The sequence below is a fragment of the Ambystoma mexicanum genome, chromosome 9 (genome assembly GCF_040938575.1).
Source record: "Ambystoma mexicanum isolate Mex_15411 chromosome 9, UKY_AmexF1_1, whole genome shotgun sequence".
Lineage (NCBI taxonomy): Eukaryota > Metazoa > Chordata > Amphibia > Caudata > Ambystomatidae > Ambystoma > Ambystoma mexicanum.
In genome coordinates, this window is record NC_090931.1 from 953,130,366 (window position 1) to 953,274,544 (window position 144,179).

Below are 144,179 nucleotides of genomic sequence, written 5' to 3' on the forward strand. Positions count from 1 at the left end.
GAAGCATTTCCTGGGTAGTGTGCTTTTGCAATATAGGAGAAGTAGCATAGTGAGAAATTGACAAGGGACAGTGAATAGGGAAAAACATAAATAAGATATATATATTGGGCGTAGTGCCAGAATCTACATCATAACCCGTTTATACATTTCATTCATGTGTGACATTATCAGGAGAGGTAGGGTGAGGGTTAGCAAGGGTATAGGAGATGCCCCATTCACTGGCCAGTAAGTGGAGCTTGAGCCAGGTCCTGAAAGATTCCTTTGAAGCAGAGGGGAATAGCATGACGGTGGAGGACAGTAGGAGTAGAAACAGGATGAGGCCCAGGGTGGCAGGCAACAGAAAGGTTGCGGAGATGGGAGGAATGCAGAGTTTGAGAGGGAGAGTAATGAGAGACTGCAAGGTAATATGGTCCAAGACAATAAATAGTTTTGATGGCAAGAAGTAGGTGCTTAAAGAGTTCCATTCTGCATGGAGAGCCATTGAGGAATGAAGAATGATGTTGTCATGACTTTGGAGGAGTAGGGGAAGGAGGAGGAGGTCTGGATGTGCACCCCCTGGTAGAATACACTCTTCCTCAAAAGATACTACAAAGCAGAGGTCTTCAAACTGTGGGGCGCGCCCCCCAGGGGGGCGCGGCCGCATCCCAGGGGGGGCGCCAGAGCCCAGCATGAAATGTGTAAAAAAATAAATAAATAAATAAATAATAATAAAAAAATATATATTTTTTTTTTATTTTTATTTTTGGGAGGAAATGGGAAGGGGCAGCTCACTTGGTCAGACTGGACCATAAAACGGTCTTAGGCACCAATGAAAAAATGGCCAGCAGTTGCAAATGGATATTCAGTCCTTTAGTCACAGACTGTTTGAATAGTACCCAAGGGGTTTTTTGTTCAAATGTAAACAAATTGTGATCTTTAAAGAATATTTATTCAGCAACAATGGTCAAAACTACTAGCTGCATAGTGAAGTAACTCCTCAAACTGGCCCACATTGGCCAAAAAAGTGGCCCATTTTGACTGGCCTACACTAGCATTTTGCATTTTTGGTACGGTCATCGCCCTATTGCCCTATAGGCCAGTCCAAGCCTGCCGGCTCATCCATAATGGGTGAGGGGGCGTCCACCCACTGGCCACCTCACCCATTATGGAGGAGCTGAGGAGCCAGCCCAGTGAAACGCTGAGCACTCCCTCAGCTGCTTTTTCTAGCCGAGGGAGTGTTCCTGGGCTGGCTGAACTGTCAAAGGGAAACACTCCCCAGCCGCACATGATCACTGAGCCATGCAACGCTGGGGGTGTTTTGCTTCGCCAGCCTTGCATAGCTCATTGGAAATGCTGCCTGGGGCACTGCATGTATGTATGTATGTATGTACGGGGGGGTTCTCCTGCGCCTCCTCGCACATACAGGCAGAGCAACCTGGAGCGGGGCATTTTAGCAACCACGCGCAGGCCCCTTCAGAAGGTACGTTTATGGCGATTTATTTTTTATTTAATTGTGTATGGATGTGTATATGCTTGTGTTATGGGATTGTGGTGGGACCAGGATGGGCGGCAGCACTGGGATACTGGTGGGAGTAGGGTGGGGAGAGCCCAGGGTCTGTACTGGGAGTAGGGTGCCGTGCAAAAGTTCATGGCGATTTCTACATACTGCCCATCTGGCACTTTTGGGGGGGCCCGGCCTGCCCAAACATTGCTCAGGGGGGGCCCAGGCCAAAAAAGTTTGAAGACCAATGCTATAAAGAATGGTAAAGGTGCCAGCAACAATGAACATTATACTGTAGGTTAAGGATCTCCCCTCATAGACGGGGCAAGATTTCTATCATTGAAGCATTGCTCAAGAAATGAATCCAGATGGAGTTCAAAGAGGTTAGATCCCAGGAATGGGATTTTGGTAAGAACCATTTTACAAAAAGGTCACCACTCTCCAGATCCTCAACCATAGATTTCACAGTGAAGCCACTGTGAGGGGTCAGAAATGTGAGGTGCACAACTTTGTAAAGGGTTTTCAACTTTAGCCATTTTATTAAATAAAAAGGTTGGATAAACGCCTCACTATGCGTAGCGTGACACGGATTTCCCTGCCTAAAATAAACTAAAGGAAACACTCAAACAAAAGGATATCTGACCCTCACACTTGTACATCAAATAAAGCAATAAAGGAAATATCCCGCAATTCAATTCAACAACATTATACCACATATGATCTGCTTCACAATATAGTACATTTCTCTTCTCATAATCTGGGTGATTTTCCCTTCCCCAGATCTGAACAAGGGCTTTCTCAACAGTCCAAAGAAAAACAAGGAAATCAGTTTTAACACAAAGTTTCAATATAGTTTAGATGTTTTGTATAAAGTTTCACTACTTCAACAAAGTATCTCCAGAAATTATAAGTTCCTACTCCTACTGGAATAAGAACTGTCTCACATTGGTTTTCTTCTCAAAAGCAACAACAAATATCTTTGTCAGGACGGTTTACTTCAAACTTGACTTCAGGAAGAATTAGAACATTTCTTCAACAAGTTTTCACAAGTTTTCTTTAAGCGGCACAAATCAATAGAGAACCACAGCTCAGCACTTGCATCAACTACTACCTGGCTTATGCCTCTGCCATGCTCTTCTGGGCAATGCCTCTTGCCCTACAGGTTTACTCGTCTGCCCGTCTACTTCTTCAACAATAAGAACAGAAAAGTGCTTCAGTTGTAACTTCCAACTTAGTGTAACAACAACTTCATTAAACTTCTTCAGCATCAAACTTACAACATATTGTGGGGGAAACAAGAAACCCCATTAATGCTCTTCAAGACTTCTGGGCAACTATGCTCCTCTCCCTCTGGACAATCTATTTCAGAGGGGCAGCCTGTTTACCACCTTTCTTTCCCCTTTTCAGCAACAACCAAAGAATGATTAAAAGACTCGTTTTGCATCTGTCTTGGCTTTGGCAATGTATGTTTGTATCAACTACAGGTATTGGTCTTCCGGAATCTGGGCAGTTGCCTTTACAACCCTATGGCTTTCCAAAATCCCCCTATGGTCTTTGACAATGTTTGATGGAGTTACTTTGCCTGATTTGTAACCCCTTTTGGCTTGTGTATTGGTGTCACACCTGGGATTTTAATAAGGCTTCCCCACTGGGTGGTAGGAGTTTCTTGCAACTAGTGTACTCAGTTTTAGAGTCTTTTGAATTCATGAGTCAAACTGTCAGGGCAACACAAGGGGCCAGCATCAGAGCGCCTTGGACTCATTCATACACTGCAGACTCACCAGATAAGTCGCTCTCTTGTGTCCCGTCCAGTGTTCGCATGACCGTTGTAGCTGTGGCTTCTCCCGGTCAGGCAAACTGTTTCCTCTGAATTGCCTTTGCGTCTGCCACGTTGAATTGGAGCCGCCTTGGCTACCGAGAGTCCTCAGTGCAACCCTGCAACCTGGAACCTCTCGGCTGCTTCCACTACTTCTGCTTCCCACTGCACAATCTCTGCACACCATGATTTGAATGCGTAAGCGTTTCCCTTCTACACTTCCCGCTCCGCGGCCTCTGCAGGTTGCCATGTTAGAGGTACAGACCCTCTCAGGACCCACACTGGTCCCGGCGTCTTCCGACTCATCTAATCTTGCTTCCCACAGCATGCACGGCCCATACTGCTTTCTCCAGTTCTGCTTCTCTCTCCTCCTACTGGTCCTTCTTTCTCCTCTGGTGAACTGCACCTGAGGGGCCTTTTAAGTCTCCCAGTCCCGTTCAGGTGTAGGTCATAAACACCAATTAAGAGATCACTCCCATTGAAGTATTCCTTTGTATCTCGCTTCCTCATCCCAGTGCTAAAGGAATTATGGGACTTGAAGTCCCTGGCAACAAAGTTCGTTTTTCTAACTTTTTTTATTTTACTGTTTGGCTTCCCATTTTCTGGTCATGAAGTCAGGGGCACAGGCATGCAGGGGTCGCATGTACAGGAGACCTGTGTGGACACTGTCCTGGAGCCTTTGGCACCAGGCTCATGAACAAAAGTAAACAAGAACATCCATTTAACACCAAAAAGCTTTTATTATGGACATAGCACTTCAGATGCATTAACCTTGAACATTCCATCCATTAAGCAGGATGCATTAACCTTGAACATTCCATCCACTAAGCAGCCCCAAGTGTATTCTTTGGTGTGGCTGCTAATGGATTGCCTTTGCACATGCTCACTCTATAGGAGTGGCAGGGTGTGGCTGCTGAGCCGGCCCTAATGGACGTGCCCACGATCTCAGCTATATAAACTACCCCGATCCTCAAGACAGACGATTCGCGTTATTCTGCACTTGCAAGCATCGTAACGCTCACCGTCGCCTGAGGTCAGGCTTACCTTTCAAAATCCTGCTTCCTGGACATCCTGCTTCCTGCCAGCATACTTACCAACTGGGGAAGCTGTTCTTACCTGTACATCTCTTCGGCGAACCAAGTATTAATCTTTACACTTTCCGGAACGCCGAAATCTTCAGCTTGGCACCGCAGCACGACACGCTCCTTCGTTGACATCAGCGCCTGCAAGGAAAAACAGAAGACAAGGTTAGACATCGAAAAAACTCAGTTTAAGGTACACACTTTTCCTTAAATCATCACTTACCTGCTGTCGAACATTGCGGTAGCATCCATCTTCCATCCGGCCGTGTCTCGCATCTCACAACTGCATTGAGGCCCCATTTCCATCTAAGGGAAGAAAACAGAAGAGAGACATTATTGCGGGCATGAATAGGAGCAACATATAAAGACATTAAACAGAACAAACAGCATCACAAGAATTCAAGAAAGACTTACCAATCATAAGGAGAAGCATAGTCGCAGCTGGACTGGACTAATCCTTACCAGGGATCAGTGAAGGAACTAAATCCCATTCGACGCGCCCCTGCCAGAAATAGCAGGACGGAGAGCTTATCTTCCATAATTCACAGGAGCAGTATCACCACGTACCACCGCTCACAGCTTTTCTACTGAGGGAGAGGCCTGAAGGGGGTGATTCAATTTCAGGGAGGGCTGCAACCGTGCCCCAACGACTTCACAAAGACCAGGTGAGGGTAACACATTATTTAATGGAACATTATATAATTCCGTTACCAGTTTAGTTTGAAAAGAGGAATAAGGTGTTCTAAAATTTTCGAGATTATTATTTACAGATTTATGTCCATTACCTTCTTTTGAGTTAGGGAATTACGTAGCTTTATGGATTTGAGATTGTGTGTTACTGACCTTTATACGACAGGAGCTTTGGCTGATTTTATCTACATTTAAGTGTTCAACCAGCAGAACGGTTAGATTATTGTGGCAACAAGCGATTAGGTATTCTGGCATTGGTAATATTTCTTCCATCGGGGAAGAGGAATCCCATGTCTCACCCCATGGCTTCCTCTGACCTCCCTGAGCCTTTTCTCCTCCCAGGTGATCCTCCCACCGAGCCCCACCCCCAAGGTCGGGATCAGGAAGTGTCTGTCTTTCCCTGGCCACCAGGGAGGAGACTTTAGGCAGGGATTTGGGGAAGGATCCATAGGATTCATCACACTACTGACTACCTACCTCAGGATGCTGCTACTCGTATAAATCATAGGCCCCTGCCTTTCGGAGAAATCTGAAAACAGTACTTTTCAGCTAACACTCCACACTCATATCACCACACCTACATCATACCCTCCACCCTCACCTTTCCTTAATTCTTGTACATTATCAAAAAATGGTTGTCAAAATTTATATATGCCGCTACTGTAGCTAAGCTTTGCTCACCTTTTGTAACAAGCGCAACAATGCCTAAGGGCTGATGTGTGCTCTATAAATGTGAATAAATAAATAAATAATAATAAAACAGAAGGGTAATGGACTTGTTTCTCCTTTATCTTCTGCAGTGGTGCAATATCTGCTGCCTCTTGGTATGTTGTGTTAACTAAAGTGCTTGGAAGTCCAATAAGAGTGACTATGTGATAGAACCTGAACATGTCCACTGCTCAAACAATCATATTTATGGCTGAGTAGGTCCACCATATGGCATTGTCAATCGTTTTATCCTCCTCGGGTGGCTTCATCTGGGGTGAAGTTATCACCCAGCTCATCATCCAATTTATCATTATCAGAATATTTTACTTTGAAATCCGCTGATGGATACAGTTTGACCAAGAATCTAGGGAATTAAGGTTTTATATTTCTCTGTGTCCTTCCATTTTTCTCATACAATGGCAAAACGCTCAAGGAGGAACATCTTTGCACTGCCGAATGATTTTGTTCTCTGGCATAGGAGGAGCAGCTGGAAATCCTAGATTAAAATATGTACGTTCGAGAACCACCTTCAAATCTTCTGGCTGGATCTATTTCCCAGCAAACACTATCCATTCCTGAGGGAGGAACTTTTCTTCTAAGGGGACCAACAGCCTTATGTTATGTTATTGGGCATTTGTACAGTGCCTTTTTTTTACCATTTGTATAATCTCAAAGCTCCGTGGAATGAACGCACTCAGGGACCGCAGTCCAGGTCAGTGAAGAGAGTAGGGTAGTAAATAGTGCTTGGGTGCACTCAGTATGTATGCAGCGAGGGTGCTTTATGTGGTGGGTAGATGCATTGTAATGCTAAGCGTGGTACAGTGGTTGTGTGAGATCAGTAGAATGTGTGCAGCAAGGCCGCTTTGACTTGGGAGGCAGAATTCGGGCGGTGCTGCAGCTTGTGTATAAGATTATGGGCCCGATTCATAGAATTTGTTTTCCACTGTTCAAAGTGACTTTGCACTGCCGACACAGACCCTGATTCATAGAACTGTGCTATGTGTATTTTAGCAGTGCACAAAAATGAATATGCACTGACTTTGCACTGCAGAAATACACATCGCACAGTTCCATGAATCAGGGTTTGTGTCGGCAGTGCAAAGTCACTTTTTAGCAGTGCAAAGTCACTTTGAACTGTGTATAATATTCCACAAATCGAGCCCTATGTGTGGCGCTAGGCCAATTAATCGAGGGGCTTAGCTTCATTCTGTTGCTTGTTGGTGCAGAGGAGGGAATTAGCATATTGGTATGTGTGAGTGTCTGTGTGAATTGGAGGCAGTCCCATGTTCCTGGTAACCTTCCAGTGCCTGCCAAGGTGACCGTATCTCCCAATTTTAGAGGTTCGGAGCGTTAGTTCAAGTGATTGCAGGTCTGTAGTCATCCCTGTGTCTTGTTCAGTCTGCAATTACTTATTGGAAGACACCTTCTCAGTCTGCAGTTACATCCAGTTCTGTTCTATCGGACTTACAAGTACATCCTAGATATGGTGACTGGCACTCAGTGAACCCGAAGGTCCAGCATTAGACCAGGCCGTGCAGTTGGTGCTGTGTCTGACTGACATTATTTATTACATGCAGTAGAGGTTTTTAGCGTTCCTGGTCTGGTGTGAGGTTTTGAGTATTGAAAGCAGGCGACATTGCATCATCAATGTCACTTGCAGGAGCTTGCCTTGACAGATTCCTAGCCTGATTTAAGCGCGTATTCCCTTTAAGGTGTAACAAAATCAGTCCATTTCTAACGCTGGAGCATAAGTGTTAATGGGCCCATTTTTCCAGGTTCCGGGTATTTGTTTACAGTAAGTGGTCGGGTATTCCTGTCCTAGTCTATGGTTTGAAATTGTGAAATTACACTGCATCATTGACCCTTGCGAGAGCTGAGTGTGTTAGAGCGCTCATCTGATAGGAGAAAGAGCATAGTGCATATCAGCAAGAGACAGAGAGCCAGCCCAATCAAAGCTTCAGAACATAGGTGACATTGGGTCCCTGGTAAAAGGAGTTCAGGGCTTTAATACCCAGGCAGATCAGCCTAAACATCACCTGATCAGAGACCATTGCATACCTTATCTTCTTTAGCAGTGTGAGCAGTGAGACCCTCTGTTCCTACAGCGGCTACTGAGCTACTGCGGAAGTGGGGCAGGGATTTTATTTGCTTTTACTGACTGCCACAGACATTTTCAACAGCTGGATAATTTGATCCACTGAAATATGTTGGGGAGGCCTGGCATGTCTCTTATGCTTGAGGGAAAATGTGTAAGCTCTGACTGACCTCGTTGGACAGGGTGCTTTACACTATTCTGCATGAAGGAAAGGGATTTTTCTTAGTTGCATTGCATTGAACGAAACAGAGGATGTTGAATTTCACCGTAGAGAAGTAGCCTGGGCATTTGTTTTGTAAAATCGGCTAACTTCGGTTGAAGAGTGTGGTGCCCCCTGTGTGGTATAACGGTGCCCTACTGGTAACTTGTGCTTCGGGCTCAGTCAGTCACCCACCAGCTGTCGACCGAAGAACAGGTGACGCACAACAATACTCCTGCGCTTTCATCCCGCCCGCTCTGACAGGAAACGGCAGCGCTGCCTTCTCCTCTGACAGGACCTGCGCATTCCGAGACTTCACGCAGAGGCGAGGAGACGCCTCACAGTCGCCACAGCCATGCAGTTACCAGCACTCCTGCCGGCCCTTTTCTTGTCCTGCTCGGGTAAGTAATTACCGCGAGGTCCCAAAACGATACATAACTTGTTGGGTCTACAGCCGTGATGTAGCAAATTGTTTTGGAGAAAAGCCGGGGCCGTTGGATCCTACGTTTTTTTTTCTTCTTTTCCCTCTCCTGGGTTGCTACGTACTGACCTTTACTTTATTGTGGGAGCTGTAGAGCTCAAGTGAAAGCGTACAGTCAAAAACAAGTGGAATGCCTACTGCTGTTAATGATAATTGTAATCCGCATTGTGAAAGTAAGTGCGTGCACCGCATTGAGGAAAAACAGTGGAATGATGGACAGCAACATGTGCCCCGCGTGAATCCGTTATTTATAGTGCGTGCTAAATCTCCACGCGAGAGACTGGAACGTTTTGGCACGGCGAACAACGTTTCACTGAAATATTCCGGAGAAAGCATGTAGGGCTATTCACTTGTGAGATTGTAAAGATGACGCTTGACCCCAAACTATGCACCAGCCCTGTGAAATACAACGTGAATTTAGAAAATAACCAAGGATCACGTCCCAGGGACTGAAACGCTACACCGGATCCCGGGGCACTGCACTTCCGCCGTGTGCAAGTGGCGGATGCTACCACTGTAATAAGAGCCTCCTAATGGCTGAGGCGATTGGATTTTTTTTCAAAGCGAATTATGGAGTGTGGTTCATTTTGTTTTCTTCCCCAAATAAGGTTCTGTGCAGAACCAGGCTTGTTTGCTTTTGAGATGGGCAATAGCAACCCCTGTTAATTATGTAGCTGCGAAGATGTCCGAATGTAGCCTCAGGTGCTTTAAAGCAAATCAAACCTATCAGCGTCATTCGCTTTCAACTGGAGGTCTTGGTGTTTATGCTGGGGGGTCAGTGTGGTATTGCACGATATCAGCGCAGGCTGGGCACTGCGTGTTTCCCTGCATGCTTTGAACATTCCGTGTGACATTTCCGCAGGACTTGCAAGCAGTGGCGTTGCCAGGAATCAAATTTAGGAGGGGCACATAGGGGGTCCAAACACAAAAGCTGAGGGGGCACAGACAAAAGTGGGGGGGCCGCCTATGAAAGGTAATGTGTGACGTTACAGCACTACTGCAGAGAGGCTTTTGGGCACACCAACTACCCACACCCCACTGCACCCCCCCATCAGAATTAGGCACGAAACCATTCAGTGACTAATGGCCCATAATTAGCAGTTTCGTGTGCTACATTCTGATGCGGGGGGAGGGGGGGAGCTGCAAGCTGCTCTGCACACTATGGAGGTCGCTGTGCAGACGCCGGGCAGGAACACCTGAAAAGTGGCTCGTGCTCATGTTCATACTGATGCCACAATGCATACCAAGATCACTGCTAGCTTTGAGACAAAAGGAGAGTATTTGCTGTGTGATGTACAGACATTTGCCTTAGTGAGTGTCGTAAATAACACTGCAGAGAACACGATCACTGCTTGCCTTAGGTGGGGGGCAGAAGGGGGGCCCAGGATTTTAGAGGGGGGCACGCCACCCCCCACACCCCCTTACCGACGCGACTGCCTTCAAGAGATTCCGATTTACAACCCTTAAAACAAATGAAATTGTTGGGGCCCATATTGGGGTACCTAGAACTCTTCATACATGTAGATTCTGTGGCTTATCCAGGGGCGGAGCCAGCCTGAACATTTTAGGACGGCTTGATGAGAGTTTTGAAAGATGGTAGTGAGTAGGGCTAATTAAACAGGTTGCATTATTGGTTCCGATTCCCTCGTACACAGGGATGGCGTCTGGGCCTTTCAACCTTTTCATTTGAAATGGGCCCTCTGAGCAGCTGCCCCATGTTGGCAGTCCTATGACACACACATACTGATAATCTGCAGCTGTTGACCACTCCACTGCATTCTATGACTTCATTATTAATTTAAAAACTACACGGGTGCATCAGCCTGTCTTTTCCAAACTGTAAGGCAAGGAGGACTTCCAAACAAAGAAATGGACCCCCATCAGACCTGATAGATCTTCAGCGGGTCTTGTCCCCTCTACCCGCCCCCACCAACTCCCCTGAGCCCAGGAGGCTGAATAGCTATTTCACCTTCCTTTTGCCCATTAGTTGCCTCTTTCACCCCTTGTCCGGGGCTATTTACTTTCACAAAGCAATGCTAATCATTGGAGGACTGGGCCATAGGGTTTAGCATGTCCCAGCAGTTCGGAATTTGGCTTCATCATAAGTGGCCTGTTGATATTCACAAACAAAGGGGGGGGGGTCCTGGGAGTGTCTCTCAACCGGCCTATATCCCGGGTTAGAGTCTCAACCAGAGTCTTTAGCTCACCATCCTTTCACAGAAGAGAAATGTCCACTACATATCAGTCTTTGTCCTGCCCAAGGGCAGTCCAGCACAGAAATGCAATGCAATTCTCTTCTGAACAAGAGTACCAACAGCAACCCCAGACAAGTGTTTAGGCGTGGTTGGGCCTCGTCAGTGAGGTGGCGCTGTGCCTCTCCAAATGTGAGCAAGGGTCCCACGTCTGGAATACCCTAGTAATTTAGGGTGAAAACCCAAAGCTACTTAATAAGAATAAGCAAGGGGGGTTCTGGAGTTTCTCTCTACCAGCCTATATCCCGGGTTTGAGTCTCAACCAGAAGGGCTAGTCTTGAAGGTCCATTTGTAGTCTCACAGCTCTGTGCATTAAAGTTACCAGCCACTAAAATAAAAACCTCCTCCTAGGCTGAGGAGTAAGTCTCAATGATTTCCTCAAGGATATTCAAAATACTCATCGTCTGTCCACCACCAGGTGGATCATAGATATTAATGATCACCATATGGAGAAAATCAATGAGCCTTACTTCAGCAGCCAGCACATATGGAGGCAATTTAACTGATGTCACGTCACTACACTTAAGGAAGTTCGGAATGCCCATGACCAAGCCCCTCATAGGTCTCCCTTTTAATCCGTTTGTGGCTTTTTGACAAAATATCTTGTACCCATCCAGCAAAAGTTCACTCAGGAGCCAACTTTCTTGCACCAGGGACACATCATCATACAACAATCGCTGATCTCCTTCTCCATTGTGAATCAACCTCCTGTAGCCACGAGTGTTCCTGGAGCAGCTAGTCATATTCTTTGGTGCATTGCTAGGGTATTGCACTATTTTGGGTTGAAGAACCCCCGGTAACCAGTCCAAGTCTCTAGCTGACCCACGAGAAGCTGATTGAGCTGCTATGTACCGCTTATGCTATAACTATTGACCACTCTGATCGACCGTAACCTTTAACTGTTCGCTACCCTTCAATTTATCCATAATGTCCTCGGACTAAGTCAAACCGTAGCCCTTTTTCAAGAAGTCTTCGCAAAGGGCATTAAAAAGTTGCCAATGTGAGGGGACACACAGTGCAAGGCAGACCTTTTGACTGGGCTGTTATCTAGGTATTCAAATCACGCAACATCTGCCAATTCAATCACTCTTAATGATGATATGAACTGTAGCAATGAAAGGGCGTAAGCTCTATTCAAAGTACCTCCATCTTTGGGGTCAAACAATTCTTGTATTAGTATACTATGAGTTTGAGGCCTTGCAGCTACAGTTTGCTGAAAATCATCCTTGATATTAACTGAGTGATCTTGATGAGTGCACCGTGCCAGAGGAGTGGCGACTGGATGTTTAGTTGTTCTCAGTATAGGTAGACAGCCCTCTGTGTCTGGCAGATTTATGCACCTCCCCATTATCTTCAAAAAGTGCCAGGCCTTCATATATGATGGAATCCAGAACATCCTCCTCATCAGGAGATGCTGGGTGTGTAATGTGCTGCTTCACAATCCACTTGTCCAGATTGCCATATTGTTGCTTTGTTGTTTATTCCTCTTTTTCCCTAGCTTCAGCATTTTTTGGCCCCAAGATGGGATCAAGGGCCAGTGTGAAACAGGAGCTTGTTTCCTTTCATTTGAATTTTCAGATCATTATTTCCATGATGTTGTTTTGGTCTCTTACTCCTCTTTGCTTTCCTTTTGCAGCATTTGCTCTTCACTTATTTTCCAGCCAATTAATTGCAACAAGTAGCATTTATGGTATCAACCAAGATGGCAAGAGGGCCGGCCTCTGGCTACTAGTGGATGGGATGGTATGGACATATCCTGCACCACTTGGGGAGCATCTCTCTTACGGGACAATGACATCATAGATCCAAACGTAGCGCCTCTGCTAGATAAGCCCGTGTCAGGGATTGCACTTTCCTTGAGGCGACAGGCCTTAGAATGGAGCAGGAAGGTTCTGATTCAAAATACCAGCACCTCACCGGTTGGTGGCTTCAATGAAGAGACCCACAATATTGTGTAACATAGCATACTGGTCTGTTTGCACCTTGTTGGTGTTTTTGAATAACTTAATTAAACATTTGAGTGCTATTAGAAGTTGGTTAGAGGTTGCATTCCCATCCAGATTCATCAATCCATCGGTAGGCGTCTGCTTCAAATTGCTTACCTCAGATCCCGTGTTAAATAACTTTATCGACAAGCTAATGTTCGAAACATCAAGGTTACCATCACTGGTAACCACATTAGATTGCATCATAGTGGTTTGCTAGCTAGGACACAGGTTAAGGAGGAAATTGTTGTCATTTAATGGCAATAAGAAGGAATTCAAGATGGGATCACCCGTCCCCATCACCGGAGTACACGTGCTTGTGTCAGTCCGTTGTGCAAAGTAGTCAGTCATTTTCTCTTTAGTTTTTGGTCTAGGCACATGGAGCGATGTAGCCAAAGTGTTACATTCAATTACAGCCTCCGCGTTGGTACCCCTATCAGAGAAGCTGTTGGTCTGTAAATTGCACGCCATCTAGTAGGCTTAGGAGAAGCTACAGAAAGTCAAAGAGAAGTGTCATGCACAAATTACAGGCTTACTTTCCAGATCCAGCTATGGCTTCCCGCTTCCCTCTGCCTGTTGACTACCGACTGCAGAACACTTTGCGGAGCACTTTGCGCGCACGCTCCATGCGCGCTCCCAGATAAAATAAGCCAGACTAGCTTCAGCTCATCTGCAGCCCAATCCAAGGGCGAAATGTTGCAAGACGCTACCATGGTCTTGTTAAACACAGAACAAGGAGTGCTGCCGACTGCAGAATAGGTGGAGGAAAATATTCCAACTTACTTCCAAAACTCGACAGATTTACCACTAAAAAACCCTACATAGTCCTAAACACTCAATCAATTGGGATATTTGCGGCCTTACTACGACTTGTGATTCCCTCGTAATGCCACAGCACCAAATTGCGGTAACAGTAAGCGGGTTTGTTGGTGATTCTACAGATATACTGCCAAATCAACGCAAAGAAATATGAGGCCTTTTGTAATGTATTTAAGTATTTGTATTATTTGATTGTCTTCCTTTTAATCTATACTATGTGTTCTTCTGTGATAGAATTGCTTGCAAACGACCATACAGTAATAATACAAATATATAAATATAGAGATGTACCCTGAGGGGCTCATTTTCATAATGGAATGGAATACAATGCATGTGTAAATCTTGGGTGAATGCTGTTTACGGCACGCCATATTTTCATTGATTTTCATGGCATAGAAGAGCCACAAAGCGTAATTACTGCTTCCGCGCCCTCATTCCCTATGCCGTACACATTGCCATGCATTATCGCCAGCAGTACATTCAATTCCTATGCATGCCACCTGCTTTTTCCCCCTGCTAAAAGCAGGCAGATTCCATAGGATTGCATTGTAAACGCTGCCTGCCATGCGTAAATTGAATTGCATTTTCTTTATTGTTTTGACATTATCTGCATTGTCTTTTAGATTCCATAATATCCCATCTAGAGTTTCCAGCATATTAAGACGAAATTTGAAAAAAGATGTGTATTTGTTTTTTGTGGGGAAAATTCAGAATGTATTTGTGCGTGCCTTCCAAATGTGGCAGGAAATTGCAATCTTCACATAGAAGAGGATTAGCTGTTACTAGCGTCCAGTTATTACTCCAATCCCATTTGGTAATTTTTTTTTACAAAAGATTTTTAGATTTGCTCCAGGGTGAGCTGGGTATTGTAAATATTTGCGATAGTTTCAAAGAAGGTCTCATTAATTTCCCTAAACCTATCCAATTGTTTGTCTTCTTTTTAAAATGGTTAATTTTAGAAGTCCTCTTTTGAGGTGTGCATTATCTTGATAGAAATAATACTCCTCTGCTAATCTTAAGAGTTGTGATCTATTGGCATCGGTTGCACTAGAGGCTGGCAGGTTGGCAGTACAGACACCTCATCTCACAATTGGAAGAAGGATCCGGGCGCCGAAATGGCACTGCATCTGACGTGGCATCAATTCTTCCACCAGCCCAAATGGGGCAGATATTCTTATCCCTACACCAATGTAGGCGGGGGTCTCAGGGCTTCTTACCTTTCCCAGTGTTGCTGGCAAGATGGCCTAGCCAGTGAAGCGCTCGCCCCAGATGTCACCCTGCAATTCATATGCTTGACTCCCAGCTGGGCTGACTCAGCCCTTTATCCTTCTGAGGTCGAAAAATAGATCATGGGTGATATCACCACCAAAGAATAAAGTGTTCCAAAGCAGAAGCAATTCAGCATGGAGCGTCATAAGAAGAAGTCATATGACTATTTTTGCATTATTAGTGCAGGGTATTTAGGTAGGGGTACGTGATTGAGGAATACAGGACCTACCTCCTCGTGATGATTTGGGTGCATTCAGATCTCTTCTCCTTTTTAAGTGTTGGGGGGCAGGGGATGTGAGACATGCGATGATGATGATGCGTGGCAATGCTGACATATGTGAGAAATGTATGAAACAGCTGATGGCGCTTTTTTGTATTTTGATTTTCCAGTACTGCCTGTATTGTGTTCCAAAGATGAAACTCGCCTGGTGTCGGATCTGTTCGAAAATTACACTAAGGTTGTTCGACCTGTGAAAAATTTCAAAGACCCGGTTGTGGTAACAGTTGGGCTTCAGCTTATTCAACTCATTAATGTGGTATGTGGGTGCACACTTTGGCAGTCTCGCGAGCTCTTCCCTAACCTACTTGCCCTAGTAACTGACCATGATTTCTGTCATTTCTTCTAGGATGAAGTTAACCAGATTGTAACTACCAATGTGCGGCTGAAACAGGTTTGTCATGTGAAAATAGATGTGCCACTAACTCTCCAAGCAGTCACCGTGTCATGTGACTTCATTGATATTGATATTGATATTTTATTTCTATCGCGCTCGTACACAAGTGTTTCAGAGCGCGACAAGGCAAGGGAGGGGAACAGGGGAGAACAAAACAGCAATCTTACTAGGCCCAGTGACATTGAGAACGCGCAAGTGCATGGGAGAGGGGGAGGGGAAAAGTGCATGGAAGGGGGGAGAAGTGGAAAGTGTGAAGCAGAGGAGAAACAGATAAATAACAATAAATAAATAATAAAGGCAACAAACAGTTTTAGTGTAGCCAGAAATTTGCAAGTGCTAGGTTTAAGGCAGCAGACAGGGTAGGTCTGATAAGTGCAGGAAGAAAAAGGGGGTGCTGTATGGGTACAGATACAGACCCCAGTGCAAAGGGTGGCCCGGAGGCAGTGCGGGGGGAGGGTGGCAGGGTGAGCAGGTACCTGGGCCCGGAGGACAGAGGGTGGCCAGGTGCACAGTGCCAAGAGAGAACAGATCAGCAGGGGAGAGGGGGAGCGAAGCCAGAAGAAAAGAGGAAGGTCTTGAGGTGCTTCCGGAACCGGAGATGGTTCGCCTCAAGTTTTAGAGTAGCAGGGAGGCTGTTCCAGAGGTTGCTGTCTCATGATTCTGTGCAGCCAAGTGGAATTTAGAGAAGCAAACTTTGCTAAGAAAAATCTGAACTTGATCTCACGAATTTACTTCTATTCCTCTTTAAACAACTATGAAAGTCTATAGGTTAGGATTCAACACATAAATTATTAGTGCGCATACACTTACTAAATAGTGATACAGAAATATTGCATTTAGTAATGCACGATCGGCAGTGAAGCCAAAACCTTGTCTGAGATTATACCACTTGGAGTGTTGTGGGCTGGACAGCAGAGCGGAAACTTAATGCTGTTTCCATATGTGATTTTAAATGGTGTTGCCTTAGTGGGGCTGTCAATGTTTGTTGCTTTTCTAGAGACACTAGTGAGCCTCATTATAAGTTTTCCGGTATGGAAAAAAAGTGCTGGTAATAACGTCTACTGGCACTTTTCCGGACTGGCAGGGGTTGCATGACTTACCTCCAGCCAAGAAATGGAGGTAACTCAGGCCCCCACTGGCGTTAAACAGCCAATATTTCTGGCCCGGTACTCCTGGTGCCAGAAATACCGGCAAATTTCCCCCATGGAGTCATGTAATAGGGAATTACGAGTATTTCCACCACTTGTGAGGGATATCAGGTGGCGGAAACGGTAATACCATTTGGTGGTATCCCGTCAGAACTACTGGCAGGATACCACCAAACTCGGAATGACCCCCAGTCTATTGATGCTGTCTTTCAGAGTGCTTTTCCTCGGCAGAGCTGCTGGTGAACACAAACTAACAGAGCCAGTGTTTGAGCTGCAGGGATGATTTATGCTCATGACATGAAAGTGACACAGTGGGCCTCATTACAAGGTTGGGAGTCCAGAAACAAATGGTACCGGTATGCTTGCCGGTACCGTTGTTACTGGGCCGCCAAACTCCGAGCTGTGCGCGCGGGTGCCTTCCATACCGCCAGGCCAGCCCTGGTGGTATGGTAGGCACCCGATAGCAGAGCAAGCCTGTAGCACTGGCACGGTAATGAACCGTGCCAGTACTACAGGCATCCCGATTCCCATTGAGCAAGGCTACCTCCAACCTCGTAATGAGTCTCTTTTCATGGTAAGAGGCTGAGTCTGAATACGTGCAGCTTTGGTCCTTCTTAACACCCTTTACCTTAAAGGGGTGTTTCTGCTACCCGGGGCTCTGGGGCTCACCAGTTGGGAATGATAAAGGCACACTGTGACAGGCACATGCCCTTGAGAAGGGCTGCCTCATTATACCACTCTCTGACCAACTTTCCTATGTCATGAATACAAGAGTCAGCAATGATGCTTTTGTGGATTCAGAAATGTATAATAGTGACATGAATTATTACTAAACACTAACCATTTCCACCATCAAAATGATGATGGAAGTTAATAGAACAAAAATCACCAAGGTACATCTTTGCAGTCCCTCTGGTGGTATTCCAGAAATACCAATAGCGCCACCACTGTACAAGAGGTAAAACGGTAATTAAGTGGATGTTTTGGAAGTACCACCAACAGTAATGGTAACTAACAGCATCAGTATTCCAGCACAGAAATCACTCTTAAGACATAATGAGACTCTATATTTTCTTGATCCTACCATGACAACTTCAGAAACATTCAGGTAGTAACTTGATTCAAAGCTTTACAACATTGTGAATTTACAACAATCTAAAAACAGCTCTTTTCAACTAACTTTCTATGGGCCTCATTACACGGTAGGCGGTGAACCATGGCGCAATTAGCGCCATGGTTCATGCCAGTAAAATACCGGCACCGCCTTGGTGGAAAGGGGAATTACCGCCCCATTCCAAGGTTGGAGGGGCGGTAATTCCCCCTTCCACCATTGCCCTTCCCCATTCCCATTTTTGCCCCATAGGGCATAATAGGAATGGGGAAGGCGCTAATTATGGCACCGCAAATTGCGGTACCGTAATTAGCTCCCTGGGTCCCTTTGCGGGTTGGTTTTTAACGCCTGCAAAAAGCAGGCGTTAAATTCCCCAACCCGCAAAGGGACCTCGTAGTAAGGCGGTAAGGATTTACCGGTACCGGTAAAATACCGGTACCGGTAAACCCTTACCGCCTACCGTGTAATGAGGCCCTATGTCTGTACTAAGCCATGTTGATGCACGGTACTAAGCCATGTTGAAGCCATGTTGATGCACTTTATGTAACTAAGCCATTATCACCAGCTGTAACAAGCGCCACGATGCCTTCGGGCTGTTGTGCGCTCAACAAATATGAATAAATAAATAAATAAATTGTGCGAACACTAACAATAATGATTGTTACATAACATGAGAAATGGATTTCAATAACATATTACCTTAGTGTAGCAAGAGCATCTTTGCTCAGCTCCCACAGGCAACCAGAACTGCCAGATAACACCATTTGCAAGTAAAACAAGGCATCCCAAGTGGTGAAGTGGAAGGATTAGAGAGTGAATGCCAGATAAAGGCATCCTGGATGTCTGCTATCTTTATTGGCACATTACCACATGGACTCGTTTGGCATCCAGTACTCTCTGCTCTCTTATCTATCAGTTTTCCACCAAGAATGCTTGTATTAAGGGCAAATTCAGGTGCAAGTTAATGGAGCTTCCCGTATAACAAAGTTATTACTGTACACGTTTGGAGCATCGTTATTTGAGATAAATGCTTAGAGAATTAAACAATTAAACACTTACATGCTAATTAAAATGTATGGTAGTCTATTCTTTTGAAAATATTTAATATTTCATTGTATCTCTCTCACTCAGGGGTGGACTGCACTATTGGGAACTCTGGAGATTTCCCAGTATGCCTCCGCACCCTGGGCTTCTTTTGTGTGGTGACCTATTTTATTTCCACATTTTCAGATAGGAGAAGGTTTGGGCTTGCTGAAAATGTGTAATATGGGGCCACTTTTAACTTTATTTCCAGGGCATCTTTTGGTTGCCAGTTCACCCCTGTTAATTTAAGTGTCTTAAAGAAAGGTATATTAGGACAATTCTGTGATGTCATAGCTTGCCACTCAATAGCTCTGGCGAGGTGCCCGGTGACCAGTGGCAGTCCCTCTCCTTCATTCACACCCACACATGCTCTCTTTAGTTTCAGTTTAGTTTATTGTTTTGCAGATATGATAAGACATATATTCTTGAACAAAACCAAGAAAAACCTTGCATTTCGTATCCCAAAGAATGTTTTGCAAATTGGATTTTTATTGAAGATTAAGCCAGGACCAACAAACCAATGAAAACAAACTTGTCGATCTGACAGTGTCAAGTTGCACATCACTGACCGTCTTAAGCACCAAAGACAATTCAAGTAGCAAAAAACAAATAGACACATGTTTTCAAATAGTGCGGCTACTCTCAGAGCCCTTGCTCATCCCATTGAAAAACCCTGGCACACCCGTCTACCTTTCACCCCCAACGGCGACATCTTTCTCAGTACGTTTTGAATAATGACAGATAATCAGCGACTGCATGGCAACATGCCTACTGTCCACCGCACAGGCTCATCCCCAACATGGCCTGGGACAACTTGCATTTGCCCATCATTCGTGTTTCTTCACCACACCAACCTCTCTCCCACAGTCTTTCAGCCTCTTGGTTTCAGTTTCAGAGTTCTGTAACTTTTCGTGGTTGCTAGTCAACCACGAAAAGTTACAGAACTCTGAAAGCACAGGTCCCAGGGTGCCGCTGCAGCACAGGAGGCAGCCATGGAACAGGAGGCAGCCGTTGAGATTACGTTCTTTTTTTCCCCTTTTCTTTTCCTTTTTTTCTGTTCTGTTTTTTTAATGCATTGCCATGGGGGTCACAGCTGTGACCCCTGGCGACGCCAAATGACACCCATGCTTTGGAGGTCTTCACAAAACAGCAGGATCAAAGGATCAAAGCACCTGTTAGAAAATTCGGCAAATAATAGTACTACAGCTTGTCAGAGTGGCAGAAGTATGCTTACAGGAAAAAATATGTTACAATAAGTAACTAGTGAACTATGTCGGATATGTTGTGAGGCTAGTGATGCTTGGTATTTTGATTTTTCGTCCAATTGGGTAAGGCAGGTCAGGTAACATGACATGGATGTACATGAATATAACAAGGGAACACAGCAACAGGGAGACAAATAGAGAGGGCAGTCCCTTCCCATTGGGACCCCTGCTCCCTCTTTCTTCCCCTCTCTTTGGCCTTCCTCATTGGGCCCTCCCCCTGCTGCTTCAACTGAAGCTAGAAACTTTGGAGTCATCTTCGACTCCCCTCTCTCCTTCCTCCCTGGCACTCAGGACATTCACAAGAAGTCCAATTATCAGCTCTTCCTTCTCAAAGGAATTCTACCTTTTCTCACTTTCCCACAGAGGCTCAATGTGACTCAAGCCCTAGTTCTCTCTAGACTTGGCTACTGTAATAGCCTTCTCCTGAATCATCCTTCTTCCACCCTGTGACCCCTTCAGCTTACCCAGAATAGGGCAGCAAGACTTATCCTTGGCCTTAAGCCCAGGGACCACATCTCTCCAGCACTAAAAAGTCTTCACTGGCTCCCAGTTGCTGCACGGATTCAATTCAAATCCCTCTGTATCATCCAGAAGGCTGTCTGGGCCCGAGGAACACACTATCTTCAACCTTTTTTCACTAAATACTCTCCCACTAGATCACTTCGCTCCTCTGGCACCAACTCTTTGTGTGTAAAGCATTTTGCTAAAAAGAGGGCAGGAGGTCGCTCACTTTCCTCTGCGGGTTGCCTCCTTTGGAATAACTCACCCTCCCTCTGCGCCTTGAGCAGTATCTTCTAAAATTCCGGAAGCTCAAGACTTTCCTTTTTTCCTCCTCCTTCCCTTCTTTTCTCCTCTGCTAGTCCCACAGTTGCTGAATCGGTGTCCTTGGCCTTATGCATCTTCGGGGTCTTGACCTCCCACACCAATTCTTCCCAGCTCCTGTCTATCCATAGCACTTTGCATCCGCACACTCTCCGCTCTGGAGACTCGCACTTACACCTCCCATGGCCCAGTCTGTGTAGCACTCAACATTCCTAGCACTTCGTCCATGGCTCACCCATGAGCTCGGTCTCCCCAGCACTTCCCTCTCTTCCTTCTATCTTTCTGCACTTGCACGTTCTGAACACTCAAAGCATAGTAGGTCTGTCCCTCTTCCTCTTCCCCCTCTGCACTTAATATTGTGTTGTAATGTATTTCCCGCGCTCCCTCACTCCCTCCCTGCCCTGTGGGCGCTTTGAAACAGTATATTCTAATTCTATAAGCGCCTAACAAGCAAATAATAAATACAAATAATAAAAGAGCACACAAAGATGACCCAACAAGAAGGCCATAGGGTCAGATATCACTGATGGCCTATAATCTGGTTGACTAGCCTGATTAGGCAAAAAGATTTCAGAGATGGAAACTTTCATTTTCATTTTATAGATGCATTTAGAATTTCATTATTTCTACTGTTTAAAATGAGAAATTCCATGGCTATTGCATCCCATTACCTTATATATATTGTTACACATACACAGCTCTGACAGAACGCATACCCCTATGCTTAACTATAAATAAGTTGTGATTTGTGTAGAAGTTTGATGTGCATAATTCAATGAAATATATGTTTAAAGCAATTTACTATCAAGAAACTCTTTTGATGTGCATTGTATAGGTTGAATACAAAACACTGTACTGTGGTGTACCAGTAAGAAAAAGGCAACATTAATTTGAACTATAGATATCATTAGCTCAGTTACTTATCTATTGGGAGAGGGGCTAGTGACACCTTTAAACACTAGCCGGAATTTAGCGGCACTCGCCCCCTCATTGATCCTGTTCATGACTAGTCCAGTGTGTAGAAATCTGGTGAAAGCCTCGCATTTAACATTCTGGCATAAAAGACCTGCTTGCAAAGAAAGCAATTCCCTTTGTTCCCAGGCTGTAAAAGGCCGTGAGTCCTCTTTTATTTTGTCCAGAGACCAGAACCCTTCATCCCATATATATTTGTCGACTTTATTCCTGGGGGCTCTTCATAAACTATGTAGATTTGAAGAACACTTACTTTGAGTTCCCTATCTTAGAACACATATTTCTAGGACTTTTAATATGGAATCAACACTAACAATGTTGAGTCCTTCCCCTTGGACTAAAGTGTGCTCTGTGGATTTTCCTCAAACTTCTGAGCGCTCTGGATGATGAATTTCATTCAGAAGGAATTCACAACAATCCGTAGCTGAATGATTGGGCTATTCATGCTTCATCCAACATCTAGTTATGTCCCAATCCCAAAGGCTTCTGCAACTTTTGGACTGTTCAGGCTGGCTAGTGATGTTCCAGAAATCCCATATTCTTCATACTCAGGAATTGGAAACAATAGGTCAAATATTATATATTGTCCACTTCAAGGAGTTCTTTCCTCCATCCTGGGTTGTCCAAAGTTGACTGTGAACTGTTTTATCATTAAAGGCTTTGTTGCTGGGTACAGTAAAAGGGAGGTGGCTGCTTCTGAGTTCTCAGTGCCTTGAGCACATTAACATCGCAAGCCCCCAATGAAATGCGTCAGGAATTCCTGGTCTCCAGAATCTCTTGTTTGCTCCTTGAAGACACTAATGGATGCTTCTCTCCAAATGCCCATGCAGTGGTAACTCAGAATGATGAAGATTCTAAAGGAAATTCATGTAAACCGTTCTTTGGCCCTTGTAACCACAATTTAAGTGAGCAGGATTGGTTGGGGCGCAACCCTAAGAAGAAAAACAGTCCAATGGACGTGGAACCTTACCAGTCGGGAGTAATCCTCTGACTGAATTGAACTTTCAGAAATCGTTTTGCCTCTCCAGGCTTTTGCATCATTAATCTTGAACCGTATTGTCATGTTTGCACCGCCAACCAGGTTGTAAAGGCCTTAGTGATTCAACCGGGGGACACCCAATCCCAAATACTATTGGAGGTGGTTCATCTACAAGATTTATGGGTGGAAGGTTGCCCTGTGTGTCTATCAATGGCTTACATTCCCGGATATCAAAATATCACAGAAGTAACTTGCTATCAACCCTACCCCCCCCCCTCTCTCTCTCTCTCTCTCTCTCTCTCTCTCTCTCTCTCTTTTTCTCCTCTCTTTCTCTCTTTCTCTCTTTCTCTCTCCCAGCTCTAAATATTCCAGCCATTTGGAGCTGAGGCTCAGAATGGTTTGAAACTTTAACACAGAATTCTAGTCACTCCTTTAGATATGAGTGTTTGATGGTTCGTCTCCGCTAAAATACAGCTCTTGGATCATACTGAGTTCTAGGATAGGTGACCACTTTCCTAGGATTAATACAATAGGGACATACAAATAAACACTAATGAAAAAAGCGCAGATGATGCACGTTTTTCATTTGCATTCATTGTAGAAATGCAAAGATCGTCTTAGCCATAAAGGTGACCTGTGAGTGTCAATGGGGCTGAGCGGCAGCACAAATGATGCGCTAGCCAGCCCTCTTGCATACTTTAGTGTCAGGGGTGTACTCTTGACTCTAATATATAACAGGTTCCCAGCAAATATGTAGGTATTGGGAGCATGTTTCACAATGACTATTTGAGGGATAGAAATACAAGTGGGACAGCATTTCACATGCCCTTATTCTTTTTATTTTATTGATAATGTGTGTTGGTTGACAAAACAACCTTTCACATACATACACAATCCAACATAAACATTCAGCATAAAAAAATCACCAATACAATACATAATTATATAAAACACAAATCACTGTCACATATTTACTAATTAATAATTATCAATTTTAGCTTCACTAAGAATTTTAGCCGCTCAATAGTTAGCATCATCTCATGTCCACTAGCTGCTCTTAACCAAAGATATTCTGTGTCGAGCCAGCTTTCCTCATGGACAAAAATCGCTTACACATTGCATGTCTTAATTCATACAATGCAGAACACTTAGTTAGGAGATGTTTTAAGGTTTGAACTTCTTTTTAATTTTTACAAATATTACAATGATCCAATATTTCTCCCTGCTTACTTCGAATAGAATGGATTTGTTGGGTCATAGTAATATTCAATCTGAATCTAAGAAATAGATCCCTCCAATGCCTATTCAGAAATTGACATAAATAACCAGGTAACAAACCGAGAGGTTTATGTAAAATAGGGAAACTTTGATGCAACGTATATGTTCTCATTTTCCCGGTCGTAGATGTCCAATCCTTTCAATTAAAATTCTCTTGCACAATGATGTACCAGTAATAAAATCTTCATTTGTAAATCCAATATTTCCTAAAATCCCTTCAGCATACATTCTAAAATCCATTAAACTAGGGGATTCATTATAGAGTATAATATCATTTAAATCTTCGCAAAAAAGGTCTGAGCAGTAGGCATCAACACTTTATGAAACAACAATAACATTTTCCATTTAAAACACCCATTTAGTGAAGTCAGACCCAGTTCAATCCTAAGGGTCATTATTGGGGGACAATGAGGGAAATTAAGCGCTTATTTCCTCCCTCCAAGTAGTCCGAGTTAAAATCTCTGCACTGATGTTTCACTTCCATGCTATAGAGGAGGGCCAGGACAGTCTTCAGTTTATAAAATTCTATTAGGGGGCAAATTGTGAATCTGCAATATACTTCATACATTTTCCCTATCTAAGAACTAAATTGCTCCATCTTGGCCTTTAATCGGGCTACTATCAACTTTTTGTTCAAATAGGCCCCAAAATAAAAACAAAAGTATTTCACAGTTTTTACAGGTAATCATTTAGAACCATTAATAAACCATCCAAAGTGATATGGAAGATTAATGCTTCTATTAAATCTGATTATTTAGGATTTTTTCACATTAATGGCGAGGGCATTTTTCATCGCTTAATCTACTGTGGTGTTTATCAGTCTCTGCAGGCCCAAAGGCGTTAAATCGGCTAATATTAGGTAATCTGCATACGCCATCCATGTAACCACCAGGTTATGGATTTTTGGTCTTGCCAGAGACATCTCATTTAATGCATCTGATAAATCCGACAGATGAAGACTGAAGAGACAGGGCGCTAGTATACATCGCTGACGCAATTCCTGTGAGGTGGGATTCTCCTCACTGAGTGCGCACTGACTGTTCATTCCAACCTGAAGCATAGTATTATTATGTAAATATCTAATTATTGCCAAAAGAGAAGGTGTAATTCCCAATTTTTGCATTCGGATCAAGCAGTTAACAATATCGAATGCTTGATTCAAATCTATCATGACAATGTAGAGTGCAGGTGCTTTTCTCTGCCACGCATTTTCACGTCGATAATTCAGTAAAAATCTGCAAAGAGCAGTATTCATTCCTTTGCAGAAACCTAATTGTTTTTTCTGAAGGTGTCCTGAACCAAAGGCCCACTTCTCTAATTACTTGAACACCACACTATCACAAATTTACTATCTGCATCAAGAAGAGCGATAGGCCTATAGTTTACTGGATCAGACCTATCATCCTTCTTAAATATTGGGACCACAACATATACATTCCATGAAGGAGGGGTACTCCTGGTTTGCAAAATATTCCTAAACAACATGATCAATACTTTGGCACTTAGATTCACTTCACTTTTCAATGCAGCATTACTAATAACCATTAGGTTCAGGTGCCCTACATGCTGTAGCCTTCATTATACACCGCTCTACATCTATTTAATCAAACGTCAATGTCCATGGAACAATCTGATTTCTCCAGTATAAATCCACCAGTAATAATGGATTATGTCCACTATTTCTTTTGAAAATAACTAACAATGCTAAAATACCAAACATAGCTTTAGATCGTCCACTTTTTACAAAATAATGTTATCTATTGCAACTAAAAGGCCACCATACGGGCAGCCACTGCTCCCTTTTAAAGCCAGTTGTAGGTTAACAGTAAAGCCATCAATATCAATCTGTTCTCTTAACCACACCTCCTGTAAAATTATCATAGAATAATTTGCTAACAAATGTGGTCCCTTGGTACTATTAAAAAATCTATGATATCCTCTAGTGTTCCAGCTCAAAATGTTCTGTTTCTTTGTAACACAACCATCAGCTAAAGCTCTGTTCCTTGGTTTCTCAATTTCTTACAGGTGTTACATTTTTCAGAAGCCAAAGTCAGTCACCATGTGCCTCTGATTTTTTAACATTATTTATGCTTTCCACTGGGACTTTACAATTTCCCTCTGTATTATTAGTGCAAAGGATCTTTAAATGGTCCTTACATTCATTAAATATGGTAGTTCATTCCAAATTAGCATAGCTCTTTTGTGATGTATTTTCTATATTTTGAGGGATAAATATCATAGCCCATTTGGTGTATAGCTTCAGCTTCCTCAAACAACAGACCTGCTATAATTTTGTATCCAATACATAATTCGACAATATCTGTATGATAGTCATTAAAAAATATACTGATGTTATATCTTTTGAAGCCAATAATCGCCAGTTTGGCACTTTGTGGAAAAGGGTCAAAATGTTTTTCTTATTCAAGAGGATCATTGGGTCTGGTTGGCCTGTAATTTCCACAGTTAAATAAGTAGGTATATCCTCGCTGCCCAATGAATTCTTAAGGTTCTTATTCCGAGAAATATTAGGTTTTATCTGGTCTCTTTCTTTAGATGGGCAAGAGGTATCAAAATTCTACAGGCTCTTCCGTGCTTTTTGCGGATTAAAGACAGTCGCAATTTGTAAGTGACCCATAGATAACTGGGAAGAATAGGCATCTCTAGCTGTTATCTCAGCATATGTTGGAAATAATTTGTTGTTTTCCAAAGAGGACATATCACTTTCACTATATGACTAGGAAACTCTTTGCATTCTTTCTATGATGCTACTTCTTAGTACTGGATCTTTTTTAGACAAGCACATATTGCAAATTGAATTTGTATTTTCTGGTTGGGCTTGTTGCGCTAGATCTTGCTATGTCACAGTTTGTTATTCTTCTGTATGGCAAGTTGTAATCTATCAAGCTTAACTAAGTTCTGATCAGTTGTTTGAGTAGATATAGTACATTTTGTTAAGATTATATCTTTTTGCTTTTCTGTAATGGAGATCTTACATCCACTTTTGACATGCAACTGAGTATCAAATGTACTTCCCTCTAACTTCTCCTCTATTCCAAAAGACTTCTTATCCCAATGTGTTTCTGCAACTTCCTCCTCTAGGTACACATTTCTAAGACATTTTCTTGTGTTCCTCTTATTTTTCCGGCCATCCTTTGATTTATTTATTTCCTTTCTTGGTCTGTACAGTGAATTTTCAAAAAGTACAGTTGGTAATCTTTTAGCTTGGACAGTCACTGACGTCTTGTCTCCTACTAGATTCAAGTTCTCACTTGTATTTCGTTGATCATCTCCCTTCTCACCGACAGGCAGTAGACTACCTTCACAATTCGTTGCATATGTACCAGCTCCAAATTCAAGGACTCGCTTACTTAATTTTTACTATTAATTTTAACAAAGTCATTGTGCACAGATATTAATGTGGCATCTAATTTCGGCATCGAAGTGAGGATACAACCAAGATTGTTTTTGGGTTCACTCCTCTGAGATGGATCCTTTCAAAACTTTGTAGATCTCTTTCAGAGCAACATTTACTTCACTAAGTTGTAACGAGTGGTCAGCTAATTCCAGCTTAATATTGTTGTATAAAGTAACAAATGAAGAAAGAACCATGTTCATGGCAGATACGGACGGGGATGGCAATCTAACATTGTCGTCAAGCTCACAAAGAGTATGGTACAAGCCTTGCAGAGAGAAATTATTACTGTCTGGATGGCCTGACAGTAATGCAGATAGATCATTAAGGTCTATCTCACCTTCTTTAGACCCATCACTCTGCTCCATTTGTACCTCTTTATGATTCCATGAATTTACAATGTACGTTACATCACCAAGATCTTAATTCTGCTGCATCATAGACACGTTTAGGGTTATAAGACTTCTGTCCATGATGTAGCACTCCTCTCCCCTTTTTCTCTTTTCCAGTTGGGATTTCTGGTATGGTCGGAGTTCTGTACTTGTACTAACGGTGCAATAAAAGTCATGCATCTTTAATTGTACGGTAGTGTTTTTAATTGTACTAGATTTTTTCATCAATGTAATTTGATTTATATTTTCCTTCTCTTTCTGAGCATCTTTGCAAGTCTCATTTCTATGTCCTGATTTATTTGAGGTTACTCACTCGTTGTGAATAGATTCTTCATACCCTAGGTGAGGTCTTTTTGACCCTGGCACAGAAGAAAAGGTTAGCTGGGTTTCGTATGCCAACTCTGCTGCAACAATTCCACAGCTAGTTGCTTTAGGGCACTCTGCACGAGCTTCTGCTCTAACGCACTCAGTGCCATCAACTTGCTGCTGGTTATTATCACTAATGAAGAGCTTGTCATTACAAAGAAACTTTTTGTTTCTACTTGCATCTGAACAAATCGTAGGCAAGTGCGTTTCAGTATTTTGTAGGTCAGCGACAATACTAACGACGAGTGGTGCTTGCTTATGAAGGCAAGTCCCTTTTTATGCATACTCCAGAATAAAGATAACCCACTAGGGAAATAGGCCAGGAGATAGCATTGCAAGGATAACAAGGTTTATTCACAGAATACAAGTATCAAGAAAGGACTCTTGTTGAGAACGCTCTGTAAAAATCTTCATGAACAACACTTTAAGAAGGTACACAGCGTCATCAGTGACATCATTATATACAGTAGAAACGTGCACGACTGGTTGTTGAGATCATATACATGGGCCTGCTCCATGTATCCATGGGGGATGCCAATCAGTAATTGGCTGGCTCTTCCCCGTCGGTCTGGATCCATGTGGGTACAGCTGGGCTCACCCTCGTGGTGAAGGTCAGGGCACACATAAAATACATTGTTCCTATCTAAACTAAACAAGCTAAGACGGAATATTCACTTATTATGGCAATCACCTGGGCGGCACAGGAAATGATGCCAGGGTGAAGGGAGGATAAAATACAGTCGTGCTGACCCACACATCCAGAATTTCATTGATACTGCAGTTCCCGCACCCAACGTCCCCCCCTTTTGGTTTGATCTCTAATTTATCCCTTCTGGTACCTTGTGTTACAAGAGAAGCGTGTTGTTTATTAAGTAGAAATACAGTTGCATCTGCTTGGATATTTTGGTGGACTCTTTATGGGGGTTAGGACCTGAGGGTCTCTTGCTTATCAAGAATGAAAAGGTGTGGGGGTCGAGCCAGTGGTGTGAGGCGGGCTTCGGCCTTGCTAGGTCAGGGCCAGAGGCCTAATGGCAGTTTAGTGGAGATGAATGGTATTGACACACGCTCTTGCAGGCCGCATTCTTTTAAAAGATACTGAATAATCGCAACACTGGAGGGACGAAGGGAAATGGACTTCCATGAGAACAGGGCTTGTGCAGAGTCAGTGTGTTAGCACAGAATATTGGGCCTTGGGAACGAACACGGGGCCTGTAGTGTTATCCCTTCTGGGCCTAGTACAAAATGGAGTCACTGGCTACGGGTTTTTCTAATGTCAGTCATCTACTTCTAAGCACTGCAGGGCCTCTTCATGTTGCCCAGTGATGCAAATTGCTCCCCCTTGTATATTATATCACATCGTAGGGGGTCCGCCTTACTTGAAAGCTCCTAGGTGGGTGGGATATACTAATTTCCATCCCAACACTTATGAGGAGCAAACGCAGGTAAGAGTTCCTTGTTTCTCAGTGAAGGAGACCCAGTTCGTTCATGTACCAACTGGGTAACCACTTTCTGGGAATCGCTATCTTCCCTAAGGGGATATTTTGGTTGAAACAGAGCTGCAACTAACAATATCAGAGTTATCTGAGGTTCCACAGCAGTTTTACTTCGCAATTTATACATTTTGCCATATATAAAATAAAAGTTTCAGAAGGATTTGGCGGGGTTACTTCTCACTTACAGTTCTATGTCCTGTCTCCTTATGCCAGCCAGCCGAACTGCCAAACTGCTTTTCTCACTTCCACGCTTCGCACGCAAGACACCTTTTCAGGAGACTGTCAGTAGATCTCCAAACTGCTTCCAGGTGGTTTAAAGGCACGGCGCACCAAAGAAATGACTTAGAGAACGTCCACAGCCAAACTGCTTTCCTCACTTTCCACTTTCAAATAGGTGCAGGGAAAAGTGACTGGAGGCCCTGCAAATGGTAATGGTGCACAGTATAAGTCAATTTAACATAACATGACATAACATAACTATTTTCTACATATTGCAAAGAGCATTGCATTTGTGGATGTGGGGAGCATTAGGAAATTCAAAGAAATGTCTCCTTATTTGTGCAAAAGCGCAAAGGGGGTAAAAAAGGGAATCTGAATGTCTTCATCTATGAGGTGCACATTCGGAAACCCTTTGAGAATAGGGCACAAGGATGTTTAGTGCAAGCGAGAAGATGCGCAAGTGCAGCTCATCACTTGCACCAAAAAAGGTTTTGAGAATCTTCCCCATCCTTTCTTAAAATCCATAAGGATTTAAAAAAAATATTTAACCAAATTCAAGCCAAGGAACCCTAATGCTTGAAGTGGGTTGAAGCGATTCGAGCATTTACTGACTCAACCTGATTTGACTGTCTCCATGGAGGATCGAATGGATCTGGCTGATTCAGACCTTTTTTTCAAAGGTTCGAACTAGCATTCGAGTTGAGCATTTTAAGGCTTGCCCATCCCTTCCAGATACCCTGCTTCCCTGAGAGTGTACAGTATTCATTGAGTATTCATTTATGCTTAGTGCCTATCAGAGGGCTGTCTCCCTCAGTCTTCTGAGACCCTAAAAATATTGGATATTATTTTCTGCTGCCTTCCCCCGACTAACTGACTCTGCTCTAAGGTCTCCTACCACCTGACACTACACACATAACCCCCCCCCCCACAGATGGCCCCTCAGGTCTAGCCGTTAGCACATTAACACTGACCGAGCCACAACTAAGCTCTCCTCTTTAGCCCTGTTGCACTCACCGACATCAGTGGCTTATCCAACCCAAAGAGCTGTGGTCTATCAGATCTTTGTCTCATCCCTATGGATAACATACTCCCAAATTTCTGTGCCAAACTGATAGAAAGCAGATTGACACACATCCCCCATGTATACCTTGTTGGGGACAATCCAGGTAGGTGTGAGGGCTACTAGAAGTTTGTGGACTCTCGGAAGGCCCAACACTTTCCCCCAAAAAGGAACTTAGACCCAGCCAGACAGCAAGTTCAAACTGTGGTTTATTACAGCCAAAACCAACAGGAATCAGTACAAGGATAGAAGAAATCCACAGACATCTCAACGTCTTCTGGCTCGCAGGCCAGGTTTGTCATGCTGTGGCATCATAGTTACATCACAACCTGGGCCCCTCTCCAGAAAACCTATTGGCCCACTGGATTGGCCATCAGGAGCCTAATAACATATATAATCCTCTATATGAGTTACTCTACTGGCCCTCGCATGTCAGGTGGCTGACCTGGTCCATCCCGAACAATGTTGCAGTGTGAGGGTCTTACCATTGGTTCTTGCCTGTTGCTACCCACCCCTACGATACTGAACTGTGGTTGGCTAGAGCTGACGTCTCCAGGCCTGGGATCTGCAAAGATTATCAGCTCTCGGTATACCTTCTCAAGGTAATAAGACCAACTATGTGCCTGTATTGTAACTTGTGTGTACCACCATAGACTATAAAAGTGCCTGTTCATCTCGTGCAACACTTGTCTCACAGTGTAACATCTTTGTTGCAAGTTCCTGTCTGCTGCATGAGATCGACTGTCTTTCCCAGGTCTGGTTTCGATTCATCATCTGAGTCAGCCGGGGTCACATGTTCAGAGACCGTGATTTGGAGCTTCTGCAGCTCTGAATTATGAGGAATTATTCGTATTTACTGCAGCTGTTGTTACTGTCGTTCAGGGAATGGAATGTCGTTCGTATCTGGTGGCCTTGGCAGCGGTTCTTGTCTCACACGTTTGCTCTCTGTTCAGTCTGAAATCGGCTCAGCTCATTTCTTGCTGACAGGCTTGTGGCCTGCTGTAATTTTCCTAAACCATTATGCAGTTGCTACAGTGTCCATGCTATTCTATATTCTACATATGTTAGTCACATTTGGCTCTGTCAGGTCCCATACGGGACTCCTGCAGTTTCAAGCCTGGATGGCGGCCAATGGTCTCTGCTTAAATGGGGACAAAACCAAGATCATACTTCTAGGCCCCAAGGAAATACTGCCTAAACTTAACAAAAAATATGACAACTTCACCATCGACAACACCAACATCCCTGTCTCCATGTCCGTAAAGACTCTTGGAGTCTACCTTGACTCGACCCTCTCAATGGCTCGACAAGTCAGTGCCATTGCCCCTGCCCACATCACTAAACATATAAATGTCTTTAAACCTTTCCTAACCCCCCCAAAACTGTCTATCCATCGCCCATGCCACGATAGGAGCTAAATTGGATTACTGCAATGCCCTCCTTGCAGGTTCCTCAGACAAAAATTTCAACAGGCTCCAAATAGTGCAAAACAATGCGCTCCGAGCAGCCCTCAGCATCCCCAAAAGAGTCCACATCACACAGACCAGACGAGCCGCACATTGTTATTACCAGTTAAGGAAAGGATCAATTTCAAGATCCACACCCTCACACACAAATGCATCAGTCTCTCTGCCCCATCCTACTTATCTGAAACCATCACCAGAGACACTTCTACACGCCCCAAAAGAAGTCACCACGCCAACCAACTCTGCATCCCACACATCAAAAGAGAAAACGTCAGAGATATAGGCTTCCCTCGCATAGCTCCCAAACTGTGGCATACATTTCCCAACGCACTTAGAGTTGAACCATCCCTATCCGCCTTCCGCAAAACCCTCAAAACCACTCTGTTCAAATAACTCCATTGCTTACTCAGCACAACTGTTTTCTGCATCCTATGTAACCGCTAAGATTTTTGTATCCTCTCTAACCAGCAAGTTTCTTTGTAACAGCACCACGATGCGTAAGGGCTGCTGTGCGCTTTATAAATGCTAATGAATAAAATAAATAAATAAGGGTAATGGCATATATAAGCATCTGCAAGCTTTGTTCAGGATCTCTTGCTTCTTGCGGTTTCTGTGTTGCTGCATTAAGCTAATGACAAAATAATAAAAGCAATGGCAGTATGTAGATTTATCTGTCCTCTAACTTATAGAACTGTATGGTTTTGTTCTTCTTGTACGCTTCTTCAGTGTGTGTTTGTGTGCCGATGCGTGGATGGCACGTATGCTTCCTGTCTAACGCTGCTATGTCATGGTGTCTCTAACGACATCAGTAATGTGGCTTCTTGCCGCTTTAATCGATAACGTCCACTCTGGGAAACATCTGTAGCGCACCTGGTCTGTAGGGCTGGCTGAGTGGGTACCTCTCCACATATTTATCGATCATTGGAGCACTGGGAATTGGTCCGAAATAGTATGGGCGTTCACAGTGTCTTCTGGCCTTCTTCTGCGTCATGTACTTTATAGGAGGGGGAGGAAGGGGTGAATTTGCCCATCCCTCTTCAACCTGCACCCATCAACACCACAGGTTTCACATCAGCCTTTCCCGTTGTCCAACTAATGAACTGCACCCTCCAATTTGTCTTACAGAGCCAAGTACAGCGAGGCCACCAATAGTAGCAGGCAGGCACTATACAAGATCACCTACATAGCATTACTTAAATGTGTTTAACTGTTCACCAATCTTCTGTATATTATCTCTCCTGCTCTTGAAACTGCTGCTGAGATACTTTTGCATCTCAAGTAAATGACTTTTACAGGAGGGTTTCAGATTGAGTTCGGCTTTGAAGGCCTACCTAGCAGTCATACCAAACTTCTGGGATACTTGGGGCAGAATTATGGAGCACAAACAATGTATTTAAAGATGAAACATGCATATTTGTAGAATTACTGCATGCATAATTTCAAAACATCTGCATGTTTTGTAGCCCATATAGCCCATATCATGCAGAGACACTTGCATTTCCGCATGCAGTGAGTGGCATCCTCTGTGGAAAGAGATCCCTTTGGGTGAAAACCCCAGAAATGTGAACCAGGCCAGACGATCATTTTTACACTAGGGAATCAAGCCAAAGCTAAAACAGTTTGGCCATATTTGAGGAAAACATATGTGCAGCTTCCATTTATGTCAGGCTACAGGCTAGTTTCATAATCTATGTCTGTTAGATACTTTAATTAATTTCCAGCTGCAATTAGTAAACCTTTCATTGATCTGATTGTCTTCTACAGAAATGGAGAGATATTAATCTGATGTGGAATCCAGAGCAGTATGCAGGCATTAAGAAAATACGCATTCCCTCTGGAGATATTTGGCGCCCTGACCTTGTTCTATACAACAAGTAAGACATAGCAAGATAGAACGTATTTATTTTTAAGTTACAAATACATCAATATAATTTACATTTGTTTTTGTAGTAATGGAACTAGAGTCATAAAATACTGATGGTGTCATTTCAGGCTAGGATTTTATTGCAAAACCATAATCACTTACCTAAGACCTCATCATTAACTGGCCTATGGGTTCAGGTTTTGTACAGCATTTTATATCCTCTTATTCTCAGATCTGGTTTCCCCTAATCTTCTGTTCATGACCCCTGGATTCAAATCTGCTTTGATGTTTTGTGTTTTGTTCTGTTCAATTGTCTGCGCCTTTATGCTTTAGGGTCCATAGTGCACATCACAAATAATGTAATTTAATGTCATATTTACGTGTAAACCCACTGACTGAGCAATAATACTGCATTGCGGATTATGCAGATCATTTAGGACATCTGTTGATTCATTGATTTTGAGGGCAAGAGAGGCAGAAAATGATGACTGTGCAATTTCCTTTCTGTGTGCGTATGTATACAGAAGCAACCTGGCAATAAATACATAACCCTGTTCAGCATGTGCATATATGTCCAGTACAGGAAGCTTATTGTGGTATAAATCTGCGTACTGAAATAATGACATAACCTATAGAGAGGACAACCGATTAATCAATGAATACTGGGTAGTAAAGAGTATGGTTTGCTGTGAGAAATATCTTGATAGGTTGGAGTTAAAGGGCAGGATCCTCAGCTACAACAGCTTGCGATGTTAACTCACAGTGGATTCACAGCCAGGTGGGGAAAGAATACACTTGCATATTGTCATTTCTGCCCTGTGCACGAGGAATCGAGTGTTCACTTTCTAATTCTGCGTCCACTATACAAAGCACTAAGGAGTTTTTATTTGTAACCCCTATTTTGTGTAAATGGCACAGGGAATGTTGGAAATGCCCTAAGACTATTCCAGCCTACTGGTGAGTGGGATAGAATGATAAATGTGGCCCAATTTGTATCTAATGCCTGGAATAAAAGGCACCTGGTGGTGTCATCTCAGATTATATAAATAATTGGCAAGGAAGATTATATAGCAACTGTGACTAGCTATAGCCTAAGGCTAAGGAACAGAATAACTAGCGACAGCCTTAACAATGGGCCTAATAAATATCAACATTTGTATTGAAATCTTTATGATACATTATTTTGTAGCGTATAAGCACTTTATTAAGCAGTATTTATCTGCTTTTAAATTGTCATTTATAAAAACGAGGTCAGTATGTTCTAGAGCAAGAGGTTTTTATCTGCTGATGGAAATAATCTTATTTGGTCTCCTGAATGTTGACGAAGACTGTATCTATCCAAAATGGAATGGTATTGGTTCTTCAAATATTTGTACTACTTGAGGACCACAAGAAAATAATGTTATTTGTCCCAAGAGGTTTAACTTCGGAGAGACTGAAGCCCCAGGACATGTTGACCTGCGTATATACAATTTTGATTTATTTTAAGCTTTTAAGGAACATCATTTTTAGGTTTAAGCTTGATGTATTTTAAGCTTTTATGGAACATAATTTTTAGGTTTTAGTGTTCTTGACTGACATTGTTGCACTGTTTGTTTCACTGATTGCTCATGTATTTATTGTTGCCTTGTAATTTATGGCCTAGAGCCGACTAAAGAAGGATTGAAATAATGATATTTTCTTTCATTGCAGTGCTGATGGTGATTTTACCATTATACAGGAAACACGAATACTATTAGACCACACAGGGATGATTACCTGGGCACCGCCGGCCATCTTCAAAAGCTACTGTGAAATTATAGTTACACACTTTCCATTTGACCAGCAGAACTGTAGCATGAAGTTGGGCACTTGGACTTATGATGGCACGTTAGTAATTATCAATCCGGTAAGGAATTTGAGTAATGTAGTTCAATGAAATACCGTTGTTCTGAAGATTGGCTGACCAGGTGGTTTGGTTGTAAGCCATTTTGTAGCTAAAAGCCTGATCCTCTGACAACATTTCTTTCAGTCTTAAATGAATGTGTCATTGGCCAACACTAGAAGTACATTTTGACATAGCCAGCAGCGCTGCATTTGCATAGTTTGTTTTGAAGGTGGGGTAAATTGAGGATGGTGGGGGCATAGAAGCAAGAACAACAGTAGCATGAACACAATGGTTCCGGTTGTGGAACATGCTTGGACAAAAGGAGCCCTAGTGTTAAGCAAGACCAGGACAGAGCACACAAGCAGAATTGAGGAGAGGAAGGACAAAGGATGCAAGGAAAACAGGGGAGCTAAGCAGCTCTTGTGGAACCCAAGGTATGTTCTGGATACTAGAGGCAAGGAGTACTCATGTGATGCTAAAAGGAGCAGAGGTGTGGAATGACAGAATAAGGAGTCCCTGGGGTGCGGCACTCATTAAGTGTGTGATGATGTGGAAAAAAGGGCAGTAATGTATTACAGCCTCTTTTACTGCACTGCCAAATTAAGAGTTTCAGTACTGAAACTCACTAACTAAATTCCTTGTTTTGTGTGGAGGAAATTTCTGTCACACAAAACCATTACCTTATATTCCAAAATATCATTTGTTTGCCTGATAATCCAGAAATAGAAATGATATGCCCAATTGACTGAGGAAGGCATTTATTCCGTTGTGACTGGTGATGAGTTTGTCCACATTAATTTTTGCTTTTTAAAAAAGGAAATACAACTAGAATTTTTAAACATTTATTCACATGAAAAATTGATGTTCTTGGTTGGACGACTGCTCTTTCGCAGCAGATCCCAATTCACTTATGTTTTTTTGAAAATGTGTTATGTGCATTTTGCCTATATTTGCATAATACAGTGTTAATTAGATGTTACATTTGGATCTAAGAAATTTAGCAAAATTACTGAATTGTACAATGAATTGTGAGTAAGATTATTGATCGGTTGGCGGTTGCTTTTCATAGGTTTCAAGAGTGCCACCAGTGTGTTCTCCATCAGGCAAATTAAAGATTTCATTGTAATTCCATTCGCTTAATAACTGAGTTTGTCCTTCTCAGTGAATTTTATCTAAAAGCTACATGGTATTTTTTTCAGGAAAATGATCGCCCTGATTTAAGCAAATTCATGGAGAGCGGCGAGTGGGTTATCAAAGATTACCGAGGTTGGAAACACTGGGTTTATTATACCTGCTGTCCGGATACACCATACTTGGACATTACATATCATTTCCTCATGCAGCGCTTGCCTCTCTACTTCATCGTTAACGTCATCATTCCCTGTCTCCTCTTCTCCTTTTTAACTGGCTTGGTATTTTATCTGCCTACTGACTCCGGTATGTATTGTTTCACATTTCTTTGTCTGTTTTGTTATGGAGCATTTTGAAAGAATTGTTTAGTATCATAATCCCTGGAGAATTGCAGCATGACTAGTTTATTGTTTGTAAGTTAATGTTAACTGGTGGCATTTTGCCAGAATTGGCTTGAATGAATGAAGTCAATGAGTCTGACCTAATGTTTAAATATTGGATAGAAATGGGGTATTTTAAATCACAAACGTATGAAAAAGTGGGCAAAAAGGCCATATTATTTGTATTAATTTCTTTCTACAAGGTCACCAACGGTGCACAGCATCATTTTGAAACACTGTTTCATGATAGCTGTTTCCAAATAAAAACCATATCTCAATGTTATAAGTCAGTATGGCTCTGTACTAAACATTTGAATCCTATCTGTACCCCAATATTTGCCAGTATTACCACTATAAAAACATATATGCAAGCAAGCCACTGTGAAAAAACATGTTCATGCTGGATGTGCCCAGTATATGCCAGCAGACCACTGCAGAATAGGGGTATATGCTGTCTGTGTGCAACATATGCCAGCATACCACTGTAATCTGCCTGTTCATCATGCTATCATGCTGCCTGTCATGCATCACAGGTCATGCTGCCTGTTCCCACTATATGCGAGTATTGCTACTGTAAAGAGACATATTCTTGATTTATGTGCCCCCCAATGTATGGTAGCATTCTCAATTTAATTACATTTTCACGATTCCTGTGCCAACAATATATGACAGCATTGCCACAATTAAACCCTTTCATGATGCATTTCAGGCAGTATCACCACTATAAAGCACCTTCCTCGAGCACTCACATAATGCACAAGTATACAAAAACACACACACTCTAGCAAAAAGTCACTCCCACCAGAGGCGTTGCTAGGGGGGGCCTGAATAAAGTCACTGAGTCTGACCTAGTGTTTAAATATTGGGTTGAAATGGGCATTTTAAATCACAAATGTATTAAAAATTGGGCAAAAAAAGCCATACTATTTGTATTAATTTCTTTCTTCAAGGTCACCAACGGTGCACAATATCATTTTGAAACACTGTTTCATGATAGCTGTTTCCAAATTAAAACCATATCTCAATGTTATAAGTCAGCATGGCTCTGTACTTAACATTTGAATCCTATCTGTACCCCAATATTTGCCAGTATTACCACTATAAAAACATATATGCAAGCAAGCAACTGTGAGAACACATGTTCATGCTGGCTGTGCCCAGTATATGCCAGCAGGCCACTGCAGAACCGGAGTTTATGCTGTCTGTGTGCGAGATATGCCAGCATACCACTGTAAGAGCACATTATCATGCAGCCTGTTCCCACTATATGCAAGTATTGCTACTGTAAAGAGACATGTTCTTGATTTATGTGCCCACCAATGTATGGTAGCATTCCCACTTTAATGACATTTGAATGATTCCTGTGCCAACAATATATGACAGCATTGCCACAGTAAAACCCTTTCATGATGCCTTTCTGGCAGTATTACCACTGTAAAGCACCTTCATGATGCCTGCTTTATGTTCACAATATATGGCATAATTGTAAATGGTTAAAACATTTGTTCCTATGCTTAGTGCTGCTGGATCCTTGATTCCCCTCCCAGCCCCCTCACCACTCACATAATTCACAAGTATGCACAAACACACACACTCTAGCAAAAGGTCACTCCCACCAGAGGCGTTACTAGGGGAAGCCTGAGGGGGCTATAGCCGGGTCTTTTGGTTGTAGCCCGGGATAGAAGCTCAAGGGCGACAACCAAAAGGCTAGCTAGCCCCAAGTCCTGACAGTCCCGAGAGTCCCGACATTAGCATAGCCCCAGATCTTTTCCAAACTTATCAACACCCCTGACTACCACTCTCAAACACTTTCATACACACACCCGCCCTTGACACATGCCCAAACTCCAGAACACACACATGCATATATGTGCTCTACTGGCACACGCACCTGATCTCACACACCTATTCTCTCTCTCTCTCTCTCTCTCTCTCTCTCTCTCTCTCTCTCTCTCTCTCTCTCTCTCTCTCTATCTCTCTTGTTCTATCTCTCTCTCACACTCACACACAAACACATGTATGCACCATTTTAAATCCACTTACTTGCACGCCCCACAGTGGTCTTCATCAGGCTCCAGGTGGACTCTTCCTAAGCATGGTGGGGCTAGAATGTCAGTCATACCTAAAAGGGGAGCAGCCTAGCACAGGGTGCTTCCTTTGACTTCTGCCCTCCCTTTTTCTGAACAGCCTGGTGGTTTGTTTAGCATTCTACCCCAATTCCCAGCCTATGTTAGAGAGAAGGCCAGGGGCGAATCAAGGCAACATTTTACGAATGGGGCAATTTAATTTCAGTACCCTAATTTTAGGGTTCATCCCAGCTAATGCGGCGTGACTCCATAGACCTTGGCAAACCTCTACTAGGCATGTGCACACATCCACAGTACATAGAAATAATGCTCTTGAGTGAGGAAGGCAGCATCATGCCACCTGTCACTCATGGACATTGTGTCTCTCAGTGGAGGCAGAAAGGATGTGGGACACCACCACTCATGTCAATATGGGCCAACTTCCACTTACATTGTTGTTCAAATTGTTTAGCTCATGCCATGAATAATGCTTTACAAAATAAACAAAGCAAATACAGAAAAGATTTACAGTAAAAAACACAAGTATTTAGGGATGCATGATGCATCAGAGGACTCATTTTGACTTGCTGCTGCCACAAGCGTAGGTTAAGAATCCAATACCAACGAGTTTAAGGAAGCGTCCTCCTAGAACTAAATGAATAATTATCCTTGCCACAGGCTCACTACCTGACCTATGGTTTTTGTCACTCTTTGCAATTTCTCTAGAGGTGTCCACATTTCCTGGTTGCAACAACACATTTTGTTTAAATGTGCAAACTTATCTAGAAGGCTTACATTGTACTTGCAAATATGATTCCCAAAGTCCTGGGAAAAGAAACAAATGTAAATACCTGACAAGGTCAACCTCCCATGGACCATACGTACAGAACAGAGGAGCTCCTCCCAGCCTAGCCTTGCCATGCACCTTGGTGACATGAAGGGGAAAGGAAGGTCTAGGTGAGAGAATGCTCTTCCACAACTAGCCCTCACTGGCGGTGCCTCTCCTTATCTGCAATTGTTTGTTTCAGATTTCCAGTGGAGCTTGCACACACGCATACCAGTGCTAGTTTTACAAATACACAAACTCTGCGACAAGCACACCACGTCATAAACACTAACATGGACTCACTCATTTTCTCCAATTTACGCTGAAAGCAAGGAGGATAGCATACATACACACACTCATACAAATATGCTGTATTCTGGAACTTTCATACATTAATGAAATGCATACTTTCAAAGAAGCACAGGAGCCGCAATTAGAGATTGCTGCATTCTTTATTATCCTTATCCGACGGTCCCCTTCCTTTGCTCTGAGTCACTTCCTCCCATTCCCTGCCTTGCTGTCCCTACCATTAGAAAGAGGATGCTACATCACCCTCTTCCTTAAATAACGACATGAGTCCTTAACCGACTTCTTCGATCCATCGCATGAATTTTCTTATCATTTGGGAAAGTTGCCCTATAACCTCAGATGGAAAGAAAGGTACTCCGTCACAACTTTCATCAGTATATATGTCACCATCATCTTCTGAGCTGCTTGAGTTGAAGTCAACCATGCAGGACTCTTCACTTACACTCTCACCCTGAAGAGGAGCTTTATTGAAGAAAGAGGAATTTCACATAATCTTCTGACAGTCTCGCTCAGCAGAGATCATGGATCCTTGAATGTCTGTTATAACTGTAGGCATAGGGGAAAAAGCAGGCATCGCCTTGGGCAATTGAGCTTTTTGCTTCAACACCGAATCACCTTGCCTGAACAAAGATAACCTTGCTCTCCTCTTCATATCGACATAAAGTTTCATTTTGTCTTTGTTATTTTCATCCCTCTCTTGCACATCCTTCAGATGGTTTTTATGCAGACTGGTTCCACCCATGTGTGGTATCCTGGACCGGCCTTCTCTCTTGAACATCAGTTCAGATAGACATCTTCCAGTTGTACAGAGAGGGGTGTTTCTGTAGGCCACGAGTAACTGACATGAATATTGCATAAATGAACCTTTTGTGAGGTGGCAAACCTGTAGGGTTCTCTTTGGCCACAGAGGTGTGATCTTCCTCTGATGAAAACCTAGCAAAATCCTGACCACTGAAGGGGGGCGGGGGAGTGGGTCCATTGTCTGGTTTTACAATTAGACTGCACGCATTTTATCCAACACTGGAATTACTGCACGAGAAGCTGTTGTAGATGTGATTTAAAGGTTCAGATATCTGGCCATTTCGTCTATGCGCACCAACATATACATGCCATTTGGTAAAGGTCAAAATAGATAGACTGCCACTTCGTCCCACACATCACTGGGTAACTTTGTCATTTGTAGTGGTTCTGGAAATTGCTGAGGAGCTTTGCTCTTGCAGATGGAGCAGTTGTTTAGCACCTCCTCCAGCAAAGTTTATGAAACCACAACACCTTTTGTCTTGACAGACATTTGGTAGATACTATGCCCCTATGTCCTTCATGAGCCAGTTGAATTACTTTGTTCTCTAGGGAAGTTGTCATTACAATTCTAGTATGTTTTTAAAAGACACTCTGTTTTGTGACTGAGAGTTCATCTTTGACCTGTGCAAACATCTTGGATGCCAGTATATCAGCTGTTGATAATCGACTCGAAGCATCAGGTGCGTTCTTCCATTGTCCGGAATAAGCACACTCTTTTACAAAGATAAGCAAAGGATCGTTCATTGAACCACTTACAATAACATTTATTGAAAGTACCTGAGGATGTGCTTGATGTATCTGTGATGGACCGAATGATGTCCTCACTCCTTTCCCTGAGCTAGTCTCTCCCTCTGTGGCCAGGGGATGGCAGCCGCTACCTGATGCTGACCCTGGGGGGCGGCTATATAAGAGAGGACCACCTGGAGGGAGGCGACTCTCAGAGATAAGGGACTATGCCATTCGGAACAGTCACATATCCCAATTCCCTTTTGGGGATGTTTTTCCTATTCCTCAGGCTTTAATGGCTTATTGCACCACTCATCCTCATCCATGTACTGAATCCAGTATTAATATTCCCTGACATGGTAACCAGAGCAATACATTAATTACTGAGACGAAGAAGAGGCAGGGAGCAGTAGTACTCCTGAAGGAATCCCATAGTAGCTTCCTCAACAACACTGCAGTCTATTCTTTCATCAGACCGAGAGATTTAAAACCCACACAGCCAACAGCAATGAGGGGGAGCTGCAGACGCTGAGCTGTGTGGTTACATACGCAAGCACCAGCTGCAACGTTGTGGGAGAAGATGCAGTGGGAAACGCTGCCGAAGCTAATCCTCTCAGCAGGAGAAGGAACCAGAGTGCAGAGGACACGCTGTCTGAGATGGAAAGGTGGCAGAAACTAAAGACTGACACCGCAGAGGCGCAGTGGATGATAGGTCACATGCAGAGCCCACAATCCGATGAAAACCGAAGAAGAGAGGCGCGAGAGACACTTGGAGAACCCTGTAAGCCCAGGGATGAGGAGAGGGTTACCTGGTTGCCTGAAAGTGTGCGCTGCTTTGAAATAGCTGTCAGTAAACAAAGTGAAACATGGGAAGAAGCTAATAAATATAAAAGCTATACCATAAGTGAGCGAAGTGAGATATGTGATGAAGCTGAAAGACCCACAAGCTATTCCACGAACGGGCCGTTGAACATGCTTCTTAAAGGGACAGAAAGAGAAAACCGAGTAAATGTGAACAACCTTGAGAGATGGCCAATTATTTATAGCAATGCATGAGAGGCGCATGTCCACCATATCTACTTAGTTGTCAGGGCTTGAAGAGAAGCTGGCCTTATTGAAAACCCCCAGAAATGTTGCTTGGCACAGTCAGCAGTCTAGTATCTTGGGTTTTTTGTAGGTAATGGGTTGGTTCAACCCCAGAGTGAAGGCTGTACAAGAAACCCCAGTGCCGAAGACAAAGAAAGACATGAGAGCATTCATAGGGTTAGCAGGATGCTACAGACACTTTATTCCTAGTTATTACTCTGTTACTGCCTCCCTCACTGATGAACTTAAGAATGCTGAGCCCCAGAAAATAAGGTGGAGTCCCGAAGATCAAACCTGTTTTGACAAACTTAAAGCAATCCTATGCAGTGAACCAGTATTAAAAGTAGAAAACATTAATAAATAATTCATCCTACAGACCGACGTGTCACATGTTGGACATGGGGGCGTTCTTTCCCAAAACCACTATGGCATTTAACATTTGATCCTTTAATTCATTTGGAGTTTGTACCCTAGAGAAAATAACTATGGCACTATTCAGCTTGAGGCCCTAGCTATCAAGTGGGCAATGTGATATTTAAAATACTATGTCACTGGTAGGAAGTTTAGGTTAATCACTGACCATTCTTCTCCATTAACATGGATGAGCTTAAGGAAGGACACAAATGCACAATTAATGCACTGGTTTCTAGATATGCAGCCCTTTTGTTTCACGGTAGAGGACCGGAAAGGAAGAGACAAGGGCAGCGTAGATTTCCTTTCCCTTTTCCCAATAGATGCTGAGAGAACCAGCAGCATTAGGGGAAGGTTATGTGATGAATCTAATGTTGTCCTCACTCCTTTCCCTGAGTTAGTCTCTCCCTATGTGGCCTAGGGCCGGCAGCCACTACCTGTTCTGACCCTGGGAGTGGCTATATGTGGGCGGACCACCTGGGGAGGCAACCCTCAGGGAGAAGGGAGGATTGCATTGGGAACAGTCACATACCCCCAGGCCCTCTTGGGGATGTTTGCCCCATTCCCCAGGCCTTAATGGCTTATTACACCACTCACCCTCATCCATGTACTGAATCCAGTATTAATATTCCCCTGACATGGTAACCAGAGCAATACATTAATTACTGAGACAAGGAAGAGGCAGGGAACAGTAATGATTACTCCTGAAAGAATCCCATACCAGCTTCCTCAAGAACACACAAAGAATTATCTATCAACTACTGAGACGAGGAAGAGACAAAGAACAGTAAAGTTCACTAAGGCGGGGAAGCCTATGCTGCAATCTAGTCTTTGGAAACTCTTTAATCAGACCAGTAGATTTAAAACCCACACAGCCAACAGCAATGAGGGAGAGCTGCAGACGCTGAGCTGCGCGGTCACCTGAACGAGCACCGGCTGGAACGTTGGGGGAGAAGACGCTGCGGGAAACATTGCTGAAGATAATCCGCCCAAAAGGAGAAGGAACCGACTGCAGAGGATGCGCTGCCCAAGAGGGAAAGGCGGCAGAAACCAAAGACTGGCACGGCAGAGGCACAGCGGATAACAGGTTGCATGCAGAGCCCACAATCTGACGAGAACAGAAGCAGAGAGGCGCGAGAGACACTTCCAGCAGTCGGTAAGCTCAGGGAAGCTGAGAGGGTAACTGTGTTGCCTGAAAGTGTGCTCTACTTTGAAATAGCTATCAGTAAACAAAGTAAAACATGTGAAGAAGCTAATAAATATTAAACCCCTACCACAAGTGAGCGAAGTTAAGCATGTGAAGAAGCTAAAAGGCCCATAAGCTATTCTCAGAACAGCTGTTGAACCCACTTCTTAAAGGAACGGAAAGAGAAAACCGAGTAAAGGTGAATGACTTGACAGAAGGGCAAAAGCCCTATATATGAAGGAGATATTCATTCAAGAAATGATACGCCAAAACTGGGCTGGTGTTGTTTCATGGATGAAAGAGAACTGTAATAAAGATATGATGTGAACATCCTGGCCTGAGAGTACCCCAAGTGAAGAAAATTGTAATAAAGTTATGCCATGAAAGTCCTGGCAGGAGAGTACACCAGGTAAATAGAAGTGTAATAAAGTTATGGTATGAAAGTCCTCGCAGGAGGGTTCACCAGGTGAAGAGAAGTGTAATAAAGTTATGGTATGAAAGTCCTGGCCGGAGAATATACCAGGTGAAGATAAATGTGCAAAAGACTGTAAGGAAGTCCTGACAGAAGAATATACCAGGCCAAACCAAGTGTGTGTTAAATCATAGGTGAATCCTTAGGAAGTCACGTGCCCTAGGATCTTGAACTATTTGAAATGTGATTCTTTGTTTTGAACATTACCTGCAAAGAGGGACATGGTGAAAGGAACTATATCCCTGAGAATTGTGTTTGCGCCAAGAGGGAGAAGGCATCCTCTTGGTCTACAAGAAACTTGCATTTCGGTAACATGAACCTGGGGAAGGGACCCATTCCCTGGCACTGTGAACATTGTCCTCTTGGAATTTTGGTCGGATTTATATCTTTTCGTTGAATTAGAACATTTGTGCAACTTGAGATCCAGGGAGGATATCCTTTGCACCTTATAGTTAATTTTTAAGAGTGTGAGGGCCAGAATGGGATAGGGATAGTAAGGCATTTCCCAAGCTCTTTTGATTTTGAATAAAAGTTTATAGCCAAATCTATGAGTCCTCTGTGTCTGCATTTCATTCCTGGCTCCTCACATATCATATAGTTAATGTATTGGTCAGCATTCAAGACCTTTGCATGCTTGTCATTGGTATTGGATGTCTCGAAAGAAAATCCACTGGATTGCTGTCTTTCCGTAGTTTGTGAATAATATTAAAGCAGTATTCCTGCAGTCCCACCTTGCTTTTCTTGGCAGCATCTTTGCATTGTTTTCCATAGATAGTTATCAATGCTTCATGGTCTGTTATACTTGGTAACTTGGTTGCATAAAAGAATAAAGGATAGTGTTCACATGCCCATATTATTGCAAGGCTCTCTTTTTCTGCTTGCGAGTAGGCCTGTTCCGTCTCTCTAAGACTGTGGGCATCATTAAAAGTTTGCCGGTATCCCGCTGGTAATTTCGGCGGGATGCCGGCAAACTGACCTACCGTTTCCGCCACCTGATATCCCGGAATTTCTGTTAATACTGGTGCTGGAAATACCGGCTGTTTTTTGCCGGTGGGAGCCTGATTTACCTCCAGCTCTAAGCTGGAGGTAAATCAGTGAACCACCACCGGCAAACCGGTCCAGGAAAATTGCTGGTCACAGAACTACCAACAATTTTACCTGCAATTTTCCCAAACCTGCAAACTTGTAATGAGGGTGACTTCCATAGGAAACTACACGTCATGGTGAGGAAGAATCTGGTTTGTGTTGGGCTCGAATCGCACCCAGGCCCACCGGGCTGGCATCAAATGTCAGTTCTGTGTGTCAATCAGGATCATAGTAAGCCATGCATGTGGCAGGGGCAATATGCCCTTTGATCAGCCAGAAAGCCTGTTAACATCCCAGAGTCTGTGCAAAGTCAATGCCCTTCTTTGTGAGTAGACGAAGAGGCGCGCTGATGAAAGCAAAGTCTTTAATATATCTTGTGCAATAGCTAGCCATTCCCAGGAAAGACTGCACAGCAGAAATGTTTGTAGGGCGTGGTGTCAAAATCAACGCTTGTACTTTGTCCAGTCAGTTGTAATCCTTTGTCTGAAAGATGCGACCGAAGAACTTTAATGTTGACTTATTGAGCTCACACTTGTCAGCATTTAAGGTCAGTTGGGCTTCCTGTAGCAATATACAAACTCGGCATTGCGTGGCGTCATGAACTTCTTGAGTCTCATCAAATACTAAGATATCTTCACTATAATTGAGAAATTGTGTACTATCACAAATTACTTTATGAATCTCCATTTGAAATAGCTCCACAGCAGAAGAAATGCCTAAACAAAGTTGTTTGTATCTGAACAAACCTAAATCAATTGTAAATGTTATGTATTTCAAGGAGATCTGTAATTCCAGTTGCTGATACCCCTTATTGAGATTGAGTTTTGAAAACACTGTTACACCATGCAATAGATGCATTACGTCCGTCATCCTTGGTGCGAAGTTCTTTCTCTCTGGATGGCTTGATTCGGGGTGCACATGTCAACACACAGTCAGATTTGGCCTTCAGGCCTTTCATGGGCACCAGTACAACTGGCACCCTGAAAGGTATGGGACCACGCACTGGTTCGATAATGTCCTGATCCAACAATGCTTGTTATCCACGTTTGACTTGTAGTTGAATGCTCAGAAGTATACCTCAGTAATTTTGTGCCACTGGCTACACTGATTCAACTTGATTTGCCGATATTTTAATTTTCCTAATTCTTGAACTATATGTGGGACTAGTTGTCTAACCATATCCTTCACATTAGTGGTGTAGGCTGTCGTGAGTCAGTATTAAATGTGCATTCATCTAATTTTTATGGCAGATTTGAAGCTAAGGATGCACCCTCCGGGACTGGCACCTTTATCACATATACATCAATCTGAGGCTTGTGGTTATTGTATTCACAGGTTGCTAAAAATACACCCTTGCATGGTAGGGCTTAAGGAGATCCATGTATGTAAATATCTTTGTCAGCAGGCTTCAATCTAGGCAGGTGAGACATTGACTTCTGTGCGCTTTCACTAATTACATTTACGGTACCCCCTTGTGTCGACAAGGAACAGCAAGATGAGTGGGCTATGTTCAATGGCAGTGCCGATTCCCAACCCGAAAACATAACCTCTTTTCCTTTCATCACTGGACAAAGATTTGACTTTGTGACCTTGTTGTGGCATGGATTCAATGTATTGCATTTTTTTGATGTGTCTTAACTGATCAGGTTCTTTCACTGGATCTACGAGAGTAATTTTGAGATCTGTTATTGATCCGTGGAGTGATGGGTATGTGACGTCTATGAGCGCTGTCATTCAGGTAAGGGCTTTGAGGATGGATTTGACCACCTGGGCGCAAGTCTACGGTTGCTCCCTGCTTGCAATCGAGGAGTTAGGTTGTAAGCTCTGCAAACAAATTTGAAATGGTTCTCTTCACCGTAGGCATCATTACTTTTTCCTTTCGCAGAGCATGCTCCTTCAAGAGGAAACTCATAATCGGACCAATAGCAGGTGCGTTTCAGAGAGGATACTTGCTTTGGTTTGTTGTTAATCTGGCATATAGGTGCTGGTGAAATATGACGTATTGTCATTTTGTCCATCGAATATTTTTTACGTCTTTTGAAGTAATTTCTTCCAAAATCTAGATGACTCATATCGAACAGTGATTTTTCAATCGTAGAGCCTCTTCATTGGAATATTTGTCAAAGTCACAGTGCGTCAGACATGTATATAATTGCACGACAAAATTATCAAAGTTTTCACCCTTTGTTTGGATTGTTGGAGTGGAATTACATGCCTTTCATAGTCCACATTTTTGTGTGGAGCAAAATGTATGTTGAGGCTGTCCTTTAAGTCATAAAAAGTGGATGTGCTCTCACTTGGTAGTTCTTATGTGATGTCCCTTACTATGGGGCCCATTGAGTGCATCAATATGCCCTTTGCACGCCTTCATTCTGAATTCCCATCACGTCCTTTAATACGTCAGAATCTCAGAGCCAACGGGTCTACCTATTTTATTTTTATTTTTATTTATTGGGTTTTTATATTGCACCTATACACAATGGCCCTCATTACGACCCTGGCGGAAATCGAAAAACGATGGCGGAAATGCAATACCGCCATCGAATAGCGCTCGGTGCGACTATGACCCGTCACCGCAAAGTACGATGCCATTAGCGACACCGTAGTGAACGCCAACGCTAACTGCACCAAGCACGCGCGCGCGCGCCATGCCAAACCGCAAACACCACCATGGTGCAACGGTACGCCAATTCCGACCCTAGCGGACATGTACCTAACGCCATCAGGCATGGCGGAATGGACCATACCGCCATGGCGAGAAGTACGGCATCGCGAATCAACCGTAAACGGCCCCACTGAGTGCCTGTACACCGCTCCCTGCCCACAAAGTACAACTCCCCGTAGGTGCAATGAAGCCACAATGCAACCATTGAAATGTACAAGTCACCCATGCATGCCAACGAACAAAAGAAACACAACAGGGGCCAATGGGAGCTGCAGGGCACAGATGGCACGAATACACAAGCCATCCCAATGGACATGACCACAGTCCCCCACCAAGAAACGCACGCAAACACAGGCACCTGTGACCAGCAATATACCGAAAACCACATCATTCAACCAGTCCACCTGGCTGACCGGCATCTGTTACACAAAACCCAATCCCCCGCCCCTGAGCATGACAACATTCAAACTGGCATATTGGCAGCCCCCATCCCTGACCTCACTGGGCTTCGTAGGCAAACGCGCACAGCACAGTACCACGCAACTAAACCCCGAAGCTGGAACCCAATGCAGATCTCCTCACAATACATCGCCCCCCAAATAGGCATATGCCACATCACTTGCAAAGAAAAACGCTACACGGGCCAAATCAGAATAGACATTTATGCACATCAAAATCACCAAGCACATACAGCCATCAGGCCATGAAATCCAAAACACCAACCACCATTGTGGGCTGCTTCCGCAAGAAACGACCAGCCACTACCTGTGTGTCGCCCTGTTCCCCCATGGTACACAGAGCCACATTCACGTCCGAAAAGGCAACATGGAAGCGCACAGAACCGCAGGGCCGTCCCAATGGGGAGGCACTAGTCCAGCTGAAAGGCCGAAATGTTGCTCCGAGCCACCAGAACTGCGTAAGGGCATGTGGGCCATTGGCGATCGTCCCATAAGATCGTAATGCTGCTCCACTGATTAACACGAAGCAGCAGGTGTCGGGAGTAAAATCCATCTGCAGGAGTGGCATACAGATGGCAGTGGCAAAAGGGGAGGAGATACCTGTCAACAAAAAGAAAAGAAAAAGAACAGAATGGCCATCAGAACTACATACCAACAACTCACTTCAATGATCACACGAAATCCACAGCCATATGCATGCTAGCCCACTCCAAAGGAACATCACCACCCCAAAACCACTTGCGACTCACAACCATCTATATCGAGGTGCAAACACCATCACAAACGAGTGTCTGAGGGCGCCTCGAGACAGGGAGGGCTCAACAAGGCCAGATGGACGATGGTCCCACTATGGCAGCCCTGCATCACATAGCGTAGGGGAGGCGGATAGATCCCAAGAAGCCCTGTACATGGCAAACTCTGTACCAAATCACCTGCCCATGCATCCATCCATCATTCCCTCATCCCGGGATCAAAATGCCTGAATAATTACTCACATGACATTAGAAACATCCATTGAGTCTGTGCGTTATGCAGCCTGCTAAATCCACAGTGCCCCAGCCCGTAATTCCAGTGTTCTGAAGTAACATGTATTTGGGAACGGACGGCCTCATCGCCCACGTAGCTATTGCGCATCCCAAACTATTCATATCAATCATTGCTCCCTCGCCATGGGCCCTGTCTCAAGGACATAGAACAATAGAACGTTACATTTGCAGTCAGACCTGTGGGCATCTCCTCGCCGCTAGCTGGAAACCGAAAGCGCCGCCCTTCGAATTCCTCATTTGCAACATCACGTCGAAAAGGCATCTGTGGCCGTTTGAAATCACTAATTATCCCATCGAGTGCGGCTGTGTGTGAAAATGGCAACTGCCTTCACTCACAAATGGGACGCCCCGCCCGTCGGTGAAGCTCGGTACAGTGATGCATGAGGGCCCACCGTTAACCGAGTACTACGTCCCACTGACCCCTCACAAGTCTGTTCGCGACTGCACAGATAGTACGTGAAACAATGGGACCACAGCGGAATGAACATATCAACCAATCTTACACGGCCATCGGGTACAAATACATGATTGCAATAGCAAGATGCCATTCCCCGAATTGCAGCGTTGTGCGCGGGACGTGCTCGGCCAAAGGGGAGAGCAGTTTGCACAGGTGGAATTAATCACCACAGGTGGAGGCCATACAGCCTGAAAACACATAAATTGCACAGCCAGTCCCCTCCCACAACCACACCGAAATGCTACCGGCAGGACTCGCGATGTTGGCCCTGGGGGACCTGATAGCACTGCAAGTGCTCCGACTCCAAGAAGTAGACGAACACCAACTACAACCAGCCGCACGGAGGAGGAGGAGGCCAAGGCAGGGCCAGCAAGGCCCACCAGCACAGCCACTACCACCACGCAGGCAGCCCGCAATTCAACGCCTCCGAGCACATCCGTTCAACCTCACTGATGAGCAGATCCACACCCTCTACCGTCTGGACCGGGACACCATAGCCGCCATTGTGGACATGACACAGGCTGACCTTGTCAGCATGATAGACAGCCCAACCGCCATCCCACCCCTACTGAAGGTGGTGTCTGTACTCCACTTCCTGGCCACAGGCACCTACCAGCACACAGTCGGACAGTTGCATGGCATTTCTCAGCCACTGTTCTCACGGACACTATTGCTAGTGCTCGATGCCCTCCTGAAGCACGCAGACGACTACATCTCTCTACCACGCTCGGAGCAGGAAATAACCAACACAAAAGTGGGATTCCATGCACTTGCCGGCATACCGGGTTGCATTGGTGCCATCGACTGCACCCATGTTGAATTGGTCGTCCCACATGCCATGGAGGCCCAGTACCGCAACCGAAAACAATTTCATTCCCTGAATGTACAGATGGTGTGTGACTCCAACAGGATCATTACACATTGTTGTGCCCGATTCCCTGGATCAACCCATGATTCTATGGTCTTGAGGAACTCGACAATACCACGCTACATGGAGCGACACGCAGGGAACAGATCCTGGCTACTCGGTGAGTCTCATTACATGCATGATGATGTGGGGTATGTGAATTGTCAATGACCTGCCAGGAAGGGGGGGGGGGTGTGCGTACGTATCAATGGCATTCCACATCATACGTTTCTCGTCCACATACAGGTGATGCTGGATATCCACTGAAGAGATGGCTCCTCACACCAGTCCGGAACCCACGGGACCAGCATGAGGAGGACTACAACCATGCCCACTCACGTACCCGTGTAGTCATTGAACAGGCATTCGGCCTACTGAAGGGTCGTTTCCGCTGCCTCAGCAGGTCTGGCGGGGCACTCCTGTACCGCCATGAGAAGGTTGCAAAGATGGTCATGGCATGTGTCATGCTCCACAACATGTGCGTACGTAGAAATGTGCCCATGCCCCCTGACGCAGAACTGCAAGCACCTGAAGATGGTCATGATGAGGGTGGGGATGTGGCAGCACCTCATGGAGTCTGCGAGGCACCGGAGGGCCGTGACATTCGTCAGCATCTCATTGATGTATGCTTCTAGCACTCACGCCTGGTGGCTGATGCATGGACACGGGACTCGTGGCACTGCGTGTGTCTGGGACATGCACAATATGGACTGTACGCCTATGATGGCCTAGTACACAAAGATCAATGTCCACACTTCTCATTGGTTGATCGTGCACTTTTTATGGCATATGTGATATCATGTTGAACACCCTATCGACCCGCCACCCAAGTGAGCCCAACACACCCCCTCCACCCTCCTACCTCCCCCCCGAACACCAGTGTCCAAAGATGCTCATTGTCAGTGGGCTGTCGCTATTGCATGCCCCCTCTGCGGGTATCAGGGGCACCCCTGCCTGTGGAGCGCAGGTTCCTTCCAGATCTACGTTGGGGGCTGCCCTGGACGGAACTTGCAACGGATGATGTGTCTGCCTGCTCACGTCCATGCATGTCCCTAAGGGTTTGCGAGAGCTCAGTGAGCACACGGCGCACTGCGGCAAGTTCGGCACATACGTCTTTGGACGTCGCATGCAGTTCCCCCCTCAGGCTCTCGGTGCTACTCTCCATTTGGACTCTCAGGCTATCGGTGCTACTCTCCATTTGGACTCTCAGGCTCTCGGTGCTACTCTCAATTTGTGCCCTTAGCGTCTCTGTACCTCTCTCCATTTCTGCCCTAAGTGTCTCTGTTGATGTTTCTATGTCTGCCTTGGTGCCCCCACATTCATCGGCATGGCCCTTGAGGAGTGTGGCCATTTGCTGCTGTTGGACGATTAACTTGTCGAGGGACTGTTGCCTCTGCTGGGCCATGGCCATTTGCGGTGGTGTCACAGAGGGGCTGTTGTCCTCATGTTGCCTTGCCACAGGGCTTGTGGGGGATGGCCAGTCGTCGTCTTGTGGGTGCCCCTGCGTGGTATCCTCATGTTGTACGGGAGGGGACAGACAGGGGGATTGGGACAGGTCATGGATGGATCTGACCTCGACATCCCCGTCTTCTGTGTCGGAGCATGCTGCCATCAATGGGGTGTCACCTATGGTGCTGCTGCCACCAGAGGCAGTGCCTTCTGTGGCATCCGTTGGGGGGACCTGTGGTGGTGGTGTTGTGGGCATGCTGGCTGCTGGGGTGCCTGTTGATGTTCCCTCCTGTGTGCTGCCACCTGATTTGTGCTGCTGCCGTGTCTTGATGCGTGCAGCTGAGGTGGAGGGTCTCTGGCCGTTGGTCTTGGCCCTCTTTGCAGGTGTGCTGGTAGGGGTGTCCTGTAGCTCGTCGTTTGGATCGGACCCTGTGGTGGAGTAAAGGAGGGCGAGGGTTATTGATGGGTCAGTGGGAATTGGAATGGCATTGTATCACATGCATTGGGGTGGTGCCTGAGGGTGATTTGGGTCGGGGTCTTGGGGGTGGTTTCATTTGTGTGTGGAGTGAGGGTGCAGTTGTTTGGCAGCCTGCAGTTAGGGTGTGCCTGCTGCACGTGTAGTGCGTGTTTTAGGGGTTTTTAATTAATTATGTATTTATTGTGGGTTTTAACGTGCGCTATCAGGCCGATGTGTGTGGACGTTCTCCTGGACATGTGTTTCTGTTGCACTATGGGGACACATGGTACTTCACATGAATGGACTTTGTGGATTTGGCATTGTTTTATCTGGGCCACCTACCTGAATCTTCGGATGTCTGCACTCCTTTCTCCATCCCTCCGACTCCCTCTATGCTCTCCATTCCGATGGTGGAGGCACAGATTTCTTCCCAGGGGGTCAACTTGATGGGTGATTCAGGACCTCCCCCGGTGGCTGTGGCAATGTTGCGGTTGGCAGAGAGTATGCTGCGGACGCGTATCCGCAGGTCGTCCCATCGCTTGCGGCATTGCTGTGGGGTGCGGGGTGCGGTCCCCACCGCACTTACCCGCTGTGCCACCAGAGCCCATATGGCCTTCTTGTTTGCAAGTGCCGTCCTGGTCATTTGCGTGGAGAAGACGACGGCAGCATTCTCCTGGAGGGTCTCTGTTAGCACGGTGAGTTCCTCACGGGAGAAGTGGACCTGCCGCTTGCGGTCGCACGCTTTCTTCGCTGCTTTTCCCATTATTCTTGGTTTCGCTAGGGTGGTTGGCGGGTTGGGGTGTGTTTCGGGGTAGTGATTTTAGTGGTTGTGTGGTTTTAGTGTATTTATAGGTGTACGCCGGGATGTTTCCCGTTCCGGGCCCATGTTTTAGCTTCCGTTTCCGTATATTTCCGGCCACCGTACTTTCCGGTAGGCGCACACTGCGGTGACCGCTAAGAGGGGTGGCGGTATTGCACCTAGGGCGCCGTACGGCGGCGGTGTGGGCCGTTTTGGGGTCATTTCCGCCATCGCGGACTTTGCACTTCCGCCATGCCGTGGTGCTCGTGCCCGATGGGTCGGAATGGGCCGCACTTTGCTCCTTCGTGCAATGGCGGAAACGCTATTTACGCTGTGGCGCTCCGGTCAGTCGCTTTCCGCCAGGGTCGTAATGAGGGCCAATGTGCTTTGATGCGCAACAAGACAAGAGGGAGAGGAACAGGGAATACAAAAAACAAAACGATCCTACTAGGCCTTGTGACATTCGGATTGTGCAAGTGCAGTAAAGAGAAGTGCACGGGGGAGTGCTGGTGCGGGCGGAAGGGCCTGTGAGAAAGAATAGTGAGTACCAGGGGACGCCAGGTGGACAGAGCCAGGGAAACCAGAGTTTGCAAGGGAAGGAAGGTCCATGAGCTAAGTGCAAGGTAAGGGGTTGGAAGGGCTGCAAGTGCGTGTGGGCAGGGGCCAGGAGAGACCAAGTTCAGGGTAGACTGGAATCAGGGAGCCTGGTACCCTGTAAGACTCTGAAGGAACCAGGCAGCCAGTCAAGAGGTAGGCAGGGACATTAGCTGGGGAGGGGGGAGGGAAGGAAGAAGAGAAAAGGAAGGTCTTGAGAAGCTTCCAAAACTTAAGGAGATCTGGCTCAAGTCTTAGAGGGGCAGAGAGGCCATTCCAGAGGGAGGCACCTGCAGAGGAGAGATATCTACCCCCCATCCTCTGTTTGGAAAGCATCTGATCTGCAGAGAGTTGGAGCTAGATGCCACTTAGGGAGTGAGAGTTGGATGTAGAGGGGTCCCAGGCCCCAGACAGTCTTGTGGATGATGCAGAGAGTATTGAGCTTGATACTCATAGCAACCGGGAGCCAGTGGAGAGACTTTAAGGCTGGAGAGATGCGATCCGTGGGGTTGAGGCCAAGGATAAGTCTCACAGCCCTGTTCTGGATTAGTTGAAGGGGGCAAAGGGAGGAGTTAGGCAGATTGAGGAAGAGGCTGTTGCCGTAATCCAGCCTGGAGAGGACCAGAGCTCTGGAGACATTGAGTTTCTGATTAAGGTAAGGAAAGTGAGAAAGCCTCTGAGGAGGTCCAGCTGAAAGTGTGCCTTCTTGTCAAGGTCTGGGATGCGAGGAGAGAAGGAAAGAGAGGAGTCGAAGGTTTTTTGCCTCACAAAAGGGTGAGGGTAGGGGGCCCATTGGCGGGGCCAGAGTGAGGGTGGGAAAGAGGGAGCAGCGGTCTCAATTAGAAGGATTTCTGTCTTACTGGCATTAAAGCAAAGATTGTTAGCAGTGCAGCATGCCTGAATAGCAGACAGGCAGTCCGGAATGAGAGAGGAAGAGGAGGAGGAAGAGGAGGGAAGATTGAAGGAGATCTGCATGTCATCCACATAACACTGGAAGTTAGAAGAGAAGGTGGAGATCAAGTGGGATAGAGGGGCCAGGTAGATGTTGAAAAGCCAAGGGGAGAGTATAGAGCCCTGTGGGACACCACAGGTGGAGAGTGAGATGGTGGAGAGAGAGACAAGGGCCCAGTTGAACCTGGGAGGGTTGGTCTGAGATGAAGCAGATCAACCAGCCCAGAGCCAGGTCTGTGATGCCACAGGCATCATAGAGCCGATTTTTCAGGGTGGCCTGATTGGCCGTATAAAAGGCAGAGGAAAGGTCAAGAAGGATGAGAACGGAAGGAGAGCTGGAATCGAGATTAGGGAGCAAAGGGCCTAGGTTGCTGGTGTCCGCACTGTCAAAGTAAGAAGGCACCTGCAATTGAAAAGTGTCAGAAACCGGTTCACTTGTACGGGACAATGTAGGCATGGCTTGAGCGATCAATAACGTATTCTCATCAGATATTGTCAATTTCCGGGCAGTGCTCTTGTCATATAATGAAAATGTCTCTGTAGGGATCCACACCAAAAGAACTGGCAGCGTTAAGGCAACCACTGAAGTGAAGAATGTGGCATGTATCACTGTACTCCCTTCTTGTCATGGAGCTGATCACTGTTGTACAAGAAGGTCTTTGCGGGCTCTGTGCGCTGGCACTGTGACAGTCCCACTGCAGAAAACGAGGCACAAAACAGGTGATGGTAGTTAGGGAGAGGCCAGCCTGGCCCTGGACTGGCGTTCATCGTCAGGAGTGGCTCCTTCAAAATGGCACGCGTTGAATGCTCTCACTGTGAGATACAAGGAAGAATGAGACATGCAGGCCTGGCATGGAAAACTACTGCATTTGGTTATAAATCCTCCTACCTGGAAGATGCGTTCGACGGGACGCGCCAAGGAGCAACACGAAGCGGGACCACCGCTCAACAAATAGAAGTAATGTGCGCGCCGTCCGTAATCGCCTCGACGTCATTGTTGTGGGGGACCATCATACATTAATGACACGCATACTTTCAATGACACACGGGAGACACAATTATGGTTTACAGTCAGTAATCGAAGTGTACGAAAAGAAGTAGTGGAACTATGTTCCCTGCTGGCCTGCTCCCTTCTCACAAACCCCAACATCACACTCCTGTCCATGCGCAATCCAAACCACCAAACAAACGCACCTGCTGTTTAAGGGATTGTTAAGTGCAGTGCACTAAGTTGCAACTTCTTCCTACAATTTTATTTTAAAACAACACCATTCCAGAACTGTTTCTTTTTAAAATAAAAGTATGGGAACAGTAAAACTGTAAAAAAAAAATAAAATGTAAAAGTAGAGGAGTACCGCTACCAACCGCTCCCGCCCACTTCGACCCCTGGGTTTACTGTTTTGTTCTTCTTATCCCGACTGCTGCCTTCCCTTCCCTTACAGTACGTCACTTTCTCCCAGGCAACTCCTTTGTATCACTCATAATAGAATAAGGAGCTACACGTGCATTCATACACAAATGCCAAGTTCTAGTGATAAGAAGTGGTACGGAACGCACAGAAAATTGTACAAACACCAGCATGAGATGAGAGCTCGACACAGACTGAATAACGTGTGAGTGGAGCGAGAGAGGTTCCCGTTACATGAGGAAGCCTGTGCAACGCTGGGGGCTGTTTGAGAACGTATCACTGAAAATAAAAAAAACCTGAACTATTTATGTGGAGGTTTATTAACTACATAATAATAACACAATTATATTTGAGGTATGGCCAGCCATTTAGAAGCATTAGTTCAAGCATTCCCATCACATCAATATCCTGTTCAAGACTTCCTAAATGGGGTGGATAGAGTATATAAAGATGGGGCTTAGAGACCTTGCCACTTCTAATGCAACCATTTCATCCACTAGATTGTAAATAAATCTACCCGTTAGGGAAGTCTGCTGGAGAGGTGGTACAGAGAGTAATCCTGCTCTGCCTTGATGGACATGAAAAAGGCCTGCTTGTCTCTTTTCCCCAAGAACTGTGTGGTATCCACAGAGAGGGTGAGGCTACCTTTGTGACTCCCACCCCAGCAGTGGTGCAACACCAATGAGCTTAACGGTGTAAAGAAGGAGTCAAGTACCACCATCAAAAGCTCTGCCCCCATGTTCCCTATATGTTGGATGCCAGAATGTGAGACACGTGCAGTACCAGTGAGAATGCCTGTACTGCAGAGAAACATGAAACAAGGTATCCATTAAGGAAACCATATATGCATTCACGAAGATATGATGGCCTTTTGGACAAAGTCCTGAAGGAAGTGTTAAAATAAGCAAGAAAGAAGACTGGTGACGTCATGCAAAGTAGGACTGACGCACCCAGAAAAGATGTAAGAGGCTGAAGAACATAAACATTCTATGAGAGTTGAAGAGGAGGTGTCAAAGATGAGCAACATTTCGGGCTCGAGATAAAGATGCTCGTGCTACAGAGACACTGAAGAAAATACAAAATCTTTTTACAATTGTACAGATGCAGTAACACAAGCAGACAAAGTATTCATAATGCTGGCTACATAGTAAACAGATTGCGGCGATGTGCCAATGTATATGTATAGGAATGTATGGAATATGGATGTTCCACAACGCACTTTAGCAGAGCTAAAACACCATCAAAAGGCAGGATTTCAGCGTGGTGCAGTTGAAAAACAGGTAATGGCAAAGAAAGAATTCAAGAAAGGCTTTGCTGGCCCAGCACCAAGAAGACTAGGCCACTGTGTGCCTGGGTGTCCATTCAGTAGTTACATGAACATGAGAAGGAAACAAACTCCTGTCTGCGGTGGGATGGAAAATCACTGAAGACGTCAGAGGTTCATCATTTAATAGTATTTAATATAGTAAAAAGCTCATAAATATGGTCTCCAGTCACATGGTCAGATGAAAATAGACACTTGGTCGAGCTACACCGAAACCAGAAGACAAACGATGACTATACTTCCTTTTATTGTCAGGCACATAGAACATCTACAAGACCAAGTTCAAAACCTTAATTGACTGGCAGTCTGTAAGGGTAATGATGGATGTCGGACTAATTGGGTGGCAAGCTATGGTCAAGACCACTCCACGAGCACCTGGGGTGCCATCCTGCGTGCTGCTAACATGTGGAATATTCCAGAGGGGAACAAGGGTGCCAGTCAATCATAGAGGGCCACGTAACAGAGTGCCCTATAGTTTGCATAACCAATAGGACATTGTGTAATTTGTGACAACGTAGATGACATGCACTAGAGTAGAGCTTAGTTGCCCACCTGACCTTAGAGACCCAATCACTTTCCCTGTTAAGTATGGAACGTATACTTAGATGTTCCGTCTAAGCCTATCACTTTGCCAAGTAGGTTTTTGTAGTTTTCCACATAGGATGACGCCAATGATGACAAGTTTTTACTATAAAAGCAGTGTTTTTTATAAATTGTTGAGAGAATTTGAGCGAATGTCCGTCGATGTCCGTTGTAACTTCCTGTTTTAGACAATTGCAAATAAAACAGTACTGTGTTTTGCCAACTTCCTGAGTCATTTTGATTATTGATGTTTGAGTATGATCTACATCCCCATCTATCTCTAAGTATTGATACCTTTTCCTAAATGGCCCTAGGTATACAGGTTAATGTGGTAGCAGAGTGAGGATGGTTCAAGATCCATCGACTCAGTAGGCTTTTAAGGGTCACGGAAATATTGGATGTCCTCCACCATTTAGCTGGAGGATCACAAGGCTTCCTGTGGATAGCGGCCAAAACCAAGCTCTTGCAAGACAAATGAAGCAGGTGGGATTGTCCCTCCTTTTACGAAATTCCCCTCCCGGTTTCTACAGCCAGCTGAGCGGACCGAAGGCTGAGGTGGCTGGTGGAGGAGGAGACGATCCCTTGTGTTAGGAGCTGAAAAGCGAATGGTGAGTAGATTGAGAGCGATGGCAAACAATTAATGAGCATTGAGTGGGGAAAGTGATAATGGGGAAATAGTAACAGAGGGTTGAGTGGGTATTTGAGTTAATGACAAAGAGCATCAAGTAGAAGGATTTAGTTGTGGACGAGAAACAATCCAATAAGAGAAGCCCAGAGTTGTTTTAGAATCCGAAGCAGATAAATAGGCTACACACAGATAAGATCTGTTAAAGAGAACAACTCGCACTCTGATCTGAGTCATGATTAGGTGCGAGAATAGCCACAGGGGCGTTGGCCAGGATATATGTGGGGCCGGCTAGTCTGTCTTGTCTGTTTGTATATTATATATGTTGTATGGGGTAAGGAAATGATGAAATATTGAAGAACGACAAGTATTAGATTGTGGCAGAAGGCTGAAATTTGATTATTTATTTATTTAATTGACTGATGTTCATTGAGTAGGTATATTGACATAAAGTGAAACATAGAGGTTTTGAGCTGTGACGATTGGTGCATGCTCATATTGTATTATTTTTCTGAAAAGTATTTTTCTGTGTGAAAGAACGGTAAATATTGACAGGCGATTGTGACTAGTCATGATGGAGGATTTTACTCTGCTCATACACCTGTGCAAACAGCTGCCAAAACACGCACCCAAGCTTAAGCAATACAGTGCAGAATGGGTTAAGGGCACGGCAGATAAAATGTTCATGCCATGGCCACAAGGGGGCTCAATGTCCAAAGCAGTTTTCCAACACATGACAACTTACTTGCACGCAGCGTACACGAGAAATAAGTTAGAAAAGAGGCTAGCTAGCCTAGAACTTTGGAAAATGTACCAGGAGGAGAGGGAAGACCCACCTCCTGAAGACTGGATGCTTAACCATTGAAGGGGTATTGAGCCTTCTACTCCCCCCAATCGTGCATGAAGTAAACGATGATAGTACGAAAGACGAAGGATTACATCCATTAAGAGAGCTTAAGGCAGCTACAGGGTACAGTAATCCAACATATGAGCCGCCTGCGTACAGCAGTGATGAAAACCCAGAGAGGAGATGCGATCTGTAAAGTCTAACAGGACAAAGAGAGAAGCGAACAGCCAAGCATGACCTTAGATATAGAACAAGAAATAAAGAGATGGAAAAGAGAGAAAGATAAAGCTGACGAGGTTGCGCTCATACAGAACAAATGGATGGGTGGTCAGATATTGCTCAAACTTGATGGGAAGAGTATTGAGGAAGTACGCCAAGGGAAAGATCAAGAAGAGCAGGATAAAAAGGACAGGGAACAAGAGAAATGATTGAAAGAAGACAAGGCTAAAAGAAAGAATAGGCAAAGAGGGGAACAACTGTATCAGGATGAACAATTAAGGAAAGAGGAGAGAGCAGAGGAGCAAAGAAAATATAACAATAGGAAGAGAGCAATAGAAGAACAGACAGGCTAGAAAAGAAAAGGGAAGAAGAGGAGGAACAGAAATTAAGAAAGAAAAGGATGCAAGGACGCTGGGATGAAGAGGCGCGTAGGGCAAATGAGAGGAGAGAAGCGAAGAGACAGGTGGAAGAAAAGGTTAGGGAGGAAGCAAAGAAATGAAGAGAATTTGACGAGGAAATGGAACGAAAGAGAAGACAGAGAGCATGCGACATTGACTGCATTGAGAAAGAGCTAAGGGAACCGAAGTGAGAAGCAGCATGGGAGGACATAGAAAAGTTCTTTCCATCAAAAGAACCAATGCCAGGGCCGTCCAGAGTAAACCTCAAGGAGGATTTTGAGATAGGAGAAATAGGAGATAAAATCGACAAAGTTTATCAAGAGATGAGTACAAAAAGTTAATTGAGAAAGGAAGGGAAATATGATCGATTTCAGATTTCCCAGTCACAAGGAAAGGAAGAAAAAACATGTCAGACTCAGACAGGGAAACCTTCCGTGGGGAAGATGGCGCTGGTGCATGTGGTTCCAAGGGGTGTTCTCAGAAAGACAAGGAAGGGTGATGGTCGGATCCGGACCTACCTAAACTCAGGACGCCAGAGCCTCTGGCGCAGCTAGATCGACCTAAAAAGCAACCCCTTAGTGAGGGGGGGGTCTCGCCACCGTATGTGAACTGGCTGAGGTCATTACTATGGATGCAGAACCACTGACCCTGCAATGGATAGGTAGATGATAAAGCCGATTGCGATTTTGGGATTTCGCAGTTTCCCTTATTAGAAAAAGGAGGGGCCAGACCGCAGTAAATACCCAGATGGATAAGGACAATTTAAGATGTAAGTTACTTAGTATAACGTTGGGTGTGGGAAAATGCGTATATGAGTTAGAAAAAATGACAGGAACAAACACGCTAGCTATAGGGGACATCAAGGGTCTTCTAGCAGCTATCCTTGGGGAGAGGGCAGATGACATTTGGATGAGAGCAGGATACTCGAGTATCACAGCACAGAATACTGGGCATGATGGAACACCATTTAATAATTGCAATATCCTGATACCTCAGATATGGGCGCTATAATGGCACGTAAGATGCAAGAAGGGGAGTACCCGCTTATTTACATGCAGAATTTTCAAGAGCAGTGGTGTTTGGAAACTGGAGAGCCGTGGGGAAAATCTATACCTGTGTTCTTTCATATATTATGTCAGGGGTTGCCAGACCACATGCAGAGAAAGCTCAAGAAGCTGGTGGGTTTGGAAGCAAAACCATGGCCAGAAATACAGATGACCAATACGCACCATTGCCGATTGTTGCAGGAGAAAAATTGGAAGAGAGAAGATGCTAGGAAGATTGAGGAAGCTAAGTTAGTACAGAAGAAGTTATCAAAGTATGCTATACAAGGGGCTATGTTAACTAGTGGTGAATGGCCAGGATCACAGCAAACAGCAGGGATGCCGCAGGTGAATACCAACGGCAGTCCGATCAAGGCGGGAACAGATTTATACCAAGAGGAAGGGGAGGCTTCCGCGGAAGAGGAGGCTTTCAGAATAATTAGGGACATTTCCAGAATAACCAAGGTGGTTCAGAATATACAGTGCGATAATCAAGGCATACAGGGAGGGCAAATTAGATGACTCCCTCCTGTGTGTTGGACATGTGGAATGACAGGGCACATCTCGCAAACATGTGGGAGCAAAGGGTATGTGCAAAATGGGCATTTCTCAAGAGGGGGGCAGCTTATTCTCCAGCATATAGCCCACAAACCAGGGACGGGTTCGCCCAAGATCAGATAGTGTATCAATAACTGGCGCCGAGAATGCAACAGGCTTTGCAACCACAGCATGCACCATTGAATCTGCCACAAGGGCAGTCACAGCACACACCCATGCACATACAGCAGAGCACAAACAGAGGACAGTTATTGACTCCTAGAATAGGGGGTGTCATTATTTAAACTTGGACACATTTTTCATGGCATTTACAGGGTAAATAGCCAAACAATGAGCACCATTAGAACCAGAAGTCTTTCACTATGGAGTATACATTTTGTTAACATGGTTACCCGGTTTAGTGGGTAAAACTGAGAATACCTGATGGATTTTTATTCAGGCCACAGGTAGCTATGGATGAAGAGTGGGGACGGGTTTTTCCCTTAGAGTTACAAGATTGCTATTGGGGAAGGATACATACTTACGGACGTCACTGACGAGGATATGTTTAGAGACGACCCGTCAGTTGACGAAGTAGTGTTCGAAATGAGCATTATATATTGGATCAGGACAGAAAGACGCAAGGTTCCACAGAAGATGTTGATAGTGCGGCAGTGTCCCACATAGTTTGATGAAGATATGGCGATAGTGCAATTTCTTTATGGACTACGGGCCCCTATGATGTAGGCCTCTTAAAGGGGTTGGGAGAAGTTAAAATTAAGTTGAAGCAAGGAGCATGTTTACTTCGAGCAAGACAGTATCCCATGTCTCGAGCGGCAGAAAAGGGTATTTTTAAGACTATATCAGCCATGATGGACAAAGGCATTTTAGTGACATCAGAGTCACCATGCAATACTGCAGTGTACCCTATCAAAAAATGTAAGGGTGGGTTGTGGTTTTTAATTCAGGATATGAGACCAATGAAAAAGGTTGTAGAGGCTGAATGTCCTCTAGTTCCTAATCCGGCGACAATCCTATGTAGCATCCCGGTTGAGGCGTGATATTCTACGGTGATTGACCTGAAAAATGCATTTTTCTCAATCCTGTTGCATAAAGATTCTCAAGATCTGACGTCATTTACGTTCCGTCAGACTAAGCTGAAAAGCACAAGATTACCCCAAGGGTATTGTGAGAGTCCATCAATTTTCAATAGGGTCCTACAAATGGATTTAAGCAATATTGATTTGCCAAGTGTCGTGCTGCAATATGTAGATTATATTTTGGTCTGTAGCACATCAGAAGAAGAGCGCAGACCTGACTCAGTTCAGCTAATGATTATTTTAGCAGAGAAAGGATACAAAGTGGACAAAGAGAATTTGCAGTATTGCCAAGAAGAGGTGTTGTACATAGGTCAGTTAATTTCACATGAAGGAAAGAACGTTATACCTGAAAGAGCTGAGGCAATTTTGTAAACATCCAAACCGCACACGATAAAGCAAATGCAACAGTGTTTGGGACTATGTCATTATGTTAGGGCGTGGGTATTTGATTATAGTTTGTACCCAAGACCATTGTTGCAGGCTCTGAAAAAGGCCCAAGTGAACCAGGAAAAGATTGAATGGACTGAGGAAATGGAGGAGGGGTTTGAGGAATTAAAGAAGGCAATTTGCACAGGTCCAGTTTTAGGAATTCCCAATTATTCTGAGAAATTCTTTTTATTCTCGCACACAAATGGAACATTCATGACAGCAGTGCTCACACAGAGAACTACATTGGGGTACAAGCCTCTAGCGTATTACAGTGGGATTTTGGACCCAGTAATGAGGGTCACTTCCCCTGCGAAAAATCATTGGAAGCCGCCGCATTCGCTATTGAGAAGTCTGCCAGCATAGTGATGGGGTCTTCCATGACATTATTTGTTGAACGTGCTTTGTTTGCTGTTCTGGAGAAACCCAAAGGTACACTGACATCTCAAAGAGCTTCTGCTTATGAGGTGGTCATATCGAATACAGCGATTAAAATAGTTAGATGTAAGATGGTGAACCCTGCCACGTTTGTAGCCGAACCACTGGCAGAGGATGAGCAAGCACATGATTGCTCGAATTATGAGGAATTCTATGACGAGATCCTGAGGATGAAGGAAAATGCACTAGCAGCGGGGGAAATTCTCTTTATTGATGGTTCACCGAAGATCGATCGAACTGATGGCCAAAGGCATTCAGGTGCTGCTGTAGTAAGGCACAGGGCTACCGTCTCACTTTTCAGCACAGGCTGCAAAATTAGTGGCACTGATTGTCACACTTCAGAACCACGCTGACCAGGAAGTAACAGTGTACAGTGTCTCCTCCTACGTGATGTGAACCGTGCATGCAGAGTTAGCACGCTGGAAAAGGAGGGGCTACCTCTGAGCAGACGGCACTCCAGTGAAACACGCCGCATTATTGGACAGGCTTATTAAAGCACTACAGCTCCCAGTAGCCATCGCGATAGTTAAGTGCGCAGCACACACTAAGAGAACAGACTTTATTTCATGCGGGAACCAAGCCGCAGACGAAGAGGCAAAAAGGGTTGCATATTCACTTGACATAATGAGTTTAGATACGCCTGATGTGAAAGAGATGATGGTTGTGATGATGATTGTGATGATGATTGTGAATGAAAGCTTTAATCATTTATCACAAACACATTTGATGGAAGTTCAAGGTAGAGCCCCACAGGAAGAGAAAGACCTGTGGACACGGACGGGGTGTTCTTTATCCCCTTCCAGAGCACTGTGGCGACAAGACACTGGTAAGCCGGTGATGCCTGTAGCCTTATTGAGGGTGGCATTAGAACAGCTACACTACCCTCCGCATGTCACTAGGGAGAGCCTTGCAGCAACAATTGCGGAGGACTGGTTCATACGGAACCTGTTAGAACACGCTGCTTTTTATGTAGTAAATTGTATCGTATGTCAAATGTTTATTGCTGGGCACACACTGCAAACAGTCAGAGGAGTTATTCCTCGACCAAATGGTCCTTTTCAGCATTTTCATATCGACTATATTGATATGCTGCAGGTCTGTAATGGATATGGGTATATGATAGTGGTGTGCCCCTTCTCTAGGTGGATTGAGACTGGTCCAGCCACACACCCTGATGCTACTTGCACTGTGAAGTTCGTAGTCTGAGAAGTATTTCCTAGATGTGGAATATGTGAGCTGTTGAGATCAGATAATGGCCCCAATTTTCTGACGAGGTGTTTCAGCAAATTAGCTTATTGCTCAGCATAAAACACAAGTTTTCTTCTGCTTATCACCCCGCAAGCGAATGGAATATGTGAGAGACTCAACGGTCTGCTCAAAGAGAGAATGGCTAAGTTCAAGCTGACCCTTGCATTATATGCATTGAGAAATCAACCTGGCTGGCTCTGACCACCAACTGACACCCCAGGAGCTAGTCACAGGGAGGTGAATGGGAACACCTCTAACTCCTCCATCGAGGACTAGAAGTGATACCCAGACAACTACAGAATTGTTAGGAGATGAGTTACGTGCTTACTTAACATGTTTGACCGTGAGTATCTCAGTCATTTCAGATCAAGTCAAGCGGACGGGGTGTCGGTCTCAGAACACAGATGAAGACCATACAGCAACCGGACCTCAAGGATTATGTGTACCAAGACTTTTTGCTGGAGATCAAATTCTGATCAGAAACTTTACACAAAAGTGGCACGAGCCTATATTTAGCTGCCCTTTCATAGTGGAGTTACTCCCTCAGCAGTAAAAGTCCTAGGGAGGTGCACTTGGATACACATGGTAGACGTGAAAGTCTACACTATCGAGGCCACCGCACCCATAACCCATTCAGAAGTATGTCAAGGAGAAGAAGTTCAGCACGTGCAGATTCGATCTATGACGAGGAAGAAGGACGCAAAGACTGTCCCATAGACAGATGAAAGTGTACACTTGGACTGTGGCTCCCCTGAAACACTCTTTGTAGCAGCTAAGCAAGGAGTGAGCGAGTTATTGTTCTTGAGCCACAGAAGTTTGCAAACATTGTGAAGTATTGAAGTCTTGAAGGAAAAGATGCCAGATCTCAAATATATCTTTGATGATTGGAAGATGGAGCAGTTCCCGACTCATTCTTCACTGAGTTTCTCTTTACAGGCACACATTGTGGTGTCTGATGTCAACACTTATCGGCTCATTTTTGCTGTTTTTCTCTTTATTTTATGAGCATATGCTGCACTGGTTGTGAGACCTTGTGACATTTGTGTGTTTTTGCAAGATCCTAAAAATGGTCCCATCTTCAGGAGATTGCTTTCAGCCATCTTTGAGCGAATTCTCCAACTACCTGAGTATTGTACTGAAAGTACGGATGGCTCTGTATAACACTGATGCTCACATACTATTCGCCATGATCTTCTACTTTTTGCTTCAAGTACACCCTTATCTTGTGTGGAGAAATACAAACACTTTTGTGTTTATGCGAGATCCCATTAATCGTCCAGCAATCAGCCAACTGCTTGTGGAAATCACAGAGCAAATACATCAACTGCCTGAGCATCTGATAACCTTGCCTGATTAAAACCACTTTTTCATTCCTTAAAAGTAATTACAGGCAAGATGTGGAGTATTGATAGTAATAATAATATAGCAGACAACGAGAGAGCACAGCGACGTGCGAGAAATCATAACTGTTGGAGCCTGATGTATTCGTGCATAATATATTCATGCATCATATTCATCATTGTTCTTTTGTTTCTCACAATACATACTGTTTATTATGTTGGTCCAAAAAGAGCAGTGGTTCCCTTGTTTCATCCTATACAAAAAGAAAACAACAGATATTGCTGTTTTATGACAGCCGAGGCCTTATGTGTTTGTGCCGACTCCAGTAGCTCATGTGGAGACACCTGGTCCTGTGGCAGTTATCCCTAGAAATCCCTATAAAGGAAGCACTCTTATAGATATACTTACTGAACGCCATAAGCAGATTCTTAGAGAAAGACAATGAAAGAGACCTAAGAGAGGTAGAAGGGAGGATGATTATGAGTTATTTGGACAATACAGCACATTTGGGGAACATGGGGTATCAGCACATGAAAGAGGTGGGAAAGAGTCCTTCTGAGGAGGAGTGCTATGTATGTGCACTCCTGCCTTATACTATGGGAAAGTTTGAGATAGTCATAGCCATTGAAATAGATGTTCAGATGGCTCACTGCCTGACACACCTTGCACTCTTCCATACAAGAGGTCAGTTTCAGGGTCGAACAGCATCCTTGATATGGGTGACAGAATGGTCACCAACCGATGAAGATGATTATGTACAAGACATAAAGACAAGAGCAAGAGAACACACCAGAAATCATGTGATAAGATATGAACAGCCTGGTTTGAAGGGAGGAGGAATCAAATGGGAAATAAACAGGAGGCTCAATTGCCAAGGGAGAACTGGTGAAGAAGTTTGAAGTTGCAAAGAAAGAAGACAAATGCAGATCTGGGGGAAAAGTGCTTTCTCCAGACAGGTGGGAAAGAAGGTGTATTCATGTGGAGAGCTATGGCATTAACTGGTCATGTCAAACCAGGTATTGAACGAGTGGAAAATGGATGCAAACCTGTATGGCCAAAGCTTGCAAAGCTTTTGACGTGGGTTGAAGATAAAGGAGGCCTGTTTCAGATAGTGCCTTTGGCTAGTGCAGAGCTATGCTTTAGAAACAATGGCACAAGAAAAGTTGGAAGAAATCAATAATGTGGACGAATCTTTGATGTACCAGGAATGAAGGACAGGACAGCAGTCATAATGGATAACTACTGGGCTTGTGGATCCAGAGCTTACATTATGCTGTCCAGAGATTAGGGAGGACTGTGTTCTATAGTGATCGTCCATGTTCCAGGGTTGATGATTCCTAAAGTGACTTGAACATTGGTAAGTTTTCAAAAGAAAATGCTCACCTTAGGAAGAAAAGATCTGTTGAGCTCCTGAGTCGAATCAAGAGGGAGAACTATTTCTCAGCCAAATCAATAGAAGCCTTTGATGCCATTCCATATGAAAACAGATTGTTCAGTCAGACTTCATCAATATTCACGACAATCTTTATGCCCAGGAACCAGACGGCAGCAAATACTAAATGGTTACAAATAACCAGATGGGAGCTTTTGCAGACGATTAACACCACCATAAAAGGATTCAATGCTATCAAAGAGGAGCTGAAAGCCATAAGACTCATGACTCTACAGAACAGATATGTCCTGGACATTATCACAGCTATGGATGGAGGGGTTTGTGCCAAAATCAGAGAATCATGTTGCACATTCATACCTTCTCACAATGACAAGAATTGCACCTTGACAGGGGCCATAACGCTCCTGACAAACTTGCATACCAAGATGGAAGATGAAGTAGAAGACATTGCCGATGACAGTTGGTTTGGATCAATCTTCTCATGGGTTACACAATGGATGGCGAACAATTTCTAATTCCTGCGAGCCCTGTTGGTGATGATTATGTTTGGATTTTGTTTGATCAGGATAATACTCACACAATTCAAGACGACTGCAAAGAAAGCAGTAGGAATAAAGATTATAATTGATGTTGAATCAGGACTTGAACCTAAAGAACTGACAGACGAAGAGATCAGAGACTACGTAAAGGCCTGCATCCATGCACCTGAGGGAACGAAGTTCCTGTACTCGAGGAACCACAAGAAGTATGTGGGAAAATCAGGGGTCAAGTCCTAAAAATGAAAGTGGGGGGACACATCAACAAACGCAATGAGATGTGACATCGCCAGAAATTAGCATATTAAGGTGAAATAGGCACATTTCATTAAATTGACTTTGCATAACCACCCAAATTGCCAGGACAAATGGCATTTGCCTTTCATAAAATCAACACACACACAAAACCAAGAGAGGATATTTTCTTCTAATAGAGTTTTTGAAAACTTTAAAAGGTGTGCATGTTTTAAACTCCAAGAACCAACACAAATATTTTCCCTGGGTCTTGCAGTACTGAAATGAGACATTTCACCTTTAGTTGTTTGCTATTTTTCCTCAGGTTATATAGTGCAGTGGTGAAGTGTCCGGCCTACAAACCTGACGACTGCAGTTTGATCCCTGAGATCAGTTTTAATTTATAAATTCGAAGAGGATATTCAATGTTTCTCATTTTAGCTAGGGGGAACTGAGACCACCCTCTGAATAAAGTGGGTGGACTCCATCCCACTGCGTGTACCCTCTACTTGAGCACTGGGGAAAATGGATCTACTGCAGTCCCACTGGACAATGCATGCTTATGTCCTGGAATAAAGATGAGCATGGGAAATCAGCAGGATGTCTGAAAGGAGTCATAAAGATATAGGTCCCCAAGAAGCACTTCTTCAGACAAGGATGTCTAGATGTGAAGACTGATGAGAGAGTGGTCGATGAATCACCCAGAGGGGGGAGTGTAGAGAAGCAGTCAAGTACCCCATCAAAAGCTCTGCCCCCTGTTGCCTATATATTGTGAGCTAGAATGTGAGACACGTGCAGCACCAGTGAGAATGCCTGTACTGCAGAGAAACATGGAAACAAGGTATCCATTAAGGAAACCATATATGCATTCACAAAGATATGATGGCCTTTTGGACAAAGTCCCGGAGGAAGTGTGAAAATAAGCAAGAAAGACAACTGGTGACGTCCTGCGAAGTACGACTGAGGCACCCAGAAAAGATGGAAGAGGCTGAAGAACATAAACATTCTATGAGAGTTGAAGAGGAGGTGTCAAAGATGAGCAACATTTCGGGGTCAAGATGAAGATGCTCATGCTACAGAAACACTGAAGAAAATACAAAGTCATTTTACAATTGTACAGACGCAGTAACGCAAGCGGAGAAACTATTCATAAGGCTAGCTACGTAGTAAACAGATTGCGGCGATGTGCCAATGTATATGTATAGGATTGTATGGAATATGAATGTTCCACAAAGCACTTTTGCAGAGCTTTAACCCCATGAAAAGGCAGGATTTCAGTGTGGTGCAGTGGAAAAACAGCTAATGGCGAAGAAAGAATTCAAGAAAGGCTTGGCTGGCCCAGCACCAAGAAGTCAAGGCCACAGTGAGCCTGGGTGTCCATTCAGTAGTTACATGAACGTGAGAAGGAAACAAACTCCTGCCTGAGGTGAGATGGAAAAATCACTGAAGACGTCGTTTGTCATTTAATAGTATTTAATACAGTAAAAAGCTCAGAAACGTGGTCTCTAGTCACATGGTCAGATGAAAATAGACACTGGGTCGAGCTACACCGAAACCAGGAGACAAACTATGACTATACTCCCTTTTATTCTGAAGCACAGAGAACATCTACAAGGCCAAGTTTAAAGCCTTAATTGACTGGCAGAATGTACGGGTGATGATGGATGTCGGGCTAATAGGGTGGTAAGCTATGGTCAAGACCAGCCCAAAGCACCTGGGGTGCCAGCCCGTGTGCTGCTAGCATGTGAAATATTCCAGAGGGGAGCAAGGGTGCCAACCAATTATAGAAGGCAATGTAACAGAAAGCCCTATAGTTTTTATAACCAATAGGATGTCGTGTAATTTGTGACGACGTAGATGACAGAATTGTATGAACTGGTCAATTAGTTGTGGCATAGTTCCTAAACAGAAAAGAATTGGCTGACACGTGATTATGACTACATGACTACTTGTGCTACTGATAAATACACAAGGTAAGTGATTCTTCTAAAACTAGTACAGCATAGCAAAAAATGCAAAGAAAAGAAGTAAAGAAAAAAACCAAAAAAAACATTCTTTCTTCCACTTTACCCTAAAGAGGGAAGTGCAAACTAAAAAGGTAAATCTAGCCTGGTTAGACTAGCGACTTATGTGAACAGAACGCTAAGAGTCAGAAGTAGCATTCGAGGTGGTCTGGCCTATAGGGAATGCTGGAGATTTCCCAGTAGGCCTCTGCACCCTGTGCCTCTTTTGTGTGGTAACCCATTTTATTTCCAAATGTTCTCATAGGAAAAGGGTTGGGCTTGCTCAAAATGTGTAATATGGGGACACTATGCACATTATTTCCGGGGCATCTTTTGGTTCCCAGTCCACCCCTTAGTAGAATGCAGGTCCAATAGCTCATGTATAGACTATCGACTTATGTGAAGAGAGTGTTGAGAGTCAGAAGTAGAATGCAGGCTCGGTTGCACATTGATGTACAGCATATTGGTGTTATTTCATCTGGTAGCAGCATACCGACAATCTAAGTGTGCAATCTGTTTACACACTCCTGCCTCATTGAACCTTTGTCATTTGTAGACCATTTTCTAATCTGAATCGGGCCAAACCCTGCTAGGAATATGCACTTTTAAAAAAATCAGTATAGATCTTTGAGCTGATGGCTATTCTATTGGGGCCATAGGTATCTCTCATTTCATAGCCAAAATTAGTTTTAAGCTGTATATAATTACTGTATAATATTTTTAAGACCTATTTCACTAACGTTCGTGCTTTTTGGAATTGGTCCTGATGACATCGGATTACCTGATTATGTTCAGGCTTTATGGGTTCTATTTTTAATTCATTCTATTTATTTATTGGATTTAGTCCTGATATTTAATTGTGTGATTATGTGTAAATTATATTGATATTGCCATTTTAATATCTGAAAGAAATCTAAATTAACAAAACATGTCAATGCAGTCACTAAACCAACAAGTCTTTCCTCCTGACTAAATTACAATATTGTTCTTTGCTGCAGGCGAGAAGATGACGCTAAGTATTTCTGTCCTGCTGTCCTTGACTGTGTTCCTGCTGGTCATAGTGGAGCTGATTCCCTCTACCTCTAGTGCGGTGCCCCTGATTGGCAAATACATGTTGTTCACTATGGTATTTGTCATAACATCTATCATCATCACAGTAATTGTAATCAACACGCATCATCGCTCCCCAAGTACTCACATAATGCCCCAGTGGGTAAGAAAGGTGAGATTTGAAGCCTTGTGTTTTCTTTCTAAATGGAACTTGGACTATATGTAGTCTTTAGAAATATTTACATATATGTCCAGGTGCTGCTTTTCTACCACCATTCATCAGTCCATGTCATTCTTTATAAGTCAATACATGGGGAGTTATTGTTTGTTGTGGAGTATAAGTGGGTGGGCAATGTTCATTGAATTAAGGGGCACACACATGCAAATTTCATTTGGAAACAAACTCATTGGAGTAATCACCAGTTGAACCTTAGAGGACAGCAACAGACTGGTTCATATTGCATAATTCACCCCAAAAACATGTTCTCCACTTTTTTCTCTCTTAGGGATACATTTGACAGTAAATCTTTCAAAAAAGCAAAACACAATATTCTGGCACTCTGGTTCTTGTCACAGTGTAACAGAATTAGCCCTCAATACAGGAAACACATTCTTCAATGTTTCATCCAGTGTAATACTGATACATATATTTGATTTGATTTTTATTGTGTCTTTAGTTTCAAAATAAACCTTACATAAATAATTACACTAGATAGAAGGAAAACATATGAAAATACACACATTCAAAATACTTGTACTATTAAATAGTAGAGGCATTTTTTAACATTGGACTAAATAAGAATATAATATATCAACATACATAATACTATATCTGAAAATCTATATAATCAATAATCTCATCAATTCCTGGTTAGGCCCCTATATTCACCTTACAAAATTTAAAAGCTCATTCAATGAGACATAGCTTCACATAAGTGGCAATAACATCCCTCAATGTAACTATTAAGTGTGAAATTACAGTCAGGAAACCCAACAAATGAATCTCAAGATTAAGAAAACAAAACATTGTACAATCATGAGAAAAGGCTTATTAGGAATCCGCAGAGGGCTAGTATTAAGGAGACATTATCACCCAGCATCAACCTAGCGACAGGGGCTCAGCCAAATCTAAAATGGGGGAAATCGACAAATCTACCAAAATGCCTGTTTCTCTGTTCAAGGGTCTTGATACAATGTATATAAAATATTTTAGTTACTCAAATTCATTTTGATTATTGCACCACATACAAATTCTTTTTTTCTTTGACAATCCCCAATCTCAGCTCCAGACAATCAAGTGTTGGTGGTTGATAATTTCAATCTAATATACCAATTTCTCATTTTCTTACAAGGAAACAAGTAGATGTATTTTGATAAGGCTAGCCATTTCCTAACAAATTTAGAATATTCAGAAACATTAGAATAAGAATTTCATCTGTCAGTAGTCACGTAACAATCACTTTTATAAAGTTTCTTCTGGATTTTCATGGGGTTAACTTTCAATCCATAGATATCTGGTCCCATCTCAGACAAAGGATACATGAATTTATTCAACAAATCTACTGTATTTTCAATTAAGGTTTTTCAAATCTTCAAATAAATTAGATGAGGGGATCATATATCTTGGCATAAAGATGACTTCTTCCAGATTACTAGAGATTGAAGAGATATAAACCCTAGCTCGTGACGCAGGAGACAATTTGCTATAGATAGTGCTAGTCCAAAGACCTTTTTCCACAGCATTCCTTCCATGATGTTTAGAAAGGCGCCCAGGTCAAGGAGGACCACCTTAAAACCATAGATTAAGGCCGGAACACTTTTTGCAGAATAGAACTTAAGTGCTGGCAAAATAGAAAATGAACAATAGGTTAGATAGATAGATTTTAATTGGGCAGACAGGGGTAATATTGGGAATACCCTTTATCAAAGAGTTTTGTTGTATGGTAAAACCCAGATATTTCGGGGAAGTAACTCTCTCCATTTGTGGTCACAAACAATCCAGGTCACCATTTTGAGTGGCCTTTTGGTTGAATAAATGTAAATCTTCGACTTGCTTCCATTGCATTGAAGAAACAATATTTTTCTATTGCATTGCAGGAAATATAGACAGCTTTTTGTAAACCAATTGGAATTCAGAAAATAAAAAGAAAAAGCAAGCCATCCGCAAAAAGCAAGGCAATGCAATTTCAAATAACCAGTTTTACCAGGAATTAATTCACAGATTCCCACAGAGTGTTGATATCCGATAGGTACAGATTAAAGAATAGCGGAGCAAGGATGCAACCCTGCCAAAGTCCAATACAGGTGTCAATAAGACTAGATAGAAGACAATCCACACTTAATCTAATCCTTATCTTAGTTTCCTGATGGAGGAATACTAGTAGTTTCACCAGAGTTTCCGGTATAACCCAACTTCGGAGTTTTGCTCACAGCCTTTCACACAGAACTTGATCAAAGACGCATCCTTAGTCATATCCTTACTAGCTCTATATACTGGTGAAGCAGTTAATCTCTTGCTTAATGCATGTAAATGTTCAGGGAGGGCCCTATATTTTTCCGAACCCTCACCTGGTATTTAGTGAGTAGATTCAGATTGGATAGCAACCAATCCAATTCCTTTAATAACAAAGCAGTAAAGACCTTGCTGAGCGCATACTAGATCGCGATTGGTCAGAAATTAGCCGGGTCCATTCTATCTTCCGTTTTGTAGATCGGTATGATGCTCTAGAAGTGCCATGCGGGTGGGAGCTGCTGTTTTTCAACAAATTCCATAAACATTCTACATAGTATGGAAAACCAGAGTTCAGGGTCATGTTTTAATGTAACGGGCCATATTCTAGATGGATGCATTTTTAGAATCACCTCATATATGTGCTCAATAGAGAGCATCTCTGTCCAATTGGTATAATACCTACTTACCAGAGATTGGAGGGCAATATGATTGTCAAACTTGGTGAACTTTGCACTGTAATAAACTGCTCATTTTGTTTCTGGTATAATGTCAATATGAGTCTGTTGTTGGCTCATAGATGTTTTATTTGTGAGTTCCCAGAATCTACAGTAGTTGTTTTCATTTTAAAGAGTAAAGCATTTGTTGGATGTTGGCAGCATCCATTTCATCCTTGATCCTCATGGTGCAATTTCTATAAGTCTGAAGACCCTTTACTTTCCCTGAGCTAAAAGTCTAATGTATATGGGCCATATAGACCCATCAGATGTTCAGATGTAGCCCTCTTTTGCCTTTTTGCCATAGCAATCATTTGGTAATAAACATGCAATGTATGTTTAGGTAAGTATGTTGTGCCTTTCCCTATAAATCTGCATAATATATTGTATACAATAGCTCTATTTCTGTCCCCCGCCCGTAAGAGAACCATGACTCATGATATTATTCAATCTCATCACATTTCCCAAAACAGTATTGAATTTGTCCATAAGCCTAAAATTCCATTTCTCTTTTAGTCTCCCCTCAATGCAAGGTCAAAAAGGTTAGATAAGATAGATGTGCATGAAGGGGGATAGCTGGAAGGGAGAAACTGAGATGGACAGAAATAATGGTGTGGTCTCCAAAGCCAGTAAAATGTGTAAGGAGCCAAGAACAATTGGGCACCAGACATTTCTAAATAGAAACATGATCAATCAAAAAGGAAGAGAGGCCCCATTTTCATGTCACTATATTGGTTAGATCGGGCTTCGACGAGGGCAGAAGCAATATTAGTTCCCAAGAAGCCATACATTGGGACCAGTAAAAAGCCCTTGCCTTAGACGTGGAGTTCAATTCAAAAATATCCAATGATAGGAAATCATTATTTTCTAATAGGCAGTCGGAGAGTTTAAGTCCCCATCTATTACAATATCGTTTTGATGGTCCTCCCCCAACCATGTTATCACAATTTCATTGATCCGTTGCTGCATATATATTATACCTTTTGTGTTGCAGGATTATAATATATATTAATCAGTAGCTTTTCATATTGTTAAATATCATTTCGGGAGACTAGGCTGACCCAACAGAAGAAAATAATCAATCGTGGCCAAGTAGGGTGGCCTGTAGATTTAATATAGATCAATACCACTTGACTCACTGGAGAAAGTGTTAAACCCTTCTATAAATAGTGGTTTGGTTAGCATAGTCTCTTGAAGCAAAATGATATCAGAGTTTATAAAAACGCAGTTTTTTAGACACATTTGCTGAATGCAAGAAACCACAGCGGTTGCAAGAGTAGACATTTAAAGAATCAATGCTAAAGTTTGGGTTTTGGGCCCTTTAGCCCCGACTTATTGACAAGTGCTGCTGCTAACCATGACCAATCATCTTGATATTCTGTACATTTCGATTGGGTTTTAACTTGTGTTACTGTTCTCTGAGAATTAGTGTCAAAAACTCTTTTAATGAGCAAGAGGATAGATGGGTAGCCAGACAATTGCCTTTGCCTGCTGCATTGGAGTGCGTTAGTTGAACCGCATTAATAAATTCCAACACATCAAGACCCATGGACCTGAAATAATCCACATGGTCCCAAACTAGATGTGCTACTATTTTAGAGTAAAACGGGACCATTAATCTGTCACCACCCATCTATGACAAGTCGACCCAGTCAATATCACCACAGTGAATTAATTGAAGTGCGTGAATGGCCGCGAAAAGCCAAAGTAAGGTAGAATGATTCAGTTGGATCACCTCATTAATGAGCCTTATTTTTCCAAAGCCTATTATTCTGTCATTATATCCTTAGTCACTTGACTTGTAGGGAAAGAGGATGCACAGAGAACATTACCCTGTACCGGATCAATTACCAAAACAGTGGTTTTGTTCTTAGAAGCCGAGCATGGATAAACCACATCTGCCTCTTCGATGCCATCAGCCAGAAAAGTGATTTTGTTTTTCTTGTATCCAAGCGCACAAAAGCCACGTCTACCTCTTTGATGCCATCAACCAATGAGGCCTGTGATATAGCAACAGTTGCTGGTTGTTCAACTTCTATTCCTGCATTGCCAGATTTAATTTTCTGCCCATTAGGTATAATTAGGTATAAAGAAGTTGTATATTTTCCCTTGTGTAATTTCTGAATATTCCCCCCCCCCTTTTTTTTTTTCTTTTTCTTTGGTTTAGGCTTAGGATCAATAGAAGCGACCGTCAACAAGGGAGAAGGGTTTGAAGCCTCAATTAGGGTAGGCTGTATATTTGAGGCTATAACAATCTAAGACATTTCCTTGAAGATCTTTTTCTGTGATGCTTGCTATTCGGTTTGTTCTTTGTTTTTTTTGTTAGGTTTTGCTTTGTCACTTTGGACTTCTTAGCTCGAGATATAGGTAGTATGAGACAGTCGATAGTTTTGCGTGGGCCCCCCACCACGAAACCAGAGAGTTTAGAGGTGTCCAGGACCTGTCTAGGGAGCACAATAAATCAAGATATGCACTTAATCTGTCTTGTATGTCATTGCATTGTTGGCAAGGCGTAGACCGGGTATGTAATTCATGAGCATGTCTATTTGGTTTGGGTACCTCTATATTACGGTCAGTTATGTCAGAGCCACTGCCATGACTCATTTGTAAAAAGTGGTTCTCGCTGTTCAATTTATTCAAATTCAGAGCTAATTCTGAGGATTTGAACTGCACCATGTCTTTAATATTGTCATATAGCCTGACAAATTATTGGAATACAAGGTGCAGGGCCGAAATCGATGACAAGCCCAGTGTATCCAAAGCATGATGTTCCAAAGGACTCAGAACTTGATTATAGTTTACAGGAGTTTTTAATACTTCACCAGTATTAGTTTCAGAAACTGCAATTTGAGGAATAGGTCTCTGATAGTTGTGCTGCGTATTGTCTAGCCTGCCCGCCTCAATATGAGATAGTGATCCGGAGGCATTGTAAAGGTCATGGCACATCCTTAGGAATGATTAATTGAAAACAACAGAGTCCAGTGTCGCCACTACCACTGGTATTGATATTTCTCCTGGGGGATGACATGATATCATTCAGTAATCTTCCCCTTAGGTGTTGGGCAAAATTTTAGAGTTCCTTTGTCAGAAGATTTAGACACTCTATCGACTATGGGTTCAGTATCACATACATCAGGGCCTGCCTCTGTTGAGGCCTGAAGTGTTGTAATTGAGGTCACAGACGTCAGTGGCACTAGTACAGGGAGCATTGCTCCTTAACTTATATTTTGACTGTGGATATTTCCGTGTCCAAATGCTCCCACACAATTAATGATGTCTTACTAGTGCCGTGGAGGCAGATCCAGGCAAAACAATGGCTGCACGATATCCCAGACCTGCAGTCGTTACCTCATTAGCCTCCTTTCGGCCTCCTAGGGACCACAACAGACCACACCTTCGTTGCAATTCCGCGCCTCGCTTGGCTCAGTATGCATCTTTTTACATAAACGTAGCTTCCATAATGGTGCATCAGGCAATTCAGATCCTCCTGAAATTGGTTGTTGTCAGGGGGCTGTTCCAAAACAGACCACACTTTCACCGCACTTCCGCACCGCGATGTGCGTGGTGTGCAGCTTTTTATGTTAACGTTGCTTCCATAAGGATTCACCAGGCTATTCAGTTCCTCCTGAAACTGGTCGTATCATAGGGCTGTTGCACAACAGACCACACTTTCGCCACATTTCCACAATTTATTGATACATTGTGGTAGGACTCCCACAGCAGTAATCTTGTGTTTTTGCATTGAAAACACAGAGCTGGAACTATTTACTAAACATGCATTTTTATGATGAAATAAGATGTATCTAAAAGTTTGGTACTGCTCACTAATGTTCACCGGGAGCTTATTTCAATGTATTTGACAAGGATAATATGAATGAATGTGCCCTGTAAAGTGAATGTCCTGTAGCATGTTGTGATGAAAGTGAATGGAAACCAACGTCTGTGCAAAACTGTTCTTCTTATGCACTCTTGATTCTGTAGGTTCCGATAATTTTGCACATTACAGCAAGATCTTCCGAAAAGGTTGAACGAATTTGCTGCGCTACTTTAATCCTCAAAAGAACTATTTTTTTACATGTCACCACTTCCACAGACCGCCGACTTGGTCTAGATAATAATAAGTGATGAATCGATATCCCAGGCAACAGAGCCTCTATTAAGAATGAGCCACCAGGGATTGTAAACCCTCTATCCGCTTCTATAGTGCTTTTCTTACTAGACATACTAGAGCAAGGTGCAGTAAAGGGACAAATGAATGAGGTACACATTCCAGCCTTCAAAAATAAATGACTGAGAACAGACGGGTGCAGGCGAGGGTTGAGTGGGGGCAACACGGACGACATGTAGAACAGACTACGCCCCTCGCCCTTCAGACTCGAATATTTAATGTGATGCCTGCAATCATCTGGCGATGGTCCACTCTGGTGCCCCACTCGCTGGTACACAGGTACAAGTTTCCGTTCACTATCCCCCTTTACCGTGTAGAATTTGAGGTCATCTTTGTGGAACATGTTTGTTCGAGTTGCTCAGCAAAGTACTTAATAAAAACAGAAATAATCCTAGTCCGTATCCCAAGTATGAACATACGGTAATGGCAGTTAATACCAGGGGTCATGTTCTAAAAATTAAAGTGGGGGGCTCATCAACAAACGCAAAGGTATGCGATATTGCCAGAAATTAGCATCTCAAGGTCAAATATGCAAATTTCATAAAATTGGTTTTGCACAACCACCTAAATTGCACAGGACGAAATGCATTTGCCTTTCATAAAATAAACCTAAACACAAAACCAAGAGAGGATATTTTTTTCTAATTGTGTTTTTGAAAACATTAAAAGGTGTGCATGTTTTAAACTCCAAGAACCAATACAAATGTTTTCCCTGGAACCTGCAGTACCAAAATGCAACATTTCACCTTTACTTGTTTTGCTATTTTTTGTCAGGTTATATAGTGCAGTGGTGAAGTATCCAGCATGCAAACCTGACAACTCTGGTTCGATCTCCGAGGTCGGCTTTAATTCATAAATTCAAAGAGTATATTCAGTGTTTCTCAATTTTGCAGGGGGGGTGGGACTGAGTCCACCCTCTGAAAAAAGTGGGTGGACTCTGTCCACCCCGTGTACCCTCGACTTGAGCCCTGGTTAATACACACAGCAAGGCTACATTCAGCATGATTGCTGGACAGCAGTGGGGTCGGGGAGGTGGAGGGGAGGAGAATAGGTTGTTAAGAAAGGTGAAGATTGATTCTGGGGTTTTCTGAAGTTGCCTCTCTGCTTACTCAATGCTTGATCTATTTCGCTAACAAGCTCTACATTAAGCTGAGCATACAATTGCATTTGTATTTATTTATTTATTAGTTAACACTGCTTATATAGGGCTTTTATCTAAAGCCCTGTATAAAATCAGACAGCAACGGTACAACAAAATGAACAACGAGGAGAAACGAGCATGGTCCAAAGTATTAGTCCACATGACGCCTCTATGGAAAGGAGTCTGTACCAAATTCATTTGAAGGCGTTTTTTAAACTGAAGTGAAGAAGAGCAAGAATGACTGTCTACGGGTAAAGAATACCATAACTTTGGAGCGAGAAGTTGAAACGAGTGAAAACCCAAAGAGGGGCAAGGGACAGACAGTAGAAATTGTGAGGCTGAGCAAAGGTTTCGAGTAGGATGATAGAGAGAAATGAAAGAGAAAAGATCAGAAGGTGCCTGAATGCTTTTGAAGACTAAGCCGAGAAGCTGATAATCGAATCACGGTTGAACTGGAAGCCAGTGGAGATGAGCGAGGTAAGACGTGACATGAGAAGAGAAAGGTAGACCAAAAATAATGCTTACAGCTGAATGTAAAATAGACAGTAAAGGAAAAAGAAAATAGTTAGGAAGACCTACATAAGGGGAGCAACAACAGCATAAATGAGATAACACTGTAGTTTGTAGCAACAATTTAATCGAAGCAAAGGTAAGCACGTAATGATTTTTCTTAATTTAAAGAGATGATAAGACAAGATTTGACAACGACTGCAATCTGAACCTATAGTGAGAAGGAGGAATCTAATATAACCCCAAGATTAGACGCCCGGGGAGAAATCTGAAGCTGAACTGATGAAAAGAAATATAAGAAGGTGGAGAAATCCTAGGAGAAGTTGGAAAGAAAAGGATTGCAGTTATTTTAGGATTAAGACAGAAACTGAGAAGACATCCAGGATTTGACAGCAGGAAGACGGCAAGAAAGATGCGGGCGAGTAGGATCCTTAAAGGAAGGAAATAAAAGCAGAATCTCTGTCTCATCAGCATAGACATGAACCTGATAGCCGTGACCAGAAAACTAGGAAGCCAAAGATGATGTGTAGATAGATATGGGCCAAAACCTGAGCCAAATGTTACATTCACTCGGAGCTATAACGCCCGACTAAGGGAAGAATTGTGAGACGTACACTTGAGAAGTAAAGGAAGCTGAAGTAAGTCATAGGGCTGCCCCCAAAAACATGTGATGTTGGACTTGGAAGATCTAGGCATTTTGATAGTACTAAAGGAAAGGTCAAACAACTCAGGGCTTGATTCTGAGATCCATGAAAAGTGAGTGCCAGTTCTTGATGGAATGACACGTTTTGATTTGCTCCATGTTATGTGCCCATATTTATATAGATATAGAATATCGAGAAAATCACAAAGTGTTGTGCTATGAAGTAATGACATTTTCCTCATTTTACATGTAGCTTAGAATCAGGTCCTCTGCATCTGTATAAATCTAGATACAGAATATGGAACCAATAGGAAAAGTGATGTCCATCTTAACTCTCAGTCCCCACATAGATGTCCCCCATGATGTAATTTTGTATGCCATTTTAACTCCCTTCTGTTATTTTCTTGTTATATTATGTGTGTGCTCATGGGCTTTACAAAGCGGGAGACACCGACTTCAGATGTTCATCACTTCCCACATCCGCTGAATTTCAAGGGTTTTACCTAATGTTTTTTCCCTCACTATATATAAACATTGCTTCATTCCAATAATGCAACTAATCACCATTTAAAAAAATAATGTATATCTTCAGTAAAGGGCTTTGGGCTAAGTAAACGTGCAAAACATAGCAATACATTTCATCAGCATTTACAATGTGCCTATGAGATAGACAGTCCCTCATTAGTGTTATAGCTATACAGTTTTCGAGGGGAGACGTGTAATTGACACAGAGCAATTTAACAACTGCATCAGACCTATCCAAGCATCGCCACAAAGTCACATTCTCTTTCGCATGGTAGAGGTCTCATCTCAGTGCCATTAACCACATTTCTGCACAGTCACATAGAGATTATTTACTGCTAATCTTCATTACACCTTCGTCCGTTTTACTCGTCCCAGTCCTGAACAATGAGGGGTTTCTCACCTCAGAGATAGGCAAACTGCTTCTAACATAAAGAAATGTGTTAAGCCATCCCCCTCCCCTCCATGGTAGGAATAAGGTGCCACCTCTGTCAAATCGCTGGCTGTCATAACTTAGCAGTTCACATAAACCCAATATCTCCCGGAGCAGGAGGTTTGGGAAATGGGTCTGGGATGAGGAATTATAGGACTGAAGTAATAAAGGTTACCAGTAAGTAATCCTAGCATTACCCAATTATCCCTCATCCTGTTTTTCAGTCCTGAATAATGAGAAACTACCAAGAAATGTCCAGAGATGTTGGAGCAGTGAGGCAGACTGTCGCACTGCGATGGGGGATGTACAGTGAGATTCCTCCTCCAGCACCGCCACAAGAATCTAAGGGCCTCATTACACGGATGGCGGTAGGGATATCCCTGCCGCCTTACTACGAGGTCCCTTTGCGGGTTGGCGTTAAAATCCAACCCGCTACGGGACCTCGGAGCTAATTACGGCACCGCAAAATTGCGGTGCCGTAATTAGCGCCTTCCCCATTCCCATAGAGCCCTATGGGGCAGAAATGGGAATGGGGAAGGGCAATGGCAGAAGGGGGATTTACCGCCCCTCCAACCTTGGAATGGGGCGGTAAATCCCCTTTCCGCCAAGGCGGTGCCGGTATTTTACCGGCATGAGCCATGGCGCTAATAGCGCCATGGCTCACCGCCTACCGGGTAATGAGGCCCTCAGACTCTGATTCTGCAATGATTTATGGAAGTATCACAAGCAGCCCATGTTGCATCACTGCAGAGGTCAAGTAAAGACACTCAGCCCCTGAGGGAGATATCCCTCTAGTCCCTCTAACTTGGAACTTTAGAAATGCTGTAAGCCATAGAGATTGCCATATGAATCCACACACGTATTGATAGCGGCAGCTGACGATTTATCACCCAGATGGCCTGATCCTAAAGAAACTAAGAGGTAGTCAGAAGATCTCATTGGCTCAGTTCTTTGAAGATATTCCCTCACTGTTCTCCCCACAAAAAAGTGTGCACCTCCAAGTCTGCCATACCTGTTATCGGTATGAAGGTGGGAAGCACAGTGTCCTTTCCTAAGTGTAATGAGGACACCAATTTAGAACTAAATGAAGGAGCTGTCCACAGAACCAAACACTCTAGCAGAAATCTCAAGGAAGAGGGGGCACACTTGAGGGCACCCAGCTCTCCTAACCTCTGGCCTGATATTATTTGAAGAAGAGAAAAGCTGTCTTGAAAGTAATGTGATGCCCCCAATTAGCCCTAAGGGTGCGGGTTCTGGGTGTTCTGGAGTTCTAAAGCCAATACCCCAGAAAATTCAAACTGAATTAAACCGAGACGTTCAATGGCCAAGCCTTCAGCTAAAAGGGTAAAAGTGACAACCTGGGGAAGGGGTGGGATGACAGGTGGGGAGGAGCCAATGTAACTCTGTTGAAAGCAGAAAAATCAGGGGGTACGAGGAATTCTTCTTTCACCATGGAGCTACAAAGAGGACTGATGCCTTCTTTTCTCTGATCTTCAGCTGTAGCCTAGGGATCGGAAGGAAGGTAGGGCTGGCGTAGAAGAGATCTATGGGGATGGTGGGCTGGAGAGATCATCTGTGCCGCAAGCTGCCAGATTCCTAGGCTGAGAGCATTATGCTGGAAACGGTCCATCCTCTATGCTAAGAAAGTGATCCAGAGCTGGCGCCCCAGATCTCTTGGGAGAATATCAAGCGGGTCAGAGACATGTTTGCCAATACATGTGAGTCCTTGCTGTCCACCTGTGCATTCTCTACCCCTTGAATGTAAGAGGCTCCCAGGGATAGGAGGAGATCTATGCTGTTACTAACCCCAGGGTTAGAGATCTTGTACCCCCTCCCACCACCATTGGTTGACATAGCACTTTGACACAATGTTGCCTGTCTACACCAAACCCGCTGCATCCCTGATATGGGGTGCGGGGAGGGGGCAATTCCAGCAGAGCCTTGTGAACTTCTAGTAAATCCCTCTGGTTCGAGGCTTTCAAGCCCATGCGGGATGGCTAATGTCCCTGAGACACTTGCATCTGAGGTGATCTATGGCATGAGTAGGGTTCTTCAGGGAATCTCTTTCATAGTTGAATGGGCTGGAACCACAACTGCAATTCTTCCTTGATCTTCAGAAAGAGGGGAATACAGTCTTTCCTAGTCCTCTGTTTGCAGGCTCTAGTAATTGAGGATCTGAAGAATGAGTCATAATGTGTCCCCAAGCCCTTGGGACCACAAATGCTGAGGTCGACATGTTGCCCTGTCTCTGCAGCCAGAGCCCTGTGGATCTATTTCCTTAGCAGAAACAAGAGTCTCGAAGGAAATTCTACCATTCTGTGCAATGGTGGTGATACCATTCCCTTTCCGGTATTGAACTGATGGTTCTATGTGAAGCTATCCCCAGGAAAGTTTAGCCATGTGAAAATGTAGCCAGCAAAAAGTTGTTTTAAAAAATTTAGTCATTTAATAGTATCAATGCAGTGTGAAAATGTTGCCAGTAAAAAGGTCACCAAAAAAACAATGTTTAAATACACAGAAGTACAAGGCTGTAACCCTAACCTTTAATAAAACCTCTGCAATCACCCTAACTCTATTCCTAAACCTTCCCCTGAGTCTAACTATTACCCTGAACTCTTACAGAACACTAACCCTTCAGTGTGCTACAACATCCTATTTGCATGTTAATCAATAAAAAATCAATTGTCCCGGGAGGATAGCTCAGAGGCAACGTGTTCGCTTGGAAGCAGGACGATATGAAGCAACACAGGTTCGATCCCTGGGTCCGCGCTTAAAAACCTCTGGGTATTTAAGCGCGTTAGAAATACGCAACTAAGACAAACAACTATGCAACTAAAACAAACAATTCCTGTAACAGCGCCTCGATGCCTGCGTGAGTGCTTTAAAAAATGCAAAAATAATTAAAAAGAAATGAACAGTGAACCTAACTCCAACTCTCTCATTATCTTGCCCCTAATGGCATAGCTCTTTCCCTAACCCAAACCCTTGCTCTAAACCTAACCATACCCTTACTGCAACTCTAACACTTACCCTAATGCTTACTTTGCTCTAACCAGTAGGTGTGTCCTAACCACTATACTACACCAGCATCACCAGCCCTCTAAAACTTCCCTATCCCTTTCTTTACAACGTACCCATTACTCTATTAGCACTTGCCTTACCATACCCCCTGCCATAACACTTAATATACCCTAACGACTAAACAAACCCCAACATCACCAGCCCTGCAGCAACCACCCTGACCCTAACTCTTACCCTAATTCTAATAGAAAATCTTTACTCTAACCCCAGGCAATCACAAGCCCACAATATCATCCTTAATACTAACAATTACCCTAGCAGCACTATATTCTCCAGCTACTTTTTAGCTTCATTTCGACTACTTTTTGCTTGGCAATTTTTTCAATGCAGAGGTATTTTCACCACAACTTTTTCACTGACTACACTTTTGCTGGCAACATTTTCACTGGATACCAAACTGATCCCCAATGAATTCTAAGTTTTGGGTTGGACAAACCCTGGAATTCTTCAAATTGATCACCCACCTGACCCTCATTAGAGTGCTGAGCTATTTGGGTAGCGTGCTTTGATAGTTTTGCAGGACTTGATACATGAATGAGCCAGTCATCGAGATGTCCATGAAGATGTATTCCTTAGCTGTCAGGAAGCTGCACCAGCGAGCTAATACATTTGAGAAAACACTTTGTGCGGACTTCAGGTGGAGAGGGGGTGGTCTTCAAATCGATTCTGCTCCTTCTTTGCTGTGAATCTCATGAAGCATTGGTGAGCCTCTAGAACTGGAATATAGTGGTAAGCATCCTCCCAGTCTATGGAACACATGAATTTATCAGCTGTTATTGTGAGGTGATATTAAACTGGTCGGCGGCCCGACCCTCTTGGCAACAGCCTGCTGCCCAATTTAAGGGCATGCATGCACTCGGGGTCCCTGAACGTGGGCGGCAGGGTCAGCCCGCCGCCCAGTTAATTATCGCCATTAGCAACTGTGTAGGTCGCTACACGAATGCTAATGGTGTCTTTTTTTAAATAAAAAAAGAAGCTTCCCTTGTCTGCGTGGCCGGCCGCCTTGCAGTGCTGGTGTCCTGGAAGTCTGTTTTCACTGTTGATAACTGTGGCATCATCAGCATGAAAATGGCCTTCAGGGAACGCAGCACTGCGCGGCAGCAAGCCGTACAGCCCAGGTAAGTTTCTTCTTTTTTATTTCCAAAAAAAAGAAAGACACCATTAGCACCCGTGTAGGACACTAAGACTCACAGAATACGAATAAGGTGGAAAACAAACTGCATTGGCGTGAGTCACAGCACTCCATCTCCCACATCTTTCATACCAAGGTGGAGCGCAGTGAAGCTCAGAACTGCAGGTGCCTGACGTCCAGTTTGGGCTTGAGGAACTTATAGACCATGCCTAATCCGAATGCCGAAGAATGGAAGTGACTAATGCAGTTTCCAGAGCAGCAGAATATCCTTGCGGGTGTGAACCCCAAAAGATTTGTTTAACTGACTCCTTCATTTTCGAAAAAAAAAGAAAAAACAACTTTTGTTAGCTAACTGACATTTTCTAACCTACCTACCTGTGCCATTAGACAGAAAAAGTCGGAGGATCTTTGAAAGGAGGCCCATCTTATACGCACAGAACCATTCGAGGGGAAGGAGACGAGATAACGGAAGGCTGCTTATCTTGGAGGCAAGAGTCACCACTTTATTTAGGACTGGATGAGGAAGAGGGATGAAGGGGTAATGTGGCAGTCTGTACTTAAACCTGCTTCTTCGGCCAGGCCCCACCTTACACTGGAGAGCGGCATACCTACAAATGACTGTAGAGCCTGCCATTTAATGATAAGGTTTAAAAAGCACCCGACTCAAGGGCTGAAGTAAAAACACCAGATTGAGACGTTGGGGTACGGGGGCGTTCATTAAGAATATACCAATGCTAGAGAACGTTTACTTTCTGCCTAAATGCTACCAGACCGCTAACATCTGACTTCAAGCATACATAATGCGGAGAGATAAAAGACACAGGGCCTCATTATGAGCTGTGTGGCAATGGTAAAATGAATTATATCAAATACCGCCTCTTTTACTGCACCACACAATTATGGGTTTTGTCACCCATTTCCAATAAATCCACCCGGTTATGAGATCAGGCACTGCCAGTTGAGGCTTCATTCTGGCAGTGTTGCCACAAGCACCGAGAGCGGCGGAGAATGGCGCATCACGCATCCAGAGGCCCATCACTGTTTAGCCCCTTCGCTCAGTGCAGCTTTGGCCATGATTGATTCAGCAGCCTTTGCCACAACCACACAATGAGCTGATGGCCAACATTGGCCCCATCCTTCTCCCTTGACCAATGTTATTCTAAGGGATGCCAGCAAGTTCTTCAGGTTCTTTGTCCCCACAGCGCAAGAAGATAGCTTTTGGGTCTGGCAGTCACAGGACATGAGCAGGGTCATATATGGACATCAAATAGGCCTCGGTACCCATAGGAAACTGGCCCGCAATTAGAAATAACAACTGGTTACCTGTTTGAATGTTCATGAATGGGTTTTTGATTAAAAAAAATGTGTTGCAACTGGTGCATTTGGAGACCGACATTAGTCCAAACTACTAGATGCACAATGCAGTAACTTCTCAAAGTGCCCCAATTTGGCCCAAAACACTGGCCCACACTAGGATGTTGGGCCAATCTTCGGGCACTGCCCAATTGCCCTAGAGCCAGAGCCTGGTATGAGACATGGGGAAGGCAGAAGCATTTGCATCTTGCAATCTGCTCACACGCCTGAATCACAAATGTTAAACACGAACACCCCAGGGCCGCATGTACATATCGAAAAACCAGCTTCAAAAAGTGTTTGAACTAATTCCTCACGTGCTTCTACCCCTTCTCCTTTTACTGTGAAATGTTGTCAGTGTTACATGAAAGGATCAGAGTGGGAAGTAAACAGAGAGAATTGGGAATATCATTTGTTTTATGCCTCAGTAGGAAAGGGAGCAAGCATTGACAGGACAATACATGTTGGCATTCATATGTCAAGTGCAGTCTCAAATGCCCTAATGATGTCATCATATTCCTGATAAAGTACCAATAGGCTAAGGTGTACTCTTGCGTACCCAGGTGCTGTCATCATATGCTTAGTGCAGCCTTCAAAGCACCAATAATGCTTGCGAGTGCTGGTCACCATATTTAAAGTATAGCCTGGCATGTGCTGCGATCAAATGCAGCCTCAATTGCCCCAATAATATAAACAAAAGCCTGGCATAGTCACTACATGTAGAATGGACTTAAGAAGAACGTTTTTGTTGATGAAATGCTTTTTGTTCCCTAATATGACATTGAGTACCCGTTCCACAGACTATACTGGGGTAATGGCCCCTGGACATTACCTCCCGGTATAGCTCATGAAACGGGTACTTAACGCCATTAGCACCCGGTCCACGGGCTGGAATGGGGCTAATTAAAAGTATTTTCTTTTTCTGAGTGGGTCACCTTGCAGCGTCCCATTCACGGAAAGAAAGTACAGAATAAAAATGGTCACCATCGATTGGGAAGGCGGGATTCCGTACAGAGCCCCTCTTTCATTTCCATAGCAGCATCACGGAGCGAAGGCAATAACTGTGGTGGCGGGATTCGCTGCTGCTGTAGTAATGAGGTAAGTGGGGAGGGGGGTTTATTTAAAAGGAGACGGGCGGAGTGGGGAAGATGGAGGGCGGGGGAACCGGCCATCAGGCGGCTTGGAACGCGGGTTAGATCAGCAATATCAGCCCACGCTGCTAGCCTCCTGATTTGCTGGCACCCCCCCCAAGAGTGCTAATCAAAGACCTACTGATCAAATCCATCCAACAACAGACAAGCATTACACTTCCCGCCAAGTTAACTGATAACATTAGCAGATCCTACCCCACTTAACTTTCAATTCTGCATCAGCACAGGAGTCTTAGATAACAAACAAATACACAAACACAAGCATTTTGCTTTGCACACAGTTAACCGATGACATTAGCAAATACCAACCCACTGAACTTTCAATGTTGCATCAGGAGGGCGTTGTCAGGTATTCAGTTCAACAAAACAAACACTAGTAACATCCATGCCATGACTAAAGGACAGTAACGAAGTTCACGGTCTTACAAATGATAATAGGGGTTACAGTACATGAAACAGACACACACGCCAAAGAACACGTAGAGAAACACGGCTTTGTATAGCCTACGAGATCTGAGGCCTTCCACTTATGCACACACACAATATTCACCTTTCAACAAATCCCAATGCCAGAAACGTACAAGAGGAGGGAATATTAGACATTTACTACTGTCAATAGCTGATGTTTTTACTCTGGTAGGTGTGGCTAAAGCGACATGAGCCAAATAAGCCAATGAGCCAAAACCTAAAAGCATGGGGAGTCCATCATTTTGAGAAATGTCCCTCTCGCACCTGTGGCAGCGTTGTGGTTAATAGTTGCCAAGGCAAGATGGCATTGAATCATATTGTTTATCTAGTGTGGTAAACTTTTAGCATTGCATTAAAGAACATTTTAAAATAAATTGGTAAACATATACAACAATATTAGCTTCTTATATAGTGTTATGCCCGATTCCACCCACTTCTGGGCGCTGTAATAAACACTGTTATTACTATTCACTTTAATGGAACTCAATCTGTCAGCCTCAGAAGATGGATGGACTTATTCTGCCCGCTGGGATTGGAACCTGCCATGTTCAGGCATGGCCCACAGTAGAGTTGCATGCTTAAAAAGGAGGGTAACCCTCAGCTTTTAATGTGACTTATGCTCAAACATGATGGCAAAGTGGATTAAATCCGTTTTAAAAAAAAAAGTGGCGTTTTGTGTTATGCAATCTAGTAAATCGTTTTTCTACTCCCCCTTTTGTAGATATTTATTGAGACCATCCCGAATGTGATGTTTTTTTCCACCATGAAACGTCCAGCCAAACATAAGCAACATAAGAGGATTTTTACAGAAGACATTGACATCTCTGACATATCTGGGAAGCCGGGGCCTGCTGCCGTAACTTACGAATCACCGCTCACCAAAAACCCGGATGTGAAGAGCGCCATTGAGGGTGTCAAGTACATTGCCGAGACCATGAAATCTGACCAGGAGTCCAGCAATGTAAGATGGCTTTGATTTTGAATTGCCGGGTTCATTCTTGGAGGTTGCATTGTACACCAGTGCTCTGCACAGACCATCTCAAAGGTCTGGCAAGATTTAAAATGGCTGTCCAACTTACAAGCCTGCAGAGTTGTTTTGTGCTTTAGTGGTGAGTGAGTTCACATACCTCAAGCAATCAGAATTACATTTGAAGAACTGTCACTATTCTTTGATCAATTCCTAACTCTTTATTGGCACATGCGTTTGCTTTAAGATATCTGCTGTGCAAGGCTTGATGCCTAAGTCAAATATAGCCTAGGCACACACGTGCCCTGGTTAGATGGACATCAGCAGCGTCACACCTGCATTTTAGATCTTACCAGAGCTCACCATTTAGCTCTGACTCCAAAAAAGCTCTTGCCATCTAATAGCCTGTGAATATATCTTCCCCACAAACTTCAGTCATCTGTACTAGTGTTTTATGGGAAATGTGCTCGCATTGAGGCATACGTTGGGCATTTTAATGTGTCTGTTTGACACCGACACCGTAAAGCCACTACATTGATACATTGGTTAGCACTAGGAACTACATTAAAGCTTTCTTGCACCTGTTATGTAACTGCAGCAGTGTGTGGACAGGGAGTATTTCCACTCTAGTACCCACACACTAGTCAGATATTATGATGGATACTGCTGCCAAAGCATGTTCATTGTCAGTGACCTTTGTAGGTGGGTAAGGGACCCAAAGGAAAAGCAAACAACTTTCCCAAGCATACCTAGGTTCAAGAATAGGAACAATCCAATTATTTATACCTAGGATATTTTACTGAAAGTTACATATTGTACCTAAAGTGAGGCAATTGAGCATATCATTTATTTTTACTATCCGAATTAGCCACCTTACAGACACATTTCAGCATTATGCAGTTTATCATTTCACCACAAGGTGTCTCCTCCGCCTTCACCAGGGGCTGAAGGAACTGCACCTGCGTGCCCTGGCCACCAATACTCACAGTGGCGCTGTAATCAAGAGGAGAGGGTTACAATGACGCCTGGACCCATAGAGGCTTGGGCGTTTCTACTTTATTATAACGAGTTCAATTACTTTGTGGTCATTTACTTGGTTGTAATTACTTCAAATGACTTTGCGGGGAAGTCATTGTGTACATGTATTTAAGGATTAGGAGTTGTAAGGGTGTGGGGAGGGGAAGGAGGGCCTTGGGGGATCCCTCACCCATAAAGAAATTCGAGAAAGAAAATCAAAGTGATTACAACACAGTATATTACCACAAAGTAATTAACTTCGAGTAAACAACGCATACCGTCCATGCAGCCGCAGTTCACTGTAGCAATGGTGAGCCTGAGTTTCAGCCTCCAGCTGGTGTATCCGCAACCAATTGGGAACCAAGTCCCAAACCTGGGTAACTCCTCATCAACTGGCTTATGCCTTCAGGTGTGGGTCTGCTTCACCAATGTTATTTATTGTATGCAGCAAACACGAAGCATTGCGTTTTAATGTTATGTTTTGTTTTTAATATGTTATTGCTTGTTTTTTATAGACACTTTATAGTGTAAAGCCATACTCCACAGTACTCTATTCCCATTGTCACTGTACTATTTCTTTGTGCCTCCTACCAAACAGTGGTCGACTTTTAGTTGAGACTTTTGATGGGGAAAAAATAGGTTTTCCAGAGGCAAATCAAGAGACAACAGATCTCATATCATGGTACATTATACGTCTACCAATATTACCAACGTTGATAACAAGTGCTGTACAGTAGATAACGACTCTATAGTGAGAAACAAGAAAAACGGAACAATGCAAACCTAAACTAGGGTTACACCCGTGTAGAAAAGTCGTGCTGCCAGTGGATGTATATGTACGTTTCAAGGGAACGATCTTGGACAGTTGATTGGGGTTGGTGGGGAGAAAGACAAACGGGGCAATCAGGGGCCCAGTCTACAGACCCACAGTCAGGCTCGGAATGGCCTATAGGTCAACAGGGCAATGCCCAAACACAAAATGTTAGTGTTGGCCCGTTTTTTGGGTGAAAGTGGGCCCATTTTTTGGCCAATGTGGGCCAGTTTCAAGAGTTATTTCACTTTGCGGCTAGTAGTTTTGACCAGTGTTCCAGAATAGATATATTCTTTAAATTGCACGATTTGCATGACCTTTTAGCCAAAAAAAAAAAAAACATTGGGCAATATTCAAACAGTCTGTCACAAAATTAATGAAATGTCTTTTGCAAGTATGGGCCACTGTTTCATTGCTGCCCGAGACCATTGTATGCCCAGTGCGACCCTGTCCACAGTCATATTTCTCCAGGCAATGGTGCAGCTCCTCTTTTTGAGAACCAAGAGGCATTTTATACCCCAGTGCGACCATGCCCACAGTCATAGAACCCAGAGGCGGGCCTCAGGGGGTGTCACACTGGAAGCACCTGGGGCAGGCAGGACAGGCATTAGAGGCGCTAACACTAACAGCAGACAACAAAGTCTCTCCATTTGGCAGAAGTCTGCAATGACTGTAACTTGGCCAGTAAACATTAGCCAAACGAATTTAGCACACTGCACTCTAGATGCCACTAGGCCCCAAGCCATTTGGAAGAAGCCCATTTACTCCTTTTTTTCTTTTTTTTTATTTATTTATTTTTTTTTACATGCTGAGGCTTGTCATTTTAATTTCCCTTAGTAATCCAAAATAACATGTCCCAGAATGCCTGGCGTGTGTCGGCATGTACTACACACAGCACACGCATCCTGTAGGTTTCTGCATGACAGACAGCTATGTAGAGGCTGCAGTGCAAGAGGTGATTCATTAATGCAATGGAGTTGCGGGCATAGCCATACTGTAGGTCTGGGATAAGTGCACATATTTGCTTGAGGTTGTATGGCCTGTGGCCACATGGGGCGTAACATTTTTATTTGCATTTAAAATGGAACTTGTGATTCCAAGATGGCGGCCGAGCCGGGCAGACGTGCGTGAGCGTAGCTCCGTCCCCCAGCTCGGGCCACGACAATAAAGCACAATAATTTAGGCGGTCACCGAGCCATCCGAGAGGTGCCACTTCCCCCCGGAAGGTGAGACAGGGGAGACAACTCCCACAGAAGTGAACCACCCGGCGGTCGCGGCCCTGAAGACCCAACCGCGACCACTTCCACGCCGGCGAGGAAGCCGCGGAGAGAGCCGCCCTTCGGGGCCCACTAGCAGCAGAGGGAAACACGCGGGGCCGATACGTGGAGGACCCGAAGAGCCGAGCAGAAACTCCGACAGCCCGCGAGGCCCGCGTACATAGGAGTCAACCCAATCCGGAGATGTCGCAGCGCCGGCGAGGAGAGGAGACGGGCGCCGGAGGACGCCGCAGCAGGAGAGCGAGGCCCACACGGCGGGAGAGACGGGATACCAGGCCCCCCGGCGCCGATCCTCCGCCGATCGGAGGGATCGGAGGGAGAAGGAGGCAGCGGAGAACGGTCTGAGCACAGCGGACCTCCGGATCCAGAGGAGCCCAGCAGAGGTGCACCCATAACGCAGGTACGCGCCGGGGGCAAGATCCTGGGACAGACGGGGAGGGCTGCCCCCCCCAATAAAGACAAAGGAGGCGGGCCACCAAGGAGCAAAGGGGAGCACACGGGGTACAGGGGAGAGAAGGAAGCACTCCACGCCAGAGTTTGCGAGAGCCCGACCCCCCCCCCCCCCGAAGCAAGCAATAAGGACCCAGGCCCGACCGGTGACAACAAGGCGGGCCGGCGGGAGCACCATCAGCAAAGAGGGCACACCAAGAGAGTGGAGGGCTCTACCTAGGGAACAGGCAGAAGCCCCGCAAGGGTCAAATTTAAAGGGACACTGAAACCGCAAAAGAAACAAAGAAGGGACCCCAGAAAAACACGAAGAGACACCTAAAGGGAGAAACTCAGGCCCCCAAGACCGCGCCCCAACGTGCGGTGGGGAACGCGCCACAAAGATAGAAAAAGAGAATCCTAAGCTCCAGCAAGCACCCCATAGCGTGGCTGGTCCTCTGTCAGAGATACGCAGCAGACAACAACTCCACACATTACAGAGGACCCAACGACGAAGCGGCAGAAGGGGACAAGAGACATACACATGTCAAGACCTAGAACGAAGAGTGGGACCCAGGCAACAGCGCCAAGCAAAAGCGGTTCCAGGCTAGACCAAGACCTGACCCAAATCTGGGGATTAGAAAATCAGATACCAAAGCGATCAAACAAACAGAAAAACAAGGGGGTAGACCCAGCTGATCAGAAAGAAGTCGCAGAAATGGCCTCAAGGGACGACATGAAAACATGGTTCAAGGAGTTCCAGGAAAAGTTCATCGCATCGAACCAAGCACAGTTCGACAACATGAAGGGAGAACTGAAACAAGCGGTCCAAGAACTGAACCTAGAGGAGAGAACAGACAATTTAGAAAGGTCGGTCCAGAATATGGATGAAGAAGTCCTCCAATATGCGGAAGCACAAGATCGACTAGCACGCCTAGCGCAGGAACTGGAAACCCAATGCGAAGACTTGGAAAACAGGTCCAGAAGATCGAACATCAGAATTAAAAATATGCCGGAAACAGTAGCCGACAAAGACCTACGCACAGCGATTCAGCAAGTATTCCAAGAAATATTGCAAGACGGGACAGGGGACGACATCCACATCAATAGGATACACAGAGTAGGCCCTCGAAGAACTGGGGAGCCCGGATCACGCCCAAGGGACGTATTAGTGGCCATGACACTGTACGCCCAAAAGGAACAAATCTTAAATAAAGCCAGAACAATGGAGCAAATTAGGATGAACGGTAAGGAAATCCAGCTTTACCAAGACTTAGCCCAATCCACGCTCAGAAAAAGAAGAGAAATGAGCCTGCTTACGAAACTCCTTGCAGAAAAACAAATCCGCTACAAATGAACATTCCCTTTTGGCCTTCTGTTCAATTGGGAAGAAAAGCAACATCGAATACTCACCTGCGAGGAAGGCCTAACGATATTGGGATGCCGGGAACAGGAACCAGAGACAGCAAAGGCCAGGGAACCCCAAAGGCAAAGAAGACAGCCGAGGGGATGGCAAACGGAGCAACGGAAAACAAGACTCCAATCCCGCAAGCCGGAGAAAAGCTAAGACACCCCAAGCAGTCAGCACAATCGAAAAATCAGACGGAGGGAGAGGCAAACATTGCACAGACAAATCAGACAGGGCAGGTGCATACGAGTAGGCGCAGCAGAGCCATGGGACGGCCATGGAATCCATACCACTAGCAGGGTTTAGGATCCCCTGCGAACAGTTAACCCTGAGATGTTAGAGGGCATGGAGCAAAGGCGTGACGCCGGAGCAACCATAGGGCCCAGCGCCCTCCTCAGGGACAAAGTTGGGGGGAGAAGGAGGGAGGGGAGGATGTTTATGGGGGAAAAGACTCCACCACCGGTTCGTTAGCTCAACACAGGGACCCACAAAGGAAAACCAATAAGAAAACAAAAACTAACCCGGAAGAATGGGGCTGAAAGTCTTAACATACAACATCAGAGGACTGAACACGCCGGTAAAATGGAAAAAACTGGAACACTTCCTGCACAAAGAAAAATACGATATAATCACGCTCCAAGAGACGCACATACAGAAAAAAAGGAGAGGCCTCCTTCGGATTAGGGGCTACAATCAAATCATCCAATCTAACGATGAAGGGAAAAAGAAAGGAGTACTTATTGCCTTCGCAAATCACCTACAGATGCAGATCAAAGAGACACAAATAGACAAGAACGGTCGCTATGTCTTCACAAAGGTCAAGATAGACAACCACCAATTATCAATAGCCACTCTGTATGCCCCAAACACTGGACAAGAGGGCTTTATCAAGGACACAATCAACAAATTAGAAAACTTCACAGAAGGGGAGGTGATCCTCACTGGAGACTTTAATCTAGCATGGAACCACAAAGAAGATCGATCGAACCCCAAAAGTAACCAAGTAGGATCTCCCTCTCAGGCGCTGAAACAGACGATGCAGAGCCAAGCCCTAGAGGACGTATGGCGCAGACTTAAAGGATCAACGGAAGGATACACCTACCACTCACACGTACATGACACCAGCTCCAGGATAGACTATATTTGGGCATCAGGGACCCTAGTCGGAGAAATACGGGACATAGAAAGAGGCCTAATATCACTCTCGGACCACGCCCCGTTGTGGATTACACTCCCCAAATTCATGAAAAGATCGAATCTATGGCGATGGACGCTCCCTAGAGACATAATACAAGACCCAGTGTCAAAAGAAGCTATCAGTGAAAAGATAGAGGAATACTTCGAGTACAACGACACCCCGGATGTCCCCAAAAGCACAACATGGGAAGCATTCAAAGCAGTAATGAGGGGCCATCTCATCGCATTAAAGGCACAGAAAGACAAGTTATCATATATATGGGAAGATGAACTGGGGAAAAAACTGGTAGAAATAGGGGAAGAAATGGTCAAGAATCCCTCCAGGAAAGTAAAGAGAGCACATAGACATATCCAGAGCCAACTAGACTTGATCAGGACCAAAAGAGCAGAAACGCAATGAATGCACACAAAACACTGGTACGCGATGAAATCAAACAAATCCGACAAACTACTAGCAAGACAGTTAAAGGGTAGACGACAGGAGCAAACAGTGCAAACACTGAAAGACGAACAAGGAACAGAGAAAACACAAACGAAAGACATAAAAGAAGCATTTCGAAAGTTCTACCAGAACCTGTACTCTTCGCAACATCCGAGGGAAGAAGAACAAGCAACATTCCTGAAAGAAATCACTCTCCCGGCGGTATCGCCATCTGAAAAAGAGGCCTTAGAGGAGTCCATCACGCCGGAGGAGGTAGGGAAAGCAATAAGAGATCTCCCCAAGAATAAAGCCCCAGGCCCGGACGGCTTCACCGCGGCCTTCTACAAAACATATGCGGACGTACTGATCCCCCATCTAACCACATTATTCAACACCTTCAAGACCTCGAACAATATCACGGCTTCAATGAACGAGGTTAAGATACTCGTCTTCCACAAAAAGGGAAAAGATCCAGAAGACCCGAGCTCGTACCGCCCAACAGCCCTAATTAATGTCGATGCCAAACTCTACACGAAGGTTCTTGCAAACAGACTGGTGCCGTTGCTCCCCAAACTGATACATCAAGAACAAGCAGGCTTCATCCCCAGCAGAAAAACCCACAACAGCATAAGACGTATAGTACATCTCATAGAGAAGGCAGGGATCATGAATATCCCATCTGCAATAATTTCGCTGGATGTGGAAAAAGCCTTCGACCGCGTCGAATGGTCAGTGCTATTCACGATCCTTAAGAAAATGGGCATGGGAAACGAATTCATAAACATGATCCGTGCCAACTACAATGCACCGACGGCCAGGATAGCAGTCAACCAGGAACTCTCGAATCCCATCAAAATTGGAAGAGGCATGGATGCCCCCTGTCACCACTGCTGTATGCGATCTTTCTAGAACCCCTCCTGGTGAAAATCAGAGCGACCCAAGACATCAAGAGTATAGAAATGGGAGGACACACACACAAGGCAGCCGCATATGCCGACGATATGATGATGACAATCACAGAACCAAGCAAACCCTCCCACTCCTCATCCAACTAATAGACAAATATGGGGACATCTCAGGGTTGAAAATTAACAAGCAGAAGTCAACAGTAATGGCACTAGCTGGAAACAAAGAAGAGATCCACAAATTAACAAAAGACCTACAACTACAAACGGCAGAAGAAGGTGTGAGGTATCTGGGAGTGACACTGACACCCAAGATACAAAACCTGTACGCGGGGAACTACACAACCCTCTTAGAAGCTGTGAAAAGAGACTTAAACAGATGGAACCCGCTGACAATCTCTTGGTGGGGCAGAATAACTGTAATCAAGATGACAATTTTGCCCAGATTGCTCTATTACTTCCAAGCACTCCCCATAAGGATTCCGACATCTTTCTTCAAGTCACTCACCAAAATCATCACCAAATACGTATGGCAAAACAAAACACCAAGAATCTCACAACAGGCGCTCACAGCCCACAAAGCAGAGGGAGGAATGGTGCTCCCCCATTTCAGGAAGTACTACGAGGCGGCCCAACTATGGGTAATCAGCGAATGGATCACGGACACTTCAGAAAAATGGTGGGAGGCACAGGATAGAGCTGTTGCAAGATCAAACCTGCGTCACCTCCTGTGGAAGAGACCTGAACACAGGCATAAAAACATAAAGATCAGCAAAGTCATGAGCTCTACCATGCAAATCTGGGATAGAGCCACCAAGAGAGAAACCCTAACGATAGACCCGGCCCCTTTCATACCACTGCTCGACAACCCGGACTTCCCCCCAGGGATGGCGAAAGGGTCATTCCAGAAATGGAGAGACACCGATTGCTCAAAAGTGGGAGACATGTTTGAGGGCCAACGGATCAGATCCTTCACGGAATGTCAGGATTTGCTGGGTCTCACGGAGAAAGACAGATACCAGTATGAACAGATCCACCACTGCTCACAACCCCAAGAATAACGAAGGCCATGACAAGGGATCTCACCCCATTCGAGTCATACATACTGACCCAAACTGGAGAAAAGAAGTTTGTATCAACCCTTTATAAATTTATAAACGCACAAGAAGAAAATATTACATGGCAATACATGAAAAAATGGGAAACCACATTGGGAAAACAAATCACGAGGAAGCAGTGGATATATCTGTGGCAAATAATCCCCAAGTGGACCCGGGCAATTCAAACAAGGGAAGCATGGACTAAAGTGATGGTGCAATGGCACTATACCCCAGAAAGACTTCACAAAATGTTTCCCACATCTCAAGGGAACTGCTGGAGGGGGTGCGACACCACAGGCACATGGAGACACATCTGGTGGGACTGTGGAGAACTACAATCATTTTGGGCGGAAGTGAAAACGCGAATGCAGGAAATGTTCGAGGGAGCGGCAAATCTAGCAGAGGAGATCTGGATGTGTGGCATGTCGGCCCCTGGAGATAGGACTCTCTCCAAGATGCAAAAGCGGAACTTTATGGGGCTCCTAATAGCAGAGTGGCTGGCAATAGCCCAGAATTGGAAAAAAAGCCCCCCCCAACTACACAAGAATGGCTTCACAGGATATGGACCTATGTAGCAATGGAGAGAATCACATATAATCTCCAAGGGGACAGACAAAGATTTGCTACAGACTGGGGAGATGTTATAGAATTCCTTCAAAGTGACTATGATACAGTGGTGCCCACACAACATCCGCATCCTGGACATGTTTACTAGTTAGATCCGAAGCATACAAGGGACACAAAGGACCTGCAAGGACGCTAACACCGGTTGCGAGGGAGGGGGGAGGGAAAAGGGGTTTGGGGACAATGTTGAGTCCCGATGTTAATGTTTAAAGAAATGCCAATAAAAATATTTTTTTTTAAAAATGGAACTTGTACGGAAACAATTAGAGTTTCAGAAGGCAGTTGGAAAGGCACCAAATGCAAAATAATATGACCTTCTCATTAAAATCCCCATCCCCTTCAGTTTAAGGTTCTTTAAAATCAATGTTCAGTTCCATCTACTGTCAGGCTATTGTGAGGAGGACCCCCAATAGGCTGTGTTGTAAACAGGCCTTCCTCCTGAGGACACAGGACCAGTCGTTGGTAGAGACACAGAGTACAAAGGGGTCAGATGAAAGGTCAAGAGGAGTGCTCCCAGCTGAAAAGAAAAAAGGGCAGTAGATTAGAAAATGAAGAGATGATACAATCATGGCGGCATAAACTGAACTCATACTCCCCCATCCCCCGCTACTACAGGAGAACCGGACCAAATGGAAGCAGACAGGATGCATTGATAAATGACAAGTAGACAAGGAAGGATAGGGTTGGGGGGGCTGTCCCAGGCAGCACGAGGGTGCCACTAGTTAGAGGTGGGGAGGGGGAGAAGCAGGGTGGGAGAAGGGTGGGGGCTGACCAGGCAGTACTAGGATGCAACTAGGGAATCAAGAGTCACCAAATCCACAGAGCATCAGGCTAAGGTCAGTCGCACCCATTTAGAAGAAAGTCAAAACAGTTGCAAGAAGAAAGTTCCAGCAAGATATCCAAAGTGTAATCCAAAAGGCAATCCTAGTGGCAGGCAAGAAATTCAAATCCGATACAAAGGAAGAGTCCCAAAGAACATGTTCCACAAGCTGGCCAGAGTTCAGTAACCAGGAAGACAAGATATGTCAGAACAGGCAAGGAAAACCAGGAATCCAGGTAAACAGACCAAAGGAGAAAAACAAAAGGCAGTAATAACAAGGAAAGAATACACATTAATACCTCAGAGATTTGTTAAGAAGCCCCTGTCCATCCATGAGAGGCTCCTGTAGGGTAGGCCCAAAAACTGATCGATAAAAACCACTTCTGCTTAGCAACAACTCGTCTTGCAACTTCTGCAGCGTCTTTAAATGCAGTTGTCAGGATGCTTCTGCTTAGGGTTTGCTTTTTCTCTAGCAACTCCCTTCTGCCAATGATACTGTGTGAGCAGGCTCCCTTGCTCCACAGTTGACTTCTGCTTCTACTGCATTCAACTAGTACAGTTCTGACAAAGGTATCAACAACCACAGTTCTACTGCTGCTACTGCAACTTTGAATTTAAGGCAACTTCCACAAGACACTTCGACCTCTACAGTTTGGCAAGGCACTCTTCTGTCTTGTATGATAAGAGAGGGCAGCCTCTTTGCCTTTCCTTTTGTCTTGTAGCTACCAGAAAATCTTTATTTAGCTTCCCGACTGTTTCCTCGACTTAAAATGTGTCAACTGTACAGATTTTAATGAGTTTCTATTAACATGTACTCAGCTCCCTTCCCCAGCTTCATATGTTTTGTGCCTCGAATAGTTACCACTAGGCATAATTCAACTTCAGTCACTTCTACAACTTCTAGAACAATGTATGGTATATACAAGTAGCAGGTTTCTTAAAGGAAATGAAATTAGGTGTATGCAATTTCATTCTGATGTCGAACTTCCAATTCAAAAGGATAGGCATTCCCACCTTTTGGTTAGAATTAAGCCTCCAAGGCAATTGGGAAACAGTGTTTCATGCCCAACCTCTTCTGATGTTAAATATCCTTGTAATATTTCGGGAAAGTCAAATTCGGCTTCATACGGTTTACCAGCAACATTCTCCTTTTTAATAACAGACACACGACCGCTCAGCAACAGGTTACATCTAACAATGGGGAAAAGAGATGCTATCTCTACACGCGGGTACTTCAGCGTTTTTAATATACACGTGTGATACAATTCCCTTGTTAAAATGACTTCCCACTTCTGCAAACAATTTTACTTGCTTTTACTTGTGCGCAAGTATAAAATAAGCTAGTTACAGTTACCGGCAAGGCATTCTTGATGATTTGCATTACGGAGCTTCTCTTTAACGATGCCACAATCACAGCGACTGAGGGCTGCCTCTGCTTCCCGGCTTGGTTTCTTCTACTGCTACTGCTAAAGGCACTCTTGGGACCAACACACCTCTGCTGCATGGGTGTTTCCGATTTGGCCTCATTCAGGGAGAGTCTTCCACTCTCCAGCTTCCCTCTGCTTGCTTCTTCACACGGGACTTGGGTGGATGCATGACTTCAGCTCTGCATTCACAGCAATTAGGGGCATCTGGAAAGACTGCCAGATGCTTCCAGCCTCTTCCAATGCAACCACAGCCAAACAGGTTTTATGAGCACAGGGCCAACTCAGAGCCTGCAGTTGAAATCTGCTCTTCCTCTGCTCTGGCGTCCCTTCTGTGGTCACACTTCCTAGTGAACTGCTAGCCTCATGCTCTGCTGCTTCTGCTACTGCTGACCCTCCAGCTCCTGCATCCAGGTTCTTTCTACTGCTCTTTCCTGCTGCAGCCTTTTATGCCCCTCGGGTGGGTTAATTGGCTTCAGGTACAGGCCCATAGGGCTAATGGCCTGACCTTACCAAAAGCTATTAGGCCTGCCCGCCAGTCCTTGGCTCCTGCATACCTTATAGGCCCTCTTCTTTGTCACAGTCCCTGATGGACTCTGGGACATGCAGTCCACCTTAGAAAGATTATGTCTTCTTCTTTAAAAGGTTTACAAATTAGTTTTCCTCCCTTGATATTATTGAATGAGGAGTTGTGATGTTTAACCCTTTGAGAGGGACTGGAAAAGACACATATTCAGCATTCCTTTTGGCATACCTTTGGCATTGTGTAGGGTATGAGGATTTAAGGATATAAAATATTTGATCTTTGGGTTCACCTCTAGATTTAGTCACTTCATTAGAATGTACTTTTCCATCCTTAGTAGGAGGCAGAGATATATCCAAATGGCAATAAGCCAATTCCTCCTCTTAGCCTGTGGTAAGAGTATTCCTCTTTAAGGAAAAATACTGTGTCCCACCCTGCGAAATCACCTGAGCCTTGTCTCCACCCAGGTGATCTTCCCGCAGTACACCATCCCCAGGATTGGGATCTGGAAGCATCTGCCCTCTACTGGCCACCTGGGAGGAGACTTTAGGCAGGGTTTTCGTGGGGGATCCGCAGGAACCTCCACAAGCCACACCCAGGTAGTTTTGTATATGTGTATTTATGTGTGTATATTTATGTGTGTATTTGTTTCCTTACTATGAGCACAGTTTAAAGGATAATGTAGAGGTTATGCTTAAGGCTGGTGGTAGCATGACAGTGGCTGAGGACAAGGTAGTGGGGGTATGTGTGAGGCCCAGCTTTCGGCCACTTGAATGGGTGAGAGACCCCTCAGGGCTAGCCCCTAGCTCAGTATGGAAGGGCCAATAGATAGGTAAGGAAGTCGTGTTTGGCATTTCTGCCTCAGTGGTCTTCTATGCGACCCCTTTCAGATTAAGGTGCGCTGTCTATGCAGGGTCCTCTGGGGAAGGTGGTCATTGTGTTAAAGTCGTAAGGAGTAGGTGGGTTTATAATAAAAGTTAGTATGTATTACATGAATTATTTGTTAGGGCTAAAATATACCCTTTGACACAACACTACACCGGGCTCAGTGTGAGATGAAGTTTAATCTTGACATTTTGCTTTTTAAGAGGCGAGTTAGTGATTTGGCACTGGTACACTGCAAGTTTAACCAGTGTCAGTTCATATACACAGCTCATACAAGGCCAGATCAGATTAACTGCACATGTAACAGTTGATTTAGCACGTTTTTGGACCACATACAATTCTTGCCAGTACAGAATTTTCAGTAGTGCTCACTATTCGTGTATTTCGTATTTGTGTTGCCTTTTGAATTGTCTGCCTACGACCTCCACGTGCTGTCTGAAGGCCAAGAAGGCTCCTCTGTTCCCCCCATTTAGTCCTAATGTCATTTTTTTGCACACGTTTAATGTGCTCGACATTCATTTGTACACTATCATTGGCTTAGCTCTACATTTCGTCTTTTATGGTTTTCTTCTCTCTCTTTTTTCTTCTTTCTAATCTCTTCAATTGTTAACTTGTCAGCATAACTACTATTCTACCAATTCACTCATTTTGTACAGCGCTTAGGTTTAAGCGCTTTAAAAGCAACGAAAGATTACAAATCTAAATATTCGCAACACTCTTATTTGCCACATGTTCACATCGCGTTGGTGCACGGCAGTGGAAACGGTCTGTTATTGTCCAAACAAGGTGATTTTTGTAATGTGAAGACAGAGCTTCATTGCAGATTTAGGCCATGTTGCTGCACCTGTGATGTCCTTTCCTTTCCATCTTCATTTCTCGTCCTTTCTTTTAATCATTGGTTCTTTTTTCCCTTTTATATCCATCTCATCACCTTGCCCTTGTTAATGTCTTTCTTTCGTTCTTTCCTTCTCTCTGTCTCTCTCTTTCTTTCTTTGAGATTGAAAGAAGTTAAGAGAAAGTTGGCCTAAAAGAAAGAACCAAAGGCTGGCACCGGCTTTCGGCCAGAGGGTTGATCTGCAGCGTGGCTCCTCTGCCACCTGTGACCCAGTGCCACTGTGTTTGTTTCATCTACACGCCCGCAGCATCACAGATGGTTCGGCCACTGGTCAGTTTCAAGTTCACTTCCAATGCATGGGATGGTTCCCAAGTCACTGTCCAGTGGGAAGTGGCCCAAGGTAGAGGAATGTGGCCAAATCTCTGGATCATTTGTATCTTTTGTTTATTTTTTTATTAATTTGTTTAGTTGAAAATACAACTTTTCAAATTATTTTTCTTTATACAAAACCAACACAAATGATAAAAGAAGAAAAGAAAAGATAATACATTTAAAAAAAAATAAATGAATAACCAATATTTGAAATATAAAATTATAAAATTGATTTTCCATTTGTACATAAAAATAATAATGCTCCTCAATACAAGCCATCAAATAATTCATTGATACCATCATATTATTTACATTGCATTCCAATCTAACAACTCTTGAATGAGAAATTGAATATGTCTATTTGGTGTTAGTTGACCATTTCCTAATCATCCTGATTTTGTATAGCCGTTAACACTATATCAAGATATTGTACTATCGCTATTTGTATCGCGACTCTCGGGTTCGAGAATAAAAGATGACATCATTGTTGATCATTTGTATCACTGCATGGACGACAGATGCTTAAGCTCAACACCAAGGTCCTGTGGCTGCCCCCAAGAGACTCCCAGGTCCACCCCCTTTAAAATACCAATACACTTAGGAATTCTCACTCCTGTATCTAAGGAACCTGGGGGTTATCTTTTATGAAGATCTTTTTTACTCCTGGTTAACTCTTTGTCACATTATCTTCCACCGTGTCATCCTCGGATAAATTCTCCCACTTCTTCACTCAGAATGCCGGATGAAATTAACTTGCACACTGGCCAGGGCGTATGTTGACTAGTATAACAGGGCCTACACTAGACTCCCGAAGAAACAGCGAGGCAGCCCGCAGAGTTCAGATACAGGCAGCCAGAATGTGTTTAAACCCCCATAATTGGATCAAATACAATCAGCCTTCAAAAAAGCTCTATATCTGTTTGCCAGCGGAAGCCAAAATTAGGTAGAAGGTATTCTGCACCATACACTAAGATTATTGATGCAATGGTCCAGGTTATTTGAAGACCCTGGACGTTGATGACCCTATGACCCTTAATGTCTGCCAGCGCAAATCTGTTGTGGCAGCAATCTTTTACATCCCTTAAACGCAGGGGCAGGCCATTGGTAGCCCAGGACGGTAGGATGTGGAAGGCATTCATGCGTAACCCGAGGAAATACAAACACTGTAACTTCCGAAAACAGGTAAAACGAGAAATGTTCCAATTGGTATTCCCCTAAGAACTGGACTCTGAGAGATTAACAATGAAGAATACCATTGGGTTTTTTCAATGTATACTCTTTCTGTATTATTTAGAGAATTGAACAGACTGGGCCTCATTACGACCCGGGCGGTAAGTACCGGTCATTACCGGCATGGAGCAACTACCATGTCCGTGCTGGCAATAGATCGCTAAAAGCGGCCTATTACGAGTATGCGGGCACAAGCTTTGCGCCATGCCGGTAATGACCCCACCGCCATGCCGTAAAAGTGCAAAAAATCTCCCTTTCCGGCATCGTAGGTAGTGCAAATAGTTCCGCCGGCATCCAAGCCATCGGCATTAGCGGTGACCGCTAATAGCGGTCACCTTTATTAGCGGAGACTGCTTTTAGCGGTCACCGCTAATAAGCGGACCCGGAAGTAGCGTCATCGCACAGGAACGGGAAAGAGCATGGCGGCCATCTTTAAAATGCCAATCCATTGCCACCCACCACAACCAGGAGCCATCTGACCCCCAGAACTCTACCACACCTCCAACACTACCTGCTGCATCTAACAATGATGAAAGCTGTCAAAAAAACCACAGATCGCCTGCGCAAGGAGCGCTTCTCCCGAGAGGAGTTGACCATGCTGGCGGAGACGCTGCAGGAACATGCAGATGTTTTGTTCTCCTCCGACATGTCCTGCCCTGCAGTCCAGCGCAGGAAACAGGTATAGGTGGAGGTTGCCCAGAAAGTAAGTGCCGTTGGCACCACACCCCGCACTCCCAAAGATGTACGTAAGTGCTGGGACAATCTGCGTTTACGCGTGCGCAGCATCCTCTCCGCCAACCGCAACCTGGGGATGGCGACAGGTGGAGGTGCGGCCTCCCCCATCAAGTTGCAACCATGGAAGGAGATCTGCGCCAGCACCATAGGGACGGAGGCAATTGAGGGAGTGGGGGACATGGAGCGAGGAGCCCCGTCATCGGCCGATGCAGGTAGGTGTCCCAAATGAAACAATGGTAATACCAACACGATGATGTCCACCTGAACTGACAGTGCAATGATGTAGAGCAGGGTCCACCAGACACATATGCACAAGACTGCCTACAGGCAGTGCACAGCATCATCTTGTCCACATGCATAATGCACCCCATATGTGTTACGACCCAGATGCTTCCATGCATCACCCACCCAAAAGCCAAGCAACCCGTATGTCACTCACCCAATGTCAATCAACTGCCATTCCATATGAATGCAGCGACCCCATTGCATGCCTGATGCCTGTAGACCCATCACTAACCCTCTCCCTCTATTGGCCCCCCAAAGGCACGCATTCAGACAGTGGTGACGAGGACACTAGGGAGGATGATGCCACGCCACAAAAGAAGGCCACGGGCAAGGAGGGAGAACACTGCCCCTCGACTTCCAGGGGTACAGGCCAACCTGCACCACTGCGGAAGGGCAAGAAAACCCCAGAGGCCACAGCACCAATGTGCATTACGGCCCCCACAACAGCACCCACACCAGTCACCAGCACCCAGGAGCCAGTGGCAGAAGGCACAGCATCGGCTGCCAGCAGCACAGTGGGGGAGACAGCTGCCACAACAGCCGTTTCGGACGATGAGGCAGATGTTCAGGCGCATGGCGCAACTACCGGCACAGCCCCCCTGCATTCACCACAACTCTCCCCATGCAGCATGCAAGGGCTGTCTCCTGGGGATTCATGGCCCGGCAGTTTTAGCCCCACGCCAACTGTGCATGATGAGGAAACACTGTTTGAAACCCCTCACACATCCATCATTGTTCCAACCAGCCAAGAGGGGATCAGGGCTATTCAGAAGCGCCAGGAGGAGCTGACAGGGCTGTTGACGCAGCATATCCAGGAATGTGGCAGGGCAGGGGATGACATTAGGGAATGTGCTGCATCCCTGAAAACAGCAATCGAGACCACCTCGAAGGACATTTGCGCCGAATTGGCAGCAGTTCGGCAGGTCCTCTCCGAAATGGAGGCAGCAATGCAGGCCATGCGTCTGCCACAGTTGCCAGGACAATCTGGGACATCTTCTAATGCCAGCTCAACAAGAACCAGCCCCGTGCGTAGGTCTGGCAGGAACCTGCGCAGATCGGACTGGGGTGCACCTGGTGCTGGAAGAGGGGGAGGGCTGTAGGTACAGCCAGGCATACTGGTCCCATGTGGACTAATGGTGCACTCCAGTGCACACCATGTGTGGGGAAGTCAAGGGGGGAGGGGGAGGGTGAAGGGGGGCTGTGGGGGAGTTGAGGGGGCAGGGGGAGAGGGTGTGTGGGGGAGTTGAGGGGGTACGGGGGAGAGGGTGTGTGGGGGAGTTGAGCGGGGAGAGGGTGTGTGGGGTGGAGGGCTTGTGCACTTTGTTATATTTCTTTAATACACCTTTTGGGAAATCATAATTCACATGTGCGGACATTTCTTATTGTGTATGTGTGCTTTATTGTTGAACAGTCTACAGTGTCCATGTCCCTGATGCACCCAGTGCCCTGGGTGCCACCTCCATGTCACACTCCCCGTCCATGTGTGCTAGAAACATTGGTTGATCAGAGTCTGACGCATGGCACGTCCCTCCTGTGCATCGCTGCCTCCCTGAAGTGCAGCCCCATCTCCACCCTCCTCATCCTCATCGTCAGGTGGTTGCAGTTCAGCGTCAGGGGGCAGAGGCACATTCCGTCTGATGCACATATTGTGCAGCATGACACATGCCATGACGATCTTGGCCACCTTCTCATGGCCGTACAGGAGTGCCCCATCAGACCTGCTGAGGCAGCGAAATCGTGCCTTCAAGAGGCCAAATGTCTGCTCAATCACCACACGGGTACGTGTATGCGCACGATTGTAGTCCTTCTCGTGCCTGTTCTGCGGGTTCCGGACTGGGGTAAGGAGCCACCTCTTTAAGGGATAGCTTGCATCACCTGCATGTGGTCAACAATGTGTATGTGTAAGTCATCGCATCATATGGAACCTGTATCAATGACACCATAGCATGCATTGATTTACTGTTTGCTACCACATATCCATGCATGAATACAGACACACGATGTGACTGCTATGTATGTATTCCTCCTATGGACAGGTGTGCGTGCCATCGTCTAGTGGGCGCAGGGGGGTCCTATTCCTTGCGAGTGATCATGCACTGTGTTAGTCCACGCTGGTGCTGATTGTTCCCATGATCTGGCTGATGTGCAGTCATTTCTATGTTTTCATCCTGTCACTGTTGATGTCAGCCTCATGATGCTCTCACTATGCACGACAGATGGTGACATGCAGTTTTGGTGGACCTCTGTGTTAGTCTAGTGGTGTTTTAATATATTTGGCCCTCATGTGACTCCTTTGTGCGCAGTAATGGAGGACTGTCCTTTCTGTTGATGGTATTTGATGCTGTGCATTGGCCATAGTAATTGCTTGTAGCTGCATTGTGTTGCGGGGTATACAGTCTAATTATGTACAGTGCACATGTTGATATCTATGGGATGGTTGCAACACTGCATCATTTTCATGGTAGGGCAGCTTACGTCTTGCATTTTGGGGTAAGGTGTCAGGTCTAGTCTGGCCTGCTTTGGGTTATGTGCATGGTCCATTCTCCCAGGCACTCTCAGACAGGTGAAGTATGCATCTCTCCCCCCCACATCTCAGCCAGGTGAAGTATGCATCTCTCCCCCCCACACATCTCAGCCAGGTGAAGTATGCATCTCTCCCCCCCACATCTCAGCCAGGTGAAGTATGCATCTCTCCCCTCCCCACATCTCAGCCAGGTGAAGTATGCATCTCTCCCCCCCCACATCTCAGCCAGGTGAAGTATGCATCTCCCCCCCACATCTCAGCCAGGTGAAGTATGCATCTCTCCCCCCCTCCCACATCTCAGCCAGATGAAGTATGCATCTCTCCCCCAATCACCTACCCACATCACAGTTCCATGAGCCTAACATGCAACTCACTGCGAAGCCAGGATCTCTGCCCCGCATGCCGCTCCATGTAACGTGGTATGGTGGAGTTCCACAGGACCATTGAATCATGGGTTGATCCGGGGAATCGGGCACAACAATGTGTGATTATCATGTTTGAGTCACATACCGTTTGCACATTGATGGAGTGGTATATCTTATGGTTGCGATACACTACCTCCATGGCATGTGGGACCACCAATTCCACATGGGTGCAGTCGATGGTGCCAATGCAACCAGGGATGCCGGCCAGTGAATGGAAGCCAACTTTGGTGTTGGAGATCTCCTGGGCTGTCCGTGGTAGTTAAATATGGACGCCTGTGTGCTTCAGGAGGGCATCAAGCACTTGGTTCAGCGTACGTGAGAATAATGGTTGTGATATGCCATGCATGTGCCCCACTGTATGCTGGTAGGTGCCTGTGGCCAGGAAGTGGAGCACAGACGCTACCTTCAGTAGGGGTGGGATGGCGGTGCGTATTTCAATCAGGCTGACAATGTCGTCATGTATCATGTCCACAATGGTGATGAAGGTGTCCCGGTCCAGACGGTACAGGGTGTGGATCTGCTCAGGGCTTAGGTTGAATGGACGGGCTCTTATGCGAAGGATTGGGGCTGCCTGCGTGGTGCCACTGGCTGCACTGGTGGGGCATGCTGTGCCTGCCCCACCCCCTTTTCCTCCTGCGTCTTCTCTGTGCTGCCTGTTGTTGTTGTTGTTGTTGCTGCTGCTGCTGGAGTTACACTGCAATCATGTCCTCCAGCCCCAGCATTGCTAGTAGTATTGGAATCATTTTGGTGTGTAACTGGGTGTGGGAAGGGGTGGGGTGTGCTCCTTTTGTGCTGGCCCAGTCTATATTGCCTCCACCTGTGCTGATTGTGTGCACCTGTGGCAGTTGGGAACACTGCACATGGCCGTTTACGGGTGGTCCGCGATGCCGGTATTTGCTCCATGCCGGTAAGGTACTTTTTGGGCTTCAGTAGGGTGCTATTTGCATGTCCGCCTGACTTGTGATGTTCCCCTGTTTATGCCATGCCAGTATTTGCGGCATTAAGGGTCGCGTGCCCGCGCTCCTGCCGCTATTAGCGGCACCATTAATTACGGTGCCGCTAATAGCGGGTTGGCGTGTCATAATCGTGCGGAGCGGTAAGCGATGCCGGTAATCCATTACCGGCATCGTCATTCACTTACCGGCCAGGTCGTAATGAGGCCTACTGTCATATGACGAGCTAGAGCTGCACACAACTCCCTATAAGCCTTGCCAGCATAACTCTGTGCAAAATAGGAGGAGTGAAACATAAATGGTATGTGATGTGCGTGCTGTGCACCCCTTGTGGCCAGTCCATAGCGCAATCGAAGCCAGGTCATGTGATCTGGCCGCATGAGAACAACTGGCTCGGGGTAAGTGGTTTGCTGAATTCTAGTTGTAAGCAGTGGTGGAAATGTAAAATAATCAGGTTGGAAAACCACCGACTCTTCAAGGCCTGGAATTGTGGTCTGATTGATAGGGGCGAGGCCTGGCAGGGGCGTGGCACAACACCAGGCTTAAGGTAAAGAAACAGTTTTATGTCAGCTATGGCCCTGATCTCCCTAAGTTCAAGGGCAGACTCCTCGTAAGGGAAAATGTTTGCAAACCCCAAAACAATCCTAGTTAGCCAATAGCATTTACCCGAACCATTCCTAGAATACACAAAAACACACAGGATAAGAATGGCATTTGTGACCTCCAAGATGTGATATTGTGCCTTTGGACACACTCGCCCTTCCCTTTTCAGGGTAATTCGCTCGGAATGCAGGGTTCCAAACGTTCCCGTGTCAGGCAGATACATCCCATCGAGTCTTTCCATTATAAATGCAGGACTACAAGTCCCAGAATGCAAAGAGAAGAGCAAGGCGTGTTGTATAGGTGTGCCTTTTCTGTTATAAATGCAGGGCAAGTCCCAGCATGCAAGGAGAAGAGCACGGCTGGTCGGGTATAAGTGCCCTGCACAAATTGAGTTCAGGCCTCTGATTTAAATGAAATGGCTATTTCAAGAAAACCTGTTTGCTGCTTTGCAAAGTGAATGTGCATGTCACAGGCTTACTGCTAGGAATGAGCAGGTTACTGTAGGTACTGAGCCACGCGGGTGACTGATGCGCATCGCAGCCCTCCCTCCCAACTCTCTCCTCTCTCGCTCACCCCAGCATCAGTGTATTCCCTAACATTGCACGGTCCGCGGGGGCGGCGGGGCGAGGGGTGGTAGGCACGAACGTTTCTGCTCAGGACAAGCATGAGTGGTGAAAGGCCCTGGAGTGTTGAGGGGCGGAAGTTCCCTGAAGCGTGTTCCGAATGTCTGCTGTCCCACCAGACCTCTATTATGTTCTGTCCTTAGTGAGATGACCGGGAGCTGTGGTACAAATAGGAAAGCTTCTTTATTCGGTTACAGCGCCGGGATAGTTCAGCCCCCATGATACACAGGACACAAGCCTTGGGGAAGCTAAGGACATGCAGTAGCACAGCCTCTAGCTCAGCCAGCCTCTCTCCAACTGTCACCCATAGAAGACCCTCTCGCTCAGCTGTCATCCATAGAACACCCTCTCGCTCAGCCAACCTCTCTCCAGCTGTCATCCATAGAACACCCTCTCTCCAACTGTCATCCATAGAACACCCTCTCGCTCAGCCAACCTCTCTCCAACTGTCATCCATAGAACACCCTCTCGCTCAGCCAACCTCTCTCCAACTGTCATCCATAGAGCACCCTCTCTCCAACTGTCATCCATAGAGCACCCTCTCTCCAACTGTCATCCATAGAACACCCTCTCGCTCAGCCAACCTCTCTCCAACTGTCATCCATAGAACACCCTCTCACTCAGCCAACCTCTCTCCAACTGTCACCCATAGAACACCCTCTCGCTCAGCCAACCTCTCTCCAACTGTCATCCATAGAACACCCTCTCTCCAACTGTCATCCATAGAACACCCTCTCGCTCAGCCAACCTCTCTCCAACTGTCATCCATAGAACACCCTCTCGCTCAGCCAACCTCTCTCCAACTGTCATCCATCCATAGAACACCCTCTCGCTAAGCCAACCTCTCTCCAACTGTCATCCATAGAACACCCTCTCGCTCAGCCAACCTCTCTCCAACTGTCATCCATAGAACACCCTCTAGCTCAGCCAACCTCTCTCCAACTGTCATCCATAGAACACCCTCTCGCTCAGTCAACCTCTCTCCAACTGTCATCCATAGAACACCCTCTAGCTCAGCCAACCTCTCTCCAACTGTCATCCATAGAACACCCTCTAGCTCAGCCAACCTCTCTCCAACTGTCATCCATCCATAGAACACCCTCTCGCTAAGCCAACCTCTCTCCAACTGTCATCCACAGAACACCCTCTTGCTCAGCCAACCTCTTTCCAACTGTCACCCCCTCGCTCAGCCAACCTCTCTCCAACTGCCATCCATTGAACACCCTCTCGCTCAGCCAACCTCTCTCCAACTGTCATCCATAGAACACCCTCTCGCTCAGCCAACCTCTCTCCAACTGTCATCCATAGAACACCCTCTCGCTCAGCCAACCTCTCTCTGACTGTCATCCATAGAACACCCTCTCGCTCAGCCAACCTCTCTCTAACTGTCATCCATACAACACCCTCTAGCTCAGCCGACCTCTCTCCAACTGTCATCCACAGAACACACTCTCGCTCAGCCGACCTCTCTCCAACTGTCATCCATAGAACACACTCTCACTCAGCCGACCTCTCTCCAACTGTCATCCATAGAACATCCTCTAGCTCAGCCAACCTCTCTCCAAATGTCATCCACAGAACACACTCTCGCTCAGCCAACCTCTCTCCAACTGTCATCCATAGGACACCATATCGTTCAGCCAACCTCTCTCCAACTGTCATCCATAGAACACCCTCTCGCTCAGCCAACCTCTCTCCAACTGTCACCCATAGAACACCCTCTCGCTCAGCCAACCTCTCTCCAACCGTCATCCATAGAACACCCTCTAGCCTAGCCGACCTCTCTCCAACTATCACCCCCTCGCTCAGCCAATCTCTCTCCAACTGTCATCCATAGAACACCCTCTCAATCAGCCAACCTCTTTCCAACTGTCTCCCCCTCGCTCGGCCAATCTCTCTCCAACTGTCATCCATAGAACACCCTCTCGCTCAGCCAATCTCTCTCCAACTGTCACCCATAGAACACCCTCTCTCCAACTGTCATCCATAGAGCACCCTCTCTCCAACTGTCATCCATAGAACACCCTCTCGCTCAGCCAACCTCTCTCCAACTGTCATCCATAGAACACCCTCTCACTCAGCCAACCTCTCTCCAACTGTCACCCATAGAACACCCTCTAGCTCAGCCAACCTCTCTCCAACTGTCATCCATAGAACACCCTCTCTCCAACTGTCATCCATAGAACACCCTCTCGCTCAGCCAACCTCTCTCCAACTGTCATCCGTAGAACACCCTCTCGCTTAGCCAACCTCTCTCCAACTGTCATCCATCCATAGAACACCCTCTCGCTAAGCCAACCTCTCTCCAACTGTCATCCATAGAACACCCTCTCGCTCAGCCAACCTCTCTCCAACTGTCATCAATAGAACACCCTCTAGCTCAGCCAACCTCTCTCCAACTGTCATCCATAGAACACCCTCTCACTCAGTCAACCTCTCTCCAACTGTCCTCCATAGAATACCCTCTAGCTCAGCCAACCTCTCTCCAACTGTCATCCATAGAACACCCTCTAGCTCAGCCAACCTCTCTCCAACTGTCATCCATCCATAGAACACCCTCTCGCTAAGCCAACCTCTCTCCAACTGTCATCCACAGAACACCCTCTCGCTCAGCCAACCTCTTTCCAACTGTCACCCCCTCGCTCAGCCAACCTCTCTCCAACTGCCATCCATTGAACACCCTCTCGCTCAGCCAACCTCTCTCCAACTGTCATCCATAGAACACCCTCTCGCTCAGCCAACCTCTCTCCAACTGTCATCCATAGAACACCCTCTCGCTCAGCCAACCTCTCTCTGACTGTCATCCATAGAACACCCTCTCGCTCAGCCAACCTCTCTCTAACTGTCATCCATACAACACCCTCTAGCTCAGCCGACCTCTCTCCAACTGTCATCCACAGAACACACTCTCGCTCAGCTGACCTCTCTCCAACTGTCATCCATAGAACACACTCTCACTCAGCCGACCTCTCTCCAACTGTCATCCATAGAACATCCTCTAGCTCAGCCAACCTCTCTCCAACTGTCATCCACAGAACACACTCTCGCTCAGCCAACCTCTCTCCAACTGTCATCCATAGGACACCATATTGTTCAGCCAACCTCTCTCCAACTGTCATCCATAGAACACCCTCTCGCTCAGCCAACCTCTCTCCAACTGTCACCCATAGAACACCCTCTCGCTCAGCCAACCTCTCTCCAACCGTCATCCATAGAACACCCTCTCGCTCAGCCAACCTCTCTTCAACTGTCATCCATAGAACACCCTCTAGCCTAGCCGACCTCTCTCCAACTATCACCCCCTCGCTCAGCCAATCTCTCTCCAAATGTCATCCATAGAACACCCTCTCAATCAGCCAACCTCTTTCCAACTGTCTCCCCCTCGCTCGGCCAATCTCTCTCCAACTGTCATCCATAGAACACCCTCTCGCTCAGCCAATCTCTCTCCAACTGTCTTCCATAGAACACCCTCTCGCTCAGCCGACCTCTCTCCAACTGTCATCCATAGATCACCCTCTCGCTCAGCCGACCTCTCTCCAACTGTCTTCCTTAGAACACCCTCTCGCTCAGCCGACCTCTCTCCAACTGTCATCCATAGAACACCCTCTCGCTCAGCCGACCTCTCTCCAACTGTCACCCATAGAACACCCTCTCGTTCAGCCAACCTCTCTCCAACTGTCATCCATAGAACACCCTCTCGCTCAGCCAACCTCTCTCCAACTGTCACCCATAGAACACCCTCTCGCTCAGCCAACCTCTCTCCAACTGTCACCCATAGAACACCCTCTCGCTCAGCCAACCTCTCTCCAACCGTCATCCATAGAACACCCTCTCGCTCAGCCAACCTCTCTCCAACTGTCATCCATAGATCACCCTCTAGCTCAGCCAACCTCTCTCCAACTGTCATCCATAGAACACTCAGCGGCCAGCTCTCTCACTCACCACATTCTCACCACTGCCATGCATCCCAAGACGAGAAGGCAGGAAGAAAGCACAGACACAACGCATGGATTGTGTGAACTTTGGTTCACCTCTTATCTCAGTGTGCCCGTGCTATCGTGTCCACCACAGAATGCAAGTTTATTCCTCAGAAGGGTATGTTTGCCCACTCACACACCTCCACGCAGAGGCCAAGAACACGCACATGGATCCGAGGCCAGGTCCTGCTCTGGCCAGCCCCTCTGGTCTTCCAGGCCCCCCACGCTTGCTGTGTCTCTATAGATGCACAGCTAGAGGCCGTGTAGGGGCTTGGCTACTGCAAACAGGATGGGAGGAGCTAGAGTGCCCGTAGATGTAACACAACCAATGGCAGAATGAAGGGGGTCATGGCGTGCCCCCATTTTATGCACGAGCTACTCATGGCACGCAGGATAGGAGACTGAATATGGAAGTGCCGTTAAGCAAGTACGTGCCTGGCTCGCGCTGGAAAAGCGATACGCCAGGGACATTTCCCCGGACTCTTTTTGTTACCCGTTCCTGTCCATTTTCAGCATGCATTGAGTGCTATTGCTAACTGTTGCCTGTCTCTGTTTTTCTCCCCTCTCTCTCTGTTTCACAGGCTGCAGAGGAATGGAAATTTGTTGCCATGGTTATCGACCACATTCTCCTTGGAATCTTCATGCTAGTTTGCATTATTGGAACACTTGCTGTGTTCGCTGGTCGCCTCATCGAGTTAAATCAGCAAGGATGAAGCGTCGTGCACACCCTGCAGCGCGTCTCTGTGTGTCCGTTTGTTTGACTCGACTGTACTGAAGGGATCTCAGCAGTGGTCGACGTGGGCGAGAACTACCAAAATATAACCCATTATTCGCTCACAAGTCTTTAATCTGGGGTAGCGTTCATGTGGGTGAAGGGCTATTTCGTTGGCTTGTTTTGCTTCTTTCATTGCAGTTGGGCTTGTCACACTTGCACGCTCACACTTCTATTGTTTGCCACTAGAGGGGGCCGTGAGACTTCTGCTGATTAAAAACGAGACTGCATTATACAAGATTCAGATAGTCTCTTGCGATGGAATGGTTTGTCTCAGGGTCCAATATCAGAAGCAAGAATCAAAACACAGCTGATCGAAATGTGTTATTTGAAATGCAAGCTGAAAGCATTAGGGTGCCGTTATAAAACTCTGCTATGAATCTGGCGCTTAGTCTTTAATCGTGTGTTCGAACATGTATTTGTTTCAATGTAATAGACCTACCACCTGAAAATGTAATGTGCGAATTTTGCTTCCTTGATATATTAAACCATTTGGACTGGCTGAAGGAGAGGGATTCAGCCAAAAGCTGCGCGATCGTTATATCTGGGAGTGGTGGAGGGGTTGAGCATTAGGGGGAAGAGGCCTCTGGTTGGGGTGACCATAAACATAACTAGATTTCCATAATGTTGTCCTCCGAGGATGCGCTCTAACCCGCAACCTTCCACTACCAGCTGCATGGATTAACTGCTTGCACCACAGAGACAGGCTTAGAATCAAGTAGAGAGCAAGGCATGTGATGTCAAACAGAGCAACAGCTGCTTTCTTATGCAAGTGCCTTTTTTTAATTGAAGTTTGTTATAGTTGAGATGCTCAACTTTTCACACTAAGGGCCTGAATCATGGAATTTTTTGCACGGTTCAAAATGTCTTTGCACCGCTGAAAAGTGACTTTGCACTGCCGACACAAACCCTGCTTCATGGAACTGTGCAAAGTGTATTTTTGCAGTGCAATGACTTTGCACTGACTTTGCACTGCAAAAATACAATTTGCACAGTTCCATGAATCGGGGCTTGTGTCTACAGTGCAAAGTCACTTTGAACCGCGCCAACAATTCCATGAATCGGGCCCTAAATACCAGTAGCAGTCAAGTACACTGTATGCATATAACATTAAAATACATAATTAAATCAGTATTTCTTCTAATATATCATGCTTGTTATTTACGTGATTTTATCAACAGTAAAAACTGCACAATTTGTATGCAGATACTGTGGGGTTGAGTTGGAGGGTGGCGGCAAAGGTCTGTTTGTGGGGGCAGAAGAGGGGGGTGAGTGGGCTAGTCCGTCTTTTATGTTGTTGGCCGTCCTGGTTTTGTGTCTTGAAAACTGGTTACCCTAGCTGTGGTGGGTGGATGAAAGGAGATGGGGGCTGGGGGATGTGCTGGGGGGAGCAGAGTTTCACTTCAGACACCTGCATCTTGGCAACGTTTGGCTGATTCACGTCTTCACATAGAGGTTGTGCACTAAGAGGCAGCCTCACCTGAAGGGCAGATAATAGGTGGGTTGGCCTCTAGGCTGGACCTCACCCATTTGGCTGAGCAGCTACAGCGCAGGCTAGCGGTTCTGTATAGGCGGTGAAGTGGGGGTGTCACACAGAACAGTCTTTGTGAGCATCGAGCGAACTTGCAGCACTGCGCCGAATGCTCAACTCTGATCCAGTGCCTGTGTAACTCTTTTCAGGGTCGGCTGCCACGCACTGTAGGAAAGTAAACCAGTTCCAAAATCACACAAAATAAATGGTATCAGGAAATATTATCCCGATATATATATGGTCGCCGTAAATAATATCGCCGGGAAAAGGTTGTGGCGATATTATATGGGTGACCATATATATGGGGACAGGGACAAAAAAAAAATTGGGGGTTGCGGGGGTGTCCCCCTGATGTTCCATGCAATAATGTTGCCACAAAAACCAGCCATTTTTCGGCGATATTTTTGCCTGGCGAGATTTTTGTGGCGACATTATTACATGGAACCAAATAAACTAGATGGCGAAAGTGCAGGAGTCTTCTTTCTCATGAGAGATGTTGAGAATTGTGTATCTCAGTTGTGTGTGCAGTTTTGTATGCACACCTTTACACACATTAGGGCTGTGGGATTATTAAAACTGTGTCTTCGTTGTTATTTTCATATTTTACACCAGCATTTTACATTAGGAATGTGGTTTGTATTTCTACAGACATTAAAAGAAAGGATTATACATTTGACTCTACGAACGTTTCATCATTGATTACCTCACAACAATTAAATCTCCTCTTATTCATTCAGTCAATGGCATCGTCGTGCGGTGCTGCAGCAGTGAGGCCTATAGTCTGTGTGGGCATCGTGATGAGTGTTAATGAATTCAGTACATGTCGCAGGCTTCTGAAAGCTGCAGCATATGTTTTGCTGAAATCACTACTCGAATGAAAAGGAACCGAACATTTGTCCAGTGTTGATATGAAATTTCGGTACATTTTCTGCAACGTTCGCTGCAGTTCCCAAGGAGCAATTGATGATGGAATAACTCTGGTACACAACACATATAACAATTGGAGTAGGCAATTTTATCCAAGTTCCAAATAAATGGTAAGAATCTATGAATGGCGGCAGTTCCTACATATTGCTGACCTTTGACAGCATAGATGGCACACTTTTAACACAGACCATATTAACACAGGGCATGTCGTTTTCACTCTTGGGTTGATTAAGCTAGGTATACAGTAGCACTGCCCTCTTAGACAAAGACAATTTCCTGGTGAAAAAGTTTTGCCTTTGAGCTAATTTGCATACCCACAATGCCCTACTGTTGTGGCTCAGAACTGGAGGTGAACTTCCAGTGATGGCTATTAGGTGGCGTTGTGGAATGTGTGACTTGGCTCAAATGGACTTTCCTACATATATATTTCGGAGACTTGTGGATCTGCTTAAATCACATGCTCTGCATAGGCCGACATATAGTGGTAGCTGCAGAGTATTACATTTTTTGTTTTTGAAACTCGAAAAAGGAACGTCGACAGGGCATGTCAATAATACTATCCCCAGTGTGAAGTCAACTGTACCCATGGTTCTTCACGCATCGAGGTCCCTCAGATTGTTTTTTTCTGCAATCAGAGTCGGATGCATTTCACAGAGTTCCTTCTGGCTGACGCCATTACTTATAAAAAGTTGAAAGTTAGACTTTCTTTCTGTCCTTTTGATGACGGTACACCATAAGACCTCCAACAATAGCTTCTCGAGGACAAGACCATTCATTGACGACAGCGACCCCATCTCAACGAACTTTGTCTGCGGCCTATGTAGGCCCCAACCGGCCTCAGGCCCATACAGTAGGGAGAGTGGGGGGAGGTCATAATCCATCTCATTTAGAGAATGCATATTCCCCTATACTTCCTCTTATTTCACCTGACTGCTATCTTTGCACACTATGGAAAATACATCTTTTACATTCTGTCCTTCATGTAACAGGAAGTTTCCCTGGAAGGATTCACACAGAGTGTGTAACCATTGCCTCCCTAGGGATCACTCAGAGAAACAGTGCAAGTCCTGCAAACTGTTTTGGCCAAAAACTTTAAAAGACCAAAAAACTAAACGTTGGGCCCACCACGCCATGCAGGCTGAGGCCATCATAGACGTCGGGGGAGCCTCTGGCGCTGGCAGCATCGGCACTCTAAGTGACGCCGAGGGCGATCGGGACCTGATGGTTTCCTGCATGCAAGCTCCCGACTCCGACAGGCAGGCCAGCGGTTCTGCTATGGCGTTGACACCCGGCGGCTCAAGCACTTCCACTGCACACCATGCTAAACACACCCCCCATGGCCGATAGTCGACCACGTCGCCGACCGATAAGCCACACACGGTGCAGAGTGGAAGGTCTGAAAAACCACTGTCCTCTGGGCCATTACGTTAGCGATCACAACACGACAGACCCACAAAACGGACATCAATGTCCATTTCCGTCACTGCAACAAAATCAGGAAATCCCTCGGTTTCTGGTGAACATACGTCGAAAGACGTGATGACGGCTCCCGCAAAAAATTCAAAAATGAGTGAACTCATAAAAAAACACATCTCTGACACCCTAATTAAAACAAAGACATCAAAAAACATTCAATCCTCGATGCACCTACCCTCAAATTCACTGGGTTCTAAGGATAGAAATACTCAACCCCTAAGGATAGCTTTTCAAAGGCAATGCACCACAAGCAGCCCCATGCTCCAGAGCCTTTGCCTGCACCTGCCCCAATAGTGTTACATCCTCCCAATGGACACCAGAACAGTTTGATAGGGTTATGAAAAGAATGTCTAGTTTTGTTGATTTTCTGGATCAACACCCAGAACAATTTACCAACCTCCAGGGCTCCCTCAAAGCGAAGCGGCTAGCAAACAACCCGAGCCAAAAGAGCCCGCCTGGCCCTATCTCAACCTAGTACATCTACCTATCAAATTGTGTCTGATGACCTATACTATGACGACACTCAAGGTTCCCAAGAACCTGGCTCATTAGCATACCAGGGAGACCAAGGGGACATGGAGGATGCAGATAATTACTATGACGATTATGATGTATACATTATCCAATCCCCAGACCATACTGACCAACCAGTGGCTGATACCCCTGTAGACAACCAAATGCAGTATAACAATCTTCTCTTAAAGACTGCATAACACTTTAAGATCGATACCAGGAGGCTCAAGTTGATAAAGGCTTCATAGAGGACATACTTGGGGATGAGATGTCTGCAGCAAAATTCATCCCACTGCTCCAATCAATCCAAAGGCGGATTCCACCTTCTTTGCTTACCCCCAATCTGACAAGTGCGGTCAATCCATGCATAGAAATATTTTTAGGCCAGCCCCATCGCACCCATTGTATATCAGGGGACAGCTAAAGCCCAATTCTCTAGTAGTGACCACCACAAGGAAGAGAGTGGGCACACCCTTAGCCTCCGCCAAAGCCCCTCCGGACAAGGAGAGTAAAATGTTTTACACCTTAGGCAGGAAAGTGGCTTCCTCAGCCGCCTACCAAGTGAGGATAGCCAACAATATCACAATGCAGTCCAGCTACGACTGTCACAAGTGGGATGAAATCTAACAGCAAATAGATTAGGTCCCAGAACCCCTAAAGACGTAACTGCTACAAACAGTTGCTGAAGGGAGACAAGTAGCAAGCTGCCTCCTTAAAAATAATTTGGACACAGCAGACAATGCGGGGCAGATTGTGGAAGAGGGTACCCTCATCAAACGCCATGCATAGTTACGTCATTTCCTTTATTTCAAGTTGGAGATCCAAGCCACCCTTTTGAACATGCCCAATGCATTATTCGGCAAAGCGGTCGAAGGACGCTCTGAAGAGCGCCAAGGAGGAATATGACACCCTCAAGTTCCTGGGCCAACTCAAAAACAAACCATTTGTTCTAATACACGCTGGTTTAGAGGACAGAGCTCCCAGCAGTCTTCCAACTACAACCAGGGACAGAGTTCATCCTGAGGTGCCTCACAGGGGCAATCCTCCCAACATCTTCAAAGGGACCACAAAAGGTCCAGAAGTAGAGGTTGATCCTCCTCCTTATGAGGGGGCTCCACCCCTTCCTAAGTAATGACCACCCGCTACAGGTCCCCTCCCACATCTCCACAATAGGAGGATGTATTTCTCACTTTGCACACGCATGGGAGGGGATCACATCGGACAAGAGGGTACTTTCCACTGTGGCAGGGTGCTATTGCATAGAGCTACTAGAAACAGTAACCACCCGCCAGGACAAAGACAAACTACACAGGAAGAACAGCACATCCTACTAGAGGAAGTGAAGGCACTGCTTCTAAAAGACGCCATAGAAATCGTCCCTGCAAAACAGGTAAACAAGGCCATCTATTCAATGTACTTCCTTGTGCCAGAGAAGGACCTAACAATGCACCCTGTCCTAGACCTGCACTCGGCAAACACCTATGTCAAGCCACAAAAATTCAACATGACAACGCTACAAGAAGTAATCTGACTGCTAAAGCAGGGGATTACATGGCAACCTTGGACATGAAAGATGCATACTTTCATATTTCAATGTTCCCAGCACACAGAAGATTTTTGCGTTTCAAAATAGCAAATGAACACTGCCAATTCAAAGTGCTATCCTTCAGTATAGCCTCTGCTCCAAGGGTATTCACCAAGGTACTAGCGGTAGTGGTGGCACACCTATGCAAGGAATCAATCCCAGTGTATCCTTATCTGGACGACTGGCTAATAACAGGGGAATCCCCTCAAATTTGCAAGCAAAATACCCAAAGAAGAATCAATCTGCTGTTCCAATTGGGATTCTCAATCAACGAGAAAAAAATCAAGTCTCGTTCCAAGCAAGACCAAACAGTTTTTAGGAGCTATCATAAAGACTGAAGAGGGCCCGTCAAACCAACGATTGCAAAACATACTGCTGCAAATACCTCACTATCTAGCCGGTCAGCAAATAACCGTACGCAAAGCAATGCGCTTGCTCGGGATGATGGCTTCATGCATTTATCTGGTTCCGCACGCACGGTTGCTCATGCGCCCAATGCAAGAGTGGTTAGCGAAACAGTTGTCTCAGGCTAGGAGTCAGTGGGAAGATCTAGTGGTTGTTTCGCTAACCTTAGTACAAGCGTTATGCTGGTGGACAAAGGAAAACCTGTTAAAAGGAAAACCATTTCACAACTCCACAGTGCAAGAAACTGTTACAACAGATGCAACAGTCACCAGGTAGGGAGCCCATTACCTTCACCACACAGTGCATGGCCTGTGGACGCAGATCACAGCCCAAAATCAAATAAACCTTTTGGAACTGCTAGCAGTGTTCAAACCCCTACAAGCATTTCAAGTGCACCTAGTGGGTCAAACAGTACAAGTCCTAACAGACAGCACCTGTGCTATGTTTTATATAAACAAGCAGGGAGGCACACACTCTCCAAGTCTGTCCAGGCGAGCCCAAAAAATTTGGAAGTGGGCACTGAAGCGGAACATGTTCCTAGTGTCACAACACGTTCCAGGGGAACTCAATTCTATAGCAGACTCATTAAGCAGACATCCCCTACCCAAAGAGCATGAATGGCAGCTTAGCAGAAAACAAGACTAAACACACAATACCCGGACTTCGAATCCAGGTTTCCCCAACCCAGATCCAAGGGGAATGTCCTGTGGATGAGCTGGCCAGGAACATTTGATTACGCTTTTCCCCCAACACCACTCCTGAGCAGGATAGTGAGCAAAATGCACCTGGAACAAGTAACCCTAATTCTGGTGGCGCCAACGTGGGCGCGACAACCTTGGTTTCTGCATCTGTGCAAACTGGCGCTGTGCGATCCAATCAAACTCCCATGCCCCTACAGCATGCTCACCCAACACAGAGGGACAACCTTACATCCAAATCCTCAATCTATGAACTTGGCAGCTTGGTGCCATGAACCTAGTGAGAACACAAGGCACATTCATGAGAACACAAGGCACACCCTCACATGGTAATATAGGAAGGGACTGGACAATCAGGATGGCTGGCTGGTGCAGGCGTTTATTAGAAAGCTACTACGACCCACATCTACATGGCCGCCAAGCTCGGACCTGCTGTGGAACTCAAGATGGTCCCCAGCTACCCCGAGTGCCTGAGATCCCTGGTGGACAAGTGTTACAGGGTGCAGCACAAGGCTATAAAAACACGCCCGGGCCACAACCTGTGCTTAGCGTTTCTTCGGCTACCTGCAAGAGTTGTGTAATGCTTACCGCTCCTGCTTCCACGTGCATGGAGACTCTAACCTTACCAGTGTACACTCAAACTCATCTGTGTTCTGAATCTGTCTCTGCATCTATACTTACCTGAAGACCTTATCGACCGAGCTCCGTAGCAGCCTCAGTTCTTGATACTTACTTGGAATCTTCGCTGATCGGGTCCCGTGGCAACTTCAGCTCCTGAAACAGAGAAACTGCATTAAAAGTCTGAAGTTTAAAGACAATGCCCACCCGAATTCCCCATTGAGAACGCGCTTACCAGTACAAGCTGTCAACCGACTGGAATCCTGCTTGGCTGCTGCTCCAATCATTCTGCGTGCAGCGGTCCAGTCCGGAACGGCCTTTCGCATATTCCATAACCTGCAGAAAAGAAAGGAGAATGAGACTTGTTCATGCGCACTGTGCCATCGGGTAAGAACAAACAATACCAAACAAGCCGTGCTTCGCGCCGCAAGCTGCCAGAACTCTAGAAAGAACACAAAGCAGCGCTATACAAAGACTTCACTCAGCATCTCGTATGCTGCAGCTGGCCTGGGCAACTACTCTCAGTGAAGCAACTGGAGTCGGATGCTTACCTGGCACCTTCAGCCTTCTTCTTCTTCTAAACACAGTGAGCACAACCGCCTGCGCGCCAGCCAGCATACCTAAGGGATGCATACAGGGGAGGTGGGGGGAAAGTCGGGAGGCACATACTGAATACTTACACTTGCTTGTCCTTAGGTCTCCATCCAGAACCCCTTGCACACCTTACCAGAGGCTCAGGATCCTACCGGGCCACTCCCAACCACACTGGTCACTGGGCTACAGTTCTTCAGTGAGACAGTGGGGAAGGAGTGGTTTGGGTGTCCATCATAACCAGTTCATCCAGTCGTGGCAACTCTTCGGAACAGTCCGGACCAGGCACTCCTGCAGGGCACCAGAGGTAAGCGTTACACTTAGCTCCTGAAGTCATAGAGTTTGGCATTTAAAACGACCTCAAAGGTGTATGGAAATCCTCAAGAAGGCACGTAAAACAGACACCAGACACTGTTATTTTAACAAATGGAAAATATTTGTAATATGGTGCCAGTCAAATGATGTAAACCCTATCGAATGCACTCCATCGCACACTTTTCATTACATGCTCCACTTACTAGACTACGGCCTAGTATTCAACTCCATCAAGGTTCACCTAGCGACTCTATCCACGTGCACGACTTCTCAAAGCAAGGTGTCCTGGTGGAAAGTCCCTGTCATTAAGGCATTCATGGAAGAAGTAAAAAGGCTTTACCCCCCATTTTAAACCAACCTCCGGGGTGTGATCTAAATGTGGTACTTTCAAAGCTCACAGGCCCCCCTTTGAGCCTATGTACAAATCCAGCCTTAAACACCTAACATATAAAACTGATTTTCTGGTGGCCATCACCTCCATAAGAAGAGTCAGTGAACAACAAGCTTTGTCAGCGTCTGGCCCTTTTCTTTGTTATCCACAAAGACAAGTTGGTACTAAGAACACACCATAGGTTTTCACCTAAGTTCATATCTAAGTTCCATGTCAACCAGTCCATTGAACTTCACACTTTCTTTCAAAATTCTTCTAAGTCAGCTGATAAAAAAAACCTCCATACATAGCTGTAGGTAGTGCAGTCCATTACTATGTAAACAAGACAAAACCACTACAAAAAGCAGAGCAACTGTTTGTCTCCATGGCACCTGGCAGAGAAAGTGATCACGTTTAAAAAAAACGCCATCAGAAGATGGAAAATGAAATGCATACAGCTCTGCTACTTGCTATCAAATAAAACTCTGCCTTTCACGCCAAGAGCTCACTCTTTCAGGGGTGGTATCCCTACATAATATCCCCACCAAAAATATCACCGTAGATATGGGCGTTTGGTTCACCATAGGCGATATTTTTGGGGGGGATATTATGTGGGAGCGCGGGTGGCGGGGGTGTCCCCTGCAGGATCCATGTGGGAATTTTGCCGCAAAAATATGGCGATATTTTTGTATCGTAATATTTTTGCGGCGGAATTAACACATGGAACCCCAGGGGTATAGTAGCTACTTTGGCCTTTATTGCAAACATCCTGCTGGATGCCATTTGCAACGCAGGTACATGGAGTTCTATACATACCTTTACTCAGCATTACTGCATTGACACACATTCTAAAGCTGATTCACAGGTGGGACAAGCAGTGCTAAAACATCTATTTGCCACTGTACCTTCGCACAACCCACCACCTTCTCCAGACACTGGTCGCTAATCTATGAATAGGATGTGATCTAAGCAGATCCACAAGCCTCAGAAGGGATACATTACCGTAATCATATTTCTGATGCTTGTATCTGCTTAGATTCACATGTGCCCACCCTTCCTCCCCTGTGGAGTAGAAGGTGCATAGACGTTTTCTGGCGTTATCTAACGTATCTGCTTTATTAGATCTGTACTCATGCTACACTTCATGCTACCTCATGTCAGAAACAAAACAATCTGAGGGACCTCGACGCGTGAAGGACCATGGGTACCGTGGACGTCACGCTAGGAATAGTATTACTGGCAAGCCCCGTCGATGTCGCTTTTCAGGTTTCAAAAACAAAAAATGTAATACTCTGCAGCTACCACTAGATTTCGGCCTATGCATATCATCTGAATCAAAGCAGATACAAGCATCAGAAATATGATTACGGTGAGTAATGTATCATATAATATATATGGATTGTATGTCTCTTCTAATGTATAGTTATGCATAGTGATTCGACCAATATGTGAGGCACCCGCAAGGGTTATACACAGCCTCATGTCACAGCATCTGGGCGCCCGCGAGGGTAACACACTGCCCATTAATATCAACATTTTTTGAAACTTATGATATACAGAGATCAGAGTGGGATAGAATACATATTAGAGGCACCCGCAAGGGTTAAGTACCGCCTCTAGATTTAATTCCCTATCACTTGCGATTTTGCAATATGCACTTTATACTATGCACTTTATTGATAGCACTCAGCACTTTATCAAACAACCGTTTTTCAATGTTTACAAAGCATGCAGCACTTTATTACCGATACAACACCTGCATATCTCAATTTTGATATCTGCAACATATATGTTGGAATACAATTTTTTGAGAGCACACTTCAATCCATGTTGAGACAATGTGTCAGTCCACTTGGGCCGAATTCAACATACCCAGCACAATAGAAAACGGTGTACGATTGTCTTACCTAATTTTATTGACATTGGCAAATACCAAGATGAAACCACATGATTTAATATCAGTGATTCAATATCAGCAATCTCAGGCTTTCTGTCCATCCCTTACCCACTTGGGACATTTGGTTTGATTAAACAAACATGTTTCAAACCGCTACACTGTCTATGAAAATGCCGTGTCTCTTTTAAATGCACTGAACTGTGTTGTTATGCAGGTTCTAACATGGCTGCATTTTTGCCTACCACTTGTTACCTTATCTTAGTGCAAAACATTGAAAAAGGACTCATATACTTGTCTATATAATACCATAGTCCTCTCTCTATGTCACTTACCTGACGAAGCCCGAGTAGGGTGAAACGCGTCGTTCCTTCTTGCACCTAAGACCGTTGCTGCCTCTTTTGTCCATGTATCTTAAACAATAAAGGACACTTTGACTGCACGGAATACAAGTCTGTGTGTGGATTTATTGAAGACATCCAGCCTTTCGCTTCGACCACAGCCGGACTGCCGATGTAATCCGGATTGGTTCCCAGTCCTTTTTTTCTACATTCATATATATATATATATATATATTTATTGAAGCTCCTGGGCTTTGGCCAGCATCGTGTGGCTCTCTGTTTCTGGAGTGGCTGGCTTTCTTGCTCAGGTCTCTTAAAAAGAACAGGGGGTTCCACAAGGGTAACACTGAGCAGTGGCCCTAAATAAGAAAGAATAGGAATAACAAATAATTTGTATTTATGGAATTGTATACTATAATTGCTAGTCTCATTAAAGGTTTATTTCAGGAACACTTCAGGGGGTGAGTCGCTGATTTGGCCTGTTATTAAACACCTCAAATTTACAATACAGACAAAAACTTCCAAAAGCACTTAGAGTAGAGTAAGCATCCATTTCAGACTATTTCTCAAGTTGCAATTATAGCATTTATTTTTGCGTTGTCTCTGTCACGATAATCACAAGACATTCCATCTCGGTGTCCTCGGTCACTTGACAAACTCTTTGTGCCTAAACGCTTGTGTACAGTGTAGAAATGTCTGACCATAGCACATGAAGTGGCCCTTGATTTACTTGTTCCACAAGTAATACATTGTTGTAATGTGTCTATATTTCCTATCTCCCTGGCATGCTGTTCAGGATGTTAATTTGATTGTATGAGGTAAGGAGTTCCTAGAGTATGGGATGCCATGTGTGTGTGCTGCTTTCCCTGCGCTACTCTAAATACTACTCTAAATTGTTTAATACACAGTTATGAACCCTCCCTATGGTATGTATTTTGCCAACCTCTGATGCCTGAAAAGTAGATCCACACAGGCTTGACATGTGGCCAACTTTGCTCCAGACCTGCAAATGAACTGGCCTGCTGTTAAATCTCAGTTACCAGTTTAATGGTATCCACTACAGAGTGTATGTAATCTGCATTCTGACTTTGAGGACATTCAGACATGTAATTGCTCATTTTACTATAGCCGGTCAGATAGCTATACTGGTTAGATAGGTCAGTGGGTTGAGCGCTCACTGCTGCGATGTGTGTGTGATCTGCAGGTTTGAATCGCGGCAAGGCCAACTCATCCTTTTATCCTTCTGAGGTTGATAAATGAGTACCAACACAGGTTGGGTGATATTGTATGTATATTTGTTCTATATAAACTAAAGCGCTTAAGCATTATCATGTGGCTTTGGACATCTGCTCACATTCACAGTAATATGGCAATATGGGCCTATCCACACTGATATTAATGATACATATGGCGATCAATTCTTGTATGCAATGTATATCACATTACAATGATATCGTAACAATATTTTTCGTAGTGTACTTAGGAACAATGCTATGTGATGACACTTCCAGTTTTGTCAAGGGTTGAAAGGTCATGTTCTGTTGCTTCCTGTGATGTGACTTTGGGGTGGGGTCAAATGACATCACGTCGTGTGATATCATCTGAGGTCAAAGGTCGTGTGATGTCACGTCCGCTACCCATGGCATTTTTGTGAAATGACATCCCTGGTTCTGAGGCCGTTAATCCATTACCAGCATGCTAGCGGTGAACGAATTTGCTGGAATCACAGCAGGTTATTCTGGCAGACTCGAAATGAGGATTGGTGTCTTTAGGATAGGTGACATTTTTGGATTTGCCTATTCAAACGAATCTGCACACTTTTGTAAAACATCACAGAACTGACTCGCCTCCTGGCACTGGTACATGCCTGGTTGCCAGCTGGTCTCGTTATATATAAAGCAAGTTAGTGTCTGGGTATTTAATCCTGTGCACATCTGGTGGCAACTCCTGGATAACTGACATCCATGTACTACACAGCCTGGCCCCAGCCAGAGCAAATCATGGCCCTGTCGGCCAGCGTGGACCTCAAAAGCCTGAGGTTGATACATATTGTGTTACTTATATGCGTGATCACACATAATTGCGACGGCCGAAAATGTGGACTTTTTATTTTTTTATTAAACCCCCTTTACACCACATAGGTATGCGGGGGGAGCCTCCCCCCCCGCAACCCCCACAAATGTCAGGCATTTCGACCGTAGCAATTGTGAGGGCGACAATTTGGTCCATTTCCCTGTGCTTACCTGCACTTTATATGATTGGACACTGTGCCATTGAGATGTGCATCTAATTAATATGCAAATGTGAGATAATGGCACTATGCCAATATTCCCCAGTAAAGGAAAATGCAATTGGCTCCCAGTTCCTCAACATGGTTCAGCTGCTCACATCCTGCTTATCACATGATTGGCAGAAAAGAAAAAACACACGTCAGTCCATAAAGTAATCCCGTTCTGCCCAAACAGGCAGAAAACGACCAGAGATGTGTACTTTACCACAACACACAATTTCTTTTGTCTGTGCACAACTTTCTGCAAAAACAAAAGAAATTGTGTGTTGCTATGATTACAGACATTCCATTCCGAAACAAATACCGACTGTAGAATTGTTGAAACCACACCTGGGATGGAAGGGCGCTGCCCTACCAGAACCCCAACACGCGCAGCAGGACAAATGCTACTTTTTTAAAGTTGTGTTTTTTACAGTTTTCCGTGTTGGGGCGGAAGGGTCTGACTCTAGCAAGAGACAGTGCAATGTGAAAATGTCCCCAGAAAAATGTCATGTGAAAATGCAGTCAGAAAAAAGTCATTTAAAAAAATGTAGCCATTCAATACAAGCAAACCAAAGGGTGAACATGTTGGCAATAATAAGGTCGCCAAAAAAACTATTTTTAAATACACATAAGTACAAGGCTGTAACCCTAAATATGACCAAAACCTCTGCAATCACCCTAAATTCATTCAGAAAATTCCACTAACTCTAATTACAAACCTTTTCCACCCTGAACTCACACAGAACACTAAGCCTTCAGCGCACAAAAGCATTTTATTTGCATGTTACTCAATACAGAATAAATATAAAATGAACAGTGAACCTATCTCCAACCGCATCACCAGCTTATCACCAAGTGCATTACCCTTGCCTTAATCCAAATCCTTGCTCTAGTACAGGCATTACCCTAACTGCACCTCTACCACTTACCCTAATGGATACTTTACCCTAACTACTAGGTTTATCTTAACTGTTATCCTACGCCAACATCACCATCCCTTTCCAACCTTCCTATCCCTTTCTTTAACACTTACCCAAACAATTACTCTATTAGCCCTAGCCTTACAATACTCCCTACCCTAACACTAACCGTGACACTTAATCTACCCTAACGACTAACCAAACCCCAACTTCTTTAATCTGCCCCCTATTCTTACACCAACCCCTATCCTAACCCTAAACCAGGAAATCACAAGCTCACTAAACCAGTCTCAACCATATCTATTACTCTAGCAACACTACATTTATGGCTAATTTTCAGCTGCATTTTTTGACTACTTTTTTTCTTGGCAACTTATTTACTGCAGAGGTATTTTCGCCATGGATTTTTCACTGGCTACATTTTTGTTGGTTACATTTTCACTGGATATGGCTAGAGACAGCTGAGACTTCTCGCCAGGTTTTTCTGTCAATGGTGGTAATATTGAAAGATCAAGCCTGAGGCTGATGTTGAAAATTATAAGGTTCAAGGTAATGGGAAAGCACATTGCAGAGGGTGATATCACAGGATAATTCCTACAGCATGCAGAACCATTTTGTGCATGTACCCGGTGTTCTTGCTCCACACACTTGAAATGTCATTGAACATCACAAACTTAAAGGAGTTCACTTCTTAATCTCAAAACAAACCAGGGGTTACCTTTTTGTGGGTGCTGCTTGTTGCACTTAAAAGACCCCTTAACCCCTTACCCACCACCTCCATGTCTCCTCTATATACACACGGCCCTGCGGCAGGGCAGTGAATGGAAATTGAGAGGGAGTAAGGTCAAAATAGTGAGGGAGAAAAATAGATAAGAGGCGGGTAACATGAAAACTGATGGGACAGGAGAGTATCGAATGAAGGAGGTCAGAAGCCTGAGCGAGAGATTGGGAGTGAGGGAAGATAGGAGATAAAGTGATTGAATGGAGCCAAGTGAGTGAGGGTAGAAGGGTGAATGGGTACAGAGAACAAACGAGGGCAGGAGAATGTGGCAATAGTTAATAAGGCACCAAGACTGGGTGGAAATGCAGGGTGAAGACGATTAAAAGGCAGGAAATAGAGAGCAGGGGGTTCAGGAGTGTAAGGAGAATGGGGAATAATGGTGGTCTGAAGAGTCAGGTAGAAATGAAGCATGAGGGAAGGCAGGAGAAAGAGAGAGAAGGCAGACAAGTGAGTTAGGAACGGGCAGGGGAGGGGCAGCAATGTAAAGGCAACTGGTGTGACATGGGTAAACAGGGAAGGAAATCATTTAGTGAAGGAAGGCAAGTGAGTGTGTGAACAGCAGCAAAATTAGTAAAAGATCGGTATCTTAATAACAAAGAACCTTTGGCAGAAATGGAGAAAGAAAAGAAGAGAGCAGGATTAAGGGAATGAGGCAAGAACAGAGGATCAGGAACAGGTCTTTGCCATAGCTGCCCACTATATGCAGTCACAGCTGCAATAGATAATTGAACAGGGAAACAATTAAAATGCAGCCACTTAGATAAGAATGTATGCTCCACCAGCACCTTCAGTTTCAGCTTTGTGTCAACCTCATTTAAAACAACGATTAGAAGTTGATGATCCAGACACAGGGGTGCCTGGGTGAGGACTGCTGTCCCTTAAAAGATGTGATGGGTAGGTGATAATAAATGGGAGGGAGTATAATGCTGCATGCTGTGTAAAATAATGTCTCAAGCAGATTATCATTATTATTATAGGCCTCAGTGCGCACATGAAAAGACAAGTCAACAAGAAAAACAGTCTGAGAATAAACAGCAAAAAATAAAGGAGCAAACCTAATGCTTGGAATTAAAAAAAAGTGGATCTATATGTGAATACCTTTTTTTTAAAAAAAACAAATGATATTGTGTATATGTCCACAATCCTTTGCAGGCTGATACTGTAATTGAGTCTTCAAGGTGGTGAAAATAAATCCCTCCCTTTGCCCCTTCAACTAATCCGGAACAGGACTGCAAGATTTATCCTTGGCCTCAAGCCCAGGGACCGCATCTCTCCAGACCTAAAATCTCTCCACTGACTCCTGGTTGCTGCGAGGATCAAGTTCAATAACCTCTGCCTCATATACAAGGCTTTCTGGGGGCTGGGACCCCTCTACATCCAAATCTCTCTTCCTAAATACCTCCCTGCTAGAGCCCTTCGGTCGTCTAGCTCTAACTCTCTGCAGATCAGACGCTTTTCCAAGCAGAGAGTTGGGGCTAGATCTCACTCCTCCGTAGGTGCCTCCCTCTGGAATGGCCTCCCTGCCCCTCTCAGATTTGAGCCATATCTCCTTAAGATCCTGAAGACCTTCCTTTTGTCTTCTTTCTTCCCTCTCCCCCTCTCCAGCTAATTTTCCTGCCGGCCTCTTGACTGGTTCCTTCAGAGTCTTACAGGGCACCAGGCCCCCATAATCAAGTCTACCCCTGCACTTGGTCTCCCCTGACCCCCCCGCAACCTGCACTTTCCCTTTTGGGCTCCTCCCCCCACTAGCCTCGCTCCATTAACCCTTGTAGCCCTTCCAACCACTTACCTCGCATTTAGCGTATGGACCTTCCTTCCCCTTCACTCTCTGCTTTCCCCTGACTTTGTCCACCTGGCCTCCCCTGTCACCCGATTTCTCCCACAGGCCCTTCCACCCTGACCGGCATTTCCCCCCTTCCCTCTCCCCTGCACTTCACTTTACTGCACTTGCACAATCCGAATGTCACAAGCCCTAGTAGCATGGCTTTTGTTTTGTTCTCCCTTTCCCCCACCCTCTTGTCTTGCTGCGCTTTGAAACACATTGTGTATAGGCGCATCATAAATACCCAATAAATAAAAATACATGTCTTTTTGCTTGACCTATTTCTATAACAATGTATGTAATGTCAGGTTAGTTTCTTATGTGATTGGAGTACTCTTCAAGGCATTGATAGAAAAACGAATGATTTTGTTTTTGAAACCCAAGCCTTAAAAATGATCTATCTGACCTATCCCTTGGAAGATATGTAGTCAAGGGCTTGAATCACAGCCTAGTTCAAAATAATGATTTCACCACTTTAACGAAATGTGTGATCCTGTGCAAATCATGTAATCTCACTCTGCTTGATCTGCTGACATTGGGTGATTTAGTTTGCAAATTTTTCAATTAAAAAAAAGCCCTCATGATTTACTAAACTATTGAGTTGTATATTTATAATAGTGATATATTTATATATTGCACAGCATATATTTCTATTGGATTACATGTAAATACCTCATTTAATATCTTTACCAAAGGTATCCAAAGGTATTCTAGAGTATAGAAGAATGATGTCACTGCTTGTAATGTTATTTACTGTGATGTTGCTACTGGTCATGTCAATCCATATTGTGAAAATGAGGTTTCTGCATATCTTTTGCTGGACAGGTCTGGAAGACAAATTAGAACATGCCAGTACCTTGAATGCCTAACAGTCCCATGTTGTTTTGAATTTGTTGTGCTGTGTATATTTTCAAGAGCCTCAGGGAGGGGAGCCCACGCAGCTGCACCGATTTTGGCTGTCTTACTACACAGCAACATATTTCTTTCATGGCATTAAATGTGCACTTTGCCTTGTGTGCATGTTACAGGCTGCCCTTTTCTGGCTGCTGTCATGTTAATTCAGTGTTATTCAAACTTTTTCACACCGAGGGCCACCCCAACCCCAAGGAAAAATAAAATTCTAAGCCCCCCAAACCTAGACGTTTGTCCTGCCTAGGGGCTGCAGAGGATGTCCGGGAGGGCCAGGCTCTATAAAAATATAAGCAGAATTTCTACTGCTTACATTTTCTATTAAAATAAGTCATTAATCATTTTTTATATGAAAAACATTAATCTTAATCTTATTTTAAAGAGTCTGTCCAACCCCCCCGCCCTCCATCGACCACCCTCAGGCCCCAGCCCCCAGACATCCTTCGGGCCCCTCATTTGTAGAGCATTGCCTTTACTGAAGACTGTAAATAAATGTGTACTTGGCAGCAGATTACAAATTGCCCTTGATAGCATCCAGCAGTGTTTACTCCTCTTTGTCTTTTACTCTTATTTTACCTGTGTTTGCACCTTGGTGACAGAGCAATTACTAACTTTTCAGTGGCAGTTTAGTGTTTCAGCTCATCTCCGGTTGCCTGCCCCCTGAGATTAAAGGGCATTCCTTTCTATCCATTCTTACTTAAGCAACCCAATGGTGCCACAGACTGTGTCCCCCCTCCTAACTCTAGGCAAGAGGGGAGCCAATCATATTGAAATGGGCTCCACATGCCCTGACAAATGTTAGCTGGGCCCTGTGAGCTTTGGTATTCCAATGTGCCTGATTGTCAGTAAGGAGGGAGGAGGCTGTGTGTGTTGTGTCTGGTGTGATGAGATGGTATGGTTTTGGCCAGGAAACGGAAGGGCACGGTCACCTTTTGTATGTCAGCCAAGTGCTAAGTCCACCTCTGCTCAGAACCCCAGGCAGAAATGTCTTGGCCTCGGTAGAGGGCAGCCATGTAGATTCCCCCTACCTGGGAGGGGGTGGTCTCCATGCACCCCCACATGCAGTGGGTCTCGCTGGGACCCACAGGAGTCCCCCTGTAAAATCCACACAAGCCACGAGCTAGTCTAAAATTGCGGCGACTTTACTCTGTACCACCGACCATGTAATTCTGAACCAACATTAGCAGCCAGTGATACTGGGGGATAGTCCCAAATTAGCAATGGACTTCCCCGTTCGTCATCCCAACTCTGCTCATTCTTCACCTGGCAGCGGTACCAAGAGGAATGTTTCTACCCGTGAAATTCTTATTGGAAATGTGAAACTTTAACTGGTATGACTAGGAATCTATAATTGGAGGTAGTGAACAGCCCATCAGTAGCCCGGCCACCCTATAGTAGGACTTAAAGTTGCACCAATGCCATTGCAAGAGATTTTGCTGCAGAAAGATCTTTCTAACAGAGTAAGTCATTCAGGATTTTGCTTAAGGCTGTTTTCACTCTATGATTCAACTAAAATCCTGACTGCTACAGGCAGGAAATGGCCAGAACAAGACAGAGCAATATCTTGCCAAGCACTGCCACTGCGCTGTCACCAGACTCAGGGAGATGCCCATGACACTTAAGGATCTGCTCGGAAGCCGTGTTGTAGCACAGACATGCATCCTGCTCTTGGACAGGTTGCTTGTGAAATCTGTCCTGAACCTGAGATATCACATGCGCAAGCAATGTTTCAACAAGCAGACGCTGTCACAGGCAACCGAATAAATTAACAGCCAAAGCCCTGATTACTTGTTACTGGTATATATGTCCTGCAATGTACAGACTTGTTTTTTCTTAGGGTGAGTTGTGTGACCAATCAAAATTGCAGAGCCCCACTTGCATTGTTCACTCAGAAGGGTTTCTTACTGAATCACTATAAGACAATGTTCAAATTTAAAATGGTAGACATTCTTTGCTTTTATGCAAATCACGAGGATTGGGTTCTATTAAGAGATACTGGGCCTCATTACGAGTTCGGCAGAAATAGCGTTACTGCTGTGTGTAGCAGCAAACTTTCTGCCGAATTACAAGCTGGCGGGCGTATGCACATACCAATGGCAGGAACAGTAATTCCGCCTAGCAGAGTTACCGTCGAGCAACCTGTGGTATGACAAAATTCCACCCATAAATGTCAGAATTACTGTTACCGCCATGGTGGCCAGTGGAATTTCCACTGGTGGAAATTCGTCATCGCTATATAAGGAAGTACCACAGTGGCCATTTTGGAAATCACAATCCATTGAATATTTCGAGATAGGAGGGCCATCCAGACACCCAGCTAAGGCCAAACATGCTCCTGGAAAGGGCAAAGGCAGGGTGCTTGATATGAGGCAGTGGAAGCCCAAATTCATGGAGCAGGAGCTTACAGTGTTGGCAGAGCAAGTGGTGGCCCACTCTCAGAAGCTGTATGGGGCATTGCACAGGAAGACCAGCAAACAGCGCAAAAACAATATATGGGCAGAAATAAGGGACAAGGTGGTGGCCATAGGGCACATCCAATGTGAGGTTGAGGACATGAAGAAGTGGAATGACCTCAAGACCAGGGTCAGGAGCCTCATCTCCATCCACCGAGGGGAGTCTGCGGCCACTGGAGGTGGGTCAGTGTAACCCTTGCAACTGACAATGTGGGAGGACATGGTCAGTGGGATCCTGCACATGGTCAGGATCGAGGGCACGGCAGAGCTAGGAGCCAGCAGCTAAGCTGAATCTGGTGAGTACCATAGTCACATATGCACCTGTAAATGGACAACCCTGCAGGCATCCACAAACACCCACACTGCCATGCAAGTGACGTGAACCTCAGCAAGCAATCACCATCCATGTGAGGCATCAGGCCACAATGAAGGTAACCAGCAGCCACAGGACCCCCGTGACATGACACCCATGCACAGTCAATATAGCCACGATGCAACCATTGCAACTTGTCCCTGTCCATGTAGGCATAACTGTGGAGATTTGTGTCGCAACCACTGGCCCCTCGACTACAATGCCCCATGTACATACACATTGAGGAGTGCACATCTGACAACATGGCCACCAGACACACACACAACCAAATGAACTGCACCCACCTGACTGCACCACCGTATACCTGCCATCAACAGTCCTGACGCACCACTGGACAGGACAGCCTGCAGTCCAACACATCCCATGAATGCACCACCAAATTAAGCTGGCCAACCCACACCTGGCCATGCAGACGCAATGTATGCCATATACACAGTGGCAAACACATGATGCAAGCCCCCTAGGAGGCCCAACACACAGTGACGACATAGTACAAGTTACATTGAATGTTGATATGCCAAGCACCTCAGCTCCAATGTGGTAACGCACATGTCAATTTGTCCCAACAGGAAAGCAAGACACCCAGGAAAGGGCAGAGAAGGCTGGCCCCTCTACGACACCAGCACCAACCACTGCCAGCAAGCAGTCAGGCCAAGGCAGTTCAATGAGTGGAAGTGTTCCACACAAGAAGAGGCACCAGGCCACTGGCAGACACTCCAGCAGTCCAGACGGACACACCCGCAGGGCCACCACAGACACCAAGTGTGCAATCTGTGCCACCAGTAACAAGCCAGGACACAATCAAATTGGGTCTGACTGCACAGGTGGGTCGGAGTGTGGACCACAGCCTCGATCAGAGCAGGCCACTGCAGGCACGGTTGCCGAGCAGTATGGGGGTGCCTCCCCTGCATCCAGCAACCTACATTCCCCCATCTGCCATTTTTCTCCTGAGTCCCCCACAATGCGCAGCCTCTCCTCACTGCACACATCACAATCCCACAGCGTGATTCCCGATGTGCCCTTCCCTATGCGGAGGACTCATCTGATGAGCAGGCCATGAATGCTTGCCGTCATGACCAGCATGAGGAACATGACCAAGGTCAATCACAAAGGCCAGTGCCTGCCCACACACTCCAGGCCATCTTGGACTGGCTGGACTGGATGGAACAGAGGCAGGTGGAAATTTGTGCCATCGCACAGGAACACTTGGGGCATGTTGAGGCAATGGCCCTCATTAGGACCCAGGCGTTAAGGGGTTTACGGCGCCGTAAACGGCGCCGACCCTTAACGCCTGATTCCAAGGTCCCTTTGCGGGATGGTGAATTTAACACCTGCTTTTTGCAGGCGTTAAAACCCATGCCGCAAAGGGACCTTGGTGCTAATTACGCCACCGTAATTTACGGTGGCGTAATTAGCGCCTTTCCCCATTCCCATTATGCCCTATGGGGCAAAAATGGGAATGGGGAAGGGTAAAATGGGAAATGGGGATTTACCGCCCCACTCACCTTGGACTGGGGCGGTAAATCCGCCATCCACCATGGTGTAAACATAGTTTACACCATGGTGGTAAGGGTACGACCCAGGCGGTAACTTACCGCCTGGGTCGTAATGAGGGCCAATGCGTTATTGAATCCAGGAGGCCTCGATATGGTTGTCGAGGTCAATAAAACATCTCTGCAGGAGCACAGTGCCATGCAATGCAAGCCTGTGCCTCACAAGCCAGAGGGTGCGGAAGCTGCCTGAACAAATGTCCTCATCGCATGACACCATGGCCAGCGCCATACATCTTAGCATGGAGCATCTACAGATGAGTATGCAGGGGGACCTCAGAGTCCGCTACCTCTACTGAGGGTTTTTTGCTGAGTACCCTGCCCAGGCGCTCAAAAGGGTGTGCCTCAAATGATGCAAGGCATGTGGACATGGGGTATAAGTGCAAGCGCTAATGGGAGTAGTACTTGGTGTTGGGGATGGGGGTGGGGGCGGGCGATGGTGTTGGGGATGGGGTTACCTTGTTGCCAGTAATAAATCCACTTGAATCCTAATCAGTTTGATGGTTTTCAATCAATGCAATTTAGACATATGCATTCATTGCATGTATGGGCGTCATGTCTCTAGAGTCCCAAAAATGTTTCCATGAGCTCCTGGCAGACGATCCGACTTTCCCTTAAATCCCCATGTTTGGCCTGCGGTGCCCTGTTCCCTCCTCCAGACTCTTCCTCATCTGAGCTAGGAGGGTAATTGTTCTCATCTGCGGGCATGCCAGCATTCCCGCATAGGCACATGTTGTGCAGCATGGCGCAGACCATGACGATTTCCCCTACTGTTTCAGGGCTGTACATCACTGCACCACCTGTTTGATGTAGGCACCTGAACCTGGATTTCAGACGGCCAAATGCCTGCTTGATAAAGGAACTTGTTCTCCTCTGCGCCTCATAATAGGCCGTCTCCTGTGGTGTAGTAGGGGTTCTCACGTGGGCCATTAGCATGGCAACTGCGGATATCCAGCATCACCTGCAAAACATGATTGGACTGTATGAGACATGGCGGTGTGTGGGCCGGGGAACAAATGAATGGTCCTGACATGTATACCCCTATGTGCATGACTCAGTGTATGGGCGCGATGCACCTTGGGTGCATCGGGTTGTTGGGACATGGGTTACATGGATCCCTTGGAGTCGGCAGTCATGTGGTGTCTGCCAATGCTGTGACATTAGCAATCCACTTGTCAACTATGGTGTGGCAATATGCCATGTAGGGTACATGGCAATGCTTACATGGGTTGTATGTTACCTTGATTGCGTGGTGCTGACTTGCATGACTGGATGCCCTATGTCATCACATGTTCCAAGTCTGTGTCCTGGGGTGGGTCAGTCAGGGTGCCTGGCCTATTCTGTGTGTTAGTGTTGTTGCATCATGGGACTTGTGGTTCATTCTCTTTAATACTGCTTATGTGCCCCAGGTGTGTGTCAGTGCTTTTGGCAGTCAGGTCTGAGTGCTAATTACCCACGAGCCAGGTGTGCTGTCCTCTCTGCCTCTCCATGTACATAGGCCGGATGCTGTTGCGAAGAATCAGTGAATCATATGTGGGCCTATGATATCGGGCACAGCAGTGACTGATGGTGAGGGCGACATCGCAGGTCATCAGGTCATCTGCACATTCATCGAGTGATATTGTTTCCGGTTGTAGTATGCCTGTTCTGTTGCCTGGGGTGGTACCAACGCCACATGGGTGCAATCCAATCCCTCAATGGTGCTGTGAAAATGGGCAATGCTGTAGAACCTTACCTTGGCTGCATGCACTGTGCCTGGGTGATGGGCACTGAGATGTGCAGATGTGCGTGCATCATTAGGGCACTCAGGACTTAGTCCAGCACCTTGGAGAATGTGGGCTGGGACATGCCATGCAGTGTCCCTACTGTGTGTTGGAAGGCACCTGTGCCAACGAAATGTAGGACTGTCACAAGCTTCAGGAGGGGCGAGGGGGCGGCAGTGTTGTGGAAATGGCACTCTGCAGTCGTGCCTGTGTCAGGGTGAGCAGGTCAGAAATGTTTGGATGGTCCAGTCTGTATAAGGTGACTAATTGGCTGTCCGTGAGTGTCCATAAGGATGGTCGGACATGTGGTATGGGTGCCCTACGCAGCATGCGTCTCCTACGCCTTGGTTGCACCTGTCTCCTTCCCTGCTGTGGTCCAGCATGTTGCTGTAGCTCGATGTAGAGTAGAAGGTTGTGGAGCCCGTAATCTAGGTCTGCTTGTGGCTGCATGTTGCTTGGATGTGTATTGGGGGTGGGCCTTTTATACTCCGCCTGAGTGGATGAGCTGCACCTGGGCCTTAATTAATTAATTAATGTTTAACACCTGTATGCATTTACCTCCACCTTTTTTGTTGAAATAATTGTGCTATGTTTATGGCAGAATTACCTCTGATCTTTTTAGGTAATTCCGCTGTTTTTGTACTTGTATCTTGCGGTAATGAGTTTCTGTTATTTAGCTGTGATTCCGTTGGAGGAATTAGCCCTGGTGCTGTTTCTACTGCTTTTTGGAGGATTTACCAGTGAAGGTAATTCTGCCAGAGGTAATTCTGCCAGAGGAATTACCGCTGATTTTTGGGTCACGGATAATTTGGAGTAGTGGTAAAGCTGGCAGTAACCGAGTTACCGTCAATTTTACCACTTACCGCCATACTCGTAATGGGGCCAACTGGATTGTGACCTGGCCTGGGACGACCCTCCTTGGCCCGGCCTGGTCCAACCCCTTCAAGGACGAGAGGGTTCCTCCAGTAAATGTTTTCCATCTCCAGCACTGTGACTGCACTGATAGTGTCATTTTAGTTGAGCGTGCAGAGACATGTTTTCACGTTCCGTGGAATTTTGGCCAGGTTTCCCTGACAGAGCGTGGCATGAGCATGAAATATGCCCTCTATTTTTGACCGATTCGTGAAGGGAAACAGAGTCTTCACCTGCTTCTGATTTTAATATAGAAAGAGAAGGTTAAATTCATATGAATTGATACCTGCAAAAAGCAGGCAGACAGCCGCCAAGTGCGTACATGGCGGCACTAGTATTGATTACGGTACATCCTGGTGCATGGCAGTGTTCAAAGAGTACTTTCCTTGCAGCAAAAGGCATGGGAACCCAGGATGCTCCCGGATTGCCATGCCTTTTAGCGTCACGAAAGGAAAATAACTAAAGCCCGTCAGAGTGGACGGCGTGCAGGAAGGCAGTCACGGAGGCGGCCGCACTTCTGGACTTAACGATTTAAAATAAGGCTGCAAGTGGTCCTGAGAGAGACCGATGAGCTATAGCGCCTTCTAAAGTTTTACAGAGAGGTTGCGGCCCAAAGTAGGCTAGAAATACTTGCTTGATCATTTGCATTCAAGTGGGGATTTCTTCAAATAGCAAATCGGTCTTTTTTCAATGATGAACTGATTATCTCGCAAAATAGCTACTCCATTGCTTCAGCACGCAGCGCGAGCAGTAACTCTCAGGACTGCACCCCCAAGCAGAAGAGTGAACCATCATTTACTGGGAGGGAGCTCCGCATCAGTGGCTATGAATTGCGCTCAATTCCCTCCACTCTGTATTGTGCATCATCTCCTCTAGTGTTGAGTCGTTCGGTTTATTGTCTGGCCTCTAGACACACCCCAGTGCTCTTTCCCTGGGGAAGGCCTAGACAACTGGCACAGCACAAGCGAGATACCTTCAGGTTTAACAATCACATGATCAGGTCTCTTACTGGAGCTGCTTTCCGCACACATTACTATTCCAACGTATTAAAAAGTATCACGCAAGTAGCAATGTGGTACTTGTTATGTCAGGGCAACAGATTTGTATTAAC

At 45.2% G+C, this 144,179-nt stretch overlaps 1 protein-coding gene across 1 annotated transcript; it reads left to right on the forward strand.

Moving 5' to 3' along the window:
• The first annotated feature begins 8,313 nt into the window (after positions 1 to 8,313).
• Positions 8,314 to 118,579, forward strand: CHRNA1 (cholinergic receptor nicotinic alpha 1 subunit). The gene is made up of 9 exons (XM_069616146.1): positions 8,314 to 8,471; positions 15,267 to 15,412; positions 15,503 to 15,547; positions 34,381 to 34,490; positions 36,173 to 36,368; positions 37,547 to 37,784; positions 73,311 to 73,534; positions 91,632 to 91,871; positions 117,859 to 118,579. The coding sequence occupies exons 1-9, from the start codon at positions 8,426 to 8,428 to the stop codon at positions 117,988 to 117,990; spliced, it is 1,377 nt and encodes a 458-aa protein (XP_069472247.1). The 5' UTR covers positions 8,314 to 8,425; the 3' UTR covers positions 117,991 to 118,579.
• The last annotated feature ends 25,600 nt before the right edge of the window (positions 118,580 to 144,179 follow it).

Coding starts and splice junctions, on each gene's coding strand:
- CHRNA1 (XM_069616146.1), top strand. CDS start 8,426: ATGCAGTTACCAGCACTCCTGCCGGCCCTTTTCTTGTCCTGCTCGG. Junction 15,548..34,380: donor CCAATGTGCGGCTGAAACAG/GTTTGTCATGTG, acceptor TGTCTTCTACAG/AAATGGAGAGATATTAATCT. Junction 73,535..91,631: donor TGCCCCAGTGGGTAAGAAAG/GTGAGATTTGAA, acceptor CCCCTTTTGTAG/ATATTTATTGAGACCATCCC.